At 44.4% G+C, this 127,591-nt stretch overlaps 2 protein-coding genes and 1 pseudogene across 2 annotated transcripts in view; 1 reads left to right on the forward strand and 2 right to left on the reverse strand.

Moving 5' to 3' along the window:
• Window positions 1-42,029: 42,029 nt before the first annotated feature.
• LOC136650131 (5S ribosomal RNA) lies at window positions 42,030-42,144 on the reverse strand (annotated as a pseudogene).
• An 8,711-nt stretch (window positions 42,145-50,855) lies between these two features.
• EPS8L3 (EPS8 signaling adaptor L3) lies at window positions 50,856-121,308 on the forward strand. Its single transcript, XM_066624635.1, has 21 exons — window positions 50,856-50,959; window positions 102,538-102,656; window positions 102,875-102,929; window positions 104,833-104,897; window positions 105,603-105,667; window positions 106,834-106,992; window positions 107,846-107,995; window positions 109,130-109,206; window positions 109,714-109,763; window positions 110,881-111,101; window positions 112,005-112,104; window positions 113,054-113,118; window positions 113,644-113,718; window positions 114,045-114,193; window positions 115,042-115,147; window positions 115,814-115,848; window positions 116,073-116,166; window positions 117,005-117,127; window positions 118,849-118,934; window positions 120,316-120,448; window positions 121,291-121,308. Exons 1-21 carry the CDS (start codon window positions 50,856-50,858, stop codon window positions 121,306-121,308), a joined length of 2,049 nt encoding a protein of 682 aa, XP_066480732.1.
• A 3,286-nt stretch (window positions 121,309-124,594) lies between these two features.
• The window catches only part of LOC136647835 (glutathione S-transferase Mu 1-like), an 8,888-nt gene continuing 5,891 nt past the window's right edge, over window positions 124,595-127,591 (reverse strand). The window contains exons 6-8 of the mRNA XM_066623637.1: window positions 127,002-127,097; window positions 126,811-126,921; window positions 124,595-124,837 (exon numbers count right to left, since the gene is read on the reverse strand). Coding sequence (XP_066479734.1) covers window positions 124,742-124,837; window positions 126,811-126,921; window positions 127,002-127,097 — 303 coding nt within the window. The 3' untranslated portion in view covers window positions 124,595-124,741. The remainder of the gene's footprint in view (window positions 124,838-126,810; window positions 126,922-127,001; window positions 127,098-127,591) is intronic.

The raw sequence follows: 127,591 nt of genomic DNA on the forward strand, positions 1-127,591 counted from the left end.
TTTTCTCAGCAGCCTTTGGTGAGGAACCGTATCAAACGCCTTCTGAACATCCAGATATATATCTTCTCCTGCATCCACATGCCTGTTGATCTTTTCAAAGAATTCTAAAAGATTTGAGAGGCATGACAAGCCCTTATAGAAGCCATGCTGGTTCCCCCTAAGCAAGGTTTGTTCCTCTCTGTGTTTTAAGATTCTGTCTTTGATGGGGCATTCCACCTTCTTACCTGAAACAGATGTTAGGCCGACTGGCCTATAGTTTCTTGGGTCCCCTCTCCTTCCTTTTTTAAAGATCTATGTGACATTTGCTATCCTCCAATCCTCTGCCACTGTGGCTTTTTTAAGGGACAAGTTGTATATTTTAGTTAAGAGATCAGCATGTAGAGACTAGTATGTAGAGTCTATTTTTTGTAGCAAAAATACTAGTATGTAGAGTCTATTTTTTCTAGCAATGGTATTCCACATCTAGTAACTGAGCTCACCTTTGACAAACCCCAGAGAGGAGGGGAAAAAATCACATAGTGTTCAGTCTTTGATTTCAGCAGATGAAGTACAATCCCGAGAGTAAGCAGCATTTAACACGGAGGGATTGATTTCTGAGATGACTTGCTTAGAACTGCACTAGACAAAGTGCATACATGTGCTTGAGCGGCACAGTCCAAACTGTGTGTTTGATGTTCCATAATGAGATGGATTGTAGTTGACAGTTAGTGTGCCACCTTTTGGGGGGTGGAGGATTGCTATTACAACAGATAGGAATTTAACAGAAGCACTTTCTCCACCATTGCAGTTCTGTTTTGGGAAAATGGCACCTGTTTAATTTCTGCCATACAACTGTTGTAGAGGAACTTTGCAAGAATGGGACATTTCAGCCCTGGACAAGGGCTCCAGGGAGGGAGGAGTTGCGGAAATATGGCATGGAGTTATGGTGGAGGTAGATATGGCCTTCTAAACTGATGCATGGCACCACTTATGTGTTCATAGTGGATACTACCCATATTTGGTTCTCTCACATATGGTTGTCTCAATTATATCAACATCACATGTTCAAGGGAGAAAGAAATCTTCTGATTTATCTACAGACTGGATGTGGGGCTTTCCTGGGGTACAAATGACCTGTTTCTAGGATTAATCATTTCCTGAACATCAGTAATGAGTTCCTACAAAAATACCTCAAGATGTTCTCAAGCAACTTCTGCAGAGCCTAAAGGCAAGAGGCTGGGTAGGTTGAGTTCTCTATAATTGGGCAGGCATTGTGTGGAGGCATGTGAGAGAAGTGAGGTGACTAGATGTAAAAGACGAGAGGGTTTCTGTAACATCAGAATTTGTGCAAAGGAATCTTTTTTTTTTTTTTTGGTCAGGTGCTGTTTTCCTCACTTCTGCATGACAAACTACATCTGACAAGGCATATGACCCTTGTCAGGGAAAGAGAAAGATCAAAGAGTTAAGTAGGATTGGGTTGCCCAGCTGTAATCCTATGCGCATTTACTTTGGAGTAAGCACCACTGAACTGAATGGGGCTTACTTACTGGGAAAACATGCGTTTAGCATTATACTGCTTATTTTAAAAGTCCTGTTGAATCAAAGCGCTGAGCAGCACTCACAGAACTGTAGGGCTGTAAAGGACATGAAAATAAGCCAGGTGGATATTTTGCACCAGGACTGATGTTGGCTTGCCAGCCATACTCATGGTCCCTGTTCCATAGTCAGAACAAAGAAACCAAATTAATTATATCTGCACATTAAGAGTGTGGAAATGCAGAGTTCAGAAACTGTGTTTTCTTTTTTTATTTTGTGCAAAGCCAAAGTGGTTTTATAATATTATTCTTGGCACAGAGTACTTCCAGACTTCAGTCTAGGCAGCTGGCTTGCTCACTGCAAAAGCTTATTCCTCCCGGAGAAGGACAACAGTGAGTAGGTGCTGCAGGAAGTAGGGTTCCTTGGGTGTTGTGTATATAGGAAGACATTGGTTCCAACTGTATTAAAAGGGAAATTCCACCTCCCACAGTCCAACCTACATATCATGAATAGTATGAGAATAGGACCCAACAACTGACAGCTTGGCATGGAGAGAAGGGAAAATGTTTCCCTCTTGTTGCTAATGGGGTCCATCCCATTAGAAACTGAGCATGATTATATTGGCAACAGAGATTCCTGCAGTCACTGTGACTCAGGAGACGAGATGGAACCTCTTTTAATGTGACACTGCAAAAGAAATAAAAGTAGGGCACTGGATTGATTGTGGCTCTACTACCTTTAGTGCTTTTCTGCCCGGCATTTTTCCACTCTGTTTCTCTTGGGTGTTAGTGCTGCCAAATCCTTCAGTTCTGGCTAAAACAGAACTAAATCACCATGCTTCTGTTGCATACAGGAGAACAGCAGCACACCACAGCTAATAATTCAAATATTTATTGCTAATTATTATTCACTGGAAAAGTCCTAAAATGTAGATTGGTTTGTTGATGATGGTGGTTGTGAAATATAATCACAACCAGAGTCCGGACAGGTTGGTGCAGGGGGTACATCGTATCTGGGCCCAGGGTCTAAAAGGGGGCTCGAGAGCCAAAGGTGGGAAGCTGCAAATGGCCTGGGGTCTGGGAAAATGTTTTGCATATATCATGTGAATTCACATTTGTGTAAATTCACATTTGTGTAAGCCTACAGTTTTATATATCAAAATTCATAGAAATTATGATTCAATGTAGAAGGGAAGGGGTCCAAAAGGGGCCCTTTTTGTACCCCCAAAAGAAACATTGTATCCCCCAATAAAATTCCTCTCAGAGTGTGGAATCTGTGGAATGTTTCAACATTGCGGTCCATCATAGTCTAAGTCAGTGGTTCTCAAACTTTTAGCGCTGGGATCCATTTTTTAGAATGAGAATCTGTCAGGACCCACCAGAAGTGATATCATGATCGGAAGTAACATCATCAAGCAGGAAAGTTTTTAACAATCCTAGGCTGCAATCCTACCCGCACTTACCCAGGAGTAGGTCCCATTTATTATCATTATTAAAAGCATAAACATAGTAGCCTGTTAAAAGTACAAATCTGTCACATTTCCCCAAATGGAGGGCGCAATCCTAACGTGCTGGAACAGACAAGCCAGGAGGCTTGCGCTGTATCCAGTGCAGGATTGTGGCCAGCAGTGGCTTAGCCAGAAATTTTTCCCCTTACCCCTGGGTAAGTGCTGCTGGCCACAATGGGTCTCCTCGGACTTGCGCCTGAGGTGCACAAGTCCAAGGAGAGCAGAGCAGGTTGACGTCGCTCTATTCTCCCCATAACTGCTGGATCCCAGCCCCGCCTCCCTCTCCTCACCCACCCACCCACCCATCCGCCCCGGGGCCCATCACCCTCCCTCCCCCCATCCAGGAACGCCTCCCTCCCTCCTCCTCCCTGCACCCCCACGCCTACCTTTTCTGCTTGTGTCGGCACAGGCGGGCCAACACAAGCGGCTGAGGGGAAGCCAGCATGGAGGTCTTTGTCAGCCTCTGCAGGCCAGTGCTTCTTGGAGTGCCGGCCTGGCTTCCCCTCAAGGAGGCACAAACGTGCTTTACAGCCTATCCTTTGGGCCGGAGTATCTAAAGGTTTGGATTGCGCCTGAAGTCACATATCATGGAAGCATCAAGTCTAATATTGAAATGATTGGGGACCCACCTGAAATTGGCTCATGACCCACCTAGTGGGTCCTGGCCCACAGATTGAGAAACACTGTTCTAAGAATAACCAGCCCCTGAGTGCATCATACAGCTCAAACAGTCATACAGGCTTCTGAAGAACTGAAAATGTTCTGCCCAGTTCATGAACTTTTCATCCTGAGACCTTCTGGGCTTGCCTCTTAAAGATGCAGTCCACAACAGTTTTCTGCCTCTGTTTCCCAACAAGGAGTTCCTGTCATTCAGAGACTTCCCTACTCTCCACTGAGAATGGCCACTACTTCATTTTGGAATGGTATGTGGTTGTAGGGAAAAGACTCCCAGGTGCAATCAGCTCAGCTTGGCATGAACAAGGGTGGAACAGAAGTAATTCACTCCCATCACCTGCCACCATCTGGATAGAGGCTCCTCTGAAGAAGTCAGGGAGACATAGTGGCATTCCCATGTAGGAGAATAGGGATACCAGGCCTGCATTTGGGCTCTGGAACAGAGCAGCACCCGAACAGAAAATACAGGTCTCTGGGGATGTAGACTCCTGTAACTGAGGGACATACTGAAAATGAAGAACTGAATCCCCTCTCTTCTGGCCATGGAGCACAGAACTCAAAGCACTCTGGGTTGTTGCCAAACAGGAGTTGTGCCTTTTGACCTTTTTCCATCAAGTAGGGCAGAGCAGAGCTGCCTTCCTCAGACACTACGCTTTACATTCATTCTATCACATCACACAGCCGTGTTTGAAAATGCCATGTCGGTTTATATCACCTAATGATCTTGTTCAATGAACCCAAAGAGTTGGTGTAGGGGTCACTGGACAAATGCAAACATTGATCCAGCTGTGATACGAAAAACTCACTTAAATTAACTTTTCAGCAGCATCCACTGAATGCGTGACAATATCATATTAAACCTTCCTTCATGACTATACTATCATCCTACCCTCCTGCCTATATATCACAGTTAGATTATAGACAGGCTCTTCCATCTGATGGTTGCTGCATCTTCTATTTATGGACATAAATAACCAAATGACAGACAAATGTCATCACATGCCTGAGCTATAAATATCACATCTCTATTTTTTTCCTCCAACCTGCTTACAAAGTTTACTGCATGACGTGTCTCAGCTATCATGTGGCATCATTTCTCAAAGTTTCCTGTGTGGATACAATGCAGTGGTAACTATGGAGAAGTCCACTGTATTAGACATAATATTACGCCACAGGCAGTGCTGGTGAGAAGCCTACTGGTGGAAAAGTGACTCAGTACAAATCTGTCCTGGTCTTTTCCTTAGTCTGAAGTATATTTGAAGATAGTGAGAGAGAGAGAGAGAATAGGATCATTCAGGGTACACCTGTATCTTGCTGAGTATCAGATTTACTCATAAAGAATATCCAATTCCTGGGTCCATGCATGCAGATGCTTCTACCCATGTTGATCCCTTACTCATACACGAAGCTCATAGAGATGACTGCTCGAGACCAGCTCTGGTTGTGCAGCATGACTAGTTTCTGGCTTTTGGCACAGGATGTTCCATTTTTACTGACAAGTATGACACCTATTCTGTGGCCTTACTGTCAGAGGCATTTCAAATGTTCAGAAGGACGTTGGTAGTACAGTTCTCTTCTAGCTTCCCATGTGCATTCAGAAATGAAGTCCTCCATCTGCATTCTGAAGTGATAAGATCTGGGAAGGACATTCGATATGTTTTTCATCCCCACACATTTGACATTTGTCTTAGGACACATCCTATCCAATTTTGTAGCGTCAATGCAACCACAATGCAGCCCCTTGGTAGGGGAACTAACATTCCCTGACCTTGTGGAGGCCTCCATGGCTGCCCCCCAACTGCAGGATTAAGTGCTTGCCCCATTGGCATGTCTGTAGTGGCACTGGAAAGTTGATTGGGCTTTGTGTATACTTGTGTTCTGGCTCATTTACACCTATTATCTTGGTAGTAGCTATCAGACCTTAGGACAGACTGCTGTAGATCTGGTCTGGCATCCTACCAGCTCACTGCTACACAAAGCACTGGTTCCTGTCAGTCATGAGTTCATACACCAAAGTGATAGTGAACCAGAACATCAGATGTACCCGACCTTCACATTTCTCTCACGGACAACAGGCCCGGGTCTTTTCTTCAGGATGTTTTCAACGGCTGTTTGACTAGAGATCATATTGGTCACATACCTATTCAGATCTGGGTAACGGAATGGTCAGTACAGAAGGCATGTTTTCCAAGAAAAATGTCAGGAAAACACATTGTGAAGTATGTAGCCTGAAACTGCATTCTTGTAACTAAAAAAATAATAAAAGTAACAAAATACAACATATATGGGGCTTGGGTGGTGGTAAGTGATTCAGAGTGAAGCCAGGCAGGAACAGTATCAGAATACTTTTATGAAAGCCAACTAAATAATTAGAAAACAACCAATAGGAGTTTCTTTTACCCATTAAAAGTAGCACCAGGGGGAAGGCATGATTAAGACCTGAATTGTGGCAGGGGCAAAGTACTAAAGCCTCCTTATCCCCACCATGGTTTCAATCTCTTTTCTCATCCCCCCATGAAATATTTACTTTTTTAAAAACCTGCAAGGCAAACTGATATGTTTAGGGTCTCATCTGGATCTTCATTTGGTTTTAGAGTTTCACAACTCCAGCCGTTAAGCTCCGTGATTTTTAAGAAGAGTGAGGGGAAGGGGAGGAGACAGCAATGTTGCAGTTAGAGGATACAGAGTAGAAAGTTACACTTGCTCTGCATTATGTGACAGTCTGAAGATGATGTTTTTGCATGCTCGTTGCAAAATCAGTTTAACAGCCTGAACTTATCTCCCACCACTCGATAGCATGCAGCTGAACCAATGGAGCATGTGTTACATGCTATGGTAGGGGTGCGTGACCCTGTCCCTGCCCTCCCCCCTCTGCCCTGATCCCCCCCAACTGCTCATGGCCCATTCCCTCCTCCACCTTCCCAGCTGGTGTGGACCAGGGCTGTTAGTAGCAGATGCCCAAAGCAGCCTGCTTTGCACTGGTAACTCATCTGTGCTCAACAGTGGTGAGCCTTTTATGATGCCACTGCAGCCTTTACAACAGTGGAATGCAATTTCCGCCACTATAAAGGTCTGATAGGACTGGGCTGTAAGTAATACCCAGAACAAAGGACCACAGGCTACACAAAAATGTACTGAGAGAAAGCAGTAATGGTCAGTCTCCTTTTAAGAACATAAAAAACAGAAGCTATTGGATTCTGTATTGTTCTGATTAAAGCAGCACAGATACAACAGGCAGAAATGTCACCTAGAAATTCCATTTGAGGAATCCGAGTCTTAAACATTTGCTGAATTTATTAGGGGAATGAGGCAGTTAGGTTGGGTTCTTCTGCATTAGCCTTTTTTGTGGATTCACCATCCCTTTGATCACTCACTTCTTATGGAGAGATTACTGCAATATTTTCTGTGTTGCCTTCTTGAGTTTTTTTTCAGTTCTGATTCAGGGCATTTTATGTTTTTTTTTGCAATAGAACACAACTGCAGCATTGCCCTATCAAGAGTGCATGTCCAAGCACTACTGAGGCTTTTAAAAGCACTTTGTCCTTTAATTGAACGCTTCCTGTTTGCAGATTCAGCCCATTGCTTCTTGTTGAATTAGCAATTCATAGTTTCTCATTTGTTCCTATAATGATTTTTGATGTTACTTGATGTTGCCTGAACATCAATTTATTTTCCTGCAGAGGAGGGGAGGTTTCAATTACTGATTTCTTCTCATTTTAATTTTTAATTGCAAAATAGTGTTATTTCTGTGACAATTTGGAGAGGTCATTCAATTTTGAGTAGAAGAAGGAAAAAATTAAACATCCCTGCCCTGCCCTTCTGCTCCCAGTCATAGTCTCTGATGCATTGTCTGGTCTACTTTCCTTATTATTCAGTTACTCATGTTCCACTTACACATTTTAACTTTACAAAGCTATCACAAAGCACATGCTTTAAATGTACAAAGTAGGGTCTTGTTAAGAGGTAACCTGTGTTGTGAGCCCGGACATGTTGTGCTTAAGAAAAAGGAGTGCTGGATCAGACTAAAGGCACAATCCTATTCAGGTCTACTCAGAAGTAAGTCCTATTTTGTTCAATGGGGCTTACTCTCAGGAAAGTGTGGTTAGGATTGCAGCCTAAGTCCACCTAGTGCAGTGGTTCTCAAACATTTTGTTCTCCAGAGCCATTTACACTCCAAAAAGGAGTCTTGGAGAAACTCCACCGGAGGATTCATGGAGCCCCAGAAAGCTGGCACATGTGCAGAGTGGTGCAGTGCCAAGCTCAATGCCGAATACCAGCGAAGAGCTAGAACAGGAGGGCAATGAGGAAGGAGAGCAACAAACAGGGGAGGCAGGAGGGACAGATGAGTAAACCAGGTAGGGGGCAGATGGCGGCCACTTAGGGTGCTTGTGGAGCCTGTGAAGGGGTCTCAGGGAACCCCAAGGCTAACTAGGGCCACACTTTGAGAAATGCTAAGTTAATATTATTTGAAATAGATCCAGCAGCCAGCAGATGGGTGATTCATTAGAAATTGGCCTGTGATTTAGCCAAATTATAACTAAATCACTCCCACCAATGTAGCTGTGCCATTGGAGTCCATGCTGCATCCTGTGGGGAGGGGGCAGTCTCAGAGCTCTCCTTAGGGTAAGGGAACATTTGTTTCCTTGCCTAAGGATAAGCACTGCGCTGCTGGATCTATTTCGATCTCCATGAGCAATTCTGCTGCTGCAAGTCTAAGTGGACCCAGGAAGGTGAACCGAGATCAGGAAGGGAGATAGGATATTAGCAGTGCCACTGGCACTGATACTGCCCCCTTTGTGGTCTTGACCCATCTCCTCTCTGCCCCATTCCTCCCCATCCCATTCTGCCCACCCCATGCTGACATACCAGTGTGTGTGTGGGGGGGGGGTTGTTTGCATTCCATTGGCATTCCAGTGTGGGGGGTTGTTTGTATTCCACTGGCATGTGGCCACAGCCACCCACACTGGTGCCAGTGTCTCTGGCTGTGCTGAATGGGGTATCTCCATTTGTGACAACTGTAAAGGACTTTGCAGTGCTGAAATGCTAGTTTCGGCAGCACAATGTCCCAATAGAATTGGACGGTAATGCTTGTCCACCTTTTTGACATGTCAAGTTATGGATCTGGCAGGAAGGCAAAATTAGCCTGCTTGAGTCTCTAATAGCACACAGTACCTTGGAGGAGGGAATTAGGGTTGGGGACATGCAGCATTTTGGTGTCCAATCCTACTTGCTTCTTCTAATTGCAGAAGTGCTGTCCCCTCTATTTTGGAATTATTTTTCTTGTTCTGTCTTGGTGATTTCTAGGCAATTCTGCCCACTTCATTTTCTTTGAATGCTAAATGTGTTTCCATGCACTTCTTACTGATGCTTGTTCTAGTTTTTTCTCTTCCATAGACACACCCCAAGAACTTCCTCCACCGTTTTTTGCACTAGTTCCTCGAATGTTTCTCAACTGTTTTGTAATAAGATTTGTAATATCTCTGTAACGTTCACTTTGCAAACAATGACCTTGTACATCTTCTCCACAGAACAACCTACAATATTAACTAATTTCTTTTCAAGCTGTGATCTGGATGGTGATATTGCTGCAGTTCAACAATATTGCGTTCACAATGCAAATTTACCTAGCTTGCAAGATGTGAGTATATTCTGAGGCACACTAGATGCTCAAAAAGGCAACTGCTATATTGATGGTTAATGGTTGCATGTTCATTTATTATTAACACTGGACATTTTAAAAAGCAGATAATAGGCACAAGGGTCATCATGGCTCATCATGTATGTCCTATGGGCAGGGTGTGTATTATATAAAAGTGATGATGCACAGCTGGCTGTGGGGAAACAAAACCATCAGATCATCTGGGGAATAACCTCAGTCAGCCTCCACACTACAATTCCCAAATGAACCAATTTAGAATTTTTGGATGAAAGCAATTCATTTCTTTGAGTATTCTCAGACGATACTCACAATTAGTGATTCAACTGCAGTTTTACTAAAGGGGAAGTTTCACTGTCTCTGACTCTGAAGTTTATCAGGGGCCTGAATGAGGACATCTGTAATGATGGGCATGTATCTTTAAAAGGCAACTTGCATGGTTTGCCCATCTTCCTTTGCAATGTGAAGCCACAGGAGAAGTTGATATGAACTTTAGATTCCTGATCCAGGGGTAAGGTTGAAAAGGCCCAGCTGACACCCTATTTATGAACTGAATACATACCCTGCAACTTTTTTCACTTATTTTGTCAAAAGAGTCAAACAATTCCATCAGTAAAACAAATAAAGTGAACTGCAGAGAGACATCAGTTTTGTAACCTCATCAGTGAACGGCAAATTTAAAAAAACACATGCATAATCAGAGGCTTTTATTAAAACTGCCTACCAGAATAAAGTGCAAATCACAGTGCAGGAGAAGGGGGATAAATCCTTCCTCCCTGAACAATTTTCCTAATGAAAATATCCTGGAAGTAGTTATTTGCCCTGTCAAGGGAAACTTATGGGTACACTCCCTAGAGGAAAAGAAGATTTTCATTCAAAAAAAAATTTTTTGGGGAGAGGGCAGGATTTATCCCCCTTCCCTTGCACTGTGATTGCTCCCCCCCCCCCCAAAAAAAAAATATTTAAAAGATAGAAGATCTGATCTCAGATCTCCAGATTGGCTCTGAGAAATAATGACATATTTTCCATAAAAACAGGGCACATCCTGTGCAGTTGTAGCAATGGTGTGGGCAAGGTAACATGTTCCCTTGAAAGAACTCAGTGCCTGATGATTGGCCACAAATCAATGTAAATACAATTTGTAGCAGTGTAAATATGGTGGAGAGTGAGGACAAAACTGTGTAGATAAGCTCTCAGACTACTGCAGTCATCAAACTGCTTTTCAGCAATTGGGAAATATTTGGGGGGAAAAGTGCTTTTCAATAATGCAGTTCTAATCTGAATTTTTCTCATTGCTACATTGTACATCTCTTTGTACATTAATAGGGTTTTTTTAAAAGTTCTTTAAAAACATGGCTTTTGCTTGAACCACAGCAATACAAAACGTTATTCATGTATTTTGCTTTTTATTTGGTCATTTAGTAAATGCAATTGAAGCATGTGCAATTCTGCTGAGATCCATTGCAACCATCTTCACCTCTGTTGCAAAACCTGGCTGAGTATTCATGCCATTCCCAATGTTGAATGTTGGAAGCTTTTTCTTTATGACTTTTTTTTTTTACTTCTTGACTATTGTGAAAAAGGAAAGGGGTTCTGAAGACTATTTGGCCAACAGTAGCAATGATTGGAGTCCCTACCATTCCCCAAAAGGGAGCAGACACACCCAGCTCTTAGCTGTTGCAAAAGGAAGGGATGGTTAAACAACACAGTTGATAGTGGAGACATATTTGATCATACTGGAAGGTCAGAATGGGGAGGGGAGGGTTGAGACATCAGAGGGAGATGCAATATCAATGCATTGCAGCATGGAATTTCTCACCACCCCTTTGCTTACCTGTGGGGTGCACTGTCCTTCCCCTAGAAGGGGAAGGTAGAAGTTCCAATTAGATGTTTGCCTGTGGAATCCTCCTGGGACAGATCACCTGAAATAAGTATTCTGAGAAGAAAAGTGTTATCCAAATATCTTGACATACATGTTGTGATGGACAAGAGGTTACTTGTGCCAAATGCTCCCCGTGTGCGCTAAATGCCCTCTCACTGTGAAACTCACCAAAGTTTCTCTTTGAGATATCAAAGAGGTATAGCCCCATCTGACTCACTGAGATGTAATCTTCCTTGTAGGGGCTTTAGTGAGGTTGGTGTGCTGTGTTTGGCAGGAAAATGTGGTCTGTATCCTATGTTTCACAGTAGGAAAATGGGCGGTGGGGGGGGAGGTGGAAGGAGATGCAGTTTTCTGCTATTTTCCCCTTTCCATTGTTCTTTGTGGGATTATTCCTACCTTTGTAAACTCTGTTGTTGGCATAGCATTTTTTTCTGGTGCTACAGGCATTATTGTTGTTTGAAAGAGGGTTATGATACAGTGTACATTGACTCAAACTCACCCTTCCTACGTCCCTCCTACGTCTTGCCCCAATCTCCCTGTTTTGGCCTCTTTGCTGGCAGAGTTGCACTGCTGACTGAGTGATGTTCGAGCTTCATCAGTGTAGCATTTTTCTGATGTTGCACCAGCATCCATCATCAGGCAGATTTCTAAACCAGCAGGATGGTCTTTGTGCTGGCATATATGGAGATACACCAGTGTGTCTTGAGGATAGGACTTGGCCTTAAGGAGTTTATATATTTAAAAATAAAAATGTACGATTAATAAGAGATAATTCTTTATCAAGAATGTCTTTTAAATCTCAAAGTGTTCAGTAGCAAGCTGCCACATTAACAGCCTAATCCACTGATATTCAAATTGGGACATCGCGACGTCCCAGCCTGTGGGTCCTGGCCTCTACCCCCTTAAGGGGCGGGGGCAGCCAGGAGACAGGGGGAAGGCAGCGGCGAGATCCACAGGATTGCACCGCTCAGGGGGGCTGCAGGGGCTTGAGTGCACTTGCCCGGAGAGTTTGAAAACCGCAGGCCTAATCCTATGGGCTCTGGTTGGCAGCAGAACACACATACCACTGCCGGCCACTGCTGAAAAAACACTTTCTGGCAGTGAGCTCAGTAGCATGCTGTCTGGATGCTGATGGGAAGACCACAAGAGGCAGAAGGAGGAGGGGAGTTTGGAGGGGATGTTCCTTTAGCCTGATCCAGCAAGCCTTTTAAAAATGTTCTTACGATGGCTTTCTTGTTGGTGGCCCTCTCTTTATAGAACACAATCACCCAGACTTGCTCACTTGCTTTCCTCACTTTGCTTCCTTCCACTTTTCGTTTCATCTCTCTCTCTCTCTCTCTGAAGATAGGCAGCCCAGTCCTGAGCTGCCTGGTGCGCAGACTGCAGCAGTGCCGAAAATGGCTGCTGCAGTATCCTGCATGCTCTAGGCAGCTGCTACGTCCTCCTCGGGAGAAGAGGACTTTCATCCCCTTCCTCCAGGTAAACTGAGTAGTCCCACAATGGGGCTAATCAATTCTATGATTACCCGAAGGTCAGCATAGAATTCAGAGCCTCCGTGTTAGGCAGCCAGCCAGCCTGACACAGAGGCTCTGGATCTAGTGGAGCAAAGTTCTACCGGTCTTGCCTCCCTCCTGTCCTGCTCCTTCACCCAGCATGCCTCCTTCCCACCCTCTCCCCACCCTCCCCCCCGCCTCCCCCCATGACCCGGAACGCCTCCTGCCCCCTGCACCTACCTCTCCGCTACTCAGTGATCCATGTGACCACTGAGTGGCAGAGCTCTGGCACTCCACTGGCACTAGCCCAGCATCAGCCAGTGCTGGGTTAGCACTGGGTTAGCACTGGCACTAGGGCACACAAAAGTGCCTTATGGCATGTTTGCAACAGTGCGTGCTGGTGGTGAGCCGGTGCGCAAAGACTAGGATTGGCCGCCACCTTATTTGCTCAGGCTTTTCCCATATTATGTTTAGTTTCTGGTTTTGCGCTCATTCTCCCATCATGATCTTTTTCAGTTCTTTAGTGCTTGTTTTTAATGCTTCATTGTATTTTAAAATATGTTGATTATCTTGAGTCTCTTTGAGAATGAGATGGGATAGAAATATCTTACAATAAATGCTAAAATCACCCCAAGGATCTTTCAGGAAACCTTCTCCTAAATATTTTTGGATCCCATCATTGATTTTATTCTAGCCATTAAATTTGGCACAGACTCCACAAACAGTTATAGAGAACCTTGGCCAGATTCCCAGAAAATGTAATGAACCTGTTTGTGCTTTCAAATTAAAGCTATACATAAGGCTCATAATTTCAGGTGAACCCAGGTAAGTTTGTTCAGCGTTGAAGGAAAAATAAGTGTTCAGTATAGTTCAGCCTGTTATGAAAAGATGAAGGAAGGTAAAATCTTGTCTTGTGGGCCAGTCTCTAAGGGTGAAGCTCTGGTAATAACTCACATAGACAGGAGGACCTAAACCTCAAAGTTTAGCTGATTTGTAGCCTGCCTGTTCTTCAGGACTCTTCTTCAGGAGTAGCTAACAAACCTTTTCCTACATTTGTTCGAAATACAATAGATAATTGATTTATTTATACTAACATAAAAAGATTGTTTGGAAAGACCCAGAGTTTGTGTGGACACAACATAGCAAGAAAAAGTTGAGGTTTCTTTTGAAAACGTTTGTTTGCTTCCAACAGCCCTTGCTCCAAAAAGGAGGCTGTTTTAAATAGCATGCCAGCTTCTGTGTTTCATGCATATTCACAATAGCTTTGCACTCTGCTTGCTGGACTGAGGAGCAGTGGCATAGCTAGCAGGGGGCAGTTCGCCCCAGGTACCACCCTTGGGGGGGTGACACCACAAATTTCCCAACATTGCTAAAATTGCAGAGGTTAGGAGTAACCCCATCGTGCTATATACCATTGGATGCAGAATTTCTAGTAGAATGCAATGCAAAAACCCAGATTGAAATATATCCTTTCAATCAAAAGATATGGCCAAAACACTGGAAACAAAAAAATGCATGGAACCCTATGGAAAATGAAACCGAGCCATATCGTGTGTTTACTCATGAGTAGGTGCATTTGCCATAGTTCCACGGGAAGGGCAGGCTGAGAGGAATCCAATGACACCAGAATGGTTCCTATCCAGTGAAAGCAGCCTCCAAAAAACACCCAAAAAGGAAGTCCCTCCCTCCAAGCAAACAAATGTATTGAGCCCTATGGAAAGCGAAAGTAAGCCACATGGTCATGTTTACTCTCGGGTAAGCAAACGTGCCTTGGCTTCTGGTCAAGTCAGGCAAAGGGGAATGCAAGGCTAGCTTCATGGTCCCAATCTGTTGAAAGTGGAGTTCAACAAATGCTCCAGAAGGCAGCAGCCGCCCCCCCCCCCAAAGTATAAGACACAGGCTTCAGCTGGTAAGGTCATTTTATTTGTTTTTAGACTTGTAAATGCTTGAAATATAAGAATTTACACTGAACTGCGCACTGGGGAGGGCTGAAAACCTTACTGATATTTTTGTGTGTGTGTGTGTGGGGGGTGTTCTTGGAGGCAGCCTACAGAGAAAATTCACTTGGTGGAACAGGGCTGGCTTCGTCTTATTTAATTATTTGTTTTTCTTTAATTTATTTATAATTATTTATTTTATTGTGCTTGATGATGTCACTTCCAGCCATGATATCACTTCCAGTGGGTCCTGGACAGACTGTCATTCTAAAAAGTGGGTCTCACTGTTTAAAGTTTGAGAACCACTCCCTTAACTCAAAACAGGTCAATTAGACATTCTTGGGGGGGGGTGACACCCTAGTGACCAAAATTCTGGAAAACATTGCTTTTAGGAATAATACCATTATGTTATATACCATTTGATGCAGAATTTCATCCATTGCTTGTGGGGAAATATTCACTGCATTTATTTTCTGGCCATTATTATTATTCATTTCAAATCCTGAGCTGCTTAGAGGAAGGGTGGTATAAAAATGTGAATGAATGAATTAATAATTATGTCATATGGGATGACAAAAGTTTATGGGCCTCAGGTGTCAAATGACCCAGCTACACCACTGCTGAGGAGTAAAGTAGATATGAGGGGGACAAGCATGCCTCTGTTCCATTCCACTTCAAGTAGAGAGAGAGCAAGGGTGGGCTCAGGGGCCCAACAGAGGAGCCAACTGATCCCTGAACTCCCCAGTACCATTTACAAATCTAGGGAATGCTTCCATTGGCTAGTGGAGAAGGTGGGAGAAGAAACTGCCTCCCACCGCACTGGCAAATGGAGGCAGAATTTGGCAGTGGTTCCTTCCTGTCCTTCAAAAGGCAAGGGGAGGAGCCAACACTGTCACCACAAAATTACCTCCCTTCACTTGCTGATGGGGAAAGTGGAAGGAGCTGCTGCTGTTTCCCATCACCAATAAAAAGCTTAGGGGAATATGAGGACCCAGAGTAGGGTTTGCTCTAAAGTTCCCAGCCATGTGGCACCATCACTGGCAATGAGGCCTACTTTTTGCAACAATGTGTATGAGAGTGAAAGAGCTGAACCTTTCCCTCTCCCCTATCACTTGAAGCCCTTTACTCCACAGCATCACTTTACTCATGAAAAGTGAGATATTAGGGTCAAGGAGGGAGAAAGATGCCCACAATAATGGAACACAGGGATATAAAACAGAGTGAGCCCTTTTGTCACCTTTTGTCCTAAAAATTAGCCTCTCCTGTAGCTGCAATTGAGGCAGGCACATGACGAGCAACTGTGGTGGCTCCGACCATGTCTTGTTTGACCGAGAGCGCCTGCTCTGTGTGTTTTACTTCGGTCTGGATGTCATTCAGAGACTTGAGTTGGGCTCTTCATTCCTTGGATGCTTTCCTGATGACTCAGGTTCAGATACTAGATGAACAGCTAGTCTTTTGGGAAGTGGGGGAAGGAGGTCATCAAAACTGTTAGTAACGGCTTCTCCTTACAATGGTAGTAAATGTCCTGTGTCAGAACAAGGGAATGCACTGGCTTGGGAGGAATAATCAGACCAGGATGCTCACTGGGATAATTTCTAGATTCATTTTTAGATACAAATGAACTGTTCCCCAGCTTGTAATGATGAGCAGTAAAAACCGGAAATTGCAGGGATATTTTCAAAATGTTACTGGTATCACACAGAACCACAAGCCTTGTCCTCTTGTCTTGTAAATCTGGCATGACACCACAGCATATCCTCCAACATTCCCTGGGGGAAATAGGGACACATTAGTGTATCATATTACCCCCATTCCGCTACCAAAGTTCAATGTCCAAGCTCCCACTCTCACAATATTGTATTATTGCTGAAGATTCCTCTTGGCTTGCTATTCATTTACTCTGCATTAGCCTTTTCCATGCCGGCTTCTGAAGCAGGATGTATGAAACATGGTGTTACAGCTGTTATCTTCATGGAAACATAAAGATAACTGAGCTTGTGTCAGTAACTGTGGGTGAAGAGATTACTGTGTATTATATTGCTAGTATCAACGATTTGAACAGAAATTATAAAGGGAAATGTTTAGTCTAGAGCAGGGGTGCCCAAACCCCGGCCCTGGGGCCACTTGCGGCCCTCAAGGACTCCCAATGTGGCCCTCAGGGAAACCCCAGTCTCCAATGCGCCTCTGGCCCTCTGGAGACTTGCTGGAGCCCACGCTGGCCTGACGCAACTGCTCTCAGCATGACGGCCAACTGTTCGACCGGTCACATGAGCTGTGGGATGAGGACTCCCTCCACTGCTTGCTGTTTCACATCTGTGAAGCAGCAGTGGCAGCAAAGGAAAAGCCAGCCTTGCTTTGTTCAAGGCCTTTTATAGGCCTTGAGCTATTGCAAGAGCTTCATTCATTCATATAAGTTCCACCTCTAGTATAATTTTATGTAAATTTATTCAAATTTTAAATGTAAATTAATTCTTTTTTCCCCAGGCCCCCCCTCCCCCGCTGGCCTTAGTAGGGCAAGAGCTTCATTCATTCATATAAGTTCCACCTCTAGTATAATTTTATGTAAATTTATTCAAATTTTAAATGTAAATTAATTCTTTTTTCCCCAGGCCCCCCCCCCTGCTCATCCAGCTGGCCTTAGTAGGGCTTACTTAGGCATCAGGGACTGGCTGGGTTGCATAACCAGAACTGAACACCTTACCTTTCTCTCATTCTCTTTCTTACTCTCTGCTTCAAATCTCCTTCCCATTATTTCATCCCTTTGTATTTCTCTGTCTCCCAATCTTTCTCATCCTCTTATCTTTCACACGGTCAGCTATACAGGCACATCTTGTTTTACACAGTGTTTACATTTTTGAAAAGTAGCGTGTACCTAAAAAAAAGCAAATTAAAAATATTTTTACCATATTTTTACCATACAGGTTAGGAGAATCTTCTCCATGTGTTGTTGTCATTATTAGAAAAATTTATATTCCACCTTTCACATACCAAAGCAAATACCCAAAGTGGCTTATGAAGTTACACAACAAAATGTACAATGTATAACAACAGGTAAAGTCATTTTAAAAATGTAATGTGTTCCATAACAGAGCTCTGAGCATTTTTTTTTTTTGCTGTTGCAGATGTCTCTGACTGAGCACTTTTAGCTTCTCAGCACTGTCTCAACTGCTAGAATCAGGGCTCCCACCTAAACCAAGCACACAGCCAATGTCTGATACACACTGTCCTTCCTGAAGGTGGTTGATCACATCTAATTTACATCAATTGCGATTGCTTTCTGTGTCTTTTTAGCTTTAGGTTCCCCAGAGGGCAGGTGGATGTTCTCCATGGTTGATGGGGAAAGCAGAGTTTTCACAACTGAACATGCTGGAGTGCACAGGAAATTTGTCTACAGTATTAAAAAAAATGGAAGTATAAATTAGGTTTTGGTTTTAAACAAGCCTGTTCTTCCAAAAGCATCTAAATCAAACATGTAAAATGAGTGCTGAGTGTCAAAAGCACACTTCCTTAAAGCACATTTCCAAATACTTCACTAACACCTCTGAAAATGAAACTGAAAGTCCTTTCTTGGTCATTCTCCTCCACCAAGATCCAGGTCATGGCAATGCCTCTCTAGGAATCCAAATACACAAACTAGCCTTACAACCCAATTCTATGCATGTCTACTCAGAAGTAAGTCCCATAGAGTCAATGGAGCTTACTCTCAGGAAAGTGTGGATAGGATTGGGCTATTAATTACCAAGATAAAGAGTGAGAGGGCTTCCCCCCTCCTTTTGAAGCCTTTTAAAAGAAGTTTCATACCTCTGCAAGCCTCTGGAGTTCAGTGGAAATTGCCATATTCTTTGTGAATGGCCCCATTTTGGCTACATTCCTATTGGCATGAGGATAGAGACTTCAGCAATAGAGGGATGTTTTTGATTTCATTGTAATACAAAGATATTTATCCTCTTTTCCAGAACAATCTATGAGCCATCCAAAACTTTTCTGGGGACCAGACTTCTTTGGAAAGGAGATAATGTTACAGCTGCTGGTCAAACCATGGTGGCAGACACCTTAATTTTATTGGCAGAGAAGTATTTAATTTTGGGCGCAATCCTAACCAACTTTCCAGCACTGTCATAGCCACAATGCAGCTTCAAGGTAAGGTCACAAACATGCCCTTACCTTGAGGAGGCCCCCTTGACTGCCTCCCCACTGCAGAATGCAGTGCATGCCACATTGGCACAGCTACATCAGTGCTAGAAAGTTGGTTAGGATTGCACCCTTCTCCCCCCCCCCAATTATGGACCAGATGCTGCAATTAAATGTTCTAGGACAATAATATATGTGCAGTATCAGTAATAGATGCTGTGTTCTGAATTTCATGGTGGTCTTAGTAAAGATCCAATAACATTATAAGCTCACTTCATATCATGAGTCTTCCTTTCCTTCATCTGATGAAATAGGCTGTAGTCTAGGAAAGCTTATGATGAAATAAATGTTTGTCTTTAGTTTTTACTGCAATAGACTATAATGGGGCTTTCCCTCCAGATGTTCTCACCCCTCAGTCTTTCTTTCTGCTTCTTTTCTCTTCCCTCAAAGGGGTTGAAATCCTGGGATGAAAAATGGAATCAAATTCCTCAGTGACAGGGGTCTTCTTGAGGTAGAGGGATGCTAAACAAGCAGCTCCTTAAATATGTGAGGTTGCAATAAGTGGAACATGAATTTTGCTCAGCAAATATCACAGCTACGGTGGAGACCAGATGCAGTCCTTTTTAGCCTGGACGTGTAGGAATAAGATTCCTATTATAGTTTGGACATTGCAACCAAATGTATGTCTAAAGCAGGAGTTTCCAAACTTTTTGGCCAGAGGGCTGCATCAAATATCTGGCGTGGTGTGGGGGGCTGGAAAAGAAGTTTAAATATAAAATTTAGATAAATAAATTAGAGATGGAACTTAGATGAGTGCATAAATGAATGAATGGGCTCATTCATTCAACCTCTCTGGCCCTCAGAACACCCTCCAGACACAATCAGAGCACAGTTCTGGTCATGTTCAGTTGAGTGGGCCTGAGCCTTTCAGGGGACAAGAGGTTGGCCGTGGGCCGGAAAGAGGCTCCTGGGCTGGGGTTTGGAGACTCCTGATCTAAAGCATTAACATCTAAAGCATGGATTTAACATCTTTCAGTCCAATCTGATGGGCTCTGTACACCATCGTTGCTGGGTCCAACCTCTCCCACAGCCTCACTGCCCCCCATCCTGCCCCCTTCCTGCCTCTGTTCTGCCTTTCCCTGCCCCCAGCTCTCCTGCTGACTAACCTGCTCTGGTGGGTAGCAGAAGAGCTGACAAGACAGGTGGGAAGGCTCCAGCCTTCCCGCTTGCATCCCTGGCAGTGTGCTAGTGAGCATGCTACCTTTTATGATTCCTTTACAGCAGTCAGCACTAGTAGAAGGGGCACTAGAGCGTTGGTCGGCCCAGATAGTATTAAGCCATGAGATTGCAATCCTTACACACTTTAATAGGAGTATGTCTCATTGAACGCATGCATAGGCTTGTGCTGTAAATCTGTATTTTCAGGGGGCCTGTTACCATTTTAGCGGAATACCTAGCATTCAGTAGATGAAGGATATTTTTTTCAGTTTGAAATACTAGAGCTATATTTAGAGTCTGGGTGGAAATTTTACCCACTCTACCCTAGTAGTCATGTTGGCTAGAGGCCCTGGTAAACTACTATACAGAATGGTACTGCTTCAGCAGAAGGTTGAACAAGATGACCTTTCGGTTCATTTCAGTTTTCTGGTTTTATGTCTCAGTTTTTTTGACATGTATCTCTTAGAAAGAAGGAAGATAATATATCAGATGCTATCAATAGAGAAAATTTGGGTTTCCATTAGCATATTGTTTCAGGTCCCCCTATTTCTTGAACTGTGAGAAGTACCAAAGCAGCTTCACAAGATTTGTTTCTGTGGGAGGAGAGAGTTATGAATATTTGGGGGGTTTTTTTTGTTTTGTTTTGTCCCGTGTTTTGTTTTGTTTTTTTATAATATCAGTTTCCTTCCAAATATGCAGCTTGGATAACTGGGAAGCAAATAAACATGTAGATGCTATTTAGTCCCAAAGAAGTATCATTGGTCCAGCATCCTGAGATCCTAAAGAGCTGGTTCTGCAGCTGGAAGCCCTCTGGGCAAACTTTACCATCCAGGTTCAGCATTCAAGCTGTTTCCCCTCCTCCAGCCAAACTCAAAATGCACAAATTGTTCCTTTCAGTCTGCACTCAGGCGAAAAGGGTGTGGTACATTCCTGGAGCTTGGAGTAGTTACCAGCATCAGGACCCAGTCCTCAGGCCCCTGTTGTCTCCCAGTATCAGGCTATAAGAAAAACTGGGCAGGAAATCACAGAATAAATACAAGGCAAGATTTCTTCCAAAGGTTCTTCCAATATTTTACAAGAGTCTCTGCCCTCTGCTACATGCTGCCTTTGACAGGTTTGTTGATTATTATTAATTTTGTAGCCTCTGATCATCTTTTGCAAATCTTTCCACTGCTATTTCACTGCTATTGTGTGTTCGCAACAAGCTCAGGTTGTGAAGACAAGAGATGGGGGATCAGGAGAGGCAGACGAGATTGCTTTTTCCAACAAGCATAGAGTGATGTAACATGGCATCTGAACGTTGGTTCAGATACAGTGCAGATACCAGTTGTGACTGTAGGCTCTTTGGAAAAAGTGGTTACAAAGTTGTGGAGGAAAACCACCTGCTATACCAATACTGTTTTGAGCTCATCCTATGCTAAAACACACTCTGGTAAGATTTGCTGGTTAGTTCTGTATGGGTCCCTAGCTTTTTATCTCTTTGTTCCACTTTTGTATGACCAAGAGAAGAAGTAGGGCGGGACTACTCAGGGGTCTGACTCAGTTTTCAGTGGCTCCCCCTGAATTTACAAAGCAAATAGGCTGCGCTCTGGGACACAGCTGGGGGAAAGGCAAACATTGCCTCCTAGCCTGATAGTGGATGGTTTGGCTTCCACTGGCCATGCAGTTGTAGAACCCAATGCATGTCACTTTGCAGCGCATCCAGAGACATATTGCATCCCCCTCCTGCAAGACCCTGCTTGTAATTTATAGGCCCCCCCTCCACTAGCTTCCCCACCTGTGATAATGAGAAGCATTTTGGTAGTAGATAGGAATGTGTGCATCTTTTCCCCCAAAATCTGGGAAGAGGCATTGGTTTTTCATACTGAGGGTGCAGTCTGGCTTCTGCTGAAGTCAGTGGCAAAAATCCAATAGATTTCTAAGAAGGCAAGATTCCAGTTTTCTCATAGTGGCTTATTCTGTGGGGGTTTTTTTGTTTGTTTTTTTAATTCTCGGAATGTTTTGGGGGGTGGTATCTATATGGTGACGGAGTGGTGACTCAGGCACCACACCACCCAGAGAGCCAACTATGAAAGAAATTGAAAAAGGGAGCCACTTACCTGAAGATCATGAAAACCCCTGATTAAACCCTGATTAAGGCTGGGTTTCTTTAAACCAAAGTTTGTGATCTGATAATGAAACAAAATGCCTGGGGCAATCATCATAGAATTGCCTTTACTGAAGAACCCAGTGGGAAGTTGTGCAAGTATCTGTCCCAGCTGGTTTAGGTTAAGGGAAGCTTGACACAACGGGAAGGGGCTGGAATATACCGTATTTTCTTTGAGCAAGACTAATGCTTTGCCACCTCCTGCCAGGCCCTCCACTGTAACCACACTCCCAGTGGGGCCTACTAGTGGGCACCTAGGTCTCCATTCCTTTAGCAATTTCAAAAAATTACCCCATTCTCTACTAGACCAGAACTGAGAGGAAAGGTCAGAGGCCTTCTCACACATGTCATGCATCAGCTGAGGAGCATACAGTCTGGCCCTTGTCCACAGTGAAATGAGAAAGGAGAATACATGCAACTGCTGTCACATGATGGTGAGTATGTTGCTTGTGGGTGACCAGGGAGAAGGCCAGGTGGTTGGTGGGTTACAGTGAGTGAAGTATGTTCCTGCCATCTTCATGAAATCTGGCAAAAATGAAGAGACAGTCAGGCTTCTTCATTCTTTCAGCCATCACTGAAGGCGTACACAGTTACAAGGAACTGTTAACATCAGACCATTACATCTAGCCCAGGACAGCCTAGAGGCAGTTATCCAACGTCTGTTTCCCAACTCTGCTGCCTACCTACAAATCTGTGATCCTTTACAAGGAGATACCAAGACTGAAGCTGGGTCCTCCTCATACATGTAGATCAGGGGTGTCCAAACTTTTTGGCAGGAGGGCCACATCATCTCTCTGACACTGTGTTGGGGGCTGGGGGGGGGGAAGAATTAATTTATGTTTCTAATTTGACTAAATTTATATGAATGAATATATTAGAGATGGAACTTATATGAAGGAATGAAGGTCTTGCAGTAACTCAAGGCCTATAAAAGGCTTTGCACAAATCAAGGCCAGCCTTTCCTTTACTGCCACTGCTGCATCACAGACTTGAAACAGCAAGCAGTGGAGGGAGCCCCTGCCCCACAGCTCATGCAAGAAGTCAAACAGTCACCCTCATGCTGAGAGCAGTTGTATCGGGCCAACCTGGGCTTCAGCAAGTGTTCAGAGGGTCAGAGGCTCAATGGAGACTGGGGGCTTCCCACAGGCTGGACTGGGAGTTCCCAAGGACTGCGAATGGCCCCTGGGCCGGGGTTTGGGCACCCCTGACGTAGATAATGCATTCTGCAACTGAACAATGAGGTGGGTAATTAGAGGTATGGAGGTGGAATGTATTATCATTTGGACCTATAGGAATGCTTCCGCAGGTTCTTCTCTTTTGCATTGCACAAAACCAGGTATGATGATGATGATTTATATATCATACTGCTTTTCAATAAAAAAGTTCATAAAGCATTTACATAGCAAAAGAAATATATAGGTATATACAAGATTAGATTTTTTCATGTTTTCTCATTATATGACATTGGGCGCAATCCTAACCCCTTATGTCAGTGCTTTCCAGCACTGGCATAGCGGTGCCAATGGGACATGTGCTGCATCCTGCAGTTGGGTGTCACTCACGGAGGCCTCCTCAAAGTAAGGGAATATTTGTTCCCTTACCTCAGAGCTGCATGGCCCTTATGTCAGTGCTGGAAAGGGGGTTAGGACTGCGCCCATTTTCTCATCACATCTTGGCTCATGGGCCCAGCCCACTGTGGTCCCTTACTACTGTAAAGGAGCCATACATGGCTTGCTCTGATCTGATACACTGGATAGAAATATCCTTCCCTCTATTCTGGGTTATGTGAACATGATCATCCTTCTCATTTACTACATGGATTTATATCCTGCCACTTCTGATGTCTTCACATTTTAATTCAATTAATTAAAATATAGCACCTTTCCCCATTAAATCAGTGAGCTCCTCTCATGTAAGAGTGAAGAAAAAAATTATCCCTGTAAGGAAACCTTTTAAACTCGGAGTTCCTTTTCTGAGTTTTGGCAGCATCACAACCATTCTCAGCCTAATCATTCCTTCTCCATTGAGCGGTCAGTCCACCTGTTTGTAGATGATGGTGTATGAGCCATAAACATAACTCCAGTCCACATTCCTCCCTCTTGCTGACCACACACTCAGCTCCTGGAATATATATTTTGTTCCAAAACTTTTTCATGCCTCAAGAATGTACTTCCCTGAATGTACTTCCCTGAAATCAGCAATTTCACCGTTGGTGAGTGGGCTCTATGAGGAGGTAAAGGATATGATGCCCTCAGGCACCACACCACCCGAGAGCCAACTATGAAAGAAATTGAAAAATGCAAACTCCCTGTGGTTTCTAAACAAAATCGTTGCAAAATTGGCAACAAATAAACAAGCTAAAGAGAGGTCTTGCTTCAGACCAGTAGCAATGTCGATTGAACTACCAGATTCTACAAGGAAAAGAACCCTAGAAAAAAAGAGTGCTGTTTTCAATTACACAGATGTTACCACTCAATGTAGAAGCATAAATGAAATCCAACTGAAACATTTAGTAGTGCTCCTTTCCTTGAAAAACCAGTTACGTATACTGTTTTTGGTTTCCCATAGAACTACTTTTGTTGCCCATAGGAGCACATGGAGTAATCATAATGTGGGGATGAGGCACTCATTGATATAGTCAGCAGAAATTCTTGTGAGTGCAATGGCTGGCCAATGTAATCAAGATGTTCTGTGGTAGAGGTTCCTGTATCATGTTAATGAGCCTGATTTCCAAAGCAGTTGGAATTTCTGAGAAGGATGTCATTCTTTCACATTGTACAAGTTGTGCACTTGTTCTTTTTGTTTTAATAGAGGAAAGCTGAACTTTTTCTTTCTTTTCTGCCCTTGGAAATGTGTGTGCTTTAAATGCGTGCCACATTAGTTACAGCGCAATCCTGAGATGGAGTTAGGCTGGCACAAGTCCAGATGGAGTTAGGCTGGCGCAAGGGACTTGCGCCTAGGAGGACTTGTGCCTCCTCTTGAGTCACCTAGGCCAGCTCAAGGAGATGCACTGGCCTGCAGAGGCTGTCCCAAGCCTCCACACCGACAGAGGCAGTGAGACTTGAATCAGCCGAGCTTGGCCAACGCAAGACTCTGGGGTAGGCGGGGAAGAGGATGGAGGGAGGTATTCCAGGGCAGGGGGAGGGTGGGTGATGGGCAGCCCTGGGAGTGAGTGGGTGGGGAGCAGGAGTTATGCCAGATCCCATCCCTGGGGAGCTCGGAGCTGCTTCAAGTCGCTCCGCTGTCCTCAGACTTATGCCACCTCAGGCACAAGTCCGAGGAGACCCATAGGGGCCAGGGTGGCTTACTTGGAGGTAAGGGGAAAAGTTTCCCCTTACCTATGACTGAGCCACTTTGGGCCCCTATCCTGCACTGGATATAGCCCAAGCCTCTTGGCTTGCCTGTTCCAGAGCAGGATAGGATTGAGCCCTTAATAATTTAAACTGCAGGTAATAACATATGAAGCTGTAAATGGGCTTAAGGACCTTCTTCACTCATATGAACCTTTCTGAGCTTTAAGGTTAGCATCAATCTTTGGCCAGGGCCAGCCAAAGACCTCCAAGAACCTGAGGCGGTGTGCCAAATTCTGTCCTCTCCTTACTTGATGATGCGCTAGCCTCTGCTCCCCTCATTCTCTGGATTGGAAGAGGAAGAGTGAGACCCTCTAGCCCACTACTTTCCTTTCCTCCCTACTTCCTGTTCTGCTATGTTCCCTTTTCCAAGCAAGGGAATGAGTGGAGGCAAGTAAGTAGAAGGAAGTGGGTGTCCCCCACCAATCTGCTGCCTGGGGCAGCCATATCTGTTGACCTCATGAACAGGCCACCCTGTGCCCTGCTCTCTGGCTCATTCTTAGCTCAGATCTGAGTTTGGTGACTACCAGGGACAGGATCTACTAGAATTATCGCCCCAGGGAGAGTTAACAAGTTCCTTTCTATCCCATATTTAGAAAGTATTTGAATACATTTTTATCACAGACCATTTTCTAGGAATAAGGCTGCAATCCTAACCCACCTGGGAATAAGCCCCACTGAACACAATGGAACACTGCTGACTCATGCATAGGATTGCGCTGTTAACTTTTTTTACTACATGATGTTCTTTTGGCTCTTAATGCTGCCTTTTTAATGTTTTGATTTTTAAATTGGTTTTCATTGTTGTTTATGCATATGTTTATTTTAAAGTTAGGAGCTTTGATAATTAGTCTGGAAAGCAGGGTGTAAATAGCTTAAAATAATGTTGACCTGTCCACTGAAGGCAGTGAGACTTCAACGAGCTAAGGTTTTGCTGCATCATTCCCTGGCTTTTTGAAGACAGGATCCTGACTTTTGTTTTTCCTTATGTTGTGCAGATTACGGTGTGTGCCAATGGCTAAATAGTATGATATACAGTAGAACCTCCAAAGTTGACCACCTCTCTATATTGACCACCTCCTTAGGTTGACCTAATTTTCACAGTATGGACAGTCACTGCATATACACTATGGGAGACCAACCTCTCTATATTGACCACCTCCGTAAGTTGTATCTTGACCACTTCGACCATTGAACATTCGACCATTGCAAGTATTAATTTACCCTTCCTAAGTTGCCCACTGAACGCTAACAAGGAAGCAAGACCACAGTTAGCAACATCAAAAAACGCAAAGATGAGTACTTTGAGAGATACAGTAAGGAAAACGGAGAAGAAAACTATGGCGGAAAAGAAAGAAAACTTCGCTTGATGAAGTAAATGAAGCTACTTTATGCTGGTTCAAACAAATGAGGGCAGTGAACGCCAGAATCTCAGGGCCAATGATCCAAGAAATTGCTAAGAAGTTTGCGCAGGAATTTGGGGTAGAAGATTTCCAAGCATCAAGTGGTTGGCTTGAAAAATTTAAACTGCGACACAAGATCTCCCAGAAAGTCTTGTGTGGTGAGTCAAATGAAGCAGAAGTTGTTGAAGAATTCATTACTAAGTTCCCGGACTTTGCAAGAGGCTTCAAAAACGATGACATTTTTCATGCTGATGAGTGCGGACTCTTTTTCAAAGCAATACCTGATAGAAGCCTCATCATGAAAGGTGACAAATGTAAGAGCGGAACCTGCAATGAACCTGATCCAGAAACAATATTCCAAGCAATATTGTACAAAGTACTGCCCAGCAGAGAAGTGAAGGACACACCCGAGGAAGAAGAAAGTGAGGACAACATGGATGCAGAGATTCCAAAGGAAGGGGATGTTGGGCATCTGATAAAACGGTTGAAGTCATATGCCGTGAATAAATGTCCAGGCATGTTGAATGGGACAGCCAGCATTGATAGTGCATTCTCTTCTTATCTTTACACAAAAAAAGAAGAAGCAAACCAGGATTGACTCTTAAAAAAAAAAAAAAAGAATAATAATTCACATGCAGTATATGTATGTATGTAATTATGAATGTATTTTTTCTATATCTTCACTGTATATATTTAGGTATGATATCTGTAATAAAGACTCTAAAAATATTATAAGTACAGTATTATATATTTTTCCGTATGTTGACCACCTCCCTATGTTGACTAATTCCTCCAGTCCCTTGGGTGGTCAACTTAAAGAGGTTCTACTGTATTAATAACAACTGGGCCCACTTCTCATGCAATAGGTAGTGTTGCCAGCTTAGACTGAAGCTGTTCCTGGAGGTCGTTCCCCTCCAGCATGATGTCATGTTAAAAATTTCTGGAGATCCTCATAACATTTCAAGGATTGCTTTTCATTGACACCTGGAGATTGATGCTGATTCCAGGTCAATCCTGCCCTGGGACAAAGCCATACCTTAGATCAGGGGTGCTCAATAGGTGGATCGCGATCTACCGGTAGATCGCGAGGCAAAATGAGTAGATCGCGGAGTGCCGACCCCCCCCTTCAGGTGCCTCTGGGAGGAAACGCCGGGAGTAAGGCCCATTGTACTCAATGGGGCTTATTCCCAGGTAAGTGTGGCTAGGATTGCAGCCTCACAGCCTAATCCTAGGCATGTCTACTCAGGAGTAAGTCCTGTTATACTCAGTGGGGCTCAAGGTACACCAAGATACATTGTACACATAAATGTTATATGTTATGATGGCGTGAACATTGTAAAAAAAACTCTGGTAGATCTCCGGGCCTTGCTGGGTTTCAAAGTAGCTCTCAAGCCAAAAAAGTGTGAGCACCCCTGCCTTAGATTCACCCAGGGCCACCATCACCCTAGATCAGCCATTTTCAACCACTGTGCCGTGGCACACTGGTGTGCCGCAAGTGGTCCACAGGTGTGCCACAGGAATTGGTGGAAGGTCATTTATTAATAGGGCCAATGGGAGATGTGAGCCCCCACTGGCAGTATGCTGTGCCTTGTTAATTGTCAAAAACCTGGTGGTGTGCCTTGAACCTTTTTAGTGCCTTGTCTGTGTGCTGTGAGATAAAAAAGGTTGAAAATCACTGCCTGGCTGGCCTGCTGTCTGGCTGGGAGCCTTTGGTCAATGCCTCACTTAGCCAACCCCTGATGCCATCACTGTTCACATGTAGTGTCATTTCTTTTAATGCTTTTCCCAACCACATGTCTTGATATTCTGATCAAAGGAAAAAACGAGGAAGTCTGGATGAGTAAATGGGGCATAAATTTTGGATAGGATAAAATGAGTAAAATGGGGCATAAATTTTGGATAGGATAAAATGAGTAAAATGGGGCATAAATTTTGGATAGGATACCACCAATGTACTCCTTACTTGTCTCTTAGTGTTTTTACAACTATGTTGTAAGTTCTGGCATCCGTTTCAAAGGTAGGATGTGATGAGAAACAACCAGAAAGAGCTCTCACCAAATAGCAGCTACCCTCTCTGCTCTTTTGTACTGTCACACAGGGCGCAATCCTAACCCCTTATGTCATTGCTTTTGTGCTGCATCCTGCAGTTGGGTGTCTCCCATGGAGGCTTCCTCAAAGTAAGGGAATGTTTGTTTCCTTACCTCAGAGCTGCATTGCCCTTATGTCAGTGCTGGAAAGCAGTGCTGGAAAGCACTGACATAAGGGGTTAGGATTGCACCCACTGTTGTGTTGTGTTGTGTGTGTGTGGGTAGATGTGATATGGGCTGTGCTCCTCTGCCTTTAAAATCAGCCTCAATGAGGGCCTAATCCTATCCAACTTTTTCATGCTGATGCAGCCATGCCAACAGGGTAAGTACTGCATCCTGTGGCGGAAGGGCAATCATGGAGGCCTCCTAAAGATAAGGGAATGTTTGTTCCCTTACCTCGTGGCTGCATTGTAGCTGCATCAGTGCTGGAAAGTTAGGTAGGATTGGGCCCTAAGAGAGATTAAGGAAATGATGCTTTCCTTGTCACTTTATTTCTAAGACAGAAAAGGCTTCTTAATTTCTGGGTGTTGGACTGCCGCTAAAGATATACAGACACACATTTGTATGAAGTATTTCATACCTGTACTGATTGTGCCTGTCTGAAGTCTGCTGTTTGGACAAGAGTGGGCTACCCATAAGCATGGAAATCAGCAGAGTCCATTTGAGGTGTGCAGGTGTTGGTAGGGGAGGGACTACAAAGTAAATGGCTCCATCTGCTGTGCAGTTATTTCATGTCTGCTGTTTATAAAAACCATTTTCTTTTTGTAATACTAAGATTTTTTTTCCTATACCTATTCCAAATGACATTGCAGGCTTGCACTGCCAATACTTTTGTTTTTTTTCCTAGCAGGGCAACAGCTGTGTGGCTGTCAGAAATTCAGGAGGCAGAGCTTTTGTTAATAGAGATGTCATGATACAGAAAGTTGCGCCTGTTGCATTTCTACCTGTCACACAGCTGCTAAAGACCCAGGAGTGCTACCAGAAAAAATGGTGACTACGCCATTTTCATGAAATCTGGGAGTTGTTCTCCTGTGTCCCACTACTCTTTCAGTGTGTTACAGAAAGATGTAAAGCTCTTCTGAACTTGATTCAGCCCAGCTGCTAATCCATTTTGTTGTAGGATGGATCATTATATCACATTTCTGGCTTAGGAAGAATTAAATAAACAAAGCCAGCAGCTAAGATGATTACTGGGCTGGGCACCTTCCTTATGAGGAAAGGCTACAGCGTTTGGGCCTCTTCAGCCTAGAAAAGAGATGCCTGAGGGGGGACATGATTGAGACATACAAAATTATGCATGGGAAGGATAAAGTGGATAGAGAGATGCTCTTTACACTCTCACATAACACCAGAACCAGGGGACATCCACTGAAATTGAGTGTTGGGAGAGTTAGGACAGACAAAAGAAAATATTTCTTTACTCAGCATGTGGTTGGTCTGTGGAACTCCTTGCCACTGGATGTGGTGACAGCATCTGACCTAGATGCCTTTAAAAGGGGATTGGACAAGTTTCTGGAGGAAAAATCCATTATGGGTTACAATAATAATAATAATAAACTTTATTTATATCCCACCCTTCTCCCTAAAAGGGACCCAGGGCGGCTTACAGCATGTTAAAAACAGATTAAAAAACATAAATTTAACCATGATGTGCCATGATGTGTATGTGCAACCTCCTGATTTTAGAAATGGGCTATGTCAGATGCAAGGGAGGGCACCAGGACGAAGGTCTCTTGTTATCTGGTGTGCTCCCTAGGGCATTTGGTGGAGCCGCTGTGAGATACAGGAAGCTGGACTAGATGGGCCTATGGCCTGATCCAGTGGGGCTGTTCTTATGTTCTTATCACCAAATCTGGGTTGGATAAAACTGTTGTTTCTTACCCACAAATTTTCAGCACTTGTTCTTGCTTCTATGCAAATCAAGAACTGTAAGTAGACCTGCCAATTTTTTTATGTCAAAACTGCTGTACTCTTAAGGTTTCCACTACATGGAAATTTAGGCAGAGAAATTTTTTTTTTTTCTGATAGGGAAATACAATCAATGATGGGGAAAGCTTCACCTACAAAATTTCTTAACTGAATAATTATTAAAAGCATAGAAGCTCCATCAGGAAAAAAAAGTTGGCAACTCTAGAGAGGTGGAGAAGAATTACCAGGAATGTTTCTTTCCTACATATAGGCTACATCAGTGGTTCCCAAACTTTTTAGCACCAGGACCCACCTAAAAAAAAAGGTTCACTTTACCAGCCACTTGAGCCTCTGTGTCTGTAATGGTGATTGGGCAGCAGTACTCCCTCCCCCACCCAGTAGCAGGTTGTTTAACCCTTGATGCACATAGTTTAATCTACCCTGTCAGTTTTGCAAACCACCAAAAACTCAGATGTGACCCACTAGTGGGCCACTGACCCACAGTTTTGGAACCACTGGGCCACACTATCAACACATAGTCAGCCGTTCTTTGTGTCCCTTCTGCTGGCAGGGTTGTCACCTTTTTACCTGATAAGACCTCTGTGTTTTTAAACAGCTGCTTAAGACAGGGCTCTGCAACTTTGCTTTGGATCTAGGAGCCAGCCCAAAATATAGGAGCTAGAGGAATTTTTGAACAGAGTCTTATATTTTGATAATATTTTTTATGCTTTGTCCAAGTGCGTGTACTCCCTCTCAATGCTGCAACCATATTCAGCACCAGCAGCCAACTCTGCCTCTCACAGTGTTTTAGCCTGCTGGAAGCCACATCCCGCCTCCTTCCCTCCCTTGCCATCTTCAGGCCAGCCAGTGGCATTGCCAGTCCATGTCAACAAACCCCAGGGCCAACATGGTGAAGTGTGCAGGAAATGGAACATTGGATCCCAGGTACTGGATAAGTTGTTGGTTCTTAGCCAGGCATGTGGTTTCACAGAGCAACAGAGTAAGGAGGAGGCCATAAGACAAGAGGCTCCTTAAAACTGGACAAGGTTGGGGGCTGGCAGGGAAGGCAAGGTGGCTGCCTGGGGGGAATCTTTTATTGATGGAAATACCAGCTGCCACAATGAAATCTCTCCGCACCTTGGCAACCTGCTGCCTGGGATTCATCAAGTCCCTGGCTTAACTGTCAGAAATTCAGTAAGTGCAACTTTCCCTATCATCATTACACTTCCTTGCTGGCCAAAAACTGCATCTGAGCATTTTCTTCTTACTAATGTAACTGGTGAAGGTACAAAGACAATGTAACTCTGTCACAAACACTCGTTATAGCCCCAGCAGGTACAGGTTGTGCATGCAGGCTTTGTAGTTTAATAATTACCAGTACCTTCTGCTTTGTTAAAAGAGACAAAACATGTATAGACATGTCTTCAGTACAAAATTGTTCAAGCAAGTACATATTTAAACATTCAGTCCTTATTCTGAAGCTTCACAAACTACAGGATGGCAAAGCCCACCCCATAGACATGGAATAAATAGACTCCCTGAAATTTTGCAGCAAAAAGTGTTTGGGGATAAGTCATAGAGGCTGTTTTGTTCTCATGCTGCCAGTGTTTCCTTTTCTTATCAGTTTATATAGAGCACTTTTCATTTCCTTCTGTGATGAATCACAGGAGCAACATTTCTCAACATGCAAGTGGCACAACTGTAGAGAGCTCTCTTTCCCACTGCTCCTAGTCTATACCATAAAGTTGCTAGACATAGCTACAGTCAGAGTATACTTAGGACACAGCCTTGAACTGAGGCAGCTCGTCAGAAGAGCAAGGCACAGGAAGCAGAAAAGTGCAGAGAGCTAGGAAATCATAGAAAAGCAGCAGAGGTCACTCAAGGGCTGGATCAGCCAACTAACTATAGGAATTTTTCCAGCCCTAGAGTTTTCTGTTCAGGGGTGATTGTTGTGCTGAATCAATGTAATGGACCCCCACAATTCACATCACTAATGCACTGATTTTCATGTTGGTCACTGCTCGTTCAGGTGAACTAACAGAGTCAGCATGGTTAACATAACAACATTACACCAAAATAGTACCTCTGACCCCTCCCCCCACTGGTCTGCATCTATGGATGCAAAATCAGATAAGGGTACGGGCTGTCGTGTACCAACCATTGTCACTGTTTGTGCTTCTCCTGAGTTTTTCCTGTGGTGATGCCTCTACCTTTACTAAAACCTTGGCAGGATATGCCACATTTGTTGTTGACCAGCATCTTGCATTGTCTTATCCTTACCAATCATTGTTTTAATTCCCCCCTTCACTCAAGGAACCCTTTTCTCCTGGGAAGCTGGATTTGCATCAGTGCATCAATTCACCTAGACCAGGGGTGCTCACACTTTTTTGGCTTGAGAGCTACTTTGAAACCCAGCAAGGCCTGGAGATATACCAGAGTTTTTTTACAATGTTCGCGCCATCATAACATATAACATTTATGTGTACAATGTATGTTGGCGTACCTTGAGTCCCACTGAGTATAACAGGACTTATTCCTGAGTAGACATGCCTAGGATTAGGCTGTGAGGCTGCAATCCTAGCCACACTTACCTGGGAGTAAGCCCCATTGAGTACAATGGGCCTTACTCCCAGCGTTTCCTCTCAGAGGCACCTGAAGGGGGGGTCGGCACTCAGCGATCTACTCATTTTGCCTCGCGATCTACCGGTAGATCGCGATCCACCTATTGAGCACCCCTGACCTAGACGCTGAGCTCATTAAACCTGAATGTGAGCCAATCATTTGGTTACCTTGAGACCCCTAAGACTGACTGCTCCTAACCTGTCTCACAGTCTTTCCCATTTTCTTCCACATATTGCAACAGATTTGGGGACTTACTTCTGAGTAGACACACCTAGGACTTTTTTGTTAGTGAGGTTGTAGATGCATACATATGTGCATGGGACATATAAATGTTTATTAAGTAAAATGTCTTTTTCTTTTTAAAGTTTGCAATTCCAGCAGGAGAACGTTATATGGGGTGATGTCAGTGTAAAGGTTATTTTTGGAACAGCACAGAACAAATGGAAAGTCAAAAAAGAGGCATACCAAAAGAGACATTCCAGTTGATGTGGCGTGGACATAGTACAATTTCATCTTGTTCCTGTGCCTTTAAAAGGCAACCTGATGACACTGAAATTAAGGGGTGGAAGTTCATTTACTACTTAACTCCAGTCCAGGAAATGGCCCAAATTCCTACATTTCTGTTGCTGTGAAAGAAAGGATAACCAGTAAGACAGGAGGCAATGTGATGACATAGACTAAGAGACTTTGTGTTTATTTATTTATTTATTTATTTATTTATTTATTATTATACAGTATACTGCTTTTTAAAAAAAAGTTCACAAAGCAGTTACCAAAATAATTTTGTTAAACTGTGGTTCCCTGCCCTCAGAAGGCTGACAATTTATTAAAAGGCACAGACCAATAGACTGTCACCGAAAAAACACTCTCTGAGATTAATAGTAATAGTTACTTTTCCCCTGCTAGATATACTGTAAAAGAACCACTACTGAACAGTGCCTCTTGATTCACTTAGCAGGAGTCAAAGCCCAACTTGGCAGTGCAATTGCTAGGAAGGATTGTAAAATACATAACAGAAGAAGTGATATAGTTTTTTTAGATTACCAGATACAAAGTGGGACAGAGTGCCTATATCTTTAACCATTGTATAGAAGAGGGAATTCTGGCAGGTGCAACTCAACATGGAAGGGTTTAAAAAGCTGCACCTGCCAAAATTCCCTTTTCTCTACAATGATTAAATGTATAAGTACTCTGTTCCACTTTGTATCTGGTCACCCTAAGTATTTTATTGTCCCAACCTGTGTTCAGATGTGTACATAACAACCTGTTTGGTAAAAAGAAGCCTGTATCAGCCAGTATAATAAAAAAATAATCAGTGCAACTTGAAAGCCTGCATAAATCAATGAAGGGTAGTCCAACACAAGCTTGTAATTTACTCGTGTGTATTAAGAAATACAAGTTTCCCCCCTTGACTGCTGCAGCAGAAGATGTCCACCATGAAAGTCAGTGAAACCAGACGAGGTGTTAATAATGATGCATGTGGGTGTGGTGAACAAAAATGGCATGACGTGTCGAACACAATCAGCTTTTCATTATGTCAGTGGGAGTCTTGCCGTTGAACAGAATTTGGAGTAGTAAGTGTAGTCTTTCAATACAGTGGCTGAACATGCATTGTACATTTGGCTCTGTGGAAAGCCCCAGCCTTTAAAATTGGCAGAAATTCAGGAATGCTTTATTGGAACAAGTTTTCCCTTATCTGTAGCATCTATGATGAACAATTCTGGGGAATTATTAGGATCTTTCCAGTTTACAGGAAAAAAATAGGGGAGAGTGAGTTTTGCTCAGACAAGAGATTAGTGGCTGTCTACTATGCTCATGTGTTTTAAACAGGAGAAACGTGCACTGGAACACTGGAGAGGGAAAGCACATGCCTAGAACTAAGTTCACAACACACAACATAGGATCAGCCACCCATGTGAGAGGCCACATCTGACCACCCAAATATCTGCGCAATGGCAAGACTCCCACTAACATAGCAAAGAGCTGATTACATTCCAGTTCTTCCCATTTTTGTTTGCCACACCCACATATCTCACTGTTGAACCAGCTGGAAAAATCTGACTGTTAACTAGTTGCTAATATTTTTATTCCAGGGAAGGTGATTGAGAAGTTGGTAGTCACCCCACTCCAGATATTCCTAGATGATACAGATTATTTTAAACCCATTTCAAGCTAGTTTCTGGTCCAGTTTAGGAACTGAAGCTGCTTTAGTCAACCTGGCAAATCTGTTATTAAAATGTTTATAATGTGATATTCACATGGGGGCACGCATGGGAGGTCAGCATTAATAGTAGGGGGGATATCATCCCACTGGTGATATCACAAGCATTAACATATAGGCAGTAATGATAGTTGTACAGCTACATGTTTAAAATATTTCCAACTACAACATACCCACTTATGGACCAGGGCATATTCGTTCAGCGATAAAATATATATTTTTTCAGTAGTGTGTAAATGTGATTTCCGTAAAAGAGCAAAGCTAGATTGGAAGAAGTTATCTGCACAATAACAGAATCATAATGTCACATTTTTTGTGTCAACTAGTTTCTTTAGTAGTCATCTTGAATTGGTATCCAGTGATCTTCTGATTCTCTTTTACTGCCATTTTTTGGAATGTTGGAATTACCAGGCAGCCTAGTCACATGCATTTATACATTCCTGGCTGTTCTCAAATTTCACCAGAATGTGTCAGGATCAGATTGCTTTTTGGTGCAGTGAAGTGTCATTCACAAGGGAAAACCATGTCATACAATATGTGTGTGAACATCACAGTTCAGAAATTTACCAGGAAACCATTGCCAGGTAATAACAAGTTATAAATTCCATGATTTGACTCGTGTCTTGGCTGTGAGGATGCTGCTGGTACTGCCCATTGAGAATTTGATCATTTCCACAGGCTAGTGTGAAGTCTGTTTATTATTCGTCTTAACCCAGCTGGACTGGACTGATTCATGCTCCTCTGGGATTTATTCCACTCTAAAAATTCCATTGAGCAGAGGCTAACTTCAGCTGTAGTTCTCCTAGGTAGCCATTTTCAACCACTGTACCGTGGCACACTGGTGTGCCATGAGTGGTCCACAGGTGTGCCACTGGAATTTGGGGGAGTCATTTATTAGTAGGGCCAATGGGGATGTGAGCTCCCTGCTGGCAGCATGGTGTGCCTTGTCAATTCTAAAAAACCTGATGGTGTGCCTTGACAATTTTAGTGGCCTTCTTAGTGTGCCATGAGAAAGGTTGAAAATCGCTGTCCTAGGTGAAAACCTGGTCCATGCAGCCAAGGAGGCACCAGGGAGGAATGTACTATTTTGTTGGGTATGAGCACCAACAGATCACGTTTCAGCTCACCTTATCATCATCACTGTGTGGGGGAAAAACTTATTTCCCTCCTGGGCTGCATTTCTTCAATCTCTTGTCCACCTCTCTGTCCAAGGGTCATCTTTCTTGAGATCTTGGCCTGGACTCTAGAATCTTAGACAATCTTGGTCCATTTGTTGAGCTGCCTCTTCCTCATCTGTTCTTTTTTTTCTTTTTGGTTTTCATGCTAGGCCTGCTCTGATGCATTCATTAATTTGAATCCTGCAGCCAACTGGCAGTTGAGTCATCAACGATGTGTGAATAGATGGATGCTTAGCAATAGATCTCCAATTAAGTACCATCTTCCAACTGGATTTTTCACAAAAATATGATGAATACAGATAACCAAAATACCTCTTGATGACCCCCAATCTTTACTGCACATTAAAATTCATGGTAGAAAAACATACACATAGGCACAGTGCATTTGAAATAATACAGACAACCAGGCAAAACCAGGGTAGAAAATCTTGCCATTTGGTAACTTGATCATTCATACTGAGATAATTTATTAACTACCCATAGATTCTGTGGCTAAATAGCTTTCATTTTAAGGTGACACAATTTTTTTCTACTTGTTCTTATGTCTTCAATGCCTTCATTACAGGCAGACATTCAGGAATTACAACAAGGATAAGTACCCATCCCAATTTCCCTTTTATCAGTTCAGGTTCTTACCATTTGTTGTCAACCACTTTTCATCCTGATTTTCTTTTCACATTTTTTAATTTTTTTTTCTTTTTTTAAAGAAAAGGACACAGGGAACATGCTGTTTCTGGAACAAACAAAGTATTGCTAAATGTGAAACTTATTTTCTCATCACCCAGGGTCCATCCAAATCCTCACACATGAACAAACTCTGTGACCTCACAGAACCCTGAACATAACACTTTTCTTCCCCAAGCTTAAAGAATTCATTTCACTTGATGGATTGGTTGGTCAGCCTCGGAGTGTGCTGCCCATACATGTGTCATTGTGACCTGAAGCCATTCCTAACCAAGGACAGTGGTTCCCTGCATGGGGATCATATCATTTTACCCCCAGTCAAATGAGATTTTGAAAAGCACTTGCTGTCTGTGGATGTTGGACAAAAAGAGGCACAAGCATCAACATTCATCCGAAGCCAGTTCTTAAATTATGGAGCAGGGGGAAAAGTGGGGGTGCCCTCAATGAAATTGACACATCTCATCTTTGCAATCCAACAATTTTATCCCAATTGTGTTGTGCCTCCTGCACTGGCATTGCTAGGGGGGTGCGGGCCGCCCCTGGTGACGCACGGGAGGGGGTGATGCACCCTGGGGGAGGACAAGCTAACTTCGCAATTTTTGGAGCTACCCCGTTGTGCCATACGCTGTTGGATGCGGAATGTCCAGCGGAGAACAATGCAAAAAACAGAATTGAAATAGCTCCTTTCGTTCAAAGGTTATGGCCAAAAAACCAGAAACAAAAAATGCATGGAGCCCTATGGAAAGTGAAAGTGAGCCGTATCGCGCGTTTACTCGTGAGTAGGGGTACTTGCCATAGTCCCCCTATGGGACTGGCTGGAAAGGGCAGGCTGAGAGGAATCCAAGGACACCAGAATGGTCCCGATCCAATGAATGCAGCCCCCCCAAAACACGAGGCGGTCCTTCCTTCCCTCCCAGCTGCATCTGTTGAGCCAGAAACGAAGCCACGTGGCTGCGTTTACTCGCGAGTAGGCGAACTTGCCTTCGTCCATGCAAGAACTGAGAAGACTCAGGGCAGGCTGAGAGGACTACAAGGACGTCAGAATGGTCCTGATTCAATGAATGCAGCCTCCGAAAACACAAAAGGGAGAAGGAGGTCCCTCCCTCCCAGCCATACGGAAAGCGAAGCAGCGTCACGGTTGCGTTTACTGATGAGTAGGCAGACGAGCCTTGGCTGGTGGTCAAGCCAGGCAAAGGGGAATGTGAGGACACCAGAATAGTCCTGATCCAATGGAGCTGCTCCAGAAGGCAGCTCCAGAAGGCATCTCCCCCCCCCCCCCCCACTAAAAAGGACCAAAAAGAGGCTTCAACTGGTAAGGGGAAGTTTTCTATTTTGCACGAGCAAAGCCAGGAGGGTCTTTATCTTGATATGCGTGAAATAGAAGAACTTTAAACTGGGCACTGGGAAGGGCTGGAAATCTCACTGATTCTTTTGGGGGGGGGGTTATTGCAAGCAGACTACAGAGTAAGCTCTATTGACCACTATGAGACTTACTTCTGAGTAGACATGCATAGGACTGGGCTCACAGGCTGCAATCCTACCCACACTTTCCTGAGAGTAAGCCCCATTGACCACTATGGGACTTACTTCAGAGTAGACATGCATAGGACTGGGCTTACAGGCTGTAATCCTACCCACACTTTCCTGAGAGTAAGCCCCATTGACCACAATAGGACTTACTTTAGAGTAGATTCACTTGGTGGAACAGGACTGGCTCCCCCTTATTCAATTATTTCTTTTATTTTAATTTAATTATTTGTAATTATTTATTTTAATTTGCTTGATAGTATCACTTCTGGCCATGACATCACTTCCAATGGGTCCTGGACAGATTGTCATTCTTAAAAGTGGGTCCCAGTGCTAAAAGTTTGAGAACTGCTGCAATAAGGTGTTAGTAAGTTGACACAGGATGGGTGTGTGTGAGGCTCTACAAGTTTTCAAAATCACTAAAATCAGAATGTGGAGGAATAAAACCATCATATTATATATCAATCAATGCGTAATTTCATGCAGAATGCAATGAAACAAACCACATTGAAATATCTGTGTTCTAACAAAAGGTACAGCCAAAAAACCAGTGGGGGCAGGGCAATGGTGCATCACCACGCCCACCACCTGGGGCATTGCCCCGTCCACTGCATGGGGTGACGCGAATTCTAGTGACGCCACTAGCCTCCTGTATGCTTCTGAAAGCAGTGCTTTAGAGAGGCTGTCCTGATCTGCTGCAGCCTCACAGCCCACTGAGTGGAATGTGTGTGTGTGTGTAACTTTTAACACAAAAACTTCAGTGGATTCACTGTTACTAGAAAGGGGATGTGGCCCCAGAAAACCCTGGGGTGCAACCAGGGTGCCCCTTCTCATCCCACTTCCCATCTTAGGTAAGCCTTCCAAAGCCTGGCCTTCCTCAGAATGGAGGCCCACTGCTAAAGGAATGACCTTGGAATCCACTTGAACAGACTAACCCTAGATGGGGGGAAGCTGCAAGAAGAATCCTGTGTTTCATCCAAGCCCAGCGATTGGCCCTGCAGCACTCCCTCTGATTGGTCCATGTGCTACAATGGTCAGAAACCTGTGATCCACAAACCACTGATTCCAGAATAGCCCCATTGACCACAAGTGAATCTATTTTAGAGCTTAAGTGGCTGAGAACTGCAGCTTCATCATTAGATGGAAGATTACTAGTTCAGAAAATTTATACATATTTGTTACCTCCCTAGGTTTATGTGGACTTTGGCTATGATAAAGCCTGGTGGGAAACAGTGGGACAAGATGGGAAACAGGAAGCCGTCAAGGCTGGTGGTGGAAAACATACTGGTGTAACATCTGCCATACCACAAATAACAAACCACCTAGTTCATATGCCCAGTTCCCATGGTCTAGCTGCCCCAAATTCCTGTATAAAATTTCATGGATTGGGATGTCATAGTAGAGGTGAAGTAACAACAGCTTAATCTCCCACCTGAGAATTGGGAAATTCCTAGTTCCCATCCATCAGAAGAGGCCAGAGGAAAATCCAGGTCTCCTTAAGAAAAAATTGATTGCCTTCTGGTTGTCCATGTATTCCAATGAATGTGTATGCATATACAGTATATATTTTTGTATACATTTCACTGTTTTTGGAACCAATCTATACCACTAGATAATTCAAGTGGTGATTGGAAGCTTCTACAGTCCAGTCATTGGTCTGTCTGTTTCAGTATTGTTGGTGTGACTGACAGCATCTCTCCCCAGTTTCATACAAGCCCTACTGGTGATGCTGGGGCTTGAACCTGGACTTTGGGCAAGCAAAGTACACACTCTACCACTGAGTTGTGCCCCCCTGACACGAATGGTATTGCAATTATGTATTGCTGCTTAACTTACTGCCCTTACTGTTGGTTTAGAGAGCCTTTCAGGAGTTTCCAAATGATCATTTTTTAATTCAGTAAACGTATAGCTGTTATTGATTGAAGGAATTCATGATAAACATGCAAGGGAAAGTTAAATATTTAAACATGTTAAAAAGTTAAACATTTTTAAAATATTCAAAATGCAACATGTTCCTACTTGGGATTTGTAGTTCTTCCCTAATTGCCCCTCCATTGTATACACCCTACACAATGTGGCCATGTAAAATTTATGGACATCTACCAAATAGGGTACATAATATCACTAGTAATCAGTGGTGGTCCGGGGGGGGGGCCAAAAGACCCAGGTGCCATGCCTGTGGGTCCTGTGAGGGTGACACTGCCACTGCCTGCTGCCCACTGCGTGGCCACTGCAGCTTCTGCCTGCCCTCCAGAGCCATTCTGTGGGCAGGCTAAGCCCTTTGCTGCATCTCCAGGCACTCCAAAAGTCTTCTGAGGTGTCTGATGAAAACCAGAAGTACTGTTTAATGGCACTCTAGAAACCTCAGAAGACTTTTGGAATGCTCAGGAATGTCATGCGAGGCTCCATGTGGCTGGGTAAGTTTCCCGGGGGGGGGGGTGGCATGTTATGGTCCTATGCCCTGGGGCAGCACAGGGGCCAGGTCTGTCACAGTGCTGGATAAGTGGCCTTTTCCTTTAAGAGAGATCTTAAGCTGGTTGCTAAAAAAAAGAAAACCTGAGAATGTTCATGCATGATTAATTTGTAATCCAGTGTATAAAACCTGGGTTGGAGGTTGTGCTGCAGCATGGTGGCAGGAGTGTTACGTGGCTGACTGTCCTGTAATGTTGGTAATTCTTAGACTCCTGTTGGGTAAGCTAGTTAGCTTAACCTTTTCTTATAAATTTCTGATATTTTGAAGATCAGGTGCAACTCATTTTTATTGGCCAAGGGAATGTATTTCAAAAGAACCTGGGTTCTTATAGTGTTATAAGTGCACCACATTATCTTCAAGGGTTAGGTGGATGGTTGGTTGGCTGGCAACCTTCAGTCTCGAAAGACTATGGTATAAGCCTATAGCACCTGGTATTCCCAGGTGGTCTCCCATCCAAGTACTAACCAGGCCTGACCCTGCTTAGCTTCCAAGTTCAGACAAGATCGGGCATCTGCAGGGTAACAGCTAGGTGGATTAGGCTGGTGAAAGAGGGTATGAGTTGCATCCTGCCAAGGAGTGGGAATTCCCCCTAATATCTCCCTGACTCTTAGGGTGATAACCATGACAAAGTCCGCAACTGCTAGTGATGGTCAACACAACTCTCCACCCCATGCACAAAATGTGCCATTCTGTGACTTTTAAAATGTTTTATTTGTAACTTCTTTAGAATGCTGTCTCATTATTCCATGTAACTGTGCAGAAACTGATTGGTTGCAAAATCTCATGTTTTGTTTTCCAGGATGGTAGAGGAAATACTAGATTCTGTTTTAACTTTCCTGCTCCCCAAATGATGCTGCAATAACAGGCATGGAAATGATCAAACCTTCACCCAGGAATTGCAGTATAATAGTACAAATCTCTGGCGCAAAACAGTATCATGTCACCATATGTCTTAACTGCATATACTACTTCTACAGAATGTGCATCGTATGGAGAGATCTGTTCTGAAGAACAACTAGCCGTTTATCATCACCCACTGTATTGGATCTTACCATGATGTGGTTGGATTCTGAAGAAACGTTTAAAAGACTATGCTAGAAACACAGTTGAAGATTTTATCACCCATGAAAATGATGTTACATAATCAGCTAAGAGCCCAATCCTGTGCTCAGCAGCACGGCTTCAGGGTCATGGGGTGGTCGCCCAGCCTCCACAGCTCAGCAAGTGGGGGCTGGGATGGGAAGGAGGTGTTCCAGGGAGGGAGAGGGCCAGCAGGGGGCCAAGAGAGGGTGGGGGGGGCGTGACATGGAGATGTGATGGGGGGGCGGGCTGGAAGTGTGCTGGGAGAGGGAGGGAGGGAGGGAGGTGGGTCCACAGAGCTCTGCTCCGCAGGATCAAAGGCGCTCATGGAGGGCTCTGCGCTCTACACAAGCGCCTTTACCCTACCCGCAGGTATTGCAGGGCTGCTTAGCTTACCCAGGGGAAGGGGATGAAAGTTCCCTTCTCCCAAGACGCCTCCTGCGGTAGCCCGGGGTGTGCAGGATCTGGCAGCAGCTGTTCTCAGTGCTGCTGAGACTGGGCGCCCTGGGCAGCTCGCAATTGGGCTGTAAACTGCTTTTCCCATATGAATTCCATTACATGTATGTGCAAAGAATTTGAGCTACTGCAGCAGCTTGACCAGTAGATACTAGCAGGTATTGCGTGATCCCCATGCTGCGAAACGTTTTGCCTTCTGATTTCTGGAGAGCAAACTGCTTCTAAAGGTTCAAGAGTAGGCCAGGCCATTTTTTCTGGCCAACTGGCAACCCTATAAGCTAGCAGTACTTTGTCAATCAGATTCTTAGCTACAGTCTTCAAACTGGTGACTGTGAAGTACACACTACACTTGTTTTCAAGCATATAATAGTTGGGGATAGATTATCCTTCTCTGCAAAGAGAAGCAATATGTGCCTTTAGATTAATATTGCCAATATTTTAAATACAGTAAAGGAGAGGAAGGTAGCATATTCTCCAGGTTAGGTAACAAGGGGCGCAATCCAAACCTTGACTTGGGCTAGCCCAGGAGGGTTGCAAATATACCGTAAAGCACATTTGCGCCTCCGTGGGAGGAAGCCCTGTTGGCTGGCAGAAGCCTCCGTGGTGGCTTCCTTGCAGCCGCTTGTGTCTGCACGCCTGTGCAGACACAAGCTGCAAAGGTAGGTGTGGGAGGAGGTGGGAGGGAGGCGTTTTTGGGTGGGGGGAGGGCGGGCAATGGGTGGCCCCAGGGGCATGCGTGCGGGGAGCCATAGGCAGAGCTGGGACCCTCCAGTGGTGGAGTAGCTCCAGGGAGATCCATTGGCGCCAGCAGCCCTTACCCAGGGGTAAGGGGAAGAGTTTCCTCTTGCCTCTGGCTGAGCTGCTGCTGGCCAGAAACCTGCCTTGGATGCAGCGCAAGCCTCCTGGTTTGCCTGCTCCAGTGCAGGTTTGGATTGCGCCCAAGGTTACTTATCATTCGATACTTGCAGTAACACATGGTAGCCCTTGCTCCCAAACTGTAACCCATATGTAAAGGCCACAGTGGTCACAAAAGCATAGAATTATAGGCTGCTCTAAAAGGAACCAAAAGCTGCTTTGCTGTGTTACAGTAAACCTTGGCTTTGCAAACTGGGCCCCACAGTGTTTATGTTAAAGCAACAGGTGTGGAAAGCCAAAAGATAACAGTACTAGGCAATGGCTAGAGACTTGGCAAAAGTTAAAACACACCTGTATCTATCAGGAAAACTCTGTAACTATACTCTTATGCTTTTAGAGTAAAAAGCATACATAAACAGAATTAAGACAAAGCAGTCCTTGCCCCAGATTGTAACCCACATATAGGGGACATAATAGTCACCAGAAGCAGGCCATGGGGAACCAAAGTTGCTTGTTTTTAGTAAAGCTTTTAAAATCCTCTTTAATAAAAGGACAAAAGCCTTAGTTTTGTAGAGAGGCCCCACAGCTGCTTCGTGTTTATACTAACACATAGGAAAGGTATGCAGATAAGATAAAGAGTGCCAAGCAGGTCACATTGTGCCATCTCTTTTAATGATGTTATTCTAGACCTTGTCAAAACAATCGGTATAATTGGCTTGAATTATTATTATTATTTTTATTTTATTTTATTAGATTTGTATTTTGCCTTTCTCCCCGAAGGGCACCATTATGACCAGGTCATTGAGCCCTGGATAAATGGTGTTATACTGCTCCCTGTTGGTTTTTGAAAACTTTGTAATTTAATATGTTTATGCAAATTGTCACCTGAAATGTACCTATGAGGTATCTTGTACCTTGTCTGTGACCTGTTAGGTGTTAGCCCCATCTCTGATGTAAAATTTCAGCCAATGGGAAGTCTAGATTTCAGGACAAAGAGCCAAAAATTGTATAACGGGTCTTCACACTGTTGAAAAGGGGCTCCATGCTTTAAGACAAGAGTCCCATGGGCCAACTGCATGCAATTCGAATAAAGAGCCTGCAAACTATCACTCCTGATACTGAGTCTTGCTTTCTTCAACCTTGCAACAGCAGCTGTGCTTTTAAAAGCAGCTGGATCTTCAGCAATTAGGTGCAATAACATTTATCATCATACTTTACCTGGTAGTAAAGTTGCCAAATGATCAGGGGCAAAAAGGCATTTAACAGTAACATGCTAAGCAAAAAATCAGCAGCTGAAACTCTTCATAGTATGGAGATAAACTGCTAAACACTATCACGCTAAAGTTAAAAAAACAGATGTCAGGACCAGAAAGAAGGAAAGCAGGCAGCTGTAGCAATGAGCAGCTTGATTAAGCCAAGAGCTGAACCTAAGCATTTTCAGTTCTAAGAGTTACTGCTTGTGGCGTATCCTTGGAAATCTCACTATATTTTTGATTTGAGACCAATATTAGACAAAAGAACAAAGCAAGCAATTAAATTACAGCTGGGAATAACCATTCTTAGTTTCTTAGGAAAATGAATCAGTTTCTTAAACAGCTACAGTACTTTAACCCACTTGGCTGATGTGCCTTTTCATAGTTGTGTAACAGGCAGTAGGAATGCTTCCCAGGATTTGTGAATGAAAAGAATATCACCATGTTTTCTAGCCCTGTAACAACCTGTTGAATTTTGTTTACTACAGCAGACAGGAAGGGGAGAGAAAGAGGGAACAGGCTGAGGAATGGGAAGGAAGACACATCAAAGGAATATTCACCTATTGTGCTCAGGTATTTGATGGATCTATCAGAATATCTGGGTGAAGATATGGAAGCCCTACAACATACCATATTTTTCGCTCCATAAGACGCACTTTTTCCCCCCAAAAAAGTGGGGAGGAAAGTGTGTGCGTCTTATGGAGCGAATACTGGGGGCAAGGTCCGCACCGGGGGCAAGGTCCTCATTTGCACAGGCGCCACAGGGGGAGGGCAGGTGGAGAACAAAGGGGGCAAGGTCCACACCGGGGGTAAGGTCCTCATTTGCGCAGGTGCCACAGGTGGAGGGCAGGCTTACTTTAAAAGTAAGTTTTCCTCCTCTAAAAACTAGGTGCGTCTTATGATCAGGTGCGACTTATGGAGCGAAAAATACGGTACTGATGCTGAGAATGGCAAATTATTTATTGAACAGGTACTTCAAATTATTTATCTAAAAGGGGACGTTTCTAGTTCAGTTCCAGTGTGTTAATGCTGACTGACTGTTAACACAGCTTATTGTTTGACCTGGGTGTTAGATGAGATGTAGCTCTATAGAAGATTATCTGCTTTGCGTGTTGGAAGTGCTGGGTTCAATTCCTTACATCTCTAGGTAGGGCAGAGAAAAATTCCTGCTTGAATCTCTAGATCAGAGGTCTCTAAACCCCAGCCCGGGGGCCAGATGTGGCCCACAGCAAGCCTCTATCCGGCCCACAGCCAGCCTCTTGTCTCCTGAAAGCCTCTGGCCTACTTGGCCAAACATGACTGGAACTATGCTCTGGTTGCATCTGGAGGGTGTTCAAGGGCCAAAGAGGTTGAATGAATGAGGCCATTCATTCATTTATTCACTCATTTAAGTTCCATCTCTATTTATTTAAATAAATTTTTAATTTAAATTTTTTTCCCGGCCCTCAACACTGTGCCAGATATTTGATGCAGCCCTCTGGCCAAAACGTTTGGAGACCCCTGCTCTAGATGGCTGCCACAAGTCAGTATAAACAATACAAAGTTAGAAGAAGCAACGCGGAATGCAACTTTTGTTTGGTGAGGGAAGCATCTGGAATAAGGCTGCTGCCTGCTTGGTCTCAATTAGTTTTCTGCCTTTCATTTTTTTAAAGGCCACACTGAATACTGAGCAATGAGCAAAAAAAATAAAAGTTCATACACTTAGGCCCAAATCCTAACCAACTTTCCATCACTGGCATAGCTGTGCCAGTGGGACATGTGCTGCCTCCTGCTGTTGGGTGTCACTCACAGAGGCCTCCTCAAAGTAAGGGAATGTTTGTTTCCTTACCTCGGAGCTGCATTGCCCTTATATCAGTGCTGGAAAGTGGATTAGGATTGCACCCTTACTATTTTATTTTAAATGCTTATACCCCTGCTTTTCCTTTCCTGCTTACAAAATTTAGAACAGCCAAACAGCCACAACATTTTAAAACAACATGTAAATGAGAGCCCCATTTCTTTCTTTACTCTTTGGGAAAGCCCCATCTCTTTCTTTACTCTTTGGGAAAGCTGGCAATTCAGAACAAGGCACACACTCCATTCCCATCATTTCAGAATGTTTTAAGGCATGAACTACCAACCATTTAGCAAAATCACCGTCTGACAAACAAAAAGCTCTCATTGAGTCAACAGAATCTCTGAGACTATACAGCAGACAAAACAGACAAAAGGGGAGGAATTGTAGGGTTTTGCTTTCACTTTCGCAGTTATTGAGTCTTTACTGTGTATAATGAAAGTCACAGCCCAATCCTAATCAACATTCCAGCACCGATGCAGCTGTGCAAATGTGGTGCGTGTTGCATTCTGTGATGGGGGGAAGTCACAGATAACTCCTTGTAAATCGAGGCTTTAAACTCCTTGGGAGTTTGAGACCTGAAGTAAGTGTGTATGGGGGAGGGGCTAAGGCAATGACGTGATTGCCAGGATCGCGCTTTTGCTGGGGATGTGAGGGTTTTTTAAATTTACCTGCAGCCAGTGCTGGAATCCAGGGAGCCCACGAAACCCTCCGCAGGAATCCCCACACCTCCAAACATCTAAAAATAAAAAGGGCACTTCTGGTTTCGTGACCAAATCTGCAGGTGCCCATTTTTTTGTTATTTTTGCGAAATAGTGATGCGTAGGGCGCCCCAGATCCCCATCCCCCCCAGACTCTGACACTGGCTGGAAGTAAGTGGAAAAAATGCTCCCATGTTCAGCAGTAGCATGATCCTAGCGATTGCATCACTGTCTTCCCCTTTCCCCCGCCCCATTAGGGCACAGAGGCAGATCTTCTCAGACAGGAGCATCACAATGCTCCAGTTTGAGAACCTCTGCCTTAAGGTTAGAGAATGTTTCACCCTTTACCTCTGGGCTGTATTGTGGCTGCATCAGCACTGGAAAGTTGGTTAGGGTTGGGCTGTTATGCACACAAGTGTCACTGAAACTAATGAGCCACATGACAGCTCCTGAGAAAGAGATTTTACCCAGCACAAATCTCTGCTCAGTAGCACACTTGGAGGAGAAGGGTGTGTTCTTCTGTTGCCCAGCTTTTGATGAGCCACTGTCTCCTTCAGATGTTTCCTAGGATTAATTAGAATCATGAAGGAATTTTCTCTACCATGGAAAACAAGGTTGTGTCATTGATGCAGTGACAGGCCTTCAAAAGCCACTAGTCCAAGACAGACGGGTGGAATGGAGTCCTTTGCGTCAGGGTCTCCAGATGGTCACGCAGGGGGATCGGCAAGTGGTTTGGGAGGACTTCTACTTTTCTCCATAGCGTCAGTAAAACAACCCACATTAGTTTAAGTGGAGCTGCATCTTGACCTGGGGATTTCCAAGCAATCATAGATAGGAAGGCTATTGGAAACAGATGTCTATAAGTAAACAGTAACACCAGGATGAAAACATGGATATGAATGCATAAGATCTTATCTGCCTGTTACAAAGGGGTTTGGGACTGTATTTTTTGTTCTCTAGAACATCTTCTTGATACCTGGCCTCTCTATTCACTCTACCTCTCTGCATGTACTTGGTTTATCTACTCTGGCTGTAATTGACCAGGTAGTTGAGAGATATGAAGAACTACTTCAAGTAGAGAGTTGGACTGGGTGACCATGAAGAACCATTCCAAACAGTGGAATACCTGGGGGTGGGGAAATACCCCGGGCACCACCAAGCAGGGGGCAGTGCCGCGACCCACTATCCATGATGCCAGATTTTGTGGTGTGGTCCGAAATCATGCCAACCGTGGTTCTGCACTGATCTGAGGGCCGCCCTCTTCTCCTCCCCTTTCTTTAAATGAGATTTTTCATGCTGCTGGAAGCAGCACTCGTCTCCTTCAAAATTGGAGGAGGCAGGCACAACTTTTAGCGGTGCAGAAAAGCTTCAGTGGAGTATCCAACTCTAGGCCTCCCCTTCCTCCCTCTTTTTTAAAAGGGGGAAAGCAGGCGGTGGTGCGGAAGAAATTGTGGTGACGTCACTGCAATTACTTCCAGGTTGGGGGGTGGCAGATGGGGGCAGCCCCTGGTGCAAAAAAAGCCAGGATTGCTACTGCTTCCAACTCTATGATTCTATGACTGTGACATCAGAACAGGTCAGTGGTGTCAAGATACTTCACAGCATTTGCTGAATTTGTTAAACCAGGGGTATCAAACTCACTTTATATAGTGGGCTGGACACTATTCATAATGGCTGATGAGGGCCAGAAGTGATATCGTTAAGCAGATGATGGCTAGAAATAAGCACCTTGTTCTCACATAGAAACTCATTAGCTGTGAATGACAAGAGCAAATGTACAAATCTTGTTCATAATTTCAAGATAGAAGAGAGCCCGTGCTGGTAGAGCCCAATTATAACAGGGGCCAAACAAATTGCTTCCAGGGTCCATATGTTTGACATCCCTGTATGAAACAATTGCCTTTGTAGTATGGCTTCTGTGTGGTAGCTTGTGGGTGGAAACCAACTGTGATTTTGAAGGTTTTATGGAAATGGACAAATCACTTGGTCAGTGCTGGATTTAGACTTGGTGGGGCCCTAAGCTATTCAAAACTTGGAGGCTCCTTGTTTAAAAGAATTGAAGGCCCCTTGCTAAAAAATTACACCAAATAATGCTGCACAAGTCATTTTAAAAAGGTCTACATTTTACACACACACACACTTTCTTAGGGATAGAGGAACTAGCAGCATAGTCAGGTTTTGCTTCGCCAAAAGGGCAGGTACGAATGAAAAAAGGAGCAACTCAGACAACCAAATTGCCATGTTGGGAACACGGGTGTGACATGCCCCTAGCTGAAAGCCCTGCTGGCCTTTAATGTACATTAGATTACTTCCTTTCAGTACCTTTGTTGCAGTGAAGTCATTGTGGGTTGCTTTGTGAGCTAGGTGCACACCAGACAAACCACATAGAGGAACCACAGAAATTCTTTCAAAAGTTATGGGCCATTCACAGCATAGCTGTGGTTCAAATAAAGTAGAACCGGAGTCAAGTTTGGGAAACTAAATTTTATTTTTTGCAGCAAGTAGACATTTACTGTATTTCTAGGGCTGCCACACAATTAAATAAATCTCATTCAAATAATCTCATGTTAGCTAATTAATCAACATTAATTTTGCATAAATATACAAATGAGGAAAACGGTTTTTCCAAATCAAAAAGCCTTCTTTATTGTAAGACAATGTATGTGGATTGTAGCAGGCATCATTTTAGAAGAGCTATTCCCTCATGTGTGAGAGAAGGTGGAATGCATCGTTTAAGATGGCATTTGCCATCTGCTGTTTTGAAAAGAAGTACGAGCATTTAAAATATTGTATTAAAATTAATATTGTTTTAGCTGATAGGCCGTGGTTGAATAAAACAACTGTTTCCTAACGTTTTGCCTACAACTGTGGTAGGCATTCTCAAAGAATAAAATACAACAAGCGACTCATAAAAAAATTTCTTTATGTCTGCTGTCCAGTTAACCAATTTTGAAAACTTTTGAGTCAAATTTGTTAATGGATCAATTTCATAAATTAATCAGTTAAACTTTGCAGCCCCATTTTTTTTTCCAGAGAAGAACTCAATTACACCTTTTCTTAAAAATGAAAAGGCTAGATGTGCTCTCCTGTGAAGAAGAAGAAGAAGAAGAAGACGACGACAACGACGACGGCATACAGCTTCAAATAAAAGGAATGTTAAAGAAAAGGTAATCATTATTGTTCACAGAATGATGAAATACTGCTGTGGGGGGTAGCTTTGTTGCAGAATAAGTGCTTCCATGAATTCTACAGCAGGAAATATCCAGAAAAAGTAAATAATTCACAGTTCTCATGAGCATCAGAGGGAATAGTGTTTGTTGCTTGCTGTGATTAATCAGACCCAGTGGCATTGCTGGTATGCTTTCCCCCAGAGAGGATGTCATCCCCACCTCTGCGCAATACCCTCCTTTTGCATTGTGCTAAGCAATGGGTGCTGCTGGCAGTGGTGGGCCTGGGCCCGCTGGTGTCTGGGATGCAGCCGTGAAGCATCATTGCACCACCACTAGTTGCTTCCAGGGACCGTGATTTGCAGCCAATCAAATGTAAGGGTGGGTGGGCAGATGGGAGGGCCCTTTTGCCACCAAACGTGGCATGGAGCTCTGCTCAGTGGTGGCTTGGACGACACAGCCTGTTACTACTTCCCCCTCCTCCGTGTCACCACTGACAAAGTAACAAACATTATTCAGCAGATGCTTGGGACGCTCATGCAACCTTATTTCTTATAAAAGCAGTAGATATAAGACAATATTTCTCCAAATATCTATTGTGATTTGATTGCTTGAATGATGCCACACCAAAAGAAAAGCAAAACCTTGATGGAGATGGTTGTGGAGGAAAAGTACTTTGAAAAGACTGTTCAAACACTCAAAAGATTGTTGTGTGAAGGGCTTATGATATGGAAAACATTGGCCAGGCAGGCAGCCAGCCAGATAATGTAAAAAGCTCAATTCTTAGAAACCAACCAGGCTCAGATAGAAAGCAATGTTATGGAAGAGACTGAACTGACAGGAAAACATCAGCGACACAGACAAACCACAGAGAGTGAAATGGGCTTCTTGCTGGTTCCAAACACAAAACTCTGTTCACCTCAGTGGTTTGATTAAAACATAAGTGGAGGAAAGCAGGAAACTGAACATGCAAACACTGAGTTTCCAGATTTGTTTGACTGTGGTTTTGCTTGTTTTCTTTTGACAAGAATAAAAGCGTGGGAAAGAGCAGTATTGCAGGAAGGAAGTCATGAAGCCTGTAATTGGATTCACATGCAGGTGTCCAGGTAAAGTTTGGATCAGAGAAGGGGCAGAGGCAGATACTTTCGGTTGAGTGTGGATAGTTTATTGTTTTATTTGTCAAGCCCTGGCATGTGTTGTATATTCAGTGGTAATCATTACCTAGGAAAGGATAACAATTATGTTGTTAACTATGGGTTCCTTGCAGCATGTTACTAGTAACTGAACCAACAGTGAATAAAATGATCAGATAAATGTGAATTGTTGCTCTGGTTTGGAGAGCCCAGGAGTTGAAGATCCCATCTTTCTCATCAGCTACTCTCTCCCTGCACCGAAGTCACTATGCACCAATAAACACTCCACGGACATAACCCATAGTCCATCTTGCCAGGAAAGTATGTAACACATAGAAGTCAACAATTATGAATGTCCATAATTCCTCTATAGTTTGTCCAGAGCTGTTCCATTCTGTTTCAGTCACTCACTCCCTCCTTTCTTTTTCTAAATGAATAACCAACATTAGTGGCTAGAGCCACTAGGTTGCTCAGGGCCCCGGGGCAAAGCCTTGTACTTCGCTTCTCATGGCATCCTCACCTACTCCCAATGGTGCATTAGGTATTCCTATTGCCAACCACAGTGATGATTCTAGGGTCAACCCAGCCAAGTGGGTTGGGTTGGACCCTCTGATGGGCATTGGACCCTCAGGCAGTACCTGACTTGGCTGACCCCTCATGCCACTCCTACTCAGGTCCATGATCCTTATTCCATCACTCTCAGATAATTATGAAACTTATTCAAGGACAGTCTTATCTGCTGCTGGGTCAAATATTTTATTCTGTCTTCTTCCCTCACTTCTTTATTGTCTTTCTTCCATGTTTTACTTGACACCTGCTTACCTGTCTCAGACCCCGCCCCCCACCAAACCTGTAGCAACCATCAATACGGTGCAACAAAGAACCAAAAAGGGGGGTGGGAGAAGGCAAGAAGAAGACAGAAAAAGCATGAACTTAGGGGAAAGCTTAAAAGAATTAACTGCTCTGCTATCAGCTGGCAATGTTTCTTGGCAAACTAACAAAGCATCTAGCTAGCTAACCACAGACACCTGCAAGAGATGAACTTTAGAACACAGTACACATTTAATTAGATAAGCAAGCATCCTTGAACAAGTCAAAGTGAGATAAGGCTACTCCCTCTTTGAAAGTATGGAGGGGGCGAGAAGATGGAGAACTAGAAAGTACCAGGGAAACTTCTGCCTTTGAAGGCTCTCTGTTTGAATTGCAATAGAGGCAGGCCATAGGGGATTAAAAGTTACTTGAAAAGTTTAAGAGAACAAAGCAGCTGGCTGAAGCCTTAGTTCAGAGCAGGGGTGCCCAAACCCCGGCCCTGGGACCACTTGTGGCCCTCGAGGACTCCCAATGCGGCCCTCAGGGCACCCCGAGTCTCCAATGGACCTCAGGCCCTCTAGAGATTTCCACACTGGCCCGATGCAACTGCTCTCAGCATGAGGGTGACTGTCTGACCTCTTGCATGAGCTGTGGGATGAGGGCTTCCTCCACTGCTTGCTGTTTCACATCTGTGTTGCAGTGGTAGCAGGAAAGGAACATAAGAACATAAGAACAGCCCCACTGGATCAGGCCATAGGCCCATCTAGTCCAGCTTCCTGTATCTCACAGCGGCCCACCAAATGCCCCAGGGAGCACACCAGATAACAAGAGACCTCATCCTGGTGCCCTCCCTTGCATCTGGCATTCTGACATAACCCATTTCTAAAATCAGGAGGTTGTGCATACACATCATGGCTTGTACCCCATAATGGATTTTTCCTCCAGAAACTTGTCCAATCCCCTTTTAAAGGCGTCTAGGCTAGACGCCAGCACCACTTCCTGCGGCAAGGAGTTCCACAGACCAACCACACACTGAGTAAAGAAATATTTTCTTTTGTCTGTCCTAACCCGCCCAACACTCAATTTTAGTGGATGTCCCCTGGTTCTGGTATTATGTGAGAGTGTAAAGAGCATCTCCCTATCCACTCTGTCCATCCCCTGCATAATTTTGTATGTCTCAATCATGTCCCCCCTCAGGCGTCTCTTTTCTAGGCTGAAGAGGCCCAAACGCCATAGCCTTTCCTCATAAGGAAGGTGCCCCAGCCCCGTAATCATCTCAGTCGCTCTCTTTTGCACCTTTTCCATTTCCACTATGTCTTTTTTGAGATGCGGCGACCAGAACTGGACACAATACTCCAGGTGTGGCCTTACCATTGATTTGTACAACGACATTATAATACTAGCCGTTTTGTTCTCAATACCCCTCCTAATGATCCCAAGCATAGAATTGACCTTCTTCACTGCCGCCGCACATTGGGTCGATACTTTCATCGACCTGTCCACCACCACCCCAAGATCTCTCTCCTGATCTGTCACAGACAGCTCAGAACCCATCAGCCTATATCTAAAGTTTTGATTTTTTGCCCCAATGTGCATGACTTTACACTTACTGACATTGAAGCGCATCTGCCATTTTGCTGCCCATTCTGCCAGTCTGGAGAGATCCTTCTGGAGCTCCTCACAATCACTTCTGGTCTTCACCACTCGGAAAAGTTTGGTGTCGTCTGCAAACTTAGCCACCTCACTGCTCAACCCTGTCTCCAGGTCATTTATGAAGAGGTTGAAAAGCACCGGTCCCAGGACAGATCCTTGGGGCACACCACTTTTCACCTCTCTCCATTGTGAAAATTGCCCATTGACACCCACTCTCTGCTTCCTGGCCTCCAACCAGTTCTCAATCCATGAGAGGACCTGTCCTCTAATTCCCTGACTGTGGAGTTTTTTCGGTAGCCTTTGGTGAGGGACCGTGTCAAATGCCTTCTGAAAGTCCAGATATATAATGTCCACGGGTTCTCCCACATCCACATGCCTGTTGACCTTTTCAAAGAATTCTATAAGGTTTGTGAGGCAAGACTTACCCTTACAGAAGCCATGCTGACTCTCCCTCAGCAAGGCCTGTTCGTCTATGTGTTTTGAGATCTTTGATGAGGCATTCCACCATCTTACCCGGTATGGATGTTAGGCTGAACGGCCTATAGTTTCCCGGGTCCCCCCTCTTTCCCTTTTTAAAAATAGGCGTGACATTTGCTATCCTCCAATCTTCTGGCACCGTGGCCGTTTTGAGGGACAAGTTGCATACCTTAGTCAAGAGATCTGCAACTTCATTCTTCAATTCCTTAATAACCCTTGGGTGGATGCCATCAGGGCCCGGTGACTTATTGATCTTTAATTTATCAATGAGGTCTGAAACATCTTCTCTTTTAACCTCTATCTGACTTAACTCCTTGGTCAGGAGGGGCCGTTCGGGCAGCGGTATCTGCCCGAGGTCTTCTGCCGTGAAGACAGATGCAAAGAACTCATTTAATTTCTCTGCCATCTCTAAGTCTCCTTTTATCTCCCCTTTCCCTCCCTCACCATCCAGAGGGCCAACCGCTTCTCTGGCAGGTTTCCTGCTTCTAACATATTTGAAGAAGCTTTTATTATTCCCCTTAATGTTGCTGGTCATGCGTTCCTCATAGTCTCGCTTGGCCTCCTGTATCACCTTCTTACATTTCTTTTGCCACAGTTTATGTTCCTTTTTATTCTCCTCATTAGGGCAAGACTTCCATTTATGGAAGGAAGCTTCCTTGCCCTTCACAGCCTCTCTAACTTGGCTGGTTAGCCATGCGGGCACCCTCCTGGATTTAGTGGAACCCTTCTTTCTTTGCGGTATACACCTCTGCTGGGCCTCTATTACTGTTGTTTTAAGCAGCCTCCATGCACTCTGGAGAGATTGGACTCTTTTTACCCTCCCTTTCAACCTCTTTCTAACCAGCCTCCTCATTTGGGGGAAGTCTGCCCGTCGGAAGTCAAGGGTTTTTGTTAGAGATTTGCCTGGTATTCTTCCCCCAACGTGCATGTCAAAACGGATCGCAGCATGATCACTGTTCCTCAATGGCTCAGTAACATTTACATCTCTAACCATCTCTAACCAGGAAAGGCCAGCCTTGCTTTCTGCAAGGCCTTTCATAGACCTTGAGCTATTGCAAGACCTTCATTCATTCATAGAAGTTCATCTTTAATATATACATTTATGTAAACGTATGTAAATTTATTCAAATTTTAAATGTAAATTAATTCTTTTTCCCCCTGGCCCCCGACATAGTGTCAGAGAGATGATGTGGCCCTCCTAACAAAATCTTTGGACACCCCTGGTTCAGAGGGATTACACTTTAGCAGGTACTAGGCAACCACTGAAGCGGAATGAGGTCACTTCTTAGCAAGGACATACACCACTGTGCCTACCAATATCTTTCATGTCTTTTAGGGCAAAAGACATATCCCTTAATACCAATGTACTCAAGGTAACTGGTCACAATAGTTATATAGAATTAAGCTATAGAAATTTTAGTTTAGAAAAGCTTTTGAAAACCCCTTTTAATAAAAGGAACCAGAAGCTATGTTAAGCAACAAGTGTAAAAGATAAAGGGACCATATCAGGGCGCACTAATGAGATGGGCATGCCAAGAAAGAGGTCTGAAGTTCTGCCAAAGATGAGATCTTCACACCTGTGTTTGTACCCTCTTTTAATGATGTTACCTGTCAAACAATCTGTATAATTGGAAGGTTCAACACTGGGTCAGTACTGGAAACTTTATAATCCAATATGTTTAATTGTTTAATTTCACCTTTTTTGGAGACCTGTAACTTGAAGCTCACCTATGAGGTGTCTCTAAGGTTATCTACAGCCTATTAAGAGTTTGCCCCATCTATGATGCAGATTTTCAGCGAATAGAAAGTCTAGATTTCAAACAAAGAGCCTAGAATTGTATAAAAAGTGTCCTACTCCTCTGAAGAGGGCCTTCTGGATTTGAGCTAAGTCTCCCAGAGGCCACAGACATGTCTTGCTGAAACAGTAAACAGCCTTCATAGCCTTCCACCTCTCAGTGTCTTGCTTATTTGTTCTCAGCGGCACTGGACATCTCAAAAAAGACATCTCAAAAAAGGCATCTCAAAGGCATCTCAAAAAAAACATAGTGGAAATGGAAAAGGTGCAAAAGAGAGCGACTAAGATGATTACAGTGCTGGGGCACCTTCCTTATGAGGAAAGGCTATGGCGTTTGGGCCTCTTCAGCCTAGAAAAGAGACGCCTGAGGGGGGACATGATTGAGACATACAAAATTATGCAGGGGATTGACAGAGTGGATAGGGAGATGCTCTTTACACTCTCACATAACACCAGAACCAGGGGACATCCACTAAAATTGAGTGTTGGGCGGGTTAGGACAGACAAAAGAAAATATTTCTTTACTCAGCGTGTGGTCGGTCTGTGGAACTCCTTGCCGCAGGATGTGGTGCTGGCGTCTAGCCTAGACACCTTTAAAAGGGGATTGGACAAGTTTCTGGAGGAAAAATCCATTACGGGGTACAAGCCATGATGTGTATGCGCAACCTCCTGATTTTAGAAATGGGTTATGTCAGAATGCCAGATGCAAGGGAGGGCACCAGGATGAGGTCTCTTGTTATCTGGTGTGCTCCCTGGGGCATTTGGTGGGCCGCTGTGAGATACAGGAAGCTGGACTAGATGGGCCTATGGCCTGATCCAGTGGGGCTGTTCTTATATTCTTATTCTTATGTTCTTATGGACAGACCCACCCCTGTCTACCAACTGGTGCTGCCCTATGACATACTCCTACTCTACTTTCATCTAAGATTCCAGCCTCCATCATTTTCTTACCTGCCCTGGAACTTTTCTGCTCAAAACCTTGTAAGGCCTTATACTGGCAGATATCTTGCAGGAGACATGAAAGAACTCTGAATCACTCAGATAATATAGGTGAGTTTGATGCTTGAGGCTTTGTAGTCCACCTGGGTCCCACTGTGTTCCCAGGTGGGTCACAATGGGAAAGTTTAAAAGTACAATCCCCTCTAGTGTGGGTAACACTGATACTGCAGAAATGGCATCTGATTCTCTGCACAAATGTTACTGATAAGAAGAAACTGCCTTGTCTTGAGAACACAGCTTGTTTCCTGAAACAAATCCAGCTGTTTGTTTGACATTTGAATGAGGGTCTTTTTTAGTACTAACAATAGCTGACATGAGGAATCTGAGGACAAAGGTCTGACATGGTTCAGAAGTGTACCACACAGATAGCACAAATCCTTCTGTGTCTGTGCTGGATCCAAACTGGTACCTGTTTTATTTAAAGGAACTGCACAAGGAAGGAGCAAGGTGAGGGTGTATGGGTGCTCCTTCCCTAACCCCTCTAACTCTCTTCTTCCTTGTGAGGAGTTTAGTATTTAAAGGGACTCCATTCCTTTAAGCTTTGAACATTATGCAAGGAAGAAGCAAAGTAAGCAAGTGGATCAATGTGGTTCTGTCTGCCAAGGGCTAGAGGGAGGTGGCGGCAGCGTGGGGGTGAAGTGCACCCCAAATCTGCCACTCCCTTGCCACCTATGCTTTATACAAACAGCATCATCCATTCCATGGATGGGCCCCTGACTGAATCCTTTTGGTTGTGTTCCCTTCAAATGAAAGCAGCAGTAGGCTAAAGCAAAACACTTCCGATACCCACAGTTGGAGCCAAACACAAACGCCTCCACAGTTGGCCAAGTGCCAAGAACCTATTTTAGTCATTGCATAATTTTCCCATAGATGATGTTTCAATTGGGGGGTAGCTCTGCAGTAGGACACATGCCTTGCATGCAGAAAGTTCCCATTCCAATCCCTGGCATCCTCAGCTTAGAAAGTTTTTGAAAGCTTGGAAAGTTGCTGTTAGACAATGTTACTCTATATCAGGGTGTCCAAAGTTTTTGGAAGGAGGGCCACATCATCTCTTTGACACTGTGTCAGGGACTAGGGGGAAAAATAATTAATTTATATTTAAAATTTGAATAAGTTTACATAAATGAATATATTAAAGATGAACTTATATGAATGAATGGTCTTGCAAAAGCTCAAGACCTATAAAAGGCCTTGCACAAGGCAAGGTTGGCCTTTCCTTTGCTGCCGCTACTGCATCAGAGATGTGAAACAACAAGCAGTGGAGGGAGCCCTCATCCCACAGCTCACGCAAGAGGTCAAACAGTCATCCTCACGCTGAGAGCTGTAGCATCAGCCCAGTGCGGGCTCCAACAAATCTCTGGAGGTTCATTGGAGGCTCATTGGAGACTCCCTGAGGGCCTCATTGAGAGGCCCCAAGGGCTGCAAGTGGCCCCAGGACCGGGGTTTGGGCACCCCTGCTCTATATGGATGAATGGTAGGACTCAGAACAAGGCTGTTTCACTCATGCATTCATACAAATTGTAGTCTTGCTGCATTGGAGGTGACCTTGCTGGGCAATGAGGATGAGATGAATTGGCCCTCTTCTATTTGTCTTTCCTCCCTTTTAATGGTCTTGGTATTTGTTCTCTTGTGCAGCAGTTAGACTGCAGGAAGCAAACATCCCCCCAGTAATGAGAAAAAGATCATCTTAAAATGAGACTAAACAAAAAGTTCACCAAGTATTGGGGACATTGCCTTGGAGAAACTGCCTTGGTTTTTTTTTTTTTTGTTTGTTTTGCTCTCCTCAGCTAGATTTCTACTCCAGTGCCAGAGTTGCACAAAAAGGAATTTATACAAGCCATAAATTCTCTGATACAAACCCTGAAACAAATGCACAAAAAGGCACAAGGAAGGGCATTGCATTTTTCATCTTTAATTGCGTCACAAAGCTGTCTGTGTCTCTCCTTGGACCATGCACCACACAGTGGCCACAATCTCATTTCTGAAGTGGGAAGACTATGTTTCCTCTGGGGGAAGAATCAGATTTTCCCCATATATGACACCCAGTGCACTGAGTGCTCAGCTAATGTGAGCTACCCACAACAAAAGTTCTAATGAGAGAGAGGACAAGCGGACTGCATGCATTAAATGGGAAGCAAATGTGTGTGCTTTTTGGAAAACAACCCTCCAGTCATCCTGATTGTGCAGGAAAAGCAACACCAGAGTGTGAGTTGAACAAAGTGATGCTGTTGTTGTGACTGAAGCCAACAGATGATGCACATGATGAACTGGCCTTGAACTCTGTCTGGATGCTAACAGCTGTAACTGGAACTTCAGGCTAATGAGCCAGTCCCAGAGGTTTCATAGAAAACAGGGCAGCTGCTGCCGACTAGGGAAGTTCCTTTGTGCCCAGTCAGGCTGCTCAGGGATGTCACTTGGCCCAGGGGTGCCTATACGGTCTGTCAACAGCTTTCCAGAGTTTTAGGCATGGGTCTGACAGCTTTGTTTAGAGATGCCTGGGACTGAGCCTGAGATCTTCTACATGCAAAGCAATGTGCCAACACTGAGAAACAGCACTTCGTGCTTTAAAGGCCCTCTAATCCCTAAGTATTCAGAAAAATCAATGTAGCTAAGCAGCCTATAAATACAGAACTAGTCCCAAAGCTTGCTGCAAAAGCAGGATCATACAGCACCTGAAATATAAAAGGATTATTGCAACATGACCACAATTCCACCCAGAGTTAGGCTCAAACTATTGGATTACTGCCCATAATCCATGCATTTCCTTCGGCAAGTGTTTGCTGAAGCAGAGGACCAGATTGCCAGCCACTGGAACTTTGATGCTGCAATGTGAACAACTGAGTTCCTTAATTTATGAGCACCACAATTGAAATTGAGGAGCAAAGAATGCTACATTTCAATACATGTAACACAGTACTAGTCTAGAGGAGATTTTTGTTTTAAATGAAGAGCAGGCTCAGGAGTGTAAATTTAATTGGAGGAGTGCAAGGGAGGAGTAGTGTAACACTCCCCCCAAGCTGTATTTTTGAACAAAATCACACCTACTCACACCTACACACCCAACTGCTTGTTGTCCAAAGGTGGGGAAAAATTTGAACACCTGTATTTAATTTTTTTTTATGCCATTGAGCATAGCTCCTCTAAAGAGTGATTACCCTTCAACGCTTGCTACTCTCTCTGCCTCTGATTAAGCAAGAGCTGTTTCTTTAGGCTTGCTTGTGAACTCCAGAATTAGATGCTTTTCTGAGATGGAATTTCGTGGGTGGGGGAAGGCTTATATTTACTGAAGTGATCCAAAGCTGTGTGGGAGAGCAATAGTTTGTGCAGGAGAGGACAGAAGAAAAAGAGTTTTTGAGCTAGATATAGAAAGTGCAAGAAAATTAATAAACTGGATTTGGTCCCAGATAAGAAACTAACAGATTTAATTTAGCCCATCTGGAATGAAATGAAAAGCCACAATGCTCTCAAACAGTTTCTTCCTTGCATCAAAAATGAAGAGGGTGATTTAAGAACAGTCCCTCAGTGACCGCTTTTGTAAGAACTATAAAAGAAAAATCTTGAATAGGTCAAGCCAAAGTTTGCTCTGGTTAATTACCCGGTCAATGTGTTCAGTGGAAGGGAGCCCAACAACACAGAGATTGGCTGTCTGAAGCAGGAAATGTGGCGCTCTTCAGAGTAGAGATCCTGGGACGGGAGGGGAGGGGACGGGACAGGGAGTTAAAGGAAATTTAGACCAAGACGGCAGGCTGGAAAGAGCAAGAGGAGTAGAAGAAGGACTGAGCAAAGGGCCTTGGGATGCCAGGGAATGTAGCTCTGGGCCTGGGCTACATCAGCAAAAATCTCTGAGGCTTTCTTCACATTCACTCTGTGGGCTGCCCCACAAAACAAAAAGCCTCTTCTCCGGGAATCAGAATGTATTGCTGAAATTTTGTTCTTGCTGTGGTGATTCAGTACAGATTCTGCCTTGGGACTGCTCCAAAATTCAAGTCATTGCTATTGAAAAACACCCCTCAGCCTGTTTGCTGCGCCTACCTAGATCTATTCCCACTAGAGCTCCCCCCGCCAGCAACTTGTTTGTCTCAGTAGCGTGCTCACGTTGTGCAGGGGTGTGCTGCAGCAGCCACCAGCTCAGGGTCTCACCAGAGGCAATGGGGCAGGCAAAGGGAATGTAGAGACTGGGGAGGGGGCTTCTGCAACATTCTTGCAATGGACTCAAGGTGGAAATGTTTGAGGCTGACACATGCCAGATACTGGCATCTCTGGGAAAACCAGAGACTAGCTGGTGCAAAGTTATCCAAGGAAAAATCCTGGTCTTCGTCTCCTTAGGAAGAAGAGCTAGCAAAGGGCACCCAGTTCACAACAGTTTGTGGATGAAAAGCATAATGATGGGTTGCCAGTGAAGCTCTCCTCCCCCCCCCCTTTTCCTGGTTACTAAAGGGTGAATTGGCAGAAAATAGCCAAGTCACTGTCCTTATGAGGAGTCATTGTTTTTACTGGAGGTTTCCAGGCCTCAGCAATTAGGCTGCAGGTTTGGGTAACCACTGCCTCACACTTCACCTCATTGACGTGAGGGCGGATATTGGCTTTGCTGACAGAGAGTCTGCGGGATGCTGTGGGACATGCCAGTGGTTACTCTGAGCTGGATGTGACCCAGCCTCTTCCTCGAGGCAAGACTCTGGCTGCATCTGTTTCTGATCAGATGCCACCTCTTGGGCATGGCCTGAGGGAGATGTGGCTCCTCAGGTTGGCACTATCCCTTGAGTGGCACACAGGAAAACATTTTAGGGGTGCAGTAGCACAGGGAAAGCTGCTGTTCATATGAGATGCCACATGACCATGAAAGGCAGTCAGGAGATTGTTGCAAAATGAAACAAAAGGCAAGTGTGAATAGAGGAACCTCACTGGTTAAGGGTTATCAGCTGTAGGTAAATAAGTAACTATATTTACACAGAGAGAGAGAGAGAGAGGAGAGAGAAAGCATGCACACCTGTGTGTATTTTCTGTACCAGAAGCAAAGCTGTCCTCAGTTTGCCAGGCTGACAAAATCCCCAGAGAAAGGATTGACAAATCCTGTGTGGGGTAATGCCTCAGTTATGCCCATGAACTCACTCGAATATAGATAGTCTTTTCTCTATCCCTGTTGCCCCACAAAGAGGCGGTAGAGAGTTTTAATAAGTTTTAACATAAGAGTCACAGCAGGTTCAAAGATCTGCTCTTCATGTATTCAGAATTAAGTTGCAGGGACACAACTGAGAACACCTGTTCTAAGAGTAGTAGTTGGCAACCTTCAGTCTTGAAAGACTATGGTATTGTGCTCTGAATGGTGGTTCTGGAACAGCGTCTAGTGTGGCTGAAAAGGTCAATTCGGGAGTGACAATCCCTTCCACACTGGGAGCAAGTGCAGTCTGTCCCTGGTCTGTCTCCCTGGCTATGGGCCTTCCTTCTTTGCCTCAGTCTGTTGGCCAAGTGTCTCTTCAAACTGGGAAAGGCCATGCTGCACAGCCTGCCTCCAAGCAGGCCACTCAGAGGCCAGGGTTTCCCACCTGTTGAGGTCCATCCCTAAGGCCTTCAGATCCCTCTTGCAGATGTCCTTGTATCGCAGCTGTGGTCTACCTGTAGGGCGCTTTCCTTGCACGAGTTCTCCATAGCGGAGATCCTTTGGGATCCGGCCAGCATCCATTCTCACGACATGACCAAGCCAACGCAGGCGTCTCTGTTTCAGCAGTGAATACATGCTAGGGATTCCAGCTCGTTCCAGGACTGTGTTTGGAACTTTGTCCTGCCAGGTGATGCCGAGGATGCATAGGAGGCAGCGCATGTGGAAAGTGTTCAGTTTCCTCTCCTGTTGTGAGCGAAGAGTCCATGACTCGCTGCAGTACAGAAGTGTACTCAGGATGCAAGCTCTGTAGACCTGGATCTTGGTATGTTCCGTCAGCTTCTTGTTGGACCAGACTCTCTTTGTGAGTCTGGAAAACGTGGTATCCGCTTTACCGATGTGTTTGTTTAGCTCGGTATCGAGAGAAAGAGTGTCGGAGATCGTTGAGCCAAGGTACACAAAGTCATGGACAACCTCCAGTTCAAGTGCAGAGATTGTAATGCAGGGAGGTGAGTCCACATCCTGAACCATGACCTGTGTTTTCTTCAGGCTGATTGTCAGTCCAAAATCTTGGCAGGCCTTGCTAAAACGATCCATGAGCTGCTGGAGATCTTTGGCAGAGTGGGTAGAGACAGCTGCATCTTCGCCAAAGAGGAAGTCATGCAGGCATTTCAGCTGGACTTTGGACTTTGCTCTCAATATGGAGAGGTTGAAGAGCTTTCCGTCTGGTCTGGAGATAGATGCCTTCTGTTGCAGTTCCAAAGGCCTGCTTCAGCAGGACAGCGAAGAAAATTCCAAACAAGGTTGGCGCAAGAGCACAGCCCTGCTTCACTCCGCTTCAGATGTCAAAGGGGTCTGATGTGGAGCCATCGAAGACAAGAGTGCCCTTCATGTCCTAAGTGTTCTAAGAACACTTGTGATAATTGCTTAAACCTATAACAACCAGCAACATAGAAATAGTCTAAAGTAGACCAGTAGTCTGAACCGTAAGAGGGTTGAGTCCCCTGATAACACTACACAGCATCCCTGGAAGACAGATTGCTTGCAGCAGGTCAGAGAGAGTGTGTGGAGCAGGAGTAGGACTGGAAGAAGAGGGTGCAGAGTCAGGTCCATCTGGCACATCCTAATCATTGCTCTTGGCCTGCACTGCCACTTGCCTGTTTTCAGATGTGACAAGTGTCTTTTTGAGCTTCATTCTCACTATTTGGGCCATAAGCAGGGCCAACCCATCTACAAGGCTGACCGAAGTGGTTGCCTCAGGCAGCAGATTGGTGAGGGGGAGCCCATTTTTTTCTACATACTTGCTTCCACTGCTCCTCCATCTCCTTTTAGAAAAGGAAGAGGACAGAGAAGAGGAAGAAATGTGGAGGGGAGGAGAATGCTAAGCCAAAACTTTGGAGAGTGGGAGGCGCAGAGCCTGGCACGTAGTTGAGTAAGGGGAGCAGCACTTGGCATGCTACCTCAGGCATTAGGAGGTCTTGGGCCGGCCCAGGCCATAGAGACTGCTGCAGCAGAAGAAAGACATTCTGGCTGCAATCCTAACCACACTTTCCTGAGAGTAAGCCCCATTGAACAAAATAGGACTTACTTTTGAGCAGACCTGGTTAGGATTGTGCCCTTTGTCAAATATGAGTTTGCAAGGGCAGCCTAGCCCTTGCAATGAGGCCAGCTGTGTCAGGCTTGTCTTACTGAAGGAGTAATGTGAGTTTGTTAACAAAAGCTGCATGCTGTGGTAGCCTGCACTATGAAAATGTTGGTTGTGGTTTTGATGGCTTTAAGCTGTGAGTTCACAAAGTTGTGCAGAACTCTGACTAGGCACTCTTTTTATTAAGAAACTTCTTTCAAGAGCACACGGAAGTCTAGCTTTAGAAGAGTAAAACACAGAGTTTATTATCTTCTTTAAAAGGAGGGGGGCAGATAGTTTATATGGTTACAGTTTCTTTCAGCTTAACCCATTTCTGCACAGCCCACAGGTGTACATATAGAACATAAGAACAGCCCCACTGGATCAGGCCATAGGCCCATCTAGTCCAGCTTCCTATATCTCACAGCGACCCATCAAATGCATATTTGATCCCTGTTGTGTATATGCAATGTTGGGCAGAAATGGCTTAATCCAAGATTACAGTATCTCAGCTTGTTGCTGGGTACAGATGACTTTGGTGTAAGTGATTACAATTTGACCATTGAAGTGAGCTAGAAAGAGTTCCTAATTGAGGGCCCAATCCTATCCAACTTTCTAGCACTGGTGCAGCCGAAATATAGCCTCAAGGTAAGGGAACAAATATTCCCATACCTTGAGGAGGCCTCTGTGACTGCCTCCCCGCTACAGGAAGTAGTGCATATCCCATTGGCACAGCAGCACTGGAAAATTGGATAGGATTGGGCCCTTAAAGTGTATATTTCAGAGTATTTACTTTGCTTGTTCTGCAGGTCCTTCTTTTGCACCCAAGCTACTGGTTATGGTTAGGCTTTATTACCGATCTGGGAGTACAGCCTCTATTTCAGTGGTTCTCACACATTTAGCACCAGGACCCACTTTTTAAAATGAGAAACTGTCAGGACCCACTGGAAGTGATGTCGTTACTAGAAGTGACATCAAGCAGGAAAATTTTTAACAATCCTTGGCTGCAATCCTACCCACACTTACCCAGGAGTAAGTCCCATTTACTTTAATTGTTAAAAGAATATACATAGTAACTTGTTAAAAACACAGATCTGTAACATTTCCCCAAATGCAGTCACATACCATGGTAGCATCAAGACTAATATATTAAAAATAAAATATTGAAATTGAATGGGGACCCACCTGAAATTGGCTCGTGACCCACCTAGTGGGTTCTGACCCACAGTTTGAGAAACACTGCTCTATTTGCCTCTCACAGTATATATATTGGCAACCTTCAGTCTCGAAAGACTATGGTATCGCGCTCTGAAAGGTGGTTCTGGCACAGCGTCTAGTGTGGCTGAAAAGGCCAATCCGGGAGTGACAATCCCTTCCACACCGGGAGCAAGTGCAGTCTGTCCCTGGTCTGTCTCCCTGGCTATGGGCCTTCCTTCTTTGCCTCTTAGCCTCAGACTGTTGGCCAAGTGTCTCTTCAAACTGGGAAAGGCCATGCTGCACAGCCTGCCTCCAAGCGGGCCGCTCAGAGGCCAGGGTTTCCCACTTGTTGAGGTCCATCCCTAAGGCCTTCAGATCCCTCTTGCAGATGTCCTTGTATCGCAGCTGTGGTCTACCTGTAGGGCGCTTTCCTTGCACGAGTTCTCCATAGAGGAGATCCTTTGGGATCCGGCCATCATCCATTCTCACGACATGACCAAGCCAACGCAGGCGTCTCTGTTTCAGCAGTGAATACATGCTAGGGATTCCAGCACGTTCCAGGACTGTGTTGTTTGGAACTTTGTCCTGCCAGGTGATGCCGAGGATGCATCGGAGGCAGCGCATGTGGAAAGCATTCAGTTTCCTCTCCTGTTGTGAGCGAAGAGTCCATGACTCGCTGCAGTACAGAAGTGTACTCGGGACGCAAGCTCTGTAGACCTGGATCTTGGTATGTTCCGTCAGCTTCTTGTTGGACCAGACTCTCTTTGTGAGTCTGGAAAACGTGGTAGCTGCTTTACCGATGCGCTTGTTTAGCTCGGTATCGAGAGAAAGAGTGTCGGAGATCCCGCCCAAACTGTTCTACAGGATATAATGGTTTCTTTGCACACACAAAAATTCTTATTCCCAATCTGCCTGCCAATCTCTGAACTCCCATGCCAGCGAAACACCCACTTCCAACTCTGATGGAAGGTACTATCTCAACCAACTGCAAGACTCTCTAACTCCAGCTCTAGCAGACTTGATCTCCCACTCCAGCTAAAGGCAAACCTCCCACTACCTCCAATTTCTTTAATCATTTTTTCCCTTCCTGTGGGGGATTGCTGTGGCCTCCTCAGGTTGACCACAAGCCCCAGGGTTGGTCCATCCATGAGGTCAACTAAAAAACTGAGGGCCCAATCTTATCCAACTTTCCAGCACTGATGCAACTGTGTCTATGGGGTATGTGCTGCATCTTGAGGTGGGGCGGGCAGTCATGGAAGCTTCTTCAAGGTAAGGGAACCTTTCTTCCTTTTCCTCAGGGCTGAATTACAGCTGCATCGGCACTGGAGAATTGAATAGGATAGGGCCCTGACATCTGGCAGCAGATTGATGGATCCTCCACCATCCTTTCACTTGCCCCCACTGTTTGTCCTGCTTCTCCCAAATTGTAGATTGGAAAAGGGAGATGAGGATGAAGCAGAAGAGTAGGTGCTACACTATCCTTTCCCCCACACACTTCATTCCCCTCTTCCTTTCCCAGCCCAGGGAGTGGGAGGAACAGACACATCACCAGGAAAGGTGAGCAGCATTGGAACGCTCAGGCACCATGGGGCAAGCCCTGCCAAAATGTCTTCCTGAAGGTTCAGAATTGTGTTTTTTTTTAAAGGCAAGTCTCTAGCCCTTCTCAAGGAAAAGTGTTCTTGCAATGTTCTACCCTCTTCAGTAAGACATAAAGCCAATGATCTTTGTTATACTAGGGTTATCTATATTTATGCTTTGACTGTCCTGCAACAGTTCCCTGCTCCCTTGTTCAAAACCACATTTCTGGTTTGTTTTGTTTTTCTTAACTGCTTAAATAAACAACAGTTTAATCCTCATGCAAGAAAAATCGCCTGAATTTTGGATTTGGTTGAATCTTTAGTCTAGCCAATACTCTCAAAAATACCTTTGGGACTCATCAATCTAGAAATAAGGCACTTGAGGGGGAACATGATTGAGACATATAAAATTATGCATTGGATGGATAGAGCCGTGGTTCTCACACATTTAACACCAGGACCCACTTTTTAGAATGAGAATCTGTCAGGACCCACTGGAAATGACATCATCAAGCAGTAATATTTTTAACAATCCTAGACTGCAATCTTACCCACATTTACCCAGGAGTAAGCCCCATTTACTATCATTGTTAAAAGAATATACATAGTAGCTTGTTAGAAGGTTTGTAACATTTCCCCCAAATGCAGTCACATACCATGGTAGCATCAAGTCTAATATACTAACAATAAAATATTAAAATGAATGGGGACCCACCTGAAATTGGCTTGTGACCCACCTAGTGGGTCCTGACCCACAGTTTGAGAAACACTAGAATAGAAGAATGTTCTTTGCCCCTTCATACAACACCAGTACCAGTGGCACATCCACTAAAATTGACTGAGTTAGAACAAAAGGAAATATTTCTTCATCCAACACATCATTAATCTGTGGAACTCCTTGCCACAGGATGTTGTGTTGGCACTTGGCCTAGATGCCTTTAAAAGGGGATTGGGCAGATTTATGGAGAAAACATTCATCACAGGTTACAAGTCATGTTGAGTGTATGCATCCTCTGGGTTTAGAGGTAGCCTATCTCTGAATACAACAAGATATCTGCATCTTGTTGCCTTGTGTGCTGTCAGAGTCATCTGGTGGACCATGGTGAGATACAGGAAGCTGGGCTAGTGGGCCCTTCGCCTGATCCGGCAAAGCTGTTTTTATGGACTTATTCCATACCTGCTTTTATTACTTTCAATTTGTCACCAAGAAATATGACCTTGGTGTGTGTGGGAGATATTCCCTGGAAATAGGCAATTACTTTTAACTTGGGAATTGGGTGCATCTGCTCCTGAACAAATAGTTACAAGTTACTCAAACTTCTGATAATGCCCTAAAATGGGATCCAGAACAGGGGTTGGAAAACTAATTTGATTCATGTTTGAGAATTCCAGAATGGCATTTAAAAACAGGGTTTAAAAACAGAATTTAAAAACAACAACAACATGGGAGTTATAGCTTTATAACATCTTTTGGGTTCATCTTATTTTTCTGAGCTACAATACAGCTCCACTTATTAATTAATTTCTATATTCCCTGATCTCTGAGATATAACACAGGGGATAACCCTTGCCTATACCTTATGAAATTCATTTCCCAGCAATCTGTTTATAATACGAGTGACTCGTATGTGACTCATTCCATCAGATCTGGAAACCTTGGGTATAATCCAGCCTAAGCTAAGCACTCTGAAGCTCCCATTGATTTCCATAACAGTAACAACATGTGCTTTAACCTTTTGAACTGAAATTAAGCCATTTCTGCCCAACCTTGCAGATATGCAACAGGGATCAAATGTGTTCACCTGTGGGCTGGGCAGAAATTGGTTGGGGATGTAAGTGTGCTTTAATTCTGCTGAATTATGTCCTTTAAAAACAACATGACTTTGCTTGATATGTAGACCATAAATAAGTACAGTAAAATTTGTGATAATCCAGTTCTCTTCTGTACTCTCTACTCTCCAGTTAGGCTTGGCAAGTACCGCTGTGGTTTGTAGAACAACAGGGTATTCAAATAATTACTCTGAGGTTGAGTGAAGAAGACTTTGTTCACCGTGAGTCAATGCAAATCACTTCAGAGACACTTCATTGGTATATATAACCTTAAGGGGAGGACAGACTTCATGCACCTGTCTCCCTGCTCTTGTTTCACCCTTTAAATGGGGACAGTCTGGAAATAACTGGGAAAGGTAGATCATTGCCTTCACCACAAGAGGGTGGAGAATCTCCAAAGCCAACAACTTCCTTAAAACCCCAGCAGTGGAACTTGACACTCTTGAGTGAATCCAGACCAGACAGGTGAAACTGGAGGAAGGCCAGGTGTTTGTTTAAAAACAATTGATCAGAACAAGGAAAGGAATTGCAAGGGCACAGCAAGATGTAGGAGACATTACAAACAGATGAACAAGAGTGAAGATAGCTAGATAGCAAAAAGATAGCATCATTTAGCAATGATGCTAAAAGGTGACTAGAAAATGAAACTATGCTTGACATGTATTTGGTACAATTTCTGCTCTCCTGACACATGCTCTTTGAGGGTCCTGATCCTGGTACCCACATGTATAGCAAGGTGAGCAAGTGAGCCCCTCATGAAGCATAAGGTGCATTCAACATTGGACTTGGGGGAAATGTACAAAGGAGAGGTGTGACGCTACTTTTTATAACCTGTGGACATTAGCCAGGTTTAAGAGGAAGTTGATATCGCGGAGGGAGAGCTTCAAGGTCATTTGAGTTCCTGTATTTCCCACTCTTGGAAATCAGCTCATGAGCCAATGAGCTGACTCAAAGTTAAATTATCAGTCAGTTGGAGAAGATGCTCAATAAAAAACAATATAAAGGCAAACAAGGCTACCACCTTCAAATGACTCAACAACTCCTTCAGGGTGCTGAGGCATAATGGAAGCCTCTGAAATGAAAGAAAGGTTCAAAACAGGTTAAAAAAAATGCCGAAATCCGGGGTTTTCACCAAACGAACATGTACAACTGTGGCCAAATTAAAATGATGGCGATTTTTTAGCATGGTATATATGGAGAAGAAGTTGAGCAGAATGCATCATTATCCATTTTGAATGTGGCTGATGGCGTTTGAATCTCTTGTGTATTTTATCCATGAGCCAGGGTGAATTGGTTATACAGAATGATATACATCATCCTGTCTACTCCTTACTCTCCAGCCTCTTCCTTTTGCTTCCACCTCTGCTTCCTTCCCTTACCACATCCCAATGCAGCTTACCGGCCCATGAACGGTTTTATTTTTTTGCAGATTTTGTTTTTCCCCCAAAGAAGAAGAAAAGTGATGAAAGTGGTGTTATGTGTCTTTATTCCAAGGGTGCATTTTTATACATTGTAATTATAAATTATAATCACTTTATAAATGTACTAGGTAGCTGATATAAATGGTATAGTGTCAACAGCCACAGTTGCAGCCTCCGTCATGTCCTATACACCCCTAGTCCAGCCCAAGCAGCCTATAGTGGCCAATACGTAGAGGTGTTTTTTCAGATTTAAGTTTTTTTGTGTGTTTTTTTACAAAAATGAGTAGTGCAGCATTTTTATGTGTTTTTATTTTATCACAAAAAAAATCACACCTCTAGTAAAGACTCACATCTCTGCTTCACATTTCCTGTTTTTACCATAGCAAACTCCTTGCCCTTCAGTGTTCCTTAGTTGGAACCTCCCTTAGCTGGAACATGGAGATAGTTAGAGAAGAATTGCTGAGATCGGGCATAGGAAGTTGCCTTTGTGATCAGACCATTGGTTTGGCTGATCCAATGCCATCTACTCTAACTGAAAGTGAAGGTCTATCCCACCTGTTGCTACCTGAGATCATTTTATCTGGGGATGCCAAGGTCTGAAGATGGAACCTTTTCCTTGCAAAGCATGTGGTCTGCCTCTGAACTGTGCACCCCCCCCCCCCCATATGGGAAGCACTTAGCTCCACATAAATGCTAAATATTATTATGGCTGATTTTCAAATGCCTGTTAGAGTAAATGTTTAGTTTCTGATAAAATGTAGTGCACTTTCTATTTAACAATGAATTGATACTGCCAAATACAAGAAGTTCAAATTATTTGCTGTTCATAAATAAAGTTAATTGTTCTGGTTCAATTAAGATCTGTTATTATGCCCCTAAGAAAGGAACTTTATTGCATTAAAACTGTGACTTAGCAGATCCTGAAGCCCCCTCAAGATAAATACACCTGGAGTTATTTTTAGCAAATCTCTCCCTGAAGCAGGATCAAAGGGCAAGTTCTGGGACAGGCCAGTCATGTCAGGAAGTTTTATTTGTACTGGCCATTTGCCATAAGGGAAGAGTGAAAGCCAGGCATAGAACAATTTGAATGCAACATAATGAGCAGTGATGAGCTGCATGAATTAGCATTAAAAATTAAATTGTTTGCAATAAAGCTAGTACAGCATGTGAGGCAAGAGCAACAGAATTGCCTCAGGACTCTAGTGGCTTTAACTCTCATTTTAGTGGTGGCCAGTGCAAATATTGCTCCCGTTTTGGTTAGTTCTGCATCTCTAGGTTCCAACAAAAGCTCGGTTTTCCTCACAGTAAGAAAGGTCATGTCTTCTAATAGGTTAATTGCAGTGAGCAATCAAGAGTAACAGGTGCCACCCAGTCACAGAAGTCTTGGTGCTTCTCTAGAGACAGTTGATGTCGCATTGTACCTAGTAAGGGTCAAAATAAATGTGATGTTGAATTCATGGCTTGTTTCTCTGTCTCATTTCTTTCCTTTTAATCCCACAGGCCCAAATCCTAACCAACTTTCCAGCACTGACATAACTGTCAATGGGGCATGTGCTGCATCCTGTAGTTGGGTGGCGCTCATAGACGCCTCCTCAAGACAAGGGAATGTTTGTTCCATTACCTCAGAGCTGCATTGCTGGAAAGCGGAGCTGGAAAGTGAGTTAGGATTGCTCCCACAGTTTCATTGGATATGGAATGTTTCTTTCACACTGCACTTGGTATTGGTTTACTGCTGACCTTCTGACAGGATTCACTGTCAGATAATATTTCACGACAGAGGCTATTGAAATACGTAAGTAGTGCTCCGGATTGCAATGTTTTCAGAGGTAGAGATTACTCAAACTGCAGGGACCCAAATAAAGTCAGATCACGCAGAATGCAGAAAAGTAAAGGCGAAATATGACAAGAGAAACTGATGGTTGAAAAGTGTGGGACTTACTTCTGAGTAGTCATGCATAGGATTGAGCTGGAAAACTGGCCATGTTTCCAGATTTCTCATTTTTAGTCTATCATATGTTTGGTAATAAATGATCTCATGTAGTCGGATTTGGTATGCTTGGTGGCACTGCAAGAACCTTCCAGTTATACTAAATAGTACTGGGCAGAATGGCTCAGTGGTTTGACTCATCAGCTTAGGACCCAATCCTGTCCAGCTTCGGTGCAGCTACAGTGTAGTCTCGAGGAAACAAACATTCCCTTACCTTGTGGAGGTCTCCATAACTAGCCTCCCACCACAGGATGCAGCACACACCCCCTTGGCACAGCCACACCAGTGCTGGAAAGTTGCATAGGATGTGGCCCTTAATGTATTAGCAAAATGCCTTTGCTCTTCACCTGAGAGTGTAGCTAGGAGACATACGTACTGGCACCTAGGTCACTACAGAAGGCTTGCAATCTATCTCATCATGGCAATATTGCACTCTTCATGCAGCTCATCTTGCCATGACCTTGAATTCATCCCTACCAAGTCAAAGCATTGGTCCATCTCACTCAGTACTGTTGACTGAGTGACAGCAGCTCTCCAGGGTTTCAGATGGGAATTTTTTTCTGGCCTACCTGGAGATGCCAAGAATTGAAGCTGGAATCATTTGCATGCAAAGTGGATTTTCTTCCACTGAGGTACAGCCCATCCTCCTAGCTGCCCAATGCAAGAGCTAGAATGGGATACATTTAAGGTCATTGAGAGACTCTCAATTCAAATGTTCTATTGTGACATTGTCCATGTACTGCAGGCATCAGTCTTCAGTGGTTTGGGTTCCCCATTGCTGCAAGAATGATGAAATGCTCCCCCCCCCATGGGACAAATGGATTGCATGGATGGTACCTTCACCTTGGAACAAGATGATATTGGTAAGTCTGCTTCTTGTATGATCTGGCATACCAATGTTCGAAGAACATTTATGTGTGGTTCTAATTTGGTGGCAAACATGCCCCAGAAGTATAATCTGAAATGAGCCTCAGTTGTTTGTGTAGGGAGTTCTGGACCGGCACTATAGCATAGGACTGGGAGAAGCCAATGGTTGGTATGGCAGAGAACAAATTGCAGGTTTGGGTTTATGGAAGAGGTTTGAAGGACATGGAGACAGAAGACTGGTTTACAAAGCGATTGCAGCTTCATACAGTTTTGCTCTTGATGTGTGTTTGCCTTTGGTCAAACAGTTCTTCAGCTGAGTCACTATAGGCAGCAGTCAAGGCTTTTAATTGCAGTATGAGGCACTCCAAAGTGTTCCACAGCAATCATTTTTCAAAGTGTTTACTAAACATCTCTGTGTGAGTTGTGGACAGCTAGGCAAAGGGCCAGACCATAGGAGCTGGGGTGCGTTGAAGAAATGATGCTGCTTGTGACTCACACAGAATGATTTGGGGCAAGTCATTGAAAGTGATTACAAAACTCTACCTGTAAAAGGGAATATTTAATATTACTGCATTCTTCACTTCCTAGAATTCAGACTATGGATTTAATCATGAATGAGAGAGCTAATCAGGTGTTCATAACCGAGACGAGGTTGAACGATCAGTCTCTCCCAGCTTTGCCTTCCAAATTTCAGGGTTTTGTAGCAACCCTGGCTTCAGAGGCAGGGAGGTATGATAGTCTATCCTGATTGTGTTCCCCTATCCAGAGGCCTTGTTCAACAATCAATGGGGTCTGAGTAGGGTGGGCCCATCAAGAGGTCACTTCAGGCAGCAAATTGGTGGGGCACTACCTATTTGACTCTACTGTCCCTCTTTCTCCTTCTGCTCCCTGGATTGGAAAAGGAAGAGGGGGACAGAGGAAGAAGTGTGGAGGGAAGAAGAGTGATGAGCTAGAGACATTGGAGAGTGGGAGGAGCAGAGGCTGGCACATCATCAGGTAAGGGAGCTGTATTTGGCATGGTGCTTCAGATGTCAGGAGATCTTGAGCAAGCCCTTGGTTTGAGAGTTTGTTATTATTGCTGAATGGGCTCAACAGGATTACAACGCTGCTGGCATACCACCCACCCTTCTTCTCAATCTCCCTGCCAGAGGGAGCCAGTATATTCTCAGGCATGGCTTTGAAGACCCCTAGGCTGATGCTGCCAGAAGATGAATATTTTTAAAATAAATAAAAGAAATACATTCATAGCATACCTGGATGCCTGTGAATATACTCTTGCATTCACCATTGTGTGCTCTATCATTGCCACATAAACATGCCAGTGCCCATAAAAACCATCTCCACATTTGTACTTTGGTTTTCACCATCAACAGCCATCCTACCTCATTTGCACTCATACCTAGGGCTAGGGTAAAGGGGGTAATTTGTACCTAGGCCCAGGAGCCAAAAGAGGGGGCCCAGATATTTCCTTGGATCTTACATTTTCCTATCTATTCAGACTTGTTGCCTGCACGGGATGCTGGGGACATTACCATGAGCGTGCGGCTGCAGGTACTGGCAAGCCATATATGCTGGGCCATACATGACACCCCTTAACACAGAGTCAAATCTGGGAGGAAACAGGCCTACTACAGTAGCTCTTTGGCTTGTCGATCTGCTTGGTATGAAGGAGTGTTCCCCAACCTTGTTTTGCCCCTCCCTGCCTCCATTCTGCTCACCCATCACTACCCTCTCCCACTCTGTTTCACCCTTTGCAAAGTGGCCCAAAAGAAACTTTGTACTCCCTGATAAAATTCCTCCCAGAGGCCCTGTTCATACCACATTCTTCTTGGAGTCCTTTATCCCATCTCCTTGTTCCCAAACTTCAAATGTGCTACCACTCTATGCAGCTAAGGAAAAGTTATTTGATATCCGCTTCTCTTGCCCTCCTTTGACTCCATGATGAATAACTGCCAAAACAAACAGAAGATGAGTTAGCAAGACTGATTGAAACCATCATTGATTATTTACCTTCAGATCTTGAAACCAGTGGCAGGGTCTGTAAACCTCTGACTCCCTTCCCAAGACCACAAACATTTATGGCAGCTTTCTGACTTTCAGTCTATCATCTTCCATCCTCCCTCTTCAATCATCCTTTCCAGTCAGTCACTCCTTACAGAATGGAAGAAACCTTGATCACCCACTTATTCACTCTCTGAAGGCACTCATAGGTTGCAGCTCAAAATGCACTTATTACCGAGTAAGCCTTATCTAACTGAACAGGACTTTCTTCCAAGTAAACATGCACAGAACCATGTTGTTAGGCATTAATAACTCTGACCACCTGGAAGAGAGGACCTATACCAATGCCAGAGAGAAACATGCACACCAAGAAGAAAAACTGCTAATATTGTACAGCCCAGATTGTATAAACATTGGGGTAAAGCAGGTGGGTGATTTGTGGACAGCTGACAATTATTTTCCCGTCACAAGGAATTCTTCAAGAGTTTTTTCCCCCCATGAGAAATGGGGGAAAATATATTTGTGTCCAGCAGATAAAAGACATCACTGTCAATATCCACATAATTACTATAATGTACAAATCATAGCAAACCATTTCTTAGGGTCTATTCAAAAAAATTTTCAGCAGGGCTGCCACTAAAACTCATCGCTATGTGGTTAAGGTTCCATATAATGGCTATACCGTTCCCTCTTCCCTCCCCATGGGTTTATCTGATAAAATCATTGCAACTGCATTGCGAGGCAGGCCCAGAGAAATGTATTTCACTTCATTTACTGCACACATATGCCTCCTAGATTGTCAAGCCATTCAAGCCTCTTGCAGTTTGATAGTACTACCTGATAATGCTACTTAATAACACTAGAATAGTGGTTCCCAAACTTTACAGCACCGCGACCCGCCTTGTCCTCCATGGTGGGTTGTGACGTGATGCTCCTTGTAGCACTGCAAGGCCTTCTTGGGAGGCAGCGGAGGCCTCTTCCGAGTCACACCTGGCTGGCAACCCACTCTATTGGCCTCTGAAGACCTCAGAATGGCCCACAGAAGTGACTTCTGGTCAAAACAGAAGTTGCGTCTGCAAACAGAAAGTCACTTCATGTCATGGCCTAGCATGCTGGTTTGTGGACCACTGCATATTGGATGGTGGGTTGCAATCCACAGCTTGAGCAATGCTGCACTTGAATAACACAAAAGTTACAGAAGGATAAAGAGTCTTCTTTTTTTATAGTCTATTGATGATATGAACTCCCTAGCCTGGGTCTCTGTTCTTCTGCCATCCTCTCAGGACACAAGTTTCTTATGTGGTCCTTGGGAAGATGGGTGACAAGCTGGCTGTTGGTATTCTCTTCAGGAGCCATTGATGTGAGCTTCCTGACCTGGACTTTTCTTCACATGCAGTGCTAGCACATGCCTTGCCCATGTAATCTGTTAGATTGTGCAGCACAGTGGCTAAGAGGATAAGCTTGAATCAGAATTTCTCTGGTTCACTACCTCATGGTAGTCTTACTCAAGACCACTCCTGAATAAGTCACTCCTTCCTTACTCAACCTCAATTCCCCGACTGCAGTATGGAGATAATAATATATACCTTATAGTAGCATTTTCCTACCGGTGTGCCGCGAATGGTTCACAAGTGTGTCACAGGACCACGGGGGAGGGTCATTTATTAGCCAGATCATTGGGGGCATGTGAGCCCCCACCCTGGCAGTATGGTGTGCCTTGCCAATTGTCCAAAAACTGATGGTGTGCCTTGACAATTTTAGTGTCTTGTCAGAATGCCATGAGATGAAAAAAGGTTGAAAATCGCTGCCTTATAGGATTGTTGTAAGGATCAAATTAAGAAAATATACATAAAACATTTTGCACACTCACTTATACTGTATAAATGTGAAATATTTTATGAACATCAGAAGGGTATTTAGGCATTTTTATCACTATGTGCAGAAATCCCCCCAACCACATTTTTCTGCAACAGCCTCACCAAAATTAGAACATTTGCATTTGCCCACAGAATCATCATGCTGGAAAAGATTCAGTGAGCCCAACCTTCTGCCCTGATAAGGCATTTTATGCAATTTCTCCATCAGAAGGCTGCTTCCTTTCCCCCTCCCCACTTTAACTGCAGACCTTCAGAAAAGGATATTGCACAACTTTACCAGGCAATTCTCTGTGTGCCAGCTGTGTGCCAGTGCCCATGACTCATGGGACCTAAGTGATAGACCGGAGCCATCACTGGGGCTATTGCTTGGCTGATGTCTGCATAGTTGTGAAAAGTCTCATCCCACCCAATTTCTTCCCATCTCATACCTTTCCACTTTTACATTGCAGCGAGTACCTCAGAACTCTGCCTCCCACTTCCTGCTGTGTCAGAGCAAGACATACAAAATTTTCCCAGTTGTGCAACCCACTGTGGTTGTGGATCTTGGTGCCTCATCCATGCCTATCCAGCACTTTTTAAGGTAAGTCTCCCATCCCTGATGGGCCAAGAAATGCTGATGCCTGGTTTTACCTCTAAGCTAGGAGAGACCAAACATTTGCCTGCTGTTTTGAACCTGAATGTATGGGGGTATACAGAGCACCAATGAATTATCCCCTCTGCATTGCAGCCTTTGAACAATAGTCACCCAAGAAGAGCCAGTTCAAGACCTCCCAGGGGCTGAGGTGATGCTGCTGCTCTTACCCAGCAGTATGCCAGCTGCCACCTCTGCCAATCCTCCTCCCATCCCTAGAATGAAAAAAAGGAACAGAGTGATGGAGCAGAGGAGGAAATGGGGAGCATGATGCTCAAGCTCACCACTCTCCTCTCTTCCACACTTCTTTCTCTCTGTTCCCCTCTTTTTTGTCCAATCCAAAGAGGAGGAGGAGGAGTAGAAATAGGCAAACACACCCCCAGTTCACTACCTGAGGCAACCATCTCATTGGCCCAGGGACAGCTGGGCCAGATTTGGTACCTGATGCTGGATATGCCACTGCCCACATCACAGTTACTATCATGTTCCTTCCTGCACAATCCTTTTGATCCAAACAGGAAGTGCAAATCATACTGGCAAATACCAGCAAGCCCTGCACTTTCTGTTTTCTGTAAAGGGATTGCAAGGACAGAACCAGTTAAATGACTGCTTCTTTGGCCTCTTACATTGCAGACAGCAAGTAGCGCAGCATCGAATAGGCAGGGAAGAATTCAGTGCCCCACCTCAAGTGCTGGAAGGCCTCGGGCTGGCCCTACATGTATCTGTTTCTGCATGAGAATGGAAAGTTAACCCTGTTGCATCTATTGCTTCAGTTATTCTCATGCAGAAACAGATACATGTGTTCCCAGTGTGGGGAACCAGTAGCTGGATGTTGCTCAGTGGTGGACAGTGTGGAATGACACTGGATTCCCTTCCCCTAGGTTCTGAGATTGCTTCCCAGAGTGTCCAGAACCTCTGAGTCATCATTCAAACCAAGGAGAAATGTTTAAACACTTGAATATTCAGCACTCTAAGTTAAAATCTCTGGGTATACGGGCCATAAAATTCCAAAACAACTAGTTTTGTTTGATGAATTAAAAGCAACGTTTTGTCCTATAATTGCTGTAGACATCATCAGGCATCTAAAGGCAAAACTCCACCATTCCAAGGCGTATCAACTTCCTGTTCTCTATTTAACAGCAAAAGTCTTCCCAAACTCAATTGAGTTAATTAGAGGCAGTTTCCTTTCAGTTAGTTCTTACTGTTGAGATTACTAAACACTTCCAATCATATTAAAAGATAATACAATCATCAATTTCTTTGATGACATGTGATATCTCAATTGCCTCTAGTTGCATTCTCTGGAAATAATGCAATACACTTCTCAATAAAACTGTGGAGTCAAACTTCAAATGTGGAGTCAAATGTGAAAATTTATTGAGAAATGTATCGCATTATTTCCAGAGACTGCAACTAGAGGCAATTGAGATATTTAAGCACAAAGATAACATGAATAAAAATTGAATTTGGATGCCAAATTTTCTCTTATCTCTAAATTGAATTTGGATACCAAATTTTGAGTGCTGTGGATCAGGTCTGCTACCCACAAGATAAAGTCTCGTGTCATCAAAGAAATTGATAATTGTACTATCTTTTAATATGATTGGAAGTGTTTAGTAATCTTGACAGTAAGAATGTCACTGAAAGGAAACTGAAAAGAAACTGTCACTTTAAGTGTTTCTTACAATTACATTAGGATGAAATCCTATGTGAATTGTCCGCCTCTAACTCAGTTGAGTTTGGGAAGACCTTTGCTGTTAAACAGAGAACAGGAAGTTAACACACCTTGGAATGGTGGAGTTTTGCCTTTGGATGCCTGATTATGTCTACAGTGATTGTAGGACAAAATATTTCTTTTAATTCATCCAACAATACTAGTTGTTTCGGAATTTTATGGCTGGTATACCCAGAGATTTTAACTATGAGTACTGTTGCCTTTGGTTATGATAATCCGAGAACCTATATAACACTTGATTATTTCTAGACTGAGCAAACTGCAGTGATTCAAGGCATTAATATTGGAATTGCAAATGAAATGTGCCAATATGTAATTATGGCAAAGCCACCTTGTGAATCAAAAGTTGCAATCAAAAGAACAACAAAAAGACTAGACATAACAGAGAAGATCCATGATCAGAACGCCTGCTGGCAGCTGGAGGTGGGGTGGACTATACCACATATAGCAGGGGAAATTGATAAGCACCCAGTTGTACTTGTCATCTTTTTTCGCACTGTGTCAATAGCGGCTTCAGGGCAAACCCAAGATAATTTACCTCAAGGAAACAGCATCCCTCCCCCAGTGCCTCATCTCTGATCCAATTCCTCCATGGTTTTTAAAGTAAAATAAAGTAGGAGTCCCAGTCACAGATCTCATGCATAGTTTGGCCCTTAATCAACAAGAGGTGTCTAACTTTGACAGTTATTCATAGACTTACAGCACAATCCGAAGAATATCTACTTAGAAGTAAGTTCCATTTTGTTCAGTATGACTTACTCCCAGGAAAGTGTGTACAGGACTGCAGCCTTCCTCTAATCATAGACAAGAGTTTCTAGCTAGATTAAATGCTTATATACATTCCCATTAGCTAATATATTTCACATTAATCTGGTCAAGTTTGTCATTATTACCAAATGTACAGCCTGGGATAGGGGCACTGCATTGGTTGATTCCAAAATGACTGCTTGACTAATCCCAGTGTCATTCTTTTTAGGAATAAAATTGCAGTTTAAGGATGCAGTATTCTAAATACGAGTTCATCTGATTTTGAATGTGATGTTCCCAGCCACTTCTGTAAGTTTGAATAACCCTGCAGATGTATTAACAATCATTATCCAAGTACAGACAGGAATAGTGCAATCCTGTGTACTCTTTCCTGGGAGCAAGCCTTATTGAACACAGTGGAACTTACTTCTGAGTAAAAATGCATAGATTTGCAGTGTATAAGCTGTTCCCCCCTCCCCAGCCAGTTAATGTTCATCTTTACATTGGCCACCAATGTCTTTAGCCACCAATGTCATTTTTTTCTGCCCTGCACCTGGCCTTCATAAATACAAATGCAAGTATCACTTTGGCTAGAGTTCTAGTAAATCAGCTGTTTTACTAAGGATATGACAACATCTGAAACCACTTCTCTTTTGTGTGGGAGCAGTTCCATTGTCTGAAGATAGGCTAAGAATTTTCTCACGCACACCCAAAACACCCATGTTCACCTATTGCAGCATTCATTCTGAGGCCTATTTATCTTAAGCTAAAAGCAATACAAAATGGCAGCTGTGCTGTCCCTGCTATCGCTGAGCTGTTTCATTCCCAACAATGCACAAACTCTTGCACAAGCTAGGCAGAAAGACCGTTCTTCTGTCAACACTGCATGACTCACTATGGGTTGCACATTCCAACACGCATTCTGATATACATTCAATTGTGCATTCCTAGAACAACTGTAACTAGCCAAAATGCACTGCTGTAATGTGCATCAGTTTGTATAAATTCTTTTTCAGGGGAAAAAGAACCTTACTCAAAATTCCTATAAGTTATTCAGAAAAGCAAGGATATCTGAAATACTTTCTAGACCAGCAATTTTCAACCTTTTTCATCTCAAGGCACACTGACAAGGCACTAAAATTGTCAAAGTACACCATCGGTTTTTTGACAACTGACAAGACACACTGCACTGACAGCAGGAGCTTGCATCCCCCAGTGGCCGTACTAACAAATGATCCTCCCCAATTCCTGCAGCACACCTGCATACCATCTGTGGCACACCAGTGTGCCACAGCACAGTGATTGAAAATGGCTGTTCTAGACTTTCCACGTACAAGAAAACAAAATAAAAGCTGATGCCTAATGCACATAAATGCATGCTCAATGCTTTGAACTGCCAGAACATATAACAGATTTTACTAACAGCCCAATCCTAACTAAATCCCCCCCTCAGCCAATGCAGCTGTGCTACCAAAGTGCATGCTGCATCCTGCGGGTGTAATGGAAATGCACAAAATCCCTCAGGAGATAGGGTGTGGTGTCAACAGTGGCCCCTTGCTCTGGCAGGCAAGCATGGGCTTAACACCAGGGCCTTAGATTGCAGTGAGTGTGCTGCACAGCTGCAGTCACTTGAAGGTAATAGGGCCCTCAGGGATAAAAGCAGCACCTGCAGGAAGGAAAAGAGATGTGGGTAGTAGGCAGAGGAAAGCTTGGAGGAAGGAAACTGACTGACTGATGGACAGATGGGTGAGTGGACTTTAGAGACTACTGGAGACACTAGAGACTGGTGTGTGGCTGCTACTCCCAAAACCTGCTGAGGACAGAGTTGTTGCTGGAGAAGCTGCTGGCAAGAGAGGGGAGGAAGGAGGGCCTCTGCTGTTTGAACAGGTAAGCTACCCTGGTAGTGGGGTCCAGCAGTGCTGCAGGGCAGAACTAGGGTCATCGTTGGGGAATGCAGGAGAACTAACTAGCTTAAAGTGGGCATAGGTTCTCTAAGCAAAGTTTGGACTGGGGATCTGGCAGTGGGGGAGGAGCAATCACAGAAGTCTCCTCCAGGAAAGGGAACATTTGTTTCCTAATCCAGGGATAAGCCTCTGTTAGCCCAATGGGTCATTCCAGATCTGTTCTAGCTGCTTTGCTGGTGCAGGTCCAAGGTGAGTAGGGGAGAAGGAATGGGGAAAGACAGGACAAGAATATCCGCCTAAGTCATTGCTGCAGATATCTGCTTTGTTCAGTCCACTGTTCCATCCCCATCTCCTCCCAGATACTTCCCCATTCCTCCACCTCCCTGCCCCATTCGGCCCACATTCTGCCTCCATCACTGGCTTATGGGCTCTGGCAGAGGCAGTGGGCTCCAGTGGCAGGGCTTCAGCATTGCCACCTCTTGTAGTGGTGCTTGCAAAATGGCTGCTGGCAGCACACTGTGCATGCGATCAGCAGCCATTTTACAATACAGTAATACTGTTCTTCTGTTGTAAATCCTTCTGTGCACTTGCCCAATTCTAGTTAGGGTGGAGCTGTTAATTATGTGCAGACCTCCATGCAAGAATAGATTGGTGGACTGCAGACCTTGAACAGAGGGGTAGAACATTCTTGATCATCACCCCTCATTTTTGGTCCTTGTTGATGAACACCATTCATAGCCAGTGAGGATGCATGCACGAAGATATGCCTCCCTGCCATGAATCTAATAATCTTACAGCAGGTACTTTCAATTGCATGCAGTACTCTACTCATTTTGAACCTCAGCTGCACAAAAGGCTTGCTGACACCTAGGATGATTTTTTTTTAACTATTACATAACTTTAGTCAATTCTGGTTTGGTCCACAGTGCCATCACACCTCAGGAACACTACTATGTATCTATGGTCAATTTCTCAGTGAAGTTATTTTTGTCACTTTCCTCAGTGTATTGCAGACATGTTTTGTAGACATTTGGAATAAAGTACTGCAAGTCCACACAGTTGTAAACTCTGATTCTGATTGTCTGAAGAACACACAAATGCTGATTTGTTCACATCTTCTCTGACAGGAAATAAGTACACAGCCAGAGACATAATGCTAATTACATCTCTACTGAGAGGACCCTGCTTGAGTGAATAACCATTTGCTGTTTTGTTACATGTGCCTTTTCTGTATTTGTGATCCCTTTCTGTTATGCCTCTACCAAGATCATTGCCGATCTGAGCATTTCCATATGCATTTCAATAACTCTGGGCTTACGTGTTTATTTAACTGATAGCTGAAGGACAATCTGTATGAAACAGGTTTAATACCCTTGAGCAAACTGGACTAAGGACCAGGTGTGAGCTGAACTCAGTGGGGGTCCCGGATGGTTTTGATGAAAGCTATCATTTCCCTGAGGAGACCACAATCGTGGGATTTCAATACACATTTGAGGGGAGAATATTATGTTTGATATGTGACCCACAGTTCTGGGCAGAATGGAGAATGCACCACACTTGCTTACCTGACAGTAAGTCTCATTGAACACTGTGGAACTTACTTCTGAGTAAATATACATAGGCTTGTGCTGTCAGGGGTATGTATGTGTCCATTAATGTAACTTTATCTTAATTAGAATTATGATTATTCTGAAGTGGAGTAGTTATCATATCACACAAGCACTAAAGGACACAAGGCCTTAAAAAGAAAAGAAAAATGTCCCAGCTTGGGTAGGTGATAGCTTCCCCTGCAGCAATGTAAAACTTTTCTAGTTTCTTTATCTGTTTTATAAACCCACACAGCAATCAGTTTTACCCCCCTCAAAAACGCCTCCTCTGATCCCTCTTGTAACATAGCTACCCCCATCATCCCTTTCCCTGGATCAGGTCAAGCAACAGCACACAGATAATGGGGAAAGCCCAGGGTCATTTGGTTGTTTAGAGGAGCCTTCAAACTCTATGACTCTGGACAGGTCTGTCAAATAAGCTGCTTCCACCCAGACTTGAAGTCTGCACCATTCAGCACCCCTTCCCACACTGAGACAATGGAGCAGTCTGGGGACATGGAATGGAAAGTGGCTGCATCTGGCATGTACTTGTGGAAAAAGAATTTGCAAGACACTCATCAAGGAAATAGCCCAAAAGAGGCACCAACATGCTCAGCTTAGCAGGTCATCATCCTTACAATCTTTTAACTAGAAATGTACGTAGTATCCTGCCTGGTCAGGGTCAGGACAGTTCTCCTCCCCCCCCCCCATGAGGTTTTTCCCCTGAGGGGGAAGTTCCCATGACATGTCACTTCAAAGAACCAGGGCAGAAAATTTGTTCCAGTGATGCTGGATGCCAACTTGCCCAAATATGGGTGTCCCAACCAACCAGGAGATGCACTCCTCGCAGGGTCCTTGAACTTCTAGCAGCTGTTCCACAGGCAGAAAATTCAGCAGGTGCAGCTTTGCTTGTTATGGAAGTGCAGTGTTGGGGATTCATTCAATGCCAGCTGAATGTCTGCCTGTAATGCAGTTGCTATGGGCCCTGCCAGAAAGAGGTGGCAACTCTAGAAACATTGGCATCAGTTCAAATGATTTAGCTGTCACCAGCTCCTTGTAATATTGCAGTCTTCATAACATATGAACTCTCCTACCAAATTAGACCAAGATCCATCTTTGTAGTCCGGCATTCCATCTTCAACAATGAGCAACCAGTGAGATGCTAGAAAGCTCACCAAGTTGGGCATGGAGATGAACAGCTCTACCATGATGTTTATTCCTGGTATCTACTATTCAGAGGTATACAGCCTGTGTACATGGGGGTCCTGTTTAGTTTTCAGGCCTAATAGTTGGAGACAGACCTCTCCTCCATGAATTGGTCTAAACCAGTGGTTTCCAAAAATTTTTGCACCAGGACCCACTTTTTAAAATGACACTCTATCGCTGTGGTTCTCAAACTGGGGCATTGCAACACCCCAGCCAGAGAGGCCTGGGCTCTGCCCCTTTAAGAGGTGGGGGGGGGAAGCAGTGACATGATCACCAGGATTGCATCACTTTGGAGTGGCTCAGGGGCTTGGCTGGACTTACCACAGCCTGCTGCAGCCTCCTGAGGGAGTGGGCAGCCCTGCACCGGCCTCTGCAGGGCTCCCCAACATAAGGAGAATGTAAAACTAATTATACAGCAAAATTGAGGGTCAGAATGGTTTTTCCCAAACTTTATGGTGGTTTGATAGGAATTTGGGGTGCTGATTCCAAAAAGGGCATCCATTTTGCCCTATCATGTCTAGTTTTGGAGATACAGAATAGTTTCATTAGTGAATGGTTTAAGCAGCTTCCTCATGAGGAAGCTGCTTGAACCATTCACTAATGAAACTATGCCGTATCTCCAAAACTAGACATGATAGGACAAAATGGATGCCCTTTTTGGAATCAGCACCCCAAATATACCCAGGAACTGGTATCATAATGTTTAAGGAAGCAAAATGTGTGTTGGCCTGTGTTATTGCAACCCACTACCGGTTTGCACTTGCAAAACTGGAAGTGGGTCACGATTGTTATTTTCACAGTCTGCATGTTGGGGAGACCTACGGAGGATGGCGTGGTGCTACCCACACCCCTGGGAGGCTGCAATAGGCTGTGATGTCCAGCCAAGCTCCTGCACCCCTCCAAAGCACTATGATCCTTGCGATCACAGTGCTGCCTCCCCCCAAGGACTTACTGCGGGGCTCAAACCCCCCTGGGAGTTTGAGAACTGCTGCTCTATCAGGACACACCTAGGTTTACCAGATTTTTTAAAAAAGAGATCAAGAAAGAAATACTTTATAAGTAATAATAACCAGAAAGAAGACACTCAGACATTTATCTCCCTATACTTACGCATGCTTGCAAACTGCAGGAGCTCAGCTCTTTGCAGGACACTTAGCAGCTATCTTGCAAACTGCAGGAGTAGAGCTCTTTGCAGGGTAATTATCAGCACCTACAATTTCTGATTTTTGAATAGCTCAGAGCTTGAGGTAGTTATCAGATCTTTTCATCATCCTTTGGTGACCCACCAAAAATTAGGTTGTGACCCACCAGGGGATCCTGACCCACAGTTTGGAAACCACTGGTCTAATCCTTTAAAGCAGTGGTTCCCAAAGTGTTGGGACTCCGACCACCCACCCACCACATTTGCAGTGTGTTTTTTCCTGGAAGTGACTGGCACTGATATCATCACCAGTCACTTCCTAGTTTGGAGACATAAAGCAATATAGAGGTCAGGGCAGGTGGGAAAGCTTTTCCCAGTGCATGGTTTTCACCACTAGAGCTCTTCCCATAGTGCTGAGCCGCCAACTGCTTTTTGGCATGGCATGGTCTCCCTGCCAGGACAGCAGACAACCCACAATGCCCCAGCAAGTGCCTAGCAACACCCCAGGGAGTTGTGGTGCACAGTTTGGGAACTACTGCTTTAAAGTAACCTAAGCTTGTGGCCATCAGCACATGTTATAGCCATCATTCCTGGTCAGTTTTGTAAGTTATGTATGCGTTGTATGGAGACTTGCATTAAGCCAGCACAATGATTTTCCAAGTTTTTCTTTTCTTCAGTACACTTATCTCTGTGGTCTTCACCTCTTGTGATGTCACTTCCAGCTTCTGGGAGTCTTTTCTGGGTACTGTGGCTCTGTTTCTACGATAACTGTCTGTAGTAACGAATTGTCTGTCCCTCTTACTGTGGTTCTGTTTCTAGGACAATTGCCCTAGAAAAATAACCACAGAACCTGGAAGAGTTTTTCTGTGATTTCTAACCACTGTGCTCCAAACACTCCCACGGCACACCTGTGAATCTTTCACCACACACAGGTTGAGAATTGTTGTGTCTGTACAGGCTCCATATTGTCTTCCGAGCAATACATTCAAAAATCTGGTGAGGTTCTAAGCACAGCATACCTGAAAAACCATCATCAACATGCTTATGTTCCATCTTGACCTTTAATAAAACTGTCCAGAAATACTTACATATACCATCCATGTGCCAAACCAGATCCAATTAGGTGCCTCTCCCATCTCGCAATTCTCTTCCCCTGGAGACTCATCATAATGACAGTATAGGGCAGGGCTTTTCAAACTGGGGCATTGCGACACCCCAGCCTGTGGGCCCTGGCCTCTGCCCCCTTAAGGGGCAGGGGCAGCCTGGAGGCAGGGAGGTAGGGAGGAGGCTCAGGGAGCTGCAGGGGCTTGGGAGCACTTACCCAAGCCTCCTGCAGCCTCCCCAGAGTGCAGGGAGCCTGGTGCGAACCTTTGTTAGGGCTCCCCGCAGCAGTGAAAGTGGAGCAATTGCACTCCACTTCCGCTTTAGCAGAGGCGAGGCGCGATCGCTCTGCTTTTACATTCACTGCTGCAGGGAGCTCTAACAAGGTTTGCACCGTGCTCCCTGCACCCTGGGGAGGCTGCAGAAGGCTTAGGTAAGTGCTCCCAAGCCCCTGCAGCCCCCTGAGTGGCACGATCCTGGGCATCGTGCTGCTGCCTTCCACCCACCCCCACTGCCTCCCCCCCACCCCCGCAAGAACTTACTGTGGCTCAAACTCTCCTGGAAAGTTTGAAAACCACTGGTATAGGGTGTGTGTCTTCCAGATAGTGTAAGACTTTTAATGCAAGTGACATTTGGTGGTCAGAGAAAGTGCAGGGTAGGGGGCTATATTTATCATTGCCACCTGCTGCGGCTGTTTCTGCAGCTGGGACTGGGTTTGCCTCTTCTCCCAGGGACCAGCAGAACCACTAGCTGTCCTGTGAGAAGGAACAGGAGCTGAAACCATCAAGGAAAGAAAACAAAAACCCTGAACTCATTTGACTATTTTGAATTATTTGCTTTTTTATTTAAGCTCCTGTGAGGGTTCGGTGATGCCAACTGCAAGGCTCTTGTCAAGCTGCGGGGAGCAGTGAACGGATGTGGGGTGCTCTGCATCCTGTATCTGAATTTCTTTCCTGAATGCTGTTAGCTCCATGAAGGTAAATATAGGTACAGTATTTGTATTTATATTCTCCCCACCCATGCAGGGCCAATATTGGCTTGCAAGGGATAATTGAGATCAGGAAAACAGTACAGGGAGAAATAGCTCAACACCCCACCTTGCTGTGAGAAAACTGACAGTTGTTGTGTGTCCAATTCTCTCTCTTCCCCCCCCCCACTGGTTGGGTCACCCACAAAATGGGTAGTTTGGCCCTGATAGGGAAAGAGAAAATTCTCTCTTCACTGTTCACAATTCTGTAAACCTTGTTCACGTTCCATCCCCATCCTTTGCCTATACTGGCAGCATAGTCCTAAGTATATTTACTCAGAAGTCCCATGTAGTCAGTGAGGTTTACTTCCAAGTCAGTGCACATAGGATTGCAGCCTGGGAAAACCAAGAGCTGTCATCTGTCCTCATAGCCACAGTGCTCCAAATCTTTGATATCTTGGTCTCTTCTGTAGCTTTTCCAGCTGCACTGTATCTCCTTTGGGACAGGTGACCAGAACTGTGCACTGTGTTCCAGATGTGGCCACACCATAATGTGTGTTATCCACAGGAATTACAACAGCTGCTTTCATCTCCTAACAATTCCTCATCTCCTAATAATTCCTAACATGGAATTGCCTACCGCCACTGCTGCACCCTGAATCATAGGACAGTGACAGTTGTTGTATAACCTCTCCCTCCATCATTTCCCCCATCAGCAAGGAATCATCACTAAACCCACAAGCTGTATCAAAAATGTTAAGTGGTCGGAAGCAGACAAGCCACCAGCTGCAATTTGGCAGTGTGAGTGAAACTTGTTAGTGATCCACTTGAGAGCAAGTCTAGAGAGCAGAGCCCTCTGCTGGATGTTTATTAAATAGAAAGACTGGATAGACAAGATGTACTGCTGGTTGTATAAGTTGATTATATTGCCTACTTCTTTAAGTTACGTGTCTTCATCAGGTGCTTTTGATAGTACAGAATGAATGAGGGGTGGCCTGTTTGGGCATCTGCAGAGGGTGTGGCACCCCAGAAAGGACACCGTAACCCATGCCCCACTCCCTTGCTTGGGAAGAGCAAGGATTGGGCCTTGCCCAACAACTGGAAGCTGGGCAGATTCCCTTCTCTTACCTTGGCAGTGCAATGCCTAACCCAGCAAGTTAAACAAAACAAACAAACAAAAAACCCTTTGCCTTTCCCAAGCTGCTCTTTTCTGCTCTGTCCATTTAAAGCAACACACACACACACACAAACATGGAGGGAACAAGGGAATAATCAGCTCAGTTGCTATGATGGCTTGCAAGGGACAAAGCAGGCAGGGACTCCTGTGTAATTAAAGCCCCCAGTTTTCCCAATTAAAAAAAGGCAGCACTTGTGTCATCAGTCTCTGGGGAGGCAGCTGGAAAGCTTGCCTCCAGCAAGTTAGGATGTAATCCTGAGTGTCTTCAATTAAAAAAAAAAAAAAAAAAGCAGAGCAGCTGTCTTCCCATCAAGAAAACAGTAGGACACCTGCATCAGCAAGCTCTGGGGAGGCATCAGGAAGACTTGTTTCTCTTCTGTTTAAAAGAAAAAAAAAACCATGAAAAAAGCAGGATAGACATCCACTCTGTATAGCACTAGGCGAGGCAGCTTTTCCGTTGCTTCAGCCAGCCTTTGCTGAGCTCTCCCGAGCTCAGGGTGGGGGGATGAGTTTTTAAAAATTTATTTTGGGAAGGGGAAGAGAGAGTGTGTTCCAGAGACTGAGCCTGCTTGCTTGCTTGCTTGCTTGCTTATTTATTTATTTATTTATTTATTTATTTATTTATTTCCAGGGGGAGGGGAGTATGTGCTTCAGCAAACTGAACTTAAGGGGAGGAAGAAGGGGGAGACTGAGTGCGTATTGCCTCCCCGAGCTTGGATCTCACTGCACATGCACATGCACATGCACATGCACATGCAGTGAGATGAGTTTGTACATCTTTTGCTAATGATATTCAACTTCTAGCCCTCAGAAGTTTCAGTGGAAGTGGGGGTGGGGTCAGGGTCCTTTCCTCAGCCCTCTTGCTGGTGCTGCCTCACCAAGTTTGCAGTAATGGCCAAGGTGGAAATAAGCTGCCTCCTCAGAAATAGGTTAAAAGTCTGCCTCTGGAGGGAACAGACTGACACTGCCATGGCTCTTAACTATGCTCCCCTCCTAGGTGGAGGCAGCAAAAAGGATATAAGCTGATGTAGCATAGTGGCTAAGAAACTGATCTGCAAATCAAAACTTCCCTAGTTTGTAACCCCTTCTCTGCCATGAACTCACTAGGATGCCTTAGTCCCAGCCTCAGTCTTCAGTCTCAGCCTTAGTCCCAGCCTTAGTCCCACCCTCAGTCTACAATATGGGCATAATAACACTGTGTCACACAAAAATCATTTATATTGAATTTTTAAATATTTCTTATACAATTCACAGTCACTGATTCCAACAATGATCTTATTTTTTTTCTTTTTGTATCATCAAAATTTTTTAGTTATCTTAGAATTTATGTTCGTATCTATCCTATTGCCTAATCATGAATTAGAATATATGTTGTATCATACAACTGCTGAGAGTAAATTGTGGCTGAACTATTGATGCTATGCCAAAATTAGCAGCATTTTTGAAATATCAGCACCAAAATTAATAAAGAAACAAAAATATTCAGATAAACACAAAATTGTTCAAATTTTGTTACACAATGTAATGCTGACATTACAGGGATGTTGTCAGGATAACAATATATGTGATGTGCTATGCAAGTGCTAAGCAGTGACAGTACCATGTTCAGTTCTTTAGAGTCCTCTCCCACTCCCTTACGTGTTCCTGTTGCTGTGGCAATTTGGGAAAAACAACATGAGTCGTGAAATTGACACAGACAGGACAAGGATTGGTGGTTTGGCTGCATGTTACATAATCAGTCTGTATCTGGACCTGCAACTCTTAGTGGACCAGAGCAATACTCAGGAAAGGTGTCTGATATGACAGCACAACTGTTGTGGGGCAGCCATGGGCAACCTATGAGGACACTGTATGACGCCATTCTGTTCCCAAAGACAGAAGTTGCCCAGCCATGCTCAGCGCTTCATGACTCTAAGCCAGTGCAGACTTCCGTGTGAGAAACAGATGCTATAAATCAAGTACCGCAGAATGAGTTTTCATGTTGCCCAACATCACCGTATTTTTTTAAAGAGGCGCTTTGTATGTTCATCTGTGAGTCATCAAGCACTGAGTCGTCAAATGACATAGGTATGCATGTGCGAATCAGGCATTCGAATAGATGGAAACAGCATGGGCTTTATGCTTCAGTATTGGTTTATGCCTCAGTAATGCTGCAGAAAAGATTTATACCCTAAAAATGTAGTACAGTCTGTCGTGGCCACCGCTCAGCATGTCATTTCCTCCATGTCACCATCAAATACGCAAGTCCGCCGATCAGAGGTTACCCAGTAGCATGAAAAGCATGACACATGATGAAAAGTGGAAGCTTATTTGTGCTTCCATCTCACCCTAGTACTGAATGTCTGCTCTGGATCTTTATGGCATACTTAAAAAACATTTGCAAAAACGTAACCTTTTTTCAAAACCATTCCACAAATTAGGCTGGAGCTTGCTTGTATGTCCTTGAGTGAAAGGGGGTTGAAGTTTTGCTTAGAACTCCAATCCTAGCCTTGAGTCATGTCCTTTTGGCAGAGATAGGATAGTTCTGAGCAGTCCAGTCCTAAACTGTCTGGTGTGTGGGGCTGCTGTGGAGCCAAAAATGGCTGCCACAGTATCCTAAGCACACCTAGCAGGCCACTGATGGCTCCTCAGAAGAAGAGGACATTTGTCCCCTTCCCCCAGGTAAGGAAAGTAGCCCCCCAATGGGGCTACTGGATTCTGCGGCACCCTTGGGAGCTTAGCTCTACCGGCGCTGCCCTACTCCCATCCTGCTCCCTCCCCTGGCACGCGTCCTCCCTGCCCTCTTCCCAAGCTTCCCCCACCTTCCTCCACCCTAGAACTCCTCCTCTATGCCTCCCCCTATGTCCCTATCTACCTCTCTGCCGCCTGGCAGTTCGGGTGACCATCAAGCCACGGAGCACCGGCTTTCCACCAGCTCTAACCTAGGCTGGCACTGGGCTAACTCTGGCACTGGGCTGATGCTAAGGGCTCACAGACTTGCTTTATGTCATGTTTGTGACAGCACGTGCTGGTGGTGAGCCGGAGCCTGCTGTTTGGGATTGAGCTCTAAATCCCCCTGTGCTGGCAGAGCCTAACTCTTAAGTGTGGTGAGATGGTGCTTATGGAGCTACATCCTGACCTCAGCAAAAACTTCTGCTGGCAGAATAACCCTTACACCAAAGGGAGCCTGCCAACAAAAGGGGAAGGAAGTGAGCAGAAGAGCATATCAGGGCAGGAATGCCCTGAGCTCATGCCAGCCCTGCCAAGAACCTAGTTGCTCAGTATTCATACTCTTTGTAAAATCATTGCAGTCCTATGCACGCTTACCTATGCAGTCCTATGCACTGAAGATAGCGGGACTTACTTCTGAGTACATGTGCATAGGATTGTACTGCAAGTTCAGGAAACAAAAGGTATTTTCCTACAAAGAGCATGTCTGAAGCCAAAAGAAGACTACAGACCAACAAAGAGCACATATGATAATAACCAATCTCTGGTTGATTGCTAAGGCCCACGAGAGAAGAATAAGGATTGCTGCATTTCTCGTCACCTCTTTGGATTTCATTTGTGAAATGAGAGGACCAAAGAAAGGTAGAGGAAACCCAGGACAAATCGTGGCGCAGAACAAGTTGGTATATATGGGAATCAGCTGGAAAACGTGGGCTGGGAAATCCTTGCATGGAAAAGAAGTGATTTTGCAAAAGTCGTGTGTCCAAGTAGAATTTGGGAACACCTGATTTTCACTATATGGGAGTTTAGCTCCAGAGTTACTAAAGATAAAGGCTAGTCATGCATTTAGAGACTTTTATCGAAAGCACTTGTTTTTTTTCCATGACTGGGTCAGCTGGTACTTAACCCCAAAAAGAGCTTCCAGTGGGAAGCCTGTTGAAATTGCACACACACCTTGTTATGCTCCTCCAGCTTTACTTTAAATGAGGGTAAATGAGAAGAAGAGTAGGTTCTTTTTAATCTTTTATCTTTTTAAATGTTACACTGAAGTGCATCTGGCAAAGTACAAATGTGTTGCTGTTTTAATGTGTGTGTGTGTGTGTGTGTGTTGTAAGTTTCATATTGCTTTCTTGCTATTGTTAGTTGCCCTGGTCATGTGCTGGGAAAAGTGGGATGGCAGGCCTAAATAAATAAATTAAAAGCTTTCATCCACTAACTGCAGCCTCATTAAAGCTGCATTCGGGGCTGTTGGAATGAGTCTCCATAGTTACTTTGCAGGCATTCTTCTCTTCCTTGGTTACTGCCATAGCAACACTGCATTTGGCTATGAAGCAACAACAAGTGTCAATGGCAGACTAATTTGGCACTTCTTGCAGAGATGACAAAAAAAGAACTGAGGGGGGATCAGGTCTGGGATCAGTTTCCAAATTTGTATTGGAAGGGGCTTAAGGGCTTGTTATTCCAACCTTGTATACAAAACCAGAATCACCCACCTACCCAAGTCCCAAGCTTAGCTTTTGCAATCCAGACTACAATGTATCACAATCTGAGAGCAGATTAATTCAAGGTGGAAAATGTCAACAGGGTAAATAGCACAAGATGGCTTGTGCCAGTGAACCAAGCCACATACTGCAGGAGAAGAAGAGGAAACCAGTTTGAACTGGGAGAAAATCCTTTTCCAAGCTCAAATATGGAAAAGACTCTGAGCATGAGCCAAATCCTCCCCCCCCCCCCATTTTGGGCATGCAACTTTTGCCACTTAACATCCTGTTCTTAATAGTGACAGGAAGCAGAGGAAATCATAATGTTCAAATCATTCCTGACTTGAACAGGCCATAACTTAAATACCAGAATATAGGATCACCAGGTTGGTCTTCGTAAATGTATCTAAGCCTCCCCCCCCCCCATATTTACAACATTCAAAGTTGTTTGTGTTGGAGGTGCTATATGTCATGCAGACCTTCATGTCTTCTGGTCTTGTATCTCTGTGGTCATCTTTTTGGAAGCAAATTCTTGAGAAAATTTAAACGGTTATGATATTCTTTTCCACCCTAAAATGGCACTCTTACACTGCAATCCTGTGCATGCCTATTCAGCAGTAAGTTCCACTGAGTTTAGCTCCCAGGAAAGTGTATATAGGATTGCAGCCTTAGACTATGTCAAAAATATTATTTTAGTAGAAAATAATGCAGAAATGAAAATTATAGAAAAAAATGAATATAACTCATTAACAGAAGTCATCGGATCCCTCATGGACATGTACAGCTCAACCGTAGCTTTTCTCACCAAATTATTGCTATTGTTTTATTATACTTCATCACAGTCCATACTACTATGCTGGACTAACTTGTTATACTGTATTCTGCCATTCGAAATCTGGCCCAGATCCTGGGAATCACAGAGATATCTTCATAGGATTCTTGCTGTTCCAAGCAATGCTGTTTTCTGGAGCTGAGCAGGTATAATTTGCTCAAGGTCAAGAATGTTGAGGTGATTCTTCAGACTTGTTGGCATTGCTCCGATTGGCACAATATTGACCTTCTTCTCCAAGAGATGCCCAAGTTCAACCAGCAGGTCATGATATCTTATGATCTTATCATGTTCTTTATCTTCAATTTGCTCTCTTCTGGGATTGCAATGTCAGTGATCCACACCTGGTTCTTATATTTGTCAACTACTGTTATATCTATATTGTTTTCTAGATGGTTTCCTGTCTGTAGTCGGAAGTGCTGAAGCAACTTTGCTTGGTTGTTCTCTATGATTTTGTCAGGTTTATGTTCACCTTTTGATGTGAATATAAATTATATGAGTAAACAAAAATTTGAATCATCGCTTCCTCTACTCCCTGCTCCATGTGGGCTTACTCAGATCTACACCAGTTATTTTGCTGGCATAGATCTGTTAGGACAAAGGGAGCATGTCAAGCCTGGAATGGGGAAGCTGGAGCTTGTGGATGCCACTGCTGCTGAGATCCACACCAAACCTGCCCCTAGCTTGGCCCAATCCCCTGCCTGATCCACCTCTCCCCCCCCCCCACCCATCACTTTATCTGTGCGGAAGGCTGACCTGCTGCTCACCACTGCTGGTGTGAAACTTACCAGCTGCTGAGCTATTTGGCAGTGAGCTGGACACCATTGGAACAGCTGCAGCAAGGACAGACCATGCAATGCGCTGGTGAAGCATGTAGATAGGTTTCTGATTTTCAGCCTAAATTTACTAATGGACTATTTGGAATCACAAACGTGTGTTTCATGTATTTCTTTCTGGACTAGTCAGACCTGAGTGAGCTGCCATTTTCATCATCATACCTAGAAAGCTAACCAACTTCTAGACTAGAGACTATAGAAAGGGGGGTGGGCTTTATAAATAAGTGTAGCATAAAATGTGGGTTATGAGCTTTCTATGGAAAAATGGAAGAAATTTTGAATAAAGCATATGAAATTTACTTTAAATGTCAACATCAAAGAAAATGTATATAAGATTATTTATAGATAGTATATGACAATAAGGGCACAATCCTAACCAGGTCTACTCAGAATTAAGTCCTATTTTGTTCAATGGGGCTTACTCTCAGGAAAGTGTGGTTAGAATTGCAACCGGGCAACCCAATCCTGAGCTGCCCGTAGCACCCTGGCTCGGCAGCACTGAAAAGGCTGCTGCTGAGTCCTGCGCCTTCCATGCTACTGCAGGAGGCTCCTTGGGAGAAGGGGACATTCATCCCCTTCCCCTGAGTAAGGTAAGCAGCCCCACAATGGGGCTACTCACTTTACCACCGACCAAAAGGTTGGCAATAGAGTAAAGGCACTCGTGTAGAGCGCGCAGCCCTGCCCAAGCTCCCTGGATCCTGTGGAGCTTGGCTCCGCAGGTCCTCCTCCTGCCCACCCCCCAGCACGCCTCCCGCCTGCCCCTACCGGCCTCCCCACTACCCGGAACACCTCCCCCATGCCCCTGTCCACACCCTAGCCTCCCGTTCCGCAGCCCAGCGGTCCAGGAGACAACCAAGCTGTGGAACTTGGGCCACCGCCTGGCACTAGCCGAGCACCGGCTGGTGCTGGGCTAGCACCGGTGGGAGCCTGGCGGTGAGCCTCACAAACGTGCCTTATGGCATGTTTGTGACTCTGGCCGGTGGCACAGAGCCGTGCCACTGACCACAGGATTGGGCTCTAAGTAAAAGAAGCAAAGAAGGAAGGCCCATAGCAAGGGAATCACACCTGGGACAGACTACACTTGAACATAAGAACATAAGAACAGCCCCACTGGATCAGGCCATAGGCCCATCTAGTTCAGCTTCCTGTATCTCACAGCGGCCCACCAAATGCTCCAGGGAGCACTCCTGAATTGGCCAATTCAACCACACTAGACGCTGTTCCAGAACCACCATTCAGAGCGTGATACCATAGTCTTCCAAGACTGAAGGTTGCCAACTATATCTTAATAATCTAAGTTTCCCCCCTTATATATGTTATATCTCCAACAACCATTTTCAGATTGTTATTCCAGACTTTATAGAAACTGACAAATTGATGACCTTACTTAAAAAGAAATCAACAAAAAACTTTATGAAGAACTGGAAACCAATTATTGACTTTCTGCATGAAAGGGAGAACAATGAGTTAATGAGTTGTGGATTTGAAGATTAGATTTTAAGGGACAGAGAACATTTTAAGGGACATTATTCTGTTGGACAAGTGTCTCTTCAAACTGGGAGAGGCCATGCTGCACAGCCTGCCTCCAAGCAGGATGCTCAGAAGCCAAGGTTTCCCATCTGTTGAGGTCCATCCCTAAGGCCTTCAGATAAAGCTATAAGTAATTAGAATATTTGACTTTGCTCATGCTACACTATTAGAGGTTTACTTTATCTGTACTTTTAATCTATTTTTAATGTTGTTGTTTGTTTTTCTTTTCATTTGATTGTGTGCTTTCCTTTTCTCTCTCTTTTTCTTTTATTATAATAAAGGTTAATTAAAAATAAATAAATAAATGCAGAGATTGCATTACCAGTGTTCTCCACCAGGTGGCGTGGAAGAGATAATGTACTGTACGTGGTCAAATCTTGACTTCAGATAGATGAGAGACCAGTGGCCGGAAAGGGAAAGGCTTTTATGCTTTTCCTTGAAAAATCCAGTTATTTTCCTCTGAAAATCACTCCAGCTGCTTTTCCCCCTGCCCCCCATTATTTTCCAAGATGAAAGAAAGCCCTCAAGAAAAAGAACAATGAAATTACACTTAACATGTACAGTAATTAACACACTAACCCTGTACAACTGAGAACATGGATGCTGGTCCCTTGTCATGTGATGAAAATCTTTCCACCCATTGGGCTTTCGGCAATCACCCAAATGGTCCTAACAACTTCGTTTTCCTGCTGCTGGTGCCTTGTCTGTGAGATCAGGAAGTGCTATTGTGCTCTGAGCAGTTCAGCGTGTTGTGAGAGCAGCTGGGAACTGGCTTGGCTGCCCAGGATCAGCACTGTTTGCTTATCATGCAGGTCTGATTGGAATGCATCCTAAAAATTCAGGAAAGCAAAGAGATAGTAGTTTTATGTCTGAAGGCCTCCAGGCCCCAGCAGCTGCAACAGTATTAGGGCTGCCAGAAGAGGAATTAAGAGAGGGGAGGGGAAAATGAGGCACCTTCTGCTTGTAATCATATTAAGATTATTTTTCTCTTGCTGAGCAGGGCCAATGGAAAATCCAGATCAGCCTTTGCCCACTGTCTTTAGAAGATGGGCAGCCCAAACCTGAGCTGCCCAGTGCACGGGGCTGCAGCGGCACAGAAAATGGCTGCCACCGCATCTTGCATGCTCTGGGCAGCCACCAGCGGCTCCTCAGGAGAAGGGGACTTTCATCCCCTTTCCCCGGGTAAGCTGAGTAGCCCCACAATGGGGCTACTTGATTCACCGCCAACCCAAAGGTCAGCAGAGAATCAAGACCCTCCATGTTGGGTGGTGAGTGCAACATGGAGGCTCTGGATCTGGTGGAGCTTCCCTCCACTGGTCCCACCTCCCTCCCTCCCCCCAGTACAACCACTGAGTGGCAGAGCTCTGGTGGCCTCCCGGCAGTAGCCCAGCACCAGGTAGTGGTGGGCTACCACCGGTGCTTGCCCAGCACTAGGGCCCTCAAACGTGCCATAAGTTTGCGACAGTGCACGCCAGCAGTAAGCTGGCACACACTGTTCAGGATTGGACCTGAGAGCATTGCTGTGTGTCCAGAGAGGGGCATGACAAAGTACTGTATGTTTAAAAGATTTGTTTACAGATTGAGAAGCAGTGATGGCAAAGACAAACAGTAGCAGCCCAGGCCCAAAATCTACCCACCATGGCTCAGGCTTGTCTTTTGGCTCCCAACGCAGGGACTGGCTGTGTGACTCTTCCTCGCCCCTGCCTCCAAAACTTGGGTGGCCACAGCTTCCAGACACATTATCTGCAGTACAGAATTGATGGATAGATTTTAAAAAGAAGGTAAATAAGGGCAGGTTGTGAGGGCCTTTGCTGCAATATCAGATGCACATATGAACCCCACTGGGAGTGGGGGGGCCATGGGGGAAACCATTTGAACTGGGAAATGGGTGCACAGAAAGGGTGAAACATCCCCTCCATACCATTTCCTTGCTGTCGGTCACCTTTCCCAAATTGGCTTTTCAAGTTTAAAAAAAAAAAAAAGAGCTGTTGAACTTGGGTTACATGTTTGTATGTAGCACGTCTGGCCATCTGGATGCTCTTTTATGGGTACATCAAGACTATAGTTGCTGCACATATGGATGCATTCAATTTGCCTTACACACTGTGAAAACCCTTGTTCATTTAATCCAGCTCTTATTGTTTCCAGCCCATGCAACTAGGATTAGCACTAACCCAGAAGAATCCTTTTTTGAGTTGTGGGTATACACAATTCACTGTTGTGTATTAATGGTTAGGGTGGGTTGTCGCTTAGTGATAGAGCTGCATTTTTTTTCACGCAGAGAGTCTCTGGTTGGCATCTCCAGGTATAGCTGGGAAAACACCTGTCTGTAACCCTGGATTGCCACTACCAGTCTGTGTATACAAATACTGACCTACAAAGGCCACAGCAAACATGCAGACACCACATGGGAACCAGTATTTCCCATGAACATAGTGCACATTTGAATGCAAAACCCATGTGGGCTTCCATATCCATGAGCTTTCCCCATGGAATAAGCCAAGTAACTTTTCCACTTGTTAATTTTCAAGTTTGGGGTCTACCACATAGGTTTTGAACATACAGTTGAAAACTCATGTGCCTGTCCAATATCCATGAATTTTGAGTCTACAAAGGAGGTGTGAGGAAGGAAGATTGAGGAGGGACTAGCGCAGCTTTTTGCATAGATGAACCCCACATTGGAGGGAACATGTGGTTGCAAATCCCATGTGGGCTGATGCTCATGGATGTGACTCATGGATGCCATGGAATCCCATGGAAATGCTGCACATTTGGTCTGAACCCAAGAGTCCAGATTTTTTCATGGTGACAATCTGTTTCTTGACAAAGCCGGAGACAAAAATCTCCTCCCACTTATTCATAGCAATGAACAGGAACTTCTCTCCTTATATTTGCTTGGCTGAACTCTGCCAGATCTGGTTGAATATAAGGCAGTTCCCCACCTAACACCAGTACTGTGTATTTAAATATAATTTCTAAAAGATTTGAAGAATATAAAAATTAGAGCAGACTAAAAACACTATTATTTTTATTTAAAGAAAAGAGAGCATACAAGAATTAAGACACTATGCAATCTGTACAAAACCTTATGAATCCAGGCAGCATAAAAAGTTTTTAAACAAAGGGCACTTGTGTGTGTTGCAGCAATCGTTTGTAGGATCTGTGAACAGGAAGGTGTATAAATCTGAAACTGTTGCAGTTGAAATGTAGCTGAAGGGGGTGGATGATTTATTTCTGTGTAGGAGAGGCCAAAGAGCAAAAGGCGAAGCCCCTGCGTCATCCAGAAACCAAGCCCTGATGCATATTAATTGCTCCATATCTTTTGAACCACCACTCCGCTTAATGGGACTCTTAGGACTTCCTCCCTCTTAGAACTTCCTTCAACACAGGGACAAAGTCTGAACCTGGAGCCATTAACCAGACGTTGGCAGAAAAGAACAGGGAAGGACCTTTCTGACACGCTGCCCAACAGAGGGTGTCCCTGTGATTGTTCAACAGCAGTGGCTTTTGCCGCAACAACTTGGAAGGTAAGCTGCTCCATCCTAGCCCCCAGTTGGCAGAAACTCAGCGCTGCTCTCTGCCCCAGGTCTGGGAGTTTTAACGGATCCAGTGGTAATCTAGCCCTGTGCCATTGTGTTATCTGGCCTCCCTGAAGATTTCACTATTTAGCAGAAATATCTTCAGGGAGTGGTAGAAGCCAGTAATGAACTTTGGAATCTGTTTGGTGGCACTGGAATAGGTGGGAAAGTGATGTCCACATAACAAAGTGGACGTAGAGTCATGTTTCAGTCACTTTCACAAGGGCAATTGAGAACCTTAAAGGAAAAAAAAACTCCTGGTACAAAGTTAGCTAGTTGGAAGTAAGCTAAGAAATAACACTTCTCAATGCTATTATTAGTTTGAATATATTCTGTTATCTGGAACAGGGGTGGCCCAACTTTCAACTTTAGGACTCCTGGACCTTTAACAATTGTGCAGAAGAGGGAATTTCAGCAGGTGCAGTTTGTCATCTCCCTCCTCTCCACAATTGTTAGAAGTCCAGGAGCCCTAAAGCTAAAAGGTTGGCAACCTCTGATGCAGAAGGGGGGGGGGGGGAAGGCTTGGATCAGCAGAGCAGCCTTGCTGCTAAAAATGGCAGATACTGCATACACAGAAAGATAAGATTGCACAGGACAAAAACACCTGGACACTGGACAAATTCCACATGAAGATGCCTGTGGCTTCTATCTCTCTACCTCACTATTTTCAACACTGATTGGCAGTGTCTCCAGGATTTCAGAGAGGGGTCTCTCCTAGCCCTGCCTATAGATACAGGGAATGAACCTGGGAGCATCTGCATGCAGAGGAGGTGCTGAATGATATGCTCTCGCCAGAGTGGAAGCCCAGTTAGTCTGTTGCATCAAGCACAAAAAATGTAAACAGTGAGGCCAAAAGACTGTGAAATACAAGAAGTTCTGTTGCTGGCATTTCTGTGCGAAGCTCAGATCTACAGAACATAAGTCCAGTTAGCCACCTGGTGACTGAGGAAGACATGGCAGTAGCTTAGAGTCAAAATATTGAAAAGAGATGTTATGGCACTGTATGCAGTATCAAAAGAAGGCAGTGTTGAGGAGGATCTGCTGGCGAGTGTTTTTCCTTCTGTTCTGCATTTCTGCTTATTTGATTTTCTTTTTTCTCATGCGTAGTCAGTGAGAGGGATACTGGCATGTTGCTGAACGCATAAAAGTCTCACAATGTGATCCCAGTCCTCCTGTAGAGATGAAATGGTATTGAAGATTGAAAATTGGAAGAACAATGATGAAGGAAGGAGAAGGGGAGACTGGGGGCTGAAATGAAGTCAGGGACTGCAGGAGGGAGGGCTGTAGTCAAGCCCCAATAGAGGACCCATCACTGATCACAGTCCCCCTGGCACTTGTTGCTTCCTTGCCTTTGCAGTCTGAGGCAGCGGCAAGGAGGCAAAGAAGCAGGAGGTGCCACCAGTCTTGCCCTTTCCGTCTGGACAGGGCTGGGTCCCAAGGGCCATTTGAAGGAAAAGAGCATCAAGCAGAGTGCAGGTGCTGCTTGGTTTACTTCCTCCTTGCTGTCAACACTGGCTCACCAGCTCACCCAAGAATGGCTACTGAGGCAAGGAGGAAATGGAGCAACTGCTCACAGAGGCACCCAGCCACCACCACCAGTCCCCACCACCACCCTTCACAGGCAGTGGGTGAGGCAAGTTGATTGCCTGTTGGGCTCCACCTGTCTCAACTTTTGATCAATCTGTCATGTGCAGGATTTGAACTCTGGAAGATGGCAGATATCTTTGGCAGCAGGGATAATGTTTACAAGTAAGTCTGCTTATCTCTTGGCAACTACTCTGAGGACTCACCTTGCCGCAACATCTTTCTTTCTCTGCAGGAGCCAGGTTTTTTTTGTTTTTTTTTAACTTGATTAGATTTTATATCATTTAAATTTTGCTTCTAAATGGGAAACATCCTGAATGCTGCCCCTCATTCTCAGTGACATGGTAGACCTCATTGCTGCCTCACCCCCTCCCAGTTCCTGGATTTGAAAAGCAAGTGGAGAATGGAGTGGGAGAGGAAGTGTGGAGGTGAGGCTGGCGGAAGTGATTGGACTACCTGAGGCTGCTGCCCCCTTACCTTGCTTTTTCATTCATTCTTTAAACTGGAAATGTAGAGTGTGCTAGGAGTGTGCCCAGGAAACTCCTCATTTCCTACTTCGTTTCAAGGGCCTGCACAGAGGAAGGAGCAAGTTAAGGGGGCAGACTGCAGGGAAGTAAAGGGTGTCTGTTCATTACTTCCCCAATCCACTGCCCAGTGCAAATGTCATCATTCGCAGCATGGGCAGGCCAGCTGTGTGCAGAGGGGAGGAGAGTAGTGGAGGTAGGCAGGTAGGCAAAAGCAGGTGCCCCCTTCTAATCTGCTACCTGAGGTGGCTGTCTCAATTGGCCTCATGGATGGGCCAGCCCTGCAAAAAACAAGAGTTCTGTGGCACCCTAAAGATGACCACCTGCATTGTGAGGTGAGTGTTTGTTCTCAAAACCTTCATCTGTCAAAGCAGAGCCTCACCTCTGAAGTTTAGTGCACCTCATTTTGGTGCCTCACAACTCCTGCTCCTTTGAATAGCAGATTGGCTTGCACATATAGGCTGGATAGCCATCTCTTGGAGGTGTAGTTGTGGACAGCCTGCATTGCAAGTGGTTGGGCTTGATGATCTTCAAGGTCCCTTCCAATCTATGATTATGTGTAGGAATATTCACCTAGGAGGATAGTGCTATGGGTACCATCTGCTCATAATATCACACTACCCAGGTGCAGAAACTTTAATGATAACTTAAAAACTTGGCTATAAAGAGATGTTGTGTTTTGTGAATGCAAAACATACAAATTTGCTGTGTTAGAGTCTGATCTGTTTATTTTTTCAGGGCTATTGCTGATTAACATGGTGTCAGTTAATAGACCAATCCATCATAACTCCCCGTATGGTGATGCAGCAGCACCGACATGGTTTCCACTGCATCCTGTGGGGGAGTTTGGGCCTTGGGAGGCCTCCTCAGTGCAAAGGAACACTTGTTCCCTTGACCCAGGGTAAGCGCCTGCTGGCCAAGTGGGTCTACTCAGACCTGCGCTAGTGATATAACTGGCTCAAGTCTGGTGGACCCGTGAAGGTGGATTGAGCCCAGGAAGGAGGCTTGGATTCCGTTTGAGCCACTGCTGCCAAACCCACCCCCTTCTGTGTCCAATTCACCTTCCTCCCCACCCCATTCCACCCACCCCAGTCCAACCTCTTCTGCCTCCCACCCACTGCACAATCTTACCCAGGGTGGCAGGCATCCAGAATGCGCTGCCACGTGGAACTGGCTACTCACTGCTTCTGGCAATGGTCAGTTTGTGCATATTGCCTTTTGTGACAGCATGAAAGCCCCTAGTACTGCTGCAATGAATTTTGGTGGTGCTAGCTACTGATAGGATTGGGCCCTAAGCAACATTAAAGGTATCAAGAGTCTCCCGCCAAGAGGCCCCATTACTACTTCCATATACTATCTGGAACCTTATTCTAACACATAAGGCAAGCTCCATCCTGGTAAAAACTGTAGTCAATATCTATTCTGATGCTAAGCAGCAGCAGTAAGAGTTTGAGGGAACAAAAGTGTAATCTGGTGAAGAATTTTAGACATTTCAAAGTCAGTGAGGCATTTGGGACCTGTGTATTCCTTTGCTTTCTCCACAGTGAAATTGAAAACGGCTTGAGACGAACCAACAGCATGTCCAGACCAAGTAGCAAGACCATCTACCGTAAGGAGAATTGATCAGCAGACACTTTTATTCATCATTCAGCATCAGTTCCATATTAGTAATGTAGAATTCCTATCCCAGATTATCCAATCCCTTAGTTTTTGCTTGGGACCCAAATATTTGGTGGAGGGGTGCGGAAAACCCCAACTGCAACAGCCTCCTGCCCTTCTTTGCCTCTCACCACAGCACCAGGAGCCCTTCACTTCAGGAAAGTGCCTTGGAGGAAATACAGTTGCTGGGTGCTTTGTCAATTGCCCTTTCCCAATTCAAGCAGCAAAACACTCAACCATGTCTACTGGTCCTCAGGCATTAGCTAGTTTAGTATAGTGGAGCATCCCCTCCGGTGTGGTCTTCTCCTTCCTTGCAGCAAACCTCAGGAATTCTTGACTTGCACAGCAATAACCCTTTATGGTTGGTTGGTAGCACACCCACTTTCCCACCATCTTTTTTCAACCTCATTTTTTTTTTTCAACCACTGTATTTGCTGACCCACCCAAGGACCTACTGTCAGGCTGCCCTCCTAATGACGTTGGAGCCAAACATAGAACAACCCTGAAAGCCTTACATATTTCAATAGAAACATGTGCATATCTTGTATGGAGGTCTGATTTTGGGAGATGTAAGAGGATTTTTGCACCTCTGGCAACACTGGGCTTCCCATCATATGGCTTCCTTCATTCTGTCTGCTCTTTCTTGCTTTCACAGGTCAGAGGAAGGAATATGTTGAATCTGTGCTAAAGCAAATAAATGAATTCCAGCACCGGGTAGAGGTAGGAGAGACCTAAGACTGGCTGGAATGAAATGAACCTATCATGGCCAGGTGTTTAAGACCCATATGGTAGTGGCAGTTCATACAATTGGTGCCTCTGTACAGTCTCTACCAGGTGGTTAACTCACCACAAGCCATCTGGACCACTAAGATTGCACTAATTGAATTTCATGGGGCTTATTTCTGAATTGACATGCACAGGATTATGCTACATCTGTCTGACCAGGCCCTACCCTTTTAGATTTGTAAATTACTCTTGAAGTTCAGCACACGAAGACTTCGGCTGCAATCCTATGCACACGTATTTGGGAGTAAGTCCTATTGAACTAAGGCTGAGTTGACCTGCATAGAATTGCGCTGTGCAACTGTCAAATGATTAAAGAATGTTAAATCATTTGCGGCTCGATTATCTGCAAATTAATCAATTAAATATATTTGATTATTACTGGAACCTCAAAACAGTTGTTTTTTTATACTGGAGGAAGCATTAAAATAACTAGGAATTTAATAAACAAAGGTTGCAATCCTATACACACTTTCCTGGGAATAAGACCCATTGAATATAATAGAACTTACTTCTGAGTAGACATGCATAGGATTGTGCTGAAAGGCTGTAATGATCATTAGAAGAAAACACCATCTTTATTATTTAATTTTTCATTTCCTATTGCTGTTATAGCCAATAGTCTTAAAACAATTAAACAAATTAACCACAACCTTGTAAATTAGCATTTGCTCTCACTGATTAAAATGTTCTCCATTAATTGGAGAACATATCAATTGATAGAGACATTTTAGTTGATTAATTTAATGATTAAATCAATGAAAGCTGCACATTAATGAAGACCCACACAATTTCATGAGAAGGTTGTATTCTAACAAAACCACAGTGGCTGGATAGTCCTAGGGCTATGCTCTCAAGGAAAATGATGCAGCAGCCATGCTGAAATCAAACAGTTCAGGTTCTCATGAATGCCAGAACAGACACCAGCTGCTCACCTTATATATGTTACTTGGAGTTCCGTAATGGGAGAAACATGGGATATAATGTACGGCAAGTTTTGTTTAAATGAAAATATGCCACATTTTCTCTCCCCTCTAATGGGAGGTCTGCATGTATTTGCTCAGACTGGCTGCTGACTATCAAACACTGATTTCTATCCCCAGCATCTTTTTACTGGCATTGTGGACAGCAAGGAGATTTGCAATGTAGAAGACTGTGTGAACCGGCTAAAGATGATGGATGCCCAAGGCCAGGTGTGGGGGCAAGATATGATTTTGCAGGTGACAAATCATAAGCTGCAGCTGGTTGACACTGAGGCAGAGGTAAGCAGAGCTGCTTTATCTTATTTTGCATGCCACTTATGCCAGTGGGTTTGAGTAGCTGGGCATACATCTTGGTTGAAATTTAGAACTTCTATTTGTAAATATCTCTAGCAGCCAAAGATATGCATGTCATATTGTCATCCACTACTGAAAAAGAGCCAAGTCAGTGTCTTGCAATCCTGCCGTCTACACCACTTTGTCCTGTCCAAAAAATGTTCTGTCTCCCAATGCCCACTTTTTGGCTAATTAACACATCCTTATCTCTAGAAACAGCAGCTGTGGTGTTCAAAGGAATGAACTCCTTATCTATAGCAATTAACCAACTTTATTGCTACTGACACTCCCTGCAGGTCCTCTTCTGAAGCTGCCTTTTATCCTTGGATGTCCCATTATCCAAAATGCAGCTCAGCTGTGAGCTACCTTGTTAGCCCCTTGTTAAGTCCAAATTAGGCTCAGGTGAGCCATCTCTTCAGTCCATGTCCATTCAAAGTCCCATCAAGGTCAAATGAAGCTCAGGTGTCCATCAGAGTCTCCATTGGCCTTGATTGATTACAGCTGTGGAACCAGCCCTGCCTTTCCCAGAGCCGACAACCAGCTGTCAAAACATGGGATCACTGTCAACACCACATCATCCACCTGTTGATCTTCTGATCTTCCATTACAGTCAGTAATCATGGATGATCCCTTTGCATCCTAGCTCACTTGGAGTTTGACTTGGGATGCTTAACCACACTTACCTGTGAGTAAGTCCCATTGAACTCGGGAAGACTGTGATGGTGGAGATTCATTGGTATGAAACCCCCAATGTCTCAACCTCCTGCAGACTCTTTCTGATGCTTTCCTTTGTCTACAGGAGGAGCTGGATTGCTACCCCTTAGAGTCCATCCAGGATTGTGCCTCCATTGTGGACAGCTGCATCTACAATTCCATCCTGGCCATCACTGTGAAAGAAATGAATCCACACAAGACTAGTATCATGCTCTTTCAGTGCGAACAGATTGGAGTGAGTAACTCTAGGATCTGGGGGTGCGGGAGTGGGGGGGGGGAGATGAAACCCTTATACAGGTGCCCCCATCCTATATCCAGGGAATACATTTCTGCTGCTACCACGGATACCTGAAACTGTGGACAGTAGTGAACACAACTCAAACTTCCCACTTCCCCATGGAAAGTGGACAGCAGAGAAAGCAGACAGACAGCGGGAATGTTTGACTCCACTTCCTGTTAGCGTTCTCACTGTCACCTCCCCTTGTGTTCCACTAGCAGCTATGAGTCTACATTCTCAGTGTTTACTTCCTATTCCAAAGCAAAAGAAAGAAAAATCTGCCTTTTGCAAAATGTTTGCAAACAAAAAGTGATGAGTCGTGAGGGTGATGGGAGGGGGGTGGATTTTGAGAACCATGGATAAGTGAAAATGTGGATATGGGGGCTGCCTGTAAAAGGCATTGTGTGTGTGTGTTTGTGTGTGTGTGTGTGAGAGAGAGAGAGAGAGAGAGAGAGGATGAATGTATTAGTTTGGTCTTCTCTGCTCACACTGCAGTCAGGATTGCTCATGTTCGTATCCTACACCTCGCACTATTATGAGCTTCTATAACCCTGTTGCAGTTTCCTGCCAAGGAGATGAGAAGTTTACCCAGGACAGGAACATTCATTCTTGTTCTCTTGAGACCTGAGAGTGATCATTTTGCACAAAGCTCAGTAACAGTGACATATGACTACATCTTAGTGCTTCTTGGAGCATTTACAAAGATTATTATTATTATTATTATTATTATTATTATTATTATTATTATTATTATTATTATTATTATTATTAACAGTATTTATATACCACTTTTCAACAGAAGTTCACAAAGCGGTTTACAAAGAAAATCAAATATCTAATGGTTCCCTGTCCCAATAGGGCTCACAATCTAAAAAGATGCAAAAGAACACCAGCAGACAGTCACTAGAAAAGACAGTCCTGGGGGTGAGGAGGGCCAGTTACTCTCCCCCTGCTAAATAAAAGAAGAGCATCCACTATAAAGTGCCTCTTATCCAGTTAGCATCTTTACCCAAGATCTTTGCAGGAGGACTTATGGTAGGATGGTGTATGGAAGTGAAAAATGATAGAGCTGCTGCTTTTACTTTCCACTAGGCAGACCTGATGAAAACCAAAGTGGAAAAGGCCATTGCAGAATGGCGAGATGAACGGCAGAATCAGGACTTGCTCAGGTAATAGGACCACTGGAGATAGAGGAGTGACACCCATTGGGAAGGGCTGTAGCTCAGCAGGCAGAAAGTCCTAGCCTTGGCATCTCCAGAAAAGACTTAGAAAGAGCCAGTCTGAAAACCTGCCAGTCAGCATTGACAGTACTAAGCTAGATTGATCAATGACCTGACTCTGTATACAGCAGCTTTCTATGTTTATTTCTTCTGCAGACTCTGCTTAGATTTCTGCTCATATGTAAGAATTTCCAATGCTACATTCCTGGGTACAGGAAGTCCCAAGTCCCAAATTCTATAGCACGAATTTCCTCTCTCATCACATGCCCACGCCCGTATACACACTTTGGTTCAATAAGCCATGCCTAAAAATGTCTCTTTCTTCACCACATCATGCCATTCTTAAGAGGAACTTTCACCTCTTCTGTGTTCTAGTCCTGCTAGGTTAAAGTTTAGTGCTGGCTTATCTCAAGCGTTTTTTTTTCTTATACATTCATATTCCTATTCTTAATTCAGGACCAACCTGGAGAACATGTTGCATCAGCGCAATCAGGCATCATTTACTGGTAGACCCTCACAGATTCACCCTAACAGAGGAGTATCAGGGCCAATGGAATTGAATCATGCTGCTTCTCCATCACCAGTACCTTGGCAGAGGCAGGAGCAGCAACCTTGGAAAGCTGGCCCAGGTTCTGTGGATTACAATACTGGTGAGCAAATTACCGGATAGTTTCCCTTAGTAATATAAGGCAGCACTTCCTCCTCTTTCTCCTCTGCCCTGATGCATCAGGAAGGATCCCAAGATTCACTGTTTCTTCTAAAGCAGGAACAACCCAACATTGCTTAGGACACTATGCAGATGCCAACAAGTCTATTGCCTCACCCCACTGATTGGGTGAGAACTGGACAATGTTGGGAGCTCTCCAAATGCACTGCTGATGGATACCTGATGTATGCCTTTGTTTGTGCCACTTGTAGGCTAGTGGGAATATGAGTCCCACTGCCCAAAGTTTGTGCCACTTTTAGCATCATTTAAGCTGGGCTGCTTCCACTGCTGCTGGTTCATTATGAATCTACTCTGCAAAAAGGGATTATTATGGCTCTATGGAATCTGTAGGGTGGTTTTCCTATGCCCATCATGGTGTTTAGGAAATGCCTATTCCAGCAACATTTCTGGCCCACTCTGTTGCACATGTACACTACACTGCAGTGCCAAAACAGGCATTTAAGAACCTGCCATACAGACATGTTCTTGAGAGTATCGCCTGAGGAGGGGAGTTAGAGGGCAGAAGTTGACTTTGGAACTGCTGTTCTCTATAGAAAGTCCATTTCCTACAAGGGTTTATAATAATTATTATTCTGCATTTATATCCCCCTCCAAAGACCTTGAGGTGACATACATACATAGGAGATACACTTGTTTACATCTCACAACAAACCTGTGAGGTAGGCTAGGTTGAAAGAGAAACTGGCCCAGGATTACCCAGTGGGCTACATAATTAAGAATCCAGGTCTCCTTGGTCTAGGAGGCCCAACACTGGAGTTCCAACATCATCATCCTGGCTGGTTGGGTCTTGTTGAGACATAGTGATTCGTAGTAGCAAAGCTGGTGACAAATCCCTGACCCCACTCCAAAATGTCTCCTAGTATGGCATGATCAACCATCCATCTGCCCCCCTCCAGTTATTGTCACCAGGTACTGCTTTCAGGCTCTCACACATTGCCAGCATATGGACCTTGGTATCCAAGCCAATTGGGGCAAGAAGTTCAAGTTCTTGTGTGCCTCATCCATGACTGATCTGGATGCTTTGATCATTGCAGAAATTGAACAGCCGCTACGCCAAGAGCAAAACGGTGAGCCAGCATGGGAGGATCGAATGATGTGGGAAATAAACAGAAATACCGTAAGTCCTTTGAGCCCTTTCCTGGAAACCAACTTCTGCTACTTGCCCTTTTCCTGATGATGTTTTTTGAACTTGGGAACTTGCAATAGAGAAGGGACTGTGCTATCAGTTGAATAAGCAGGGCAGGAACGCAGCATGGACTGAGAGGCTGACTGACAGAGGGGGGATAGCAAGTAATGCCTGTTGGGTACAGTCAATAATTTAGCTGACAGGCAGAATGAAGATGAAGGAAAAGGGGCACATTTGGCCTCAGGGCTCTGATCCAAAGCAGCTGCCATGATGCCTCCAATCTGCCAACCCATGCCCCCTGAAAACTGCACAGATAGCAGGAATCCAGCCCCCTATCCCTGCACATTGCTCCTTTCCAGTTCGGTCCCTTTAAACAAATTTAGACGTGCAGAACTTCTGGGAGTGCTGCCAGTGTATGTCCCATGTTTCCTGTGTTGTTTAAAGCAATGGTGTGAGGAAGGAGTAGTGTGGTTGAATATTAGTAAAAACTTCTTAATGGTAATAGCAGCTAATAGTAAACTGCAGTCAGGTTTCATCTTACACGAGGGTTAGGTTCTGAAGTCAGCACGTAGGGCAAAAATCACTAATAGTCAAAATTACCCTTAAATCTGAAAAATATGTGCTGTCTCTTTAAAAACTAAAATCTCACTATGGGAGACAAGCCCGAATTGAGACAACTGAGGGAACAGCAGATTCCATCTCCCACTCACTCCAGGGCATGTACTCAGTAAGTGGGGTGGCAGGTGGAAATGCCTACACTATTTCAAGTGTTGAGGGAACCTTAACCCCAGACTAACCCTCCCACCAGTGATTCCTTGGAAAGAGCTTGGAGCGAGACACGCCAATGGCTTGTAGCAGATTCGCTTTCTGTTCTTGCTCCTCTCCCTGGCACAGGAGATCCTGAACCATGTCCTGGATGATATTGAACTTTTTGTAGGGAAATTACCACAAGATGACAAGAAGAAAAAAAAGTCAAAGAAGAAGATTCAGAAGGGTGAGTGAATGTGGGGAGGAGGCGACCATGAGTTTCTGAAAGGAGGCCTTTTGAAAAACAGCTGGGGGATCAGCATCCTTGGGCAGTTGCTGCAGGGCCCAAGGATCCACTACTGATCCTTGTGTTGCCCAGACAATTCCAGGAGGTTCAATCCCTGACAGAGAGAAAATGTCCTGTTTGAAATCTTAGAGAGCCATTATCAACCAGTGTTGGCAATATGGGTTAGATGGACCAGTGGCCTGACTCGTCATAAAGCATCTTTCTCCATTCATCACTGGAGTCTCTGGGAAGCAACTCCATGGGTGGGGAGGGCACCTGGAAAGGTGTCTTGTTGATATTATTTTGGCATAAGCAGATTGTCAATCAGGCTGTAAATTTTGGACATACATCAATAATAACAATAACAATAACAATAACAATAACAACAACAACAGGTATTTATATACCGCCTTTCTTGGTTTTTATTCAAGACTTTATTCAAGGCGGTTTACATAGGCAGGCTTTATTTAAATCCCTTATTAAATAGGGATTTTTACAATTTGAAAGAAGGTTCTTTCTTTCAAGAACCACTACATTCAGGTGTTTCATTCCAATCTGGCTTCACATTCTGGCCTCCATCCTTCCACGCTCAGAGCAGATGGAATAGCTCAGCTTCAGCTTGTCAGCTGCTTCAAGGTCGCACTGCCGGTGGCCTCGAACTGGCGACCTTGTGGATGTTATCTTCAGGCAGACGGAGGCTCTACCCTCTAGACCAGACCTCCTGCCCCTACTAGAATACTGTACTAGAATACTAGACTACTAGAATACTGTAGTCTAAGAAGCTGAGAATAAAGGCTTGCTAAAGAAAGGTGAGACTTTTTACGGGTGAAACTAACCTTTCAGCATTCCTTCAGTCTATCTTCCGGATAAGCTAACCGGCTGATCTCTACCCATCTCTCTGGTTCTGCAGCACTGCCTTCCCAGCCTGAATTCATGGACTATTACCAGAAGGTCAAGTATGGCTTCAATTTGCTGGTAGGTCTACAACTGGTTTGTATGTCCACCTTGGCAGAAATGTCTCCAGTACCAGCAAAACTGGCCACATTTCTGACAGGAAAGAGTCCTCCTCAGTCTCCACAGAAAAGAGCATCTAGGACTCCACAGAGCTCCATGGTGTGCAGCTGTAGCCCCTCATTTCATAGTGAATTCATTTTGGAAATATTTGACCCACCCCAAACTCATGAGAACTGAAAAGAGAACATAGGGCTAGAAAAGAAGCAACATACAGTTGCCCATCTGCCCTCCAGCTCTGCTGTGAATTAAAGGTTAATGTAATCAAATGAGCATCATGCACTTGTGTGAGGGACAAATCTTTTCAAGGGTTGGAGTAAGACCCCCAGAAAGTCTCTTGGTCAGGGGTTAACAAAACATGGTTAATTTGCTCCCTGACCCTATCAGTGCATTAATTATCAAATTTCAGGATTCTTACATTAACCTATAGGGAGCCTGAGTACAGACAGACCTCACAGGATCAGTAGCTCTGCTCTTTGTCTTCCTCAGGGAAAGCTGGAGTTTGCAATGCAGCAGCCAAGTGCTTCTGATGTGGTTCACCTCCTCTTTTCCACTTTATCTACTGTAAGTATTCTGGAGAGGCAAAAGCTCTGGGGGATCTCTGATGATAATCTGTGTTTTGTGTTAAGTACTTGGGAAGAAAATTCTCACTTTCCCCACATGACTGAGATTCAGATGGAGCACAGAAAAATTCCCCCAAAGCCAAATTTCCCAGAGTTCCGGGATTCAAGACTCATGGGTTTCAGTCCTGGCTTTCCTCCTAATCCTATATATACTCTGGTGTCCCCTGGCATTGCTATATCCCTCACCTGCCACTTGTGTGAAATGAGGAAGGAAGAGATTGTTGGGATTGAATTGTGTACCATAACTCTATTGTGCTCAATCTGCAGGTTTTGGCCAATTGTCCTTGGGCCAACCTGGCCCCTACAGTGATCTCACCTTTGCTGATTCCTCCAGCTATTGACCTGCTGAGACGCACTTTGGATCCAAATGAGCACCTTATTTGGAAGAACTTAGGACAAGCCTGGAATGTACCCAGGTAAAGATGATGCTTGACAGGCCCATGAGAAGGAAATGTACACAAATCAGCTGACAATGGACAAGTACTTGAGTGCTTGCTAGTTGCATATCACAGAGCAGCAGGAGGGAACGTCTTTGAAATAACAGTGCAGAAGACCTTACATTTGTCAAGGGGACTTGCTTTCCTTTGGCACATTACTGAGTTAGATATAAACAGGGAGAAAAGATATGTGGCTGATTGCCAAGGGTGGGTAATTAGTTGCAATTATACATTGGATTCATTAAAAAAAAATAAGATTACTTTTTGTTTAAAGCAGATTATACATTCACATGACAGCCTGATTTGAGCAAAATCCTTTGTAAGTCTCATGTACAAAAGCATCCCAAGTCAGAATGGATTAAGATGCAAGCCCTAGTAGTGGAGAATCAGCCTGGCAATGGCTCTTAGACACTACAGTGAAGTACCACTGGATACTAGTTACTGAAAATGTATGGCAGGGGGGAGGGGGGCTGATCATACCCTGCTTATGAGCTTCCAGGGCCATCTGGCACATCACTCCTAGAAATAGAATGCTAGGCCTTGGGTCTGATTTAGCCAAGGTTTTTCTTATGCTTTTAGCAGTTGCATTGTGTGCTTTTTTTTCTTAATCAACATGAAGATCGTCTTCCTGTCACACCCTAAACCTGTATAATTCTATCAGTAACCTTGCCTCTCAAATTAATTTTCAAAATGGGTGGAAAGGATAAAAGGGGCAGTCATGGATTTCTACATCATACCTGACTAGAGATGTCCTTGACTCCAGAATTGCCACTGGATCCACCTTTACATTTTAGAAGACCTTCACTGCAGATGTTCTTTCCTTTCAGGGCAGAGTACCCAGATGGACAATCTGTTCCTGTATACATACCCACATTCTCAGACGGATGGGTGGTCCCCATGCCCATTAAAAGGCAGATCACTGATGCAGACAAGGTGAGTCTCCTGAATGGCACACAATGGACAGCAGGTACCTGGCCAAGAGTTTCTGAGACAGAATAAACACTTCTCATGTTCCACTTAGGAGAAGGAAAGTGATTACTGCAGACCCTATCCTGCATAATCCAGTCAATTGTTCCAGGACAGTATTAAATCCCCTGGAAATATTCACTTAGGGCTACTAAGAGAATAGTAAACTCCACAAGGAAAAGGGCTACAATGGTTCTGGTCTGCAGAATTGCCTTGGGAGAGAGAGACTACGTATAATCTCCGTAGTCTATCAAGGGAATATCAGCATGTTTCTCTGTACAATTGGCAATTACAAGGATAAGAGTTATTTTTCTACAAAAGAAGCAAAGGCCGTTACCACACATAAAAGCATCTGTTGCTGGCATGCTGCAGAACCACCTCAAGCAGTAAAATTTCCAATGCAGAATGTATATTGATAGACAGGGGGTGTGTGTGTGTATACATGCAGTTCCAAAACACAGTACACCAAGGATAATGCACATGGCATAATTCTTTTTTGCTCTTTCCCTTGTCCAGAATCATGCAATTTTTTTAGATCTGTTTCACGTGCATTTAGCAGGTGTTTTTATTTTTTTTCTCACAATCATCTTTTGTGAATACAATGCATACATTGTTTTTTTCTCCCCCCCACAGGTCCACAATGGAACCCATAATTCCCTTGCAGACAGGTAGGTCACCTTTCCAGACCGGTTCAACTTAATACCAATGTAACAAAATATCTTCAGGAGATTATTTTGGCATATCCTAGTCAATCCAGCAGAAAAACAGCATATGCAAAAACTCCAGCTCTGCTGTATGTGAGCAACATGCTTCCCAAAGACATACATCTCAGTAGCACACTCAGTTTGCATGGGCATAACTGCTCTCATAAATGATCTCATCTCCTTTTCAGGCGATCTGACCCTCCCCAGCTCATGCAAGCCATGTATGAGTTTCATGCAAGAAATTCCAGGGAGCTGACTGTAAGGAAAGGAGACCTGTTAGAGGTAAGACAGAAGCTCCTCACCTTTGGCTAACCAACACACCTGGTCAGAAGTTTACATCAAAAATCACTTTCCTATACATTTTCTATAGAGCAGGGGTGGGCAAACCCTGGCCTGTGAGCCATTTGCAGCCCTTGGGGACCCCCAATCCAGCCTGCAGGGAGCCCCTCGTCTCCAGAGCCTCTGGCCTGTCGGAGACTGTTGGAGCCCACACTGGTCTACAACCCCCTGTCACAACCACCAGCTGTGAGCTGGGGGCCGAGTTAGAGCAAGGCCTTTTAAAATCTCCCTGTGTTTTCTGCTTTTCCCTGGGCATTATTTTAACCCCCCACACCCAATTGTCTCTGAACAACCTATGTCTCCATGTTTTTCTGACTTGGTCTGTATGTTTTCAGTGTGCAAGAGTTGTATGGCAAACGGTTCGTAGTTCTCATGTGGTTCTACATGCCTGTATTATAGTTCTCATATGTATTATAAATAAGCTCAGTAATTATTCATATAAGTTCTGTTTCTAGTGTACTTATTTATGTAAACATGTAAATTTATTCAAATTTGAAATGTGAATTAATTCTTTTTTTCCTGGCCCTGACACAGTGTCAGAGAGATGATGTCAACAATACACTTTTCCAAAAAGCATATTCTATTGCTGAGCTGCTCTTAAGAGGCTTTTTTTCTAATGTCCAGTCTATGCTACTGCTGTGTATCTTGGAACATTAAAGGCAACTTAGGAGTTCTAAGGCCGCCAGTACCTTCTTTGTCATGGCTACATTCCGCCATCACTGGCTCTGAGTGCAGGGATAGGATGTTTAATGTTTTCGTGAAAGCACTCTCATTTGTTCAGGTTTTGGACCAACGGAAAAAATGGTGGCTTGCCAGAAACGCTGCTGGGGAGGAGGGCTACATTCCTAATAACATCCTAGAACCTATGGATCAGATGGCACCCAAGCGAAAGAGTATGGAGCGGGTAGGTGAAATTCTTTGCTTCAAGAGGCAGCACTGCAGAGACACAAATGTGTTTGTTTTATTTTTAATAGACTTGATGCTACCGTGGTATATGATTGCATTTGGGGAAATGTGACAGATCTGTACTTTTAACGGTATATGTATGTATGTATGTCTATGTATATGTGCATATGCTTTTAACAGTGAGAGTCAATGGGGCTTACTTACTCTGGGTAAGTGCGGATAGGATTGCAGCCTTTGGGATGTTTGGTGATTTTTTTTTTAAACAGATCAGCAACTGCTTGGAAAGATTAGGAGGGTTCTTTATTTTAAGTAAGGTTTTAAACTTATATTCATTGTAAACTTTTAATTTACTTACTTCATTAATTAATTGATTTGGTTTTATCATATGGGGTATTAAACATTTTCCTGCTTGATGTTACTGCTGGCCATGACATCACTTCCAGGTTATTGACATTACTTCTGATAGGTCCCAATGGATTGTCATTCTAAAAAGTGGGTTGTGGTGCAAGAAGGTTTGAGAACAACTGACCTAACCTGTACTCAAACAGGGGACTTAATGTAGTCTTTCTCCTCTCTACAACACTAGAGCACCTCCAAGAAGCAGCTGCCCATCCTTCAAGAGCAGTGCTGTGGTTTAGGGATTAGACCAATTTATTGAGGCTCAGGCTGACAATGGCTGTTAGGACCTCCAAGTTCAGAGGCCATTTGTCACTGAATAGCGATAGCTCACTAGAAGCATTTAGTGGACCACCACAGGAGACAGGACGCTGGCCACTTTGACTGGGCTGTTCTTATGCACAAGCAGAAGCCTGGGGAGCTTTCCAGTGGAAACCAGCTGTGCATGCACTACTGTAGTACACTGAGTGAAACCAGCACACAGCACCCCCATTAAAATGCAGGTGGTGGGAAAGGCACAGTGGTATACTGTATAAATTATACACATTAAGCACATGTGCATTTGTTGGCTTCTTGTATTGATGCTTCTTTTACTCAGTGAAAAGTACAAGGAGTTATACAGGTGGGGCCTTGGTAGCTGCAAGGGATCCGTTTTTGGACCCTTTGCTGATACGAAAAATTGCAGATAATCAAATTTGTTATTTTCTGTCCCTTTCTCCCTATGTTGGGGACTGCAGCTCTCTGGTCTCCTCTGGAGGGCTTTCTTTCCCACAGACGCAGCGTGTGTCTGCCCGCTGCCTCTGTGGGCTTCAGAATGGGGATTCCCTGGGCTTCAGAATGCCTTATATGGAGAAAAAACATCATGGGAAAATGGAAGTGGCTTTTTTTCACTTCTCTGGGCCATTCTGGAGCCCACAGAGGCAGCAGGCAGACACACGCTGCCTCTGCGGGCTTCAGAAAGCCCTCTTCAGTCTGCTCTGTTGGAACTGAGTCTGGAGCCGAGTCTAGGGGACCCACATTGAGCCAGATCTGCAGATGAAAAATCTGCAGATAAACAGGCTCCATCTCTATAAGGTCCTTATCAGCTGTCAAAATAGAACCCCCCTGCCCTTCATAGAGAACCACATGGCTATGCTCCTGCCTAATTTTAGCAATCAATTTTGATATCATAGATCAAAGACTTCTGCAAGTCCAGCCCACTACAAAATGAAAACTCAGTCAATCAGTTGATTGGTATTTAAATCCAAGTTGCCTGTTGGAGACTATGGTTTGGTTAACTGCACTTGTGATGAAATGTCTTTCTCTCGGTGTCTCTGCATTCAGGTGTCAAGAGACGTTCTTGATCTCCATCCAGATTCTACAGCAGCAGAAGTCACAGTTTGGCTTAGGACAAAAGGTTTCTCTAAGATGTAGGTATCATACAAGAGAGCCAAGGAATCTCACCCCTTTAACAGCTCTTAGCCTCATGTCTGATTAACAATTGTATGCACTGTCTCAAATAACACTGATCTTCCTATCCCTATTTAAGGTCATGTTGATGCAGCACTGTAGGCCAGTATTAGCTTCCCTCATTTGTCCCCTCTGTGGGCAAACATGTGTGCTCCTTTCTCAGGCTTCATTCTTGTATACCTTATAACCAGCACAGCAGGGGCTCTGCATTAGAGAGACCAACCAAATGCTGAGATGGAAAGGTTAATAAAAGGGCTTCCTGTGTCTTTGGCAATGTATTCTGCATCCAGATATGTTTTGCAAGTAGAACAGAAAAAGGGAAGGTGGTTAGCCAGGGCTGCTCAGCTTCCCTCTCCCACTAAGAAGTTTTACCAAATATTGGCATGATTATCTCAACAGGAAATAGGCTCTATGGGATATTATAATAAAGCAAATGGATGAAGTGGTTATCACTTGCTTGCCCTCTTGAGCCTTGTGCAGCATGATGCTTACATTAGGCCTGAGCTGGGAAGGATAGTAAATTCATCCCTCCAAGAGGGGGTACTGCAAAAAAAAAAAAAAAAAGCAGCAGTGGTTCACCTTCTTCTGAAGAAACCCTCCCTTTACCCAATGGTCTTGGATAATTTCCAACCCATGCCCAACCTCTTATTTTGGAGCAAGGTAATCAAGTGAGTGGTGGCATCTCATCTCCAGGGAATTCTGGAAGAAACAGATTATCTGGACACCTTTCAATCCAGGTTCAGGCTGGTCTAGGGGATAGAAATAGCCTTGGTTGCCTTGACTGATGAGCTGCACCAGGGATTAGATAGGGGGAGTAGGTCCCCATTGGACTCTCAGCAGCCTACAGCACCATTGACCATGGTGTTCTGGACCATCTGACCAAGTTGGGGCTTAGCGGCATTGTTTTGCAATCTCTTGTTAATCTGTTTGCACAGGTATGCATAACCAGTATGTTGTAAAATAGAGTGGCTCAGGTTTTGGGTTTGGATATGGGAAAAGAGCCACTTTCCTATGCTCCATCGACCATGGAATTCACTGCTTTAAAGCAAGCTCCCATCCCTCCATCTAGTCTAGTTTACTAAATTACTGTGAAGAAAAATGAGAAGAATCCTACATGAGCTTGAAAAGAGAAAGATTAGGGGTGTAATAAAACCAAGCATGCCTATGGATTGTATGAAGTAGCATTAAAGCTAACTGTGTTTTTTCAATCAAGTAACTGGGCAAAGTGAAGCTCCAGCTGCACACATTGAAAATACTGTGCTCTTTGGCAATGTATCGAAACTGGTATTTTTCTTGCTGTCTTATTTAGATACTCACCTCCCCCCTTCTTTCTTTCAACAGCACAGTCAAGGCCCTTGGTGTCCTTAACGGAAGCCAGCTTCTGTCACTAAGCCCAGCAGAGCTAAAAACAGTTTGCCCAGAAGAAGGAAGAAGAGTTTTTTCCATGCTTTCAGAAGTCAGATCAAGGCTTCAGGTAAGATGCATTTCAGAACAAAACCTGCAACTTGACTCTGTCCACCCAGTCTCATGGCAGAAAGGTGGGATATCTGACTGGATACGGGGCCATGCTGCTAGTCTTCCTCATTTCTCAGTGGAGTGACTTAAGTATAGTGCACAAAACAAGCATGGATATTGCACAGGTATCCTGGACCCTGTGTTGCCCAGGACCTCAAAATGCCCACCCACCTACTGGTGGCCTTCTGAGGGCCAGAAGAGGCCATGTACAGCCTCCTCCTGCCCTTCGAAGGTCTTCAGGCAAGGTGAGGAAGGCAGCACTTGCCCCACAGGCATGGCACGTGGGGGTATTTGCCTCCCTTGACCTACCCCAGCTACACCAGTGGGATATTGCATTGGTTTGAGCCAGTTGGGAATGGCCTGTGTGGCGTCCTGCAGCATTGCGCTGGTCAACCCCAGCTAAAGCTTGATTCAGGGAGCAGTAGCTCATTCACACAGCAAGTAAGCTTGCCTCACTCTTAGACAGTACACATGTCCATCCCCTTCCTATTAGTTTTCATTAAGATGATGCAGGGAAGAGAGAAGCAGAGATCTTAGTACCATTTGGTAAAACCTGACTATTACTTGCTTTAATACAACATGAGGAGATGCAATGGCACGACAGCTACTCTAGGACAAGAGAGAAGTTCAGATTCCTCTCTCATGAAAGAAGCTTACTGGAATGCTTTGAGTAATTATCACTGTTGCCTAGCCTGACTGTCCAAGTTGCTATGAAGATAGGATCCTGTTTTAGAAGATAAGAGTGTTGATGAAGATAGTTATCCAGCATTGATACTTATACTTTCCTCTTTTTCCCTCCAGAATGATTCTCGGCAGTAGCCTTTGCCAGCTTTTAGTCACTGTATGTCCTACACCAGAGACTGACACACCAACAACCACCATCTATTTTAAAACTAGCTTCATTAAGGATGTTACACCAGATGCATGGTGTTAGCTGCAGAAGCATGCAAGCTGAGGAAAACACATTAAACAGTGGGGCTGATAACCACACCATGCAAGAAGTCCTGTTTGTGACATATCTAGGCAAAGCTCAAAATACAGTGAAAATTCACATCAGCAACCAACCTTCCTATCTTTACTCCAACTTAAACCTTGTGATGAGAGAAAAACAAATTGTGTCCTAACTGGGTCCTAAATACAATCAAAATGTTGGTTTTCAATTCAGAAGTCTCCCTTGATTTCTTTGTGAGAAAATGACAGACTTCCAGCTCTTCTGGGAGACAGAGATGGTTTTGCCAATTTAAAAATCTTGTGGTTCTTTGTGTCTAATCAGTTGGTCTTAAAGGTACCAGAAGTCTCTTGCTTTTTTTGCTCTGTCAACATAACTAGCATTCAGAGATGTCAAGAACCATCAAGTGCATGTATTCATGCCTTGGCTGCCAGGACACTGAAGAGAAATTTCTAGCAAGCAGTGGCGTCGCTAGGGGTGTGCGGGCCGCACCGGGTGACGTGGCGGGGAGGTGAGGCGCCTGGGGAGATGATGTGCTAAAATCACAGCTTTAGGAGATACCCCATCATGCCATACACGGTTTGAGGCAGAATGTCCAGTGGGATGCAATGCAAAAAACCAGAGCAAAATAGCTCCTTTCCTTCAAAAGTTATGGCCAAAAAACCAGAACGAAAAAATGCATGGAGCCCTATGAAAAGTGAAAGTGAGCCATATTGCATGTTTACTCATGAGTAGGCCTACTTGACATAGTCCTTCAGAAAGGGCAGGCTGACAGGAATCCAACAACACCAGAATGGTCCCAATTCAATGAATGCAGCCCCCAAAAACACCTGAGAAGGAGGTCCCTCCCTCCCAGCTGTGAGTCTATTGAGCCCTACGGAAAGCAAAGCAGCCTCAGTCATGTTTACTCATGAGTAGGCAGACATGCCTTGGCTGGTGGTTAGGCCAGGCAAAGGGGAATGTGAGGACACCAGAATGGTGCTGATCCAATGAAACTCGAGGACAACAAATGCTCCAGAAGGCAGCCTCCCCCCCCACCCCACCCCACTAAAAAGTACAAAAAAAGAGGCTTGAAGTGGTAAGAGGAATGTTTTCTATTTTCCACTTGCAACGCCAGGTGGGTCTTTGCATTTGATATGCTTGAAATAGAAGAATTTTAAACTGGGCACTGGAGAGGGCTGGAAATCTCACTGATTCTTTTTGGGGGGTGTTATTGTGAGCGAGTCATGGACTCTTCGCTCACAACAGGAGAGGAAACTGAACGCATTCCACATGCGCTGCCTCTGACGCATCCTCGGCATCACCTGGCAGGACAAAGTTCCAAACAACACAGTCCTGGGACGAGCTGGAATCCCTAGCATGTATGCACTGCTGAAACAGAGATGCCTGCGTTGGCTTGGTCATGTTGTGAGAATGGATGATGGCCGGATTCCAAAGGATCTCCTCTATGGAGAACTTGTGCAAGGAAAGCGCCCTACAGGTAGACCACAGCTGCGATACAAGGACATCTGCAAGAGGGATCTGAAAGCCTTAGGAATGGACCTCAACAAGTGGGAAACCCTGGCCTCTGAGCGGCCCGCTTGGAGGCAGGCTGTGCAGCATGGCCTTTCTCAGTTTGAAGAAACACTTGACCAACAGTCTGAGGCAAAGAGGCAAAGAAGGAAGGCCCATAGCCAGGGAGACAGACCAGGGACAGACTGCACTTGCTCCCGGTGTGGAAGGGATTGTCATTCCCAGATTGGCCTTTTCAGCCACACTAGACGCTGTGCCAGAACCACCTTTCAGAGCACGATACCATAGTCTTTCGAGACTGACGGTTGCCAATATATATATATTGCAGGCAGGCTACAGAGAAAATTCAGGTGGTGGAACAGGACTGGCTCCCCCTTATTTAATTCTTTTATTTTAATTTAATGATTTATAATTTATTTTAATTTGCTTGATGATGACACTTCTGGCCATGACATCACTTCCAATGGGTCCTGGACAGATTGTCATTCTAAAAAGTGGGTCCTGGTGCTAAAAGTTTGAGAACTGCTGCAATAAGGTGTTAGTAAGTTGACACGGGGTGTGTGTGTGTCTGTGACTCTACAAGTTTTCAAAATCACTAAAATCAAAGTTTGGAGGAATAATCCCATCATGTTAAATATCAATCAATGCGTAATTTCATGCAGAATGCAATGAAACAAACCACATTGAAATATCTGTGTTCTAACAAAAGGTACAGCCAAAAACCCAGTGGGGGCGGGGCGATGGTACTGCATGGGGTGGCGTGCAGGCCTCCTGCACTGGGTGACGCAAATCCTAGAGATGCCACTGCTAGCAAGTACAGAAAAGATCAGATAACTAATTGCCTCCAGCCCTGAGACTATTGAAAAAATCAGTTACTGTAGCTGCTAATTACCCTCCAAGGAGCTCAGCTCCTGCAGTTTGCATGATAGTTGCTAATTGCCCTGCAAGGAGCTGAACTCCTATAATTTGCAAGCATGTGAAATAGAGAGCAAGTTTTTTCCTATTATTATTATAAAATATTTCTTTCTAGATCTTTTTTTGAGAGTATGGTAAATCTAGGTGGGTCCTGATAAAATGTTATTTTAAAAAGTGGGTCCTGGTGCTGAAACATTTGGGAATCACTTACCTAGATGAGCCAATGGATTGATCTGGTATAAAGACAGCTACATATACCACACATTATTTAAACAAGTGTCATAAAAGAGATAAGCACTACTCCTCCAACCTCATCTATGCTTTGACACACTGAGTTAGCTGTGGCTTGAAACATTTTCTCCATGTTATGTGTCATGTTCAAGTATGTCATTACTATGCTGAAGAAAGTAGTTTTCCAATAGAGAGAATCTTGGGTTTCCAAGCACTGCTGAAAATCTACCTTGTTTAATCAGGGTCATTTGTTTTTGATAAGTAATCAGGGGTTGCCTAGGAAGCTTGCCTCTTGAAATTTCTTCATCTAAAAATCCCAGTGGTCCTCATAGTGGCAGAAGACCATGAGCAACACACCCATAAACATCCTATGACATCACCTCTTCATCCAGAGTGATACAACCACTCCTGCTTTAAGAGGAACATAAAGATGGCACTCGTGGCATTAGCCAGCCAGCAAGGAGATGATGGAACATTCAGCACAGCACCACTGCCAACATAATTCCAGAATTTTTTATTAACTATAGCATTCAAGAAAAATGCAAGCTAAGTTGCCTTTCTACAGAAAAAGAGTACTGAGGCTAGAAAACAAATTCAGCTAAGGCAACCACAACAAATATCCAGCAGCAACAGGGATCCGTTCCACTATTCTTTCTTATTACCCCATTTAGCCATCCTGTTATTAATAGGAGTCTTCATAAAACGGTTGGAACGCATGTAGGCAGCAATCTTCTCCAGAGCCTGAGGACACAAAAAAGGAAGTATTTTGGAGGAGTGAGAGTGAGAAAGAAAAATCTGTTTCCGTAAGTCACAATCTAAGAACAGCTATAGGAAAACTGCCAATCCTCCTTAGCAGGTTTGAACCGGCCAGTTCTGCTTTTGTCAAATTACAAATCCTCTAAGCCAGGGGTGTCCAAACTTTACAGCAGGAGGGCCACATAATCTCTCTGACACTGTGTTGGGGGCCAGGGAAAAAAAGAATTTACTTTTCAAATTTGAAAAAATTTACATAAACGAAGATATTAGAAATGGAACTTATATGAATGGATGAAGGTCTTGCAATAGCTCAAGGCCTATAAAAGGCCTTGCACAAAGCAAGACCAGCCTTTCCTTTGCTGCTGCAGCATCATAGACGTGAAACACCAAGCAGAGGCGGGTCCCCTTGTCCCCCAGCTCATGTGAGAGGTCACACAGTTGGCCATCACACTAAGATCAGTTGCATCAGGCCAGTGCGGGCTCCAGCAAGTCTCCAGAGGGCCAAAGGCTCATTAGAGACTGTGGGCTCCATGAGGGCCAGATTGGGAGTCTCTCGAGGGCCGCAAGTGGCCCCAGGGCTGGGGTTTGGGCACCCCTGCTCTAAGCCCATGGCTCCTCTTTCAAGAACTGATTTTAGTTCAGACTTTCACTGACAGATTGCTTTTTGGGTTTGGCCCCAGCCAGGAGCCTGCTTCACAGGTGTCCTTAAAGTGGTTCAGTGACTCACATGCGAGCTTATCCTTATAGGAAACGTTCTGAAAATAGCTAAAGTCTTCACCTGCTGAGCAAGACACTTCCCAGCCACACTGTTCTGGAAAGGGCTCCAAGAACTGGCATCCACAAAACCCCAAACAACCCAACCAGGCAACATGTCACCGGTCATGCTGGCAACACAAGACTGTGCCAGAGAAGCTTCCTGGCCTCATCGGATGACAAGAGGCAGCCGTCACATCTGCCAATTGGCATGGGGCAAAGGTGTGGGCCCAGTGGCGTTGCTAGGGCGGTGCAGCCCACACCACGTGACAAGCATTGGGGTGACACCGCTAGTGACCAAAGTCACTAAAATTGCAGTTTGTAGGAATACCATCATGTTATATACCATTTGACGTGTAATGTACAGCAGAACGCAATGTAAAAAACTCAGAGTGAAATATCTCCATTCTATCAAAAGCTCAGGCCAAAAACCAGAACAAAAAACGGCAACTAACTAAAAAGTACATTTCCATAATTCCAAACGGACCGGTGAGAGAGCCAATGAGATACTATGACATAGTATGGAACCATAAAGGTGTTAGTAAGGCGATACCCTCGGGGGGCCGACACCACTAGTGTCCAAAAATGGCTAAAATCATCGTTTTCAGGAATAATATCATTTGGTGTGCAGTTTACAGCAGAATGCAATGAAGCAAACTGCTTTGAAATATCTCTATCCTACTGAAAGTTATGGCCAAAAAACCAGTAGGGGTGGGACAATGGTACGTCACCACACCCGCTACATGGATTGTTACCCCACCTACTGCATGGGAGGAGGTCCATCATGGGGGTGACACGCTGGCCTCCCACACCGGGTGATGCAAACCACAGTGATGCCTCTGTGTGCACCAACACTACAATTAAGCCTTCCTCTGTCCCACAAATCCCTACACCTACAAACACCAGTCAAGATTTCAGCACCGTTACTAAAGTTTGCAAATCCATGCACTGCCAGCAGGAACATTAAAATAAGCAGTGAATGAAGTTACTCCTACAATGCACAAAAGCTGAATGTGGCATTCAGAAGCCTGTCCTTGACCCATTATATGCCAAGATAGAGACAATGCCCCTCGTATTCTTGACAGTGCCAGTATGGGTGGCTCATTTAGAAGTTATGGGGCTTCTTGCCAAGAACTAATGAACCAGGACACAAGATACATACAAAAGAGCTGCAAACAAGCTTGTCACAGAAAGGCGAGACTAACCTCAAAGCGAGCAAGGAAGTCCTGGAGGTTCTTGAACTCATCAAGGCACTTGGGTTCAAACATGCGGTTTTGGTCGAGGACATCATACACAAGGAAGTCCACAAATGTGATCTGGAAAGAGATTAAATGAGGATAAACAACTACAAGAGTCAAGCCAGCCCTCAGATGCTTGCACACAGCTATGCATGTACCTTGTCTCCAGCAAACCACTTTCTCTCCCCCAAGAACTGTGAAAACAGTTTCAGCTTCCCTGGCAGCTGCTCCAGGTACCCAGGTTTCAGTTTCTCCTGCAAGTCAGGGAGGGAGAGAAGGACATTTGAGGACGATCAAGGCTAAAACCCAACAGAAACTTGAGGCTCAGTGCTGTCAATGCAAGAGCTGCAATCGCCAAGATGCCTCCAGACAGTAGCAATAGGGCAGTGGAACAAACAGGTTCCTTCAAGGAACAGCTATTGGCTATTCAGACAAGAAGTTACCAGGCTTCACCCAGAACAGTATTCTTCTGTATCTAAATCAAAACTTTAGATATAGGCTGATGGGTTCTGAGCTGTCTGTGACAGATCAGGAGAGAGATCTTGGGGTGGTGGTGGACAGGTCGATGAAAGTGTCGACCCAATGTGCGGCGGCAGTGAAGAAGGCCAATTCTATGCTTGGGATCATTAGGAAGGGTATTGAGAACAAAACGGCTAATATTATAATGCCGTTGTACAAATCGATGGTAAGGCCACACCTGGAGTATTGTGTCCAGTTCTGGTCGCCGCATCTCAAAAAGACATAGTGG

The sequence above is a fragment of the Tiliqua scincoides genome, chromosome 4, assembly GCF_035046505.1.
Source record: "Tiliqua scincoides isolate rTilSci1 chromosome 4, rTilSci1.hap2, whole genome shotgun sequence".
Classification (NCBI taxonomy): domain Eukaryota; kingdom Metazoa; phylum Chordata; class Lepidosauria; order Squamata; family Scincidae; genus Tiliqua; species Tiliqua scincoides.

Bases quoted from the DNA above. Each gene is read 5' to 3' on its own strand.
- EPS8L3 (XM_066624635.1), top strand. From the start codon at position 50,856: ATGAAAAGGCTAGATGTGCTCTCCTGTGAAGAAGAAGAAGAAGAAGAA. The intron at 107,996-109,129 runs GTGAGTAACTCT...ACTTTCCACTAG, and splicing joins TTCAGTGCGAACAGATTGGA to GCAGACCTGATGAAAACCAA. The intron at 112,105-113,053 runs GTGAGTGAATGT...CTGGTTCTGCAG, and splicing joins AAAGAAGAAGATTCAGAAGG to CACTGCCTTCCCAGCCTGAA.